We start from the raw sequence: 144,179 nt of genomic DNA on the forward strand, positions 1-144,179 counted from the left end.
AATTATGAACCATGTCTCAAAGCTCTGATCATCTCAAACTGGTGTTTAGAAAATGACAAAGCGTTTACTGTGCACCGATGGCCTCCACCATCAGCAGATATCAATTTAATGAAATGCCTTTTGGATGTCATGGAGATTTGCATCATGAATGTGTAGCCAAGACATCTAAAGGAACACTGTGATTAAGACGATTCTAAAGGCAAAATGGAAATGGAATGGAATTGTTGACTTACAACAATAGATGCTTTTTAAGCAACACTGGTGCCAGACTGGCTGCACAGTTGTTCCCTAAACAAGATTTATTTTGTCCAGTCAACGGGGCTCTAATTTTTTCATGCATGTAAACATGGTAACATAATCTTGCTGTTGATACGGTGGAAGTGAACAGATCAAAGTTTAATCTTAATTTAGTTTAGTTTAGTCTTAATTTTTTTTAATAAGTTTTATGAAAAAAAAAAAAAAAACGATTTGTAGAATAGCGTTGATTGAGGAGGTGTGTGTGTGTTTCATTCATACAAAAACTACCACAGAATGTGGTGGCTAATGGTAGTTCCCAATCAAATTTTCTTTAGGACATCATGCAGCCACGGACTGGATCTGGTGCCTGAACTGTCAACGACATGTATCATTACTGATCTTATAATTTTAGTACCTGGACAATGTGCAATAAGCAGTGGGAGAAAATGGATATAAGTGTGAATTTTATGTAATGTTAATGTATTATATATTTAAGAAGCAGCCTGTATTTGTATCCAAGATACATCTCCTTTGGACAATTAAGTTAATCTATTCTGATGTCATAGAACAAAAAGGAAAAAAAAACAACAAACAAAAAAAAAAAACAATGACATTTATTCAGCTGTGTGTCTTGGCAACACACACACACAAAAAAAAATACTTTGTGGTAATAGCCCAGTTTGGCTGGTTGCTATGTCCCCCAGCTCGTGGTCTACGGAGTTTCATAGCGCACTAAATGTACCTACCACCCACTCCACTCAACCACCCCACCATGTTAATCATACTTTTCTAAATTTTATTTATTTATTGTCTTGTTTCTCTCTCATGTCAACGGCATACATGCAAAAGGCTGAGAGGGAGCAGTAGTGCTACTGTATATGTATAAGCACTCCTCCACATTTCCCTCTCTTGTCTTCTTTCCAATCTTCTCAAACAAAACAGCATAATATCCATCATTTACTTCAAACGTACACACTCGCGATTCCTATTACATTAACACTTGAAACCTCTGTATCTCTAATTTAAAAAAAAAGAAACGCTAATATTAAACCCCCCTACCCCACCCTGATCGTCGCTCCCCCCTCCTCTTCACTCTTGAAAACTCTTTAGGGTTTTCCAGCTGAGCAATTCAGGATGAGGCGGGCGCAACCGCACTAGAGGGAAAGTCAAGTCGTGCTGGACTGGCGCGGTCTCCTCGCACTGTTTCCAAATAAAGGGGAAGGACGCAAACGGCAAATAATCATGCTTCTAAAATAATGCAACATGTCGATCGGATCTTTGCGAGGCATGGCTTTCGTTTTGACGATCTTATTTCTGTTTTGGTAAGTGTGACAACTCTTTCTCTGCATTGTTGGCTGACTTCTTTACGCACGGGGACGCAGTCATTCTGTGCACAAAGAAATTCTACAATCTTGAAATTATTTGATACCTAATGGAATAATCTGTGTCTGTTCATTTACTTTCAGTGCGAGTAGTGTTTGTGAGGCTCAGCACAGTGAGACCAGTATCTATTTGGACAATATCACGCGTATATTGGATAGATTATTGGATGGCTATGACAACAGGCTGCGACCTGGATTTGGAGGTATATAGAGTTCTAGTATTGACTTCCATGTGAACTGCTTACAGTTAACAGTTTTTTTTTTTTTTTGCTCAGAAGATAAAGTTTTACTCCAGTGCATGTAGCTTAATGTTCTATTTAGTGCTGACACAGCTGATATACATCATCACTAGATTCCAACGGGATTTTTTCTTAATGTTTCAAATTTCTGTAAATTTTTTTAAGTCTTATTTATATACGTTACATGCAGGTTTGACTGTACCTATATTGGATATCGAAGAACATTAAATAGTTTGATCCAAAGTCAGAACAACTACTTATACTTGTGCTGTAGGTCCTGTCACAGAGGTCAAAACTGACATCTTTGTCACCAGCTTTGGACCTGTTTCAGATGTAGAGATGGTATGTACTCTTGATTAAATACTTACTACTTTTCACTTGCAAATATGTTATTTATTGAAATATCTTCATGTAAAGACAATTTATAGTTTTCCTAGTAAATCTAAGCATATATGTCTTAACTCATTGCTCGCTCAGCCTTCATTATTCAGGCATTTGGACAGGATGTCATTAGTGCAGCTTAGGAGTTTAATCTGGTTGACAATCTCTCCCCCCCCCCCCCCCCCCCCCCCCCCCCCCCCCCCCACCTCATCCTACTCAGTCCAGATAGAGAGAAAGCGATGTGGCTGATGTTGGGACATGATAGGCTGGCTACCCCTGCCATGGGATAGGCTGAATGATTCATGTCTTTATGTCTTTTGTGCTCTACTCTTTAGCTTTAGATGCTAGTTGACAACATCTATAGCCTGTAATATGCTAGAGGCATTTGTGTTGTTAAGCATGTGAGCAGATTATTCTTTTGAAGATTTGTCATGACACACTCATTGGAAAACTTTACTTTGACATTATTGATAAAATGTAGGCTAAAGTTTTCATTTTAATGTTTTTTTTTCACCAATTGTCTTTTCTGGTCACTTTATCGAATACACCTGTTCAGTTGCTTAGTTAACAGATTTAGCAAATGAGCTAATCACATGACAGTAACTCAACACGTTTAGACATCTAGACATGCTGAAGACAACTTGCTGAAGTTTGAACCAAGCATCAGGATATGAAAGAAATGGGATTTAGGTGACTTTGAAAGTGATGTAATTGTTGGTGCCAAATGTGTTGTTCTGAGTATTTCTAAAATTACTGATCTGCTTTAATTTTCTCTCACAGCCATCCCTCAGGTTTGCAGAAAATGGGCAGAAAAAGTGAAAATAATCAATAATTTATTTTTTTGGTGACAAAAATTCTGTGTTGATTTCAGAAGTCAGAATAGAATGGGCAGGTTGGTTAAAGATGATAGGGAACAGTAGCTCAAAAAATAGCACATCATGTTAAATCTTGAGCAGCATCAGACGAGACCACCTGAAAATCTTGTCAACTAAGAACAGGACAGTTATACTACAGTTTTCACAGGCCAATAATAATTTGAGACCTGCTTTGATCGGCAATATTTAAGTGGTTGGGTTGGAACAAACAACATGAAAGCATGCCTTGTTCAGGCTGGTGTTGTTGGTAGTGTAATAGTGTGGGGGATATTTTCTTGGTACACTTTGGATTCCTTTGTACAAAAGAGCATTGTTTAAGCTGACCATATCGATCTCTTCAGTCTACCCATCTTTTGAATCATTCTTCCAACAGGATAACGGACTAGGTTGCGTAGTTTAAATCATCTCAAACTAGTTTTGTGTGTTCCCTGCACTCAAATGGCTTCAATGGTCACCAGATTTAAGTCTAATACAGCTCCTTTGAGATTCGGTGGAACAGGAAATTCCCATCATATATGTGCACCTGACAAATCTGCAGCAATTGCATGACACAATCAAATAAATCATACCAAAATCTCTGTAGAATGATTCAGAAATCGTGATAAATCAATTCCATGAAAAATTAAGGCAGCTCTGAAGGCAAAGGGGGTCCAACCAAGTACTAGAATGGGACATAAAGTGGTAAATAAGCATACTCTGTGAACTGTGAATTAACATTTTTGAATGTATAATGTCTTAATAACCTAGCCTTTCAGGAATGCCAGTAATCTCCCCTACCAAAAAAGAGTAAAATCATTAGTGGAAAAATGACTCATGGCAATGCTAGTATGGCGTCAAGCTATACTAGCAGTACTTTCATCAAAAACCGTGGCTCACAAACCCATCTGTCCTTCTCTCTGGGGTACCAAATAATATTGATTTGAGATAGCGGATGGTGGAAGCAGAATCAGCCATATCCATGGTTTTAGTGTTAGCAAAACCTGTAATAACATACAATTTAACCCCTTTCCAGGAGTACACCATGGATGTGTTCTTTCGTCAGACGTGGATTGATGAGCGGCTGAAATTTGAAGGCCCAATTGAGATCCTACGGCTAAACAATCTTATGGTCAGCAAAATCTGGACACCTGACACATTTTTCCGGAATGGCAAGAGGTCAATCTCTCACAACATGACCACTCCAAACAAGCTGTTTCGCATCATGCAAAACGGAACTATCCTCTACACCATGAGGTAACAGTGCTGGACAGTAAAATTAAAACTCAGCCAAAGCCGGAATAGAGCACAGACCTGGAAAGCTAATCAACTGAATAGGCATCCAAGAATATGCACAAGCATTAAAAAGAAGTATAGTGTGCCAGAAAATTAGAAATGTGCCATCTGATACTCTAAACAGTCTTTGAAAGCAATTCAGACAAACATGACTTTAAGCTTTGTTCCAAAAGCAAATTTTCAGCATGAAAAAACCCCGACTAGACTCAGTGACAGTACAAAAAACAGATTTAAAAAATAACCAGATTATCTATGTGGCTCAGTTTGACTTTTAAAGGTTAACAGGAAATTTACAAGCTTTAAGTAATCTGTTCAATAAACAGTGTGGCATGTTTCAAAGCTAACAAAACACAGATTACATATATGACCAGTGTGGTAGAGCTCATTAAAAAGAGAAGAAAAAAAATCCATCTGCTTAGTGATTCAAATAATTAATTTTATGAAATGCTGGGTTGTTAAGTTGTATTTAAAATAGTAGATTGGTAGACATTTGTCTGTGATACATTCATTGAAATGTGTATCAGAAAATGCATTAACAATAGTTATAGTATGACAGTTTGATTCATTTTTGTTTCAGCAAGTCACAAGTATTTTGTAGTACAGAAACTTCATTAAAGCACATAACTTTTAGTTACATAATTTATCATTAAGCTTTGTATTATTAAATCATTTGGTATCAGTTGTTTTTTCCATCTTTATGCTTAAGATTTTCTTCAAAGTTTTGACCTACTTAGAAGCAGTGTATGCTTGTCTCTGTTGTGCGGTAAACTAAAACAATTTTACAAAACCAATATACACTGCTCAAAAAAATAAGGGGAACACTCAAATAACACATCCTAGATCTGAATGAATGAAATATTCTCATTGAATACTTTATTCTGTACAAAGTTGAATGTGCTGACAACAAAATCACACAAAATCATCAATGGAAATCAAATTTATTAACCAATGGAGGCCTGGATTTGGACTCACACACAAATTAAAGTGGAAAAACACACTACAGGCCGATCCAACTTTGATGTAATGTCTTTAAAACAAGTCAAAATGAGGCTCAGTATTGCGTGTGGCCTCCACGTGCCTGTATGACCACCCTACAACGCCTGGGCATGCTCCTGATGAGATGGCGGATGGTCTCCTGAGGAATCTCCTCCCAGACCTGGACTAAAGCATCCGCCAACTCCTGGACAGTCTGTGGTGCAATGTGACGTTGGTGGATGGAGCGAGACATGATGTCCCAGATGTGCACAATCGGATTCAGGTCTGGGAAACGGGCGGGCCAGTCCATAGCTTCAATGTCTTCATCTTGCAGGAACTGCTGACACACTCCAGCCACATGAGGTCTAGCATTGTCCTGAGCCACTTGTGTGGGTTGTAGAGTCCATCTCATACTACCACAAGTGTGAAAGCAACACCAACATTCAAAAGTGACCAAAACATCAGCCAGAAAGCAGAGGTACTGAGAAGTGGTCTGTGGCCCCCACCTGCAGAACCACTCCTTTATTGAGTGTGTCTTGCTAATCGCCAAATATTTCCCCGTTGTCTATTCCATTTGCACAACAGCACGTAAAATTGATTGTCAATCAGTGTTGCTTCCTAAGTGGACAGTTTGATTTCACAGATGTCTGATTTATTTGGAGTTATATTGTGTTAAGTGTTCCCTTTATTTTTTTGAGAAGTGTATAAAGCATTTAGATGTGCAGCATTCATCTATATATTACCTTCCATATTAAATGCTCCCCCAGTGGGCCCACCACCTGCAGGGGGAACCGTGAGGGACCGGTGCAAAGAGAATCGGGTGGCGGATGAAGATGGAGACCTCAGCGGCCCGATCCCCGGATGCTTAGGCTGGCTTTAGGGATGTGGAATGTCACCTCGCTGGGGGGGAAGGAGACTGAGCTTGTCCGGGAGGTCGAGAGATATCGAAAATAAATAGTCGGGCTCGCCTCCACGCACAGGGTGGGCTCTGGAACCCATCTCCTTGAGAGGGGTTGGACTCTCTTCTACTCTGGAGTGGCCCACGGGAAGAGGCGGCGGGCTGGTGTGGGTTTGCTTGTTGCCCCCCAGCTCAGCCGTCTCGTGTTGGGGTTTACCCCAGTGGATGAGAGGGTCGTATCCCTGCGCCTTCGGGTTGGGGAGAGGTCTCTGACTATCATTTCAGCCTACGGGCCGAGTGGTAGTGCGGAGTACCCGGCCTTCTTGGCGTCCCTGTCGGGGGTGCTGGATAGTGCCCCTCCCGGGGACTCCATTATTCTGCTGGGGGACTTCAACGTCCACGTGGGGAACGAAAGTGACACCTGGAGAGGCGTGACCGGGAGGAATGGCCTCTCCGATCTGAATCCGAGTGGTGTTTTGTTATTGGGACTTCTGTGCTAGTCACGGATTGTCCATAACGAACACCATGTTCAAACATAAGGGTGTCCATCAGTGCACTTGGCACCAGGACACCCTAGGCAGGAGGTCGATGATCGACTTTGTTGTCGTATCATCAGACCTTCGGCCGCATGTTTTGGACACTCGGGTGAAGAAAGGGACTGAGCTGTCCACTGATCACCATCTGGTGGTGAGTTGGATCCGCTGGAGGAGGAGAAAGCCGGACAGACTTGGCAGGCCCAAGCGCATTGTGAGGGTCTGCTGGGAACGCCTGGCGGAGCCCTCGGCCAGGGATGTATTCAACTCCCACCTCCGGGAGAGCTTCGACCAGATCCCGGGGGATGTTGGAGACATGGAGTCCGAGTGGACCATGTTCTCTGCATCTATTGTCGATGCTGCTGCCCGTAGATGCGGCCGTAAGGTCTGCGGTGCCTGTCGCGGCGGCAATCCCAGAACCCGGTGGTGGACACCGGCAGTAAGGGATGCTGTCAAGCTGAAGAAGGAGTCCTATTGGCTGTGGTTGGCTTGTGGGACTCCTGAGGCGGCTGACGGGTACCGTGAGGCCAAGCGTGCTGCGGCCCGGGCTGAGGACATTATCGGGCGGTGGAAGGAGTACTTCGAGGATCTCCTCAATCCTGCCATCACGCATTCCGTGGTGGAAACAGAGGCTGGGGACTCGGGGTTGGACTCTTTCATCACCCAGGCTGAAGTCACCGAGGTGGTTAAAAAGCTCCGCGGTGGCAAGGCTTCGGGGGTGGATGAGATCCGCCCTGAGTACCTCAAGTCTCTGGATGTTGTAGGGCTGTCATGGTTGACACGCCTCTTCAACATTGCGTGGCGGTCGGGGACAGTGCCTCTGGACTGTCAGACTGGGGTGGTGGTCCCCCTTCATAAGAAGGGGGACCGGAGGGTGTGTTCCAACTACAGGGGGATCACACTCCTCAGCCTCCCTGGTAAGGCCTACGCCAGGGTATTGGAGAGTAGAGTCCGACCGATAGTCGAACCTCGGCTTCAGGAGGAGCAGTGTGGTTTTCGTCCCGGCCGTGGAACACTGGACCAGCTCTATACCCTCTACAGGGTGCTCGAGGGTTCATGGGAGTTTGCCCAACCGGTTCACATGTGTTTTGTGGACCTGGAGAAGGCATTCAACTTTGTCCCTCGTGATGCCCTGTGGGGGGTGCTCCAGGAGTATGGAATCGGGGGCCCTTTATTAGGGGCCATCCGGTCCCTGTACGAGCGGAGCAGGAGTTTGGTCCGCATTGCCGGCACTAAGTCGGACCTGTTTCCGGTGCATGTTGGACTCCGGCAGGGCTGCCCTTTGTCACCGGTCCTGTTCATAACTTTTATGGATAGGATTTCTAGACGCAGCCAAGGGCCGGAGGGGGTCTGGTTTGGGGACCAGTGGATTTCGTCTCTTCTTTTTGCGGATGACGTGGTCCTGCTGGCCCCCTCTAGCCAAGACCTGGCGGTTCGCAGCCAAGTGTGAAGCGGCTGGGATGAGGATCAGCTCCTCCAAGTCCGAGGCCATGGTACTCGACCGGAAAAGGGTGGCCTGTCCTCTTCAGGTTGGAGGGAAGTTCCTGCCTCAAGTGGAGGAGTTTAAGTATCTCGGGGTCATGTTCACGAGTGAGGGAAGAATAGAGCGGGAGATCGACAGACGGATTGGTGCAGCTGCCACAGTAATGGGGGCACTGTGCCGGTCTGTTGTGGTGAAGAGAGAGCTGAGCCGAAAAGCAAAGCTCTCAATTTACCGGTTGGTCTACGTTCCTACCCTCACCTATGGCCATGAACTTTGGGTCATGACCGAAAGAACGAGATCCCGGATACAAGCGGCTGAAATGAGCTTCCTCCGTAGGGTGGCCGGGCACTCCCTTAGAGATAGGGTGAGGAGCTCGGCCATCCGGGAGGGGCTCGGAGTAGAGCCGCTGCTCCTCCACATCGAGAGGAGCCAGTTGAGGTGGCTCGGGCATCTATACCGGATGCCTCCTGGACACCTTCCTCGGGAGGTGTTCCAGGCACGTCCCACCGAGAGGAGGCCCAGGGGACGGCCCAGGACACGCTGGAGGGACTATGTCTCTCGGCTGGCCTGGGAACGCCTTGGGCTCCCCCTGGAGGAGGTGTCTGTGGAGAGGGACGTCTGGGCGTCTCTGCTGAGTCTGCTGCCCCCGCGACCCGGTCCCGGATAAGCGGAAGACGACGAGTACGAGTACATATTAAATCCATCTTAAACAAAATGTTAAAATTTCTCCCTCTGTCAAATATGTCTGATTAAAATGGTTGCAAGAAGTTGTTTTCTGGAAGAGACTTGTTTTTCTGCTGTTAATTTCAAGCACTTCTATGCACTTGTTAAGTTTTCATGTGTTCCATGATAACCTTTAGGCATCACAAGATCTTAGAACTTACCAACATTTAGCTGTTTGCAAGCAAAATACATAAATTTGTGTCTTGGTATTTCTCCATAAGCCATAAACATGAGTCATCAAACAAGCAAGTGCATGGAAGTTGGAGCTTTAGAGTTAAATGTTTTGTTGTTTTGTTATTGTAAAGTATTTTTATTTTTTTTCACTCATTTAAAAATGCAAAGCATGATTATTGTTTCATTTTGTTTATTATTTGCCTTTCAAATTTGCTTTGAAGTCTTAAGTGATGATACCACATTATCAGGTCAACTACTGTGGTGGTATTTGAACAGGTGATAGCAAGAGAAGGCTTTGACCTATACATATTGAAATCATTAGGTTGTGTTTCTGTCTCTATAAAATATAAATATTAATTATGACTGTTTGGAGAGTAACAAAGCATTTAGCACGAGACAAGATGATGCATGAGATTGAGAAAATAAGACATTTTCACAGTATTCATAAGAAAACTACAAACCTAACCTTTAAAATCACATATCAAATCACAAACTGTGTGAATAATTCAGTCCAGAGTTGAGTAATCTAAGAACTGTAGTTTTCAAGTAGGACGGCATTTAAAATAACCCTACCACAAACAGCTGTAAAGTTTCTGTTTTCCCTATGATATTGATTTCATAGATCTCAAGCTGCATTGTTTTTATATTGCATCTAAGTAATTATCCAGTCCATGTTTGATGAAATTCTAAGTGTTTCTGAACAATAGTTGATCAAATGCTGTCTAGTGTCCTTTAAATAAGTCACATTGCCATTTAGTTTGGAGATGCAGTGAATTGCATTTAAACTTCTTATTTGCATTCAGAAACACAAAAAAAGCACTGGAAATATTCCCTTTGTGATTTTGCAAATTGCACCTTAAATAATGTGTCAGAAGTGTAAAATATTTCAGTTCAGGTTTGACCAGTAATATGCATTTAAGATTTTAAGATAAAATTGGGAAGCTAAAAATGAATCACAATCAGAATCAGAATCAGTTTTATTGCCAAGTTCGTACGTACAAACAAGGAATTTGCCTCCGGTACACATTGCTCTTTTGTTCTGTTTTTGCATTACAGAATATACAAATTTACAATTTACATTTACAATGTACAATATACAATGTACAATGCAATATTCTGCATTACAGAATATACAAATTTATAGTTTACAATGTACAATATACACATTTCTAATAAAAAAGGTGCATTTGCAACATCTGTATGCTGTTGTTTTGTACTCTTGAATGAACTATTGAATGTTCATCAGAGAAACAGCCTGGGGGAAGAAACTGTCTCTGTGGCGGCTGGTTTTAGTGAACAGTGCTCTGTAGCGGCGGCCTGAAGGTAAAACTCTAAAAAGTTTATGTGCAGGGTGTGTGGGGTCAGCAGAGGTTTTGGCAGCTCTTTTCTTGACCCTAGACCTGTATAAGTCCTGGATGGAGGGAATGTCAGCTCTGATTATTCTCTCTGCAAATGAGAAGCCAAGTTCAGCCTAATTAGGTGTGCAGCTGTGGTGTCTGGCACTATTTTTCTTAAAGTTCATAAAAATGTCTTTGTCTGTCATTGTGATCCACAATGCTGGTTCACATATGAAGTTGTGTAGGCTTTATCGATGCTAATAATGCCAAATAAGGTCATGCTATCCATACTCCTATCATGAATAGGGCTTTGTGAGACAGACCTTCACTAGACTACATATTTTGCCATTTTAATTTTGCATGCACCATGTCATGGGATCACATTTCTCCACTGTTAATGACTGAATTCATTTTGATCGTTTGCTTTTGATTATAAAATGTATCTATCCATTATGCAATGTGATCCACAGATGCAGGTCTTTTTCATTATATATTCCTGCATTCCAAATGCCTGTATGCTTTGTTTCAGTGTATTCACCAATATATAGAACAGTACAATGCAGTAAAATCCATCTTTAAGCAGCAGCCGTTTGTGAGTATCAGTATAAAGGAAAAAAATGATATCAGTTTTCTTCATTCTAACAGATTAACTATAAATGCAGAGTGCCCCATGCGTCTCATGAACTTCCCAATGGATGGCCATGCCTGCCCACTCAAATTTGGAAGCTGTGAGTGTTGCCTTTTTGTTAAGCCTCTGTGGTTCAACAGGTGGTGTCAGTCTGGAATGATCACACTGTCATATAGTAGCTGACCATCTGACAAGATGTCTTCAAAGACTGCAATTTGAAACGTCACATTTGGGAAATATGTTTCTCATTCAGTATGCTGAGTTATTTATTTAGGAGCTTATTTACAGCTCCTTGCAAAGTTATTCATGTCCTCTGAACATTTCACATTTTGTCATTGACACTTACAAACCTCAATGTAATTTTGGGGGATTTTATTAAATAAATCTACACAAAGTGGTGCATAATTATAAAGTGAAAGAAAATATATGTAGTGTTTTTTTTTATTCTACCTATAAATATCTGAAAAGTGTGACATGCATTTTTATTCAATATCTCTTTGCAGAACAGCCTTTTGTTGCAATTAGAGCTCTCTCTGGGATTTGGCTATTTATTTATTTTTTTGTCACAGATTATCAATTAAATTTAGATGTGGACTTGAACTAAGCATTTCTAATACATGAAAACATATTTGATCTAAACTATCCTATTGTAGCTCTGGCTCTGTTAAGGGGACTCGTCCTACTGGATGGTGGACATTTGTCCAAGTCCCAAGTTCTTTGCACTTTGTAATTTTTTTTTTCTTTTAAAGGTGTCATGAAATTCCCTCCATTCATCTCACTTTTACCTTTAACCATTTTTCCTGATTATTCCCACTACATGATGCTTCCACTTTCAGCATCCTTGGATTCTGGGTAATGTACAGTGACAGTTTTCCACCACATGTAGTGTTCTGAATGTAGACAAAAAAAGTTCAATTTTGGTCCCATCCAACCATAACACGTTCTTCAACTAATTCGCTCTGTCCTCTACATGGCTAGATGCAAACTGTAAACAAGACATCTAAGAATTTCTTTAAGCAATAGTTTTTGCTTTGCCACTCTGTTATAATATATGACTTGTGGAGTGTATGACTAATACTTGTCCTGCCTTCAGATTCTCCCATCTGAGTTGCAGCTCCTCCAGAGGTACCATGAACATCTTGGCTATTTCTGTTAAGGTGGAAATGCTATTTCCTATGGAGTTTGCAGTTATGTCATACTATTTCCATTTTCAGATAAAATGCTACGCAAGATGCCCTGGTTTAAACATCTCTCCAACTGTATTACTGATCTGTCTGGTGTGTTTCTTGGTCTCCATGATGCTGTTTGTTCACAAATGTTCTCTGACAAACCTCTGAAGCCTTCATGTAACGTCTCTGTTTATATTGAGATTACATGACACACAGGTGGACTCTATTCACCAGTTAAGAGAATTGATCCCTTTTATTTGCCACATTTTCAGACTTTTGTCTGTAAAACTTTGACCCTTCCACTTTCATTTTCCTTCCTTCCTTCCTCCATTTTCCTTCCACTTTATTTATGCACTACTTTGTGTTGGTCTGCAACATCAAATGATAAGAAAATACAATGTGTATGTTGTAACATGGCAAAATACCAGAAGGGGTAAAACTTTGCAAAGCAATGTACATACTTCTAAGTTTCATTGGTGATGTTTATGGTAAATGTTTTGAGTTCCTTAATCTTTTATTAAATCATCAAAATTATTAAATGGACTGTCTATATTTCTGAAGGACCAAAATGTTAACAAAGGTCTCATGTATCCTCTTTATAGATGCTTACCCGATGAGTGAGATTGTGTACACATGGAAGAAAGGACCTCAGTCTTCTGTTGAAGTTCCACAGGAATCATCTAGTTTGTTGCAATATGACCTCATTGGCCAGACCGTATCAAGCGAGAGGCTGAAGTCTAACACAGGTCATCAAATTTGTCTTGTAAACTCATTCACTAATTACACTAATTAGATCAGAAAGCTTTTTTGTCACATTTGGCATGACCCATGCTTAACTGATCTTTTTTACAATGTGTGACAAGAGCCTTTATAAATGTAAGAATTATATAATCTCCAAAAGAACTAAACAGTAAAAATATCCTCATAAATTCTGCATTTTGGAGAGAAGGGCAGGTAATATAGCAGTTCTACATTTTTGTATTTTATTTAAAATGTATTTGTTTAGAAACAATGCACAGTAAAAGCCGTGTAAACAAAAAAAGATGCATTGCACAAGGTTTTAGCAATGTGCCATTTGTTTGTTTGATTTAAATCTTTTTTATGTTTTCTCTTGCAGGTGAATATGTCATAATGACTGTCCACTTCCATCTTCAAAGGAAAATGGGTTTCTTCCTGATTCAGACCTACATACCCTGCATAATGACTGTCATCCTGGCACAAGTCTCCTTCTGGATTAATAAGGAATCAGTTCCAGCTCGGACTGTGTTTGGTAATTTGCCTTTAAATCTAAATTACTTTTCAAGCTTAATTTCAAAGTAAAAATAGACAAACTAGAAAAAAAACAAAAAAACTTCCTACATTCATTTCCTCTGAACTCTGAAAAATACAACCCCAGTATTGTTTTATTTGCCAAAGAGTGCAGCCAAACAGCCTTTAAATAATTGTGGCCCCTTCAAAATGTTTTCTCCATTATCATTTTTTATTGTTTTCAATTGTGAGGTCACGAAGATCATCTTAGTGAAACAAAACAGAAAAAATGCCCAATTTTTTATGAACTTGTGAATTTTTAGATGATTTAGTTGATTATAACATCTGTGTCAAAACTCAGTTTTGTTAATTCTGGGAATTTAAAAAAATGTATTATTGTCCAACCAAGCACATCTTGATTGCACAACAATTTAGAGATGACTAGAGTCTAAAGATTGCCCTTGCCATGGCCTACAAAGGTTTCGTACTCTATGTTTTTGGAGATGTATTGCATCTTTTCTCAATACCTTGTGATAGCTATTAGTTGGTATACTGCTATGTGGACATTCTCTTTGTTCTTATGATAACTGAAATCATCATAGGATGTATCTTGTGTTATGTGTGTACATGTGAAGGTAATAACCGTAAATACAAAGGTTCCTTTCTGAAACTATTGTGCTTTGATGGTTTAGAAGCTGTTTACAGCCATTGAAATGAACAAGTACAAAGAATGGCAGCACTGTGATGAAGATAAATAGGCATTTTGCTACATAGATTAACTTCTGGATGTCTGTGTTGGCGCCACAGCCTGAACTGGTATGATTACAGTGTGTATTAATTAACGTTTTTGTTTACAGAAGATCTTTAGTTTGTAAAAACAAAATAGATTAAGAAACCGTAACTTCCATGAGCAAAGAAAAATTACCTCCACAAGCCTTTTTTTATTTACTAGAATACTTCCACTCAATGTCACAGATAGTAATGGCATTGGAACTGAAGAAATCAGCAGTTGGGTGAGGATTTTCCAACATTGTTAGTAGGTCAGAGGGCACCAACTGCAAATTTTTGCTCCTCTGCCTGCTCCTGCATTTACAGTCAAATGCTAAACTTCACAAGTAAAGAGAGATGATGATGATGATGACAACATTTTTTATTCTACATCCTTTTTACTTTCATTAAGGAGGCATAGCATTATGACAACTGAGAGGTGAAGTTATTGACACTGATTTTTTTTCTTCATCATTGCAACTGTTAGTAGGTGGAATATATTTAGAAGCAAGTGAACATTTTGTGCTCAGAACTAGTGTATCATTATGTGAGGAAGTTTGATAAGGGCAAAATTGTGATGGCTTGATGAGAACATCTCTAAACTGTCCCTCTTTGGGATTGTTCACAGTCTGCAGTGGTCAGTATGTATTAAAGATGCTTCAAGAAAGGAACAGCGATTAATTGGCGACTGGGTCATGGCTCACAGATGCTTGTGGAAGGTGAAGGCTGGCATGTGTGATCTAAACAAATTGATGAACTATGTCAGAATCTACAGTTTATTGAATTTTAATGTAGTTGCAGAGCAGTCAGGGTACTCATGTTAGCCCCTATCTATCTCAGATACTACAGCCAGTGGGCATGTCAACATCCTCACCTGCGAGCGCATGGCACCAGGCTGCACTATGGGAAGAACATAAACTGGTAAAGGCAGTGTGTTGCTCTGAGCAAAGATCTGTTGGGAAACCTTGGGTCTTTCCATCCATGTTGACACTACTTGACATTTTCCACCTACCTAAACATTGTTGTACACCCTTTCATGGAATGAATGAGGACCACTTAGGCATGTGGCCATAATATTGTGTTTGATTGGTGTAATAAATAAAAAAAATACTAATACTATGGTAATTCCATGTTTATAGTTACACTGTGGATCTCTGTGGCCCACTGTGGCACATAAAGGCCCCTGGCTGAGGTTTGAACCCATAACCCTCTAGCTGCTAAGCAACAATGCTATTTAATTACAACAAGACAGTCAAAGACTACATACCTCCCCCACCCAATGTACCATGAACCGGATCACCACCAAAATTTATCGGAGTCTTCCTTGGGCTAAGATGCACCTCTAGTAAGAAAAAAAAAAAAGAAAGAAATCGTAAGATGTAGTCAATAACTTCTTCAGAGTGACAGAGACAAACAAAATCAACTGACAATATAACATCCTTGGTGGAGGTAATTGTTTAAAGATAAATGTTTGGTTTAAAATTAAGTAAAGATGGCACATTTGAATTGAGCAAAAACAATAGGTATAAATTTGGGTATTTAGTGTGCAAATTAGTAAAATTAGGCATTATTGGGCTTAACCCAAGCTGCTACATAGCAGGAAAGTACTTCCAATAAGATCCTAGATTTGTGTGAAATATTCATCAACAAGCTTAAGTGGAATACATGAAGCCACCATGACTGCAATTAGACCAGAAGTGATTGAGGCAAATATATTTATTTCACATAAAAAATACATGGAATCACATGGCTACATTACTGATTTTGATTTGTAACATAAAATTAAAAATGTTGGTAAATGTAACAATCAAAAAAAAAAAGTATCATCTCTAAAGATACTGGAAATTTCAAAAAGTCTATTTTCCATTCCAAATATCTATTTTTCATTCTTGTCCATTTCCCCCCAATCTTTGCTTTGTTTCTGCACTGGATGAAGCAGATTGCAATAAAAAAATTCAGAATCAAACCTGCCAATCAAGTCTCAGTTTGCATCTACATTTTTCTTAGATCACAATTAATCTTTCAGCCACAAGCAAAGCAGATTCACAAGTGATCAAAAAGATCAGAGAAAGGTTTGACCTTTTTCATTCTAATTTTAATTAATGTGAAAACCCCAGGTTTTGACCTGAGGAAACATTATTCAAAACTTTTGGAACAGCATGGTAGAAGAGGAATCACATCAGAATAGCATTTCCAAATCAATAAGTGATGTTATAGATTGTGAGACAGTGGAATGATGTTAAGGTGATTAATTTGGAGATTAAAAGCATTGGTTGAAGTAAAACATTTGTAAGTCTGCAAATGTATTTTAATGTGTCGTTGCAAATATGCTATGATGTAATACGTTGTGCACTTATATCACAATATAAAGAACCACTTGTGTGATTATACTTGTTGTGGCACCTCATGCACCCAGACCAATTTTTACACACAATCTGCATGATGCTACAAGCTCTGGTCTTCTAGAAAAGTAGTTTTCTCTGGCTGTGGTTTAAATTAAAATACATAAACATATGCTGACTTTAATTTAAGTGAATGCAGGATGCCTCATTTAAATGTAGGTAAACTACGTCAGTGCAGAGAAACGCTGTTTACTGGGTGAAGCTAGTTTAGGTGCAAATATGCCTCTCAATCTTGATTTAGGATTAGAGGCCATTGCAAACTCAGGTTTGCAAATATTCAGCTTTGCGCATGTTCCAAATTTGTTAAAAATACTTTAACTGGTGTCATATTATCATGGTTTTACAAATTCCCATTTTTTTATTTATGTGCAGTGTGCACAATTTTAAATGAACCATAGCATTTTAAGAGTGTATTTTGTCTTTTGATTTAAAATGCTCTCTCAGTTTTCTTTACAGAACTATTGCCTACATAAGAACAAAAAGGAGACAGTCATTATATTCAGTTCTAACTTATCTTCACCAATTCCATCTCCACTCCAGTGCAGCTTAATTAATTGGGAATATATTTCCGTTTTGGAACTGGTCATGCTATGGCCGAGAGGGAAAGGGTGTTTACTTGGCTCTCTTCCGAGCACTCACAGATTCCACTTTCTTGCATTACATTACGCTACAGTTGCCACCGAGGTCCAGCCCAGGGAGCAGAGAGGGTGAAAGATGCTAAACAAAGACAGAGATACACTGAGAGGAATAACAGGCATGAAAAGAAAAAATAAATAAATTAAAGAATACAGAATGTGTGAAAAAATGTGGGAAGATCTATCATTTTCAAATGCATTTCCACTTCTGGGAAATTCAACAAGCTGCAGCTGAGTAGAATTACACTGCTGCCTCTTGCAGCTCGCAGCTCTGCCCTCTTCTTTAGAAGTGAGCCAATTCTTCAGCAAGGCTTCACTTTGCTTTAGGGAATAGACCTAAGTCATTATTGTCAGTAAGGGAGTTTAGACCCCATGTAGAAATCCAATATGTGGCAACTCATTGATATCATTCCTCCTTCTGTTTTATTGGTCTCCTTCTGTCTGTTTGGTCTCCTACTATTGGATATGAGATAAGTTGTTTATTATCTAAATGAGCCCTAAATAAGCTAACATAACCTGTGCCTGGATTTGAAACAAACTGGGAAAAACACAGGTAACACATTTTTTTCTTTCTTGGTAAGGAATCTGGAGAATTCAAGACCAATTTTGGTTCAAAATGTGGTTCCAAACAGTCAAAAACTTGCATTCCACTTCCCATTTCTGTCTTTTTATAATAGGTAACAGTATGGCTTGATGAACCTTTCACAGTATTGTGTATTGCTGGCCAAATGTAAGCCCCCTTCTGTATCTACAGTATGTGACAAGGAAGCTGTTCATCAGGGATTGGGTAGTGGGGGTAGCAGGTCCAATAGGGAAACCCAGATATCCCTCTTTACAGCAACACTCTTCCGATACTTCAAGACCCCCAAAATATTCCTAGGCCAATAGGTTTTATATATAGTCCCTTCAGTGGATTCTGGTTCTGCCCTGGGGTTTCCTCCCAGTGGAGGTTTTCCAAAAGGTCTTCTGGCACCTCAACTGAGCAATTTCAATGTGAGGAGAGGTGACTCTACTCCAAACCCGCTCTTGATGACAGAACTCAAACCACATGTGGAGTGGCCTCCTCAGCAATGCTGCAATGGTAAATATCTGGGCCCTAAAAGTAGCTCCTAGTGATGTCATACTAAGCAATATCTTTGAATTGACTTTTCTCGAATTCTAAGAGTTTTTTTTAGAATTTTCCCTCGATAAGATAAAAGTTAATCACGAAACACCTTAGACCTTAAGAGAATCCTTGCGTGGGGAAATGCTAAGAGTAGTGAGGAGGACTTTTAGAGTGCTTAAGAGTGTCTTAAGCAGGCAAGATGGTGGAAACACAGAGAGAAAGGAGAGAGATATTCTCCGAACAATGAACAAGAGTGAATTAATAAAACGCTATCGGCTTGATAAACAGTCGAGTAAATGAGTGCATAAACATTTATGACAATCATACAATTATTAATATACAGATAAGATTAACCTTATCATCACACTAGGGTGAAATTAAATAGTTTAAGCGGCAGGACAAGCTAAGTGCAACTCTAGTAAGGTAATATTAGGATTGATAAATAAATAATATAAACAATAATAAATAACCATGAATAAAAAGTTAACAAATTAAAATCAGTATAGTATAGAATTATTTAATTATTTACAGCCTATATATATATATATATATATATATATATACAAACACAAAGATACAGATGAGATACAGTACAATAATCTAAGCACTATATACATAGAAGAAGGATGTAAATTAGGTGAACAGGTATTTGCTCTATTGTACATGTTGATGTCAGTAGCCTAAATGGTCTACAGTGCTCCCCGTCTGTGGAGAGGATCGCTGGTGTGCTTTAGTCTTCTCTCTAGCTTATGATTTCAGCAGGTAACAGAGGAATGCCTGTTTGCACCGTGATCCCAGGACCAAATCTGCCTTTCAACACTTTTCTTACCTCTACCACCAGCAGGCTCGGCTCCGGTTCAGTTCGGTTTTCTCCACCTTTTTTTTCTCCATTTTGTAGTGGTCATTTTACCCAACTAAACCTCATTACAAAATAGGGAGAGCACAGTAAAATGCAGAATTTTAATATTATTATGAAATTAATATGAAATAGATGCAGTATGAAAATGACCAGCATGGCGAGTAAACACAACAAGCAAATCAAAATAATGATGAGCATTTAAATAAGAAATGTTAAAACATTGTGATGCTGTGTGACAATTAATTTAATCTTGCTAAGTTTTATCAACATGATTTACACATTTCTGAATCTAGTCTAAATTCTATCATTGGTTAATTTCTCTCCACTGATAACTAGGAGCGCATTTTTTTCTTGTTTCTTTTAACAACCAATCACAGCCCTTAGAAGTAGGGATGGATACTTTTGACCACATTTGAACCAATACGGTATCGATACCCGGTACCTGGGAATCGATACCGGTACTCAACGGTACCAGTTTCTGGTGCTTTTGTGTATGTTTATGTAGTAATAAATGTTGATTCAAATAATAAAATCACAACAATTTTCAATTTAACATATTTATTTAACATATTTATGATTATTTCTCAATATATAAACTTTAATGAATATAGTAAAATAACATCCAGCTGTTTGTATTGTAACATCGCAGTGGTTTCAAACATTTCTTCAACATGAAAACCCTTAACTGACTACGCAGTGTTTTTTCTTAACAATGCACAAATTTAAACCCAGCCATGTTGTTTGCAACAGACGATGAGCCACTAATGGATGCTCACCGGCGTGCTCACAGTGCTGAATGCAGGAGTTGTAGCTGAAGATCTGAGGCTGATGAAAATTGCATAATCTGCATCGCATTTTGAAAAGTGGAGCCATACTTTCGAGCGCTTTCTGCGTAAAAGCCATGCTTTGTTGACAGTACCAGCGGCTACTGACATTATGCTCTTGTATGTGCAATGCTGTGCTCATGTCTGGCATGGGAAATTGCCCACTTTTCCACTGCCTCAGTGACACAATGATGCATTTAGGTACCGAAATATTGTACAGTTTGATTTTATGTGAATCAGTACTCAGTAATACTGACAGAATTCGGTCAGTACCAAATTCGGTACACATCAATACTGAGAAGACAGTGTCATACCCAGCAACAGGGTCAGCCACACCTCCTAGGAATTTCTGTCCTCTCCTTGCTCAGAGTTGCTCTCAGCAGCAAACTGAATCATTCCTAAACTAGGAGTCATTGCCAAGTATTTTAAGGCTAAGATAGGAGCTGTCTGAGAGGACTCTTAGAATTTTTGTGAATATGGCCCCTGGTCTACTGTTTCCAATGTCACTGGTCTCACTGGTCCCCCTGGATCTCAGGTTCAACAGTTGGTCAGAATATCCTTTAAAACATCCTAGGCTCTTTGTGGAAGGCTCTTTTGAACTTCCACAATGGGTCTTAAAACTTTTAGCTATAAATGATAAAGAACCAAAAATGTTTTTAAATATAGACAAAATAACAAATAAAAGTTTAAGCTGTTTTCCAGATTTTTAATGGACTAGTTACAACAGAATGACACTAAACGTATCAGTAATATTTTTTTAGATAAATTGTTTTTGTCATTAGGTTGAAAACTATGTGCTTTTTTTGTATGCATAATTTTCCACAATTATCAACATGGAAGAAAATGTTTTCAATCTCTTTTTACAATGGTTTGATTTTTTTCACATTTAACACTTGCAGATCTCAATGAGTTTTATTTAGCTGGACTGAGGGCAAAATGGCTCCGTGGATTGTAATGGTTGCTGACCCCTGTCCTAGACTAAGCCCTTCTTATGATGCTTAGACATGTGGTCACTTCAATAATTTGAACAGGGTCTCCAGGTCCCACTGGTATACAACAATACAAACAGATTTTTTACACTTTTTAAAAACATCACATATGTCAAATGATTTTTTGCCACCAGTTTCCTTCCTCCAATAGGCATTGAGTTGAAAAGGCTGAGACTCAAACTCTGGCTATGTTGAGGACATTAGAGTTGGGGCAGTCCTTCCTAAACAATTTTGAAAGAGTTGATGTATACATATGTTATTCAGTTTTTGTTTTTGCAAATGTTAATCTTTCTGTTGTTAAAGCTCCATGACACCACAGTGCCTTGTGTATGAAATAATTGAAAGAGCTATTTATTTTCTAGTTTTATTAATATTTTGGATGGCACATTGAAGGGAAGATAAAATAATGGAAGAGAGTATAGCAGAGGAGAAGAGAGTGTACATTAAGTCATAGGGTGCTGTGTGCTGGCTTGTCAACAACCTCTGCAAGAGCTGAGAGTCCCCTGAGTCCAGGTTTTACAGACTTAATTGAGTGTGGCCTAATTTGTACCTTACTTTTTCCCTGTAAAAGCACATAAATGCCCCAAGCAGTTAATTTCTATCCTTTTTACTTCTTCCCCCTCCCACACTCTCTGTTCCCATTCTGTTGCATCTCGCTCCCACCCTGACAGTCTTCCTTATCATGCCCCCTTTCATTGTGGTACAGGCAGTCATCACTGGTTGATTGCCAGAGGAGGCTATATTCGAGAGCTGTTAGCTTTTACTGTTTAGGCTTACGGAGAATGCTTTTAAAACATTATGATGTGCATTAAACCCCTCCATGAATCCCAACGCTGTTAATGAAATGTGCCCAACTAAACCTTGCATTTCGTAAAAAGGCAGGGAGGAATGATCAATGGCCCTTTTTTCACTGCTTGCTTTAGCTTGATGAAAGTGAATTAGGTATGTACTTTGTTAATGGGTCCTTAAAAGAGGTTTTCATTGTCAGCATCTTTGATTTAATACATTAATGGCTGAATCTGAACAAGACAGAAGAAAACATGAAAATATCTAAATACTAAGATTCTAAAAAGTTGCGTAGTATGATGTGATTGTTAATTAACCAGGTAACACTGTTTTTGCATAGTGATACTATGATATTTTACTCAAGGTCATCTTGTGACAATCTCATACTGCACCTTACTAAAAAGAAACATTTAGAAAAGCTAATGAAATGCTTCCAAAAAGAATTTTAAAATATTACTTGAACTAAGATAGTGAAAGATAGAAACAAACAAAAAAAAAAAACAGTGACATTCTCCACTACTAGATGCCAGAGTGACAAGTCAGATTTGAGGTGCCTATTACCACACCGTAACTGTGAGGAGGCTGGAAATTTAATGACCCACAGATCTGCAATTAAGTAGTTTTACCACTCTTCAAGGGTTTTTTCGGACTGAAAAGGCTTTTCCTAAATGTCTTTGATCTGTAACATGGTTTTTAACTTATTTACTTAATCAAAAAAACCCAAAACAACTTATTTATTTAGTTTTTAGAATTTTTGTTAAATAATAATAATAAAAAACATACAGTGACTGAGTATAATGTGACAGTAACAAAGATTGAAGAAATTGCATTCAGGAATTGGAAAAGACTCTTTCATTATCTGCATTACATCAAAGGTTTTTCCAGTCCATTTCTTTTTGTCTTTATACTGCGTCAGTTTGGCATGTTCATGCAGGCAGGGACCAAGCTGCCTGTACACCTCGATTATATCATTATAGAATCCAGCTGAGCAGGGACATGCAGAGAAGTTTCAAGGGACAGGTGTTCAAATTTATAAAACATGGGGCCACAAACAACCAATACCAACCAAAGCAAAACAACCACAACACACAAGCTGTGTTGAAACACAGCTTGTGTGTTGTGGTAAACCATCCTTGCCTCTACTTGTAAACAAGGCAAACTCTCCTGTTGTACTTATCACATATTTTATGAGAAATAAAAACAGGTCATTTAGCATAGCTTCTTACACTATAGTCATCCTCAAAATGTGAAACAGAAGTAATCAAAAAAATTATTACATTTATGTTTAAGACTATGGCATGCAACTCATAAACAGACTATGTTGCCATTTTATATGACCTTTATTTAACTGGGTAAAGCCTCTTTTTTTAAGAGGGACCTGGGAAAATGTTTCGTTAAAGGTTTTTCTTACTCGTGGTATTTTTCACTCAGCTGACCAGGCATCAGTTACCTTATGTTGAACCCCTGTTTTAGGGCATTCCTACACTGCAGAAGTGGGGGGGGGGGATCATAGCTATTGCTCATTGCCAGAGCTGTAACTGGATGAAGAAACATATGAGAACCTTTCAGTATTTCCATTCTGGCTTTTGGTATGATAGAGAAAGTTATAAAATAAATATATATATATATAAATTCAAATACATTATTTCATTACAGAGTTCTGGCAAACATAAGTGCTTGTCAAACTCCAGTGAATTGCATGGATTCAATCAATGCCTGTGTATGTGAGCATGCATGGGCAGGCGGGGAGGTGTGGGTGCAGTTTTTTTGATGGTGCAACACCACTACTGTATGTGACAGAGGAGCTAGATAACATCAGGTGTTATTATCAACCTTAAGCAAGTTAGAACAGGCATTGGGAGAAATATGTATGTGCAATACATAAAAAAATGAAAAATACAAATAGGGCACTTTAGAAATCAGAGGTTGCGGTGCTTGAGAACATATAGCAATCAACCCCACAACCCTGGAGTAGTGTGTGCAGCTGAGTTTATCAACACTTTCTTTTCCAAGATCCGGCTTCAAATTTTAAGTCAACTTTAACCATAAGTAGTACCAATATTTTACACAATATGCAAAAGTTTGGTTAGTGATTAACTCAAAAAATAGATGGGACTTTTTTTTATTTATGATGGTGTAAAGCAGTATCTACCTCAATTTATTAGAAAATTTAATGTTATTGCTTCGCTTTCATGCAGTAATTCAACTAACTATACAGATTCAGATGCAGTTATATTCAAAATTTGTCATTGCTCTTCTGGATCTTTGCTATTCTGGATCATGCAACTAAGTTGGGAAAAAAATTAAATACATCTACAGGTCCTTCTCAAAATATTAGCATATTGTGATAAAGTTAATCATTTTCCATAATGTAATGATGAAAATTTAACATTCATATATTTTAGATTCATTGCACACTAACTGAAATATTTCAGGTCTTTTATTGTCTTAATACGGATGATTTTGGCATACAGCTCATGAAAACCCAAAATTCCTATCTCACAAAATTAGCATATCATTAAAAGGGTCTCTAAACGAGCTATGAACCTAATCATCTGAATCAACGAGTTAACTCTAAACACCTGCAAAAGATTCCTGAGGCCTTTAAAACTCCCAGCCTGGTTCATCACTCAAAACCCCAATCATGGGTAAGACTGCCGACCTGACTGCTGTCCAGAAGGACACTATTGACACCCTCAAGCAAGAGGGTAAGACACAGAAATAAATTTCTGAACGAATAGGCTGTTCCCAGAGTGCTGTATCAAGGATTCCAGACCTTGGGGGACCTGCGGAAGCAGTGGACTGAGTCTGGAGTAGAAACATCCAGAGCCACCGTGCACAGGCGTTGTTCAGTGGTCCAAAGTACTTTTTTCGGATGAAAGCAAATTCTGCATGTCATTCGGAAATCAAGGTGCCAGAGTCTGGAGGAAGACTGGGGAGAAGGAAATGCCAAAATGCCAGAAGTCCAGTGTCAAGTACCCACAGTCAGTGATGGTCTGGGGTGCCGTGTCAGTTGCTGGTGTTGGTCCACTGTGTTTTATCAAGGGCAGGGTCAATGCAGCTAGCTATCAGGAGATTTTGGAGCACTTCATGCTTCCATCTGCTGAAAAGCTTTATGGAGATGAAGATTTCATTTTTCAACATGACCTGGCACCTGCTCACAGTGCCAAAACCACTGGTAAATGGTTCACTGACCATGGTATCACTGTGCTCAATTGGCCTGCCAACTCTCCTGATCTGAACCCCATAGAGAATCTGTGGGATATTGTGAAGAGAACGTTGAGAGACTCAAGACCCAACACTCTGGATGAGCTAAAGGCCGCTATCGAAGCATCCTGGGCCTCCATAAGACCTCAGCAGTGCCACAGGCTGATTGCCTCCATGCCACGCTGCATTGAAGCAGTCATTTCTGCAAAAGGATTCCCGACCAAGTATTGAGTGCATAACTGTACAGGATTATTTGAAGGTTGACGTTTTTTGTATTAAAAACACTTTTCTTCTATTGGTCGGATGAAATATGCTAATTTTGTGAGATAGGAATTTTGGGTTTTCATGAGCTGTATGCCAAAATTATCCGTATTAAGACAATAAAAGACCTGAAATATTTCACTTAGTGTGCAATGTATCTAAAATATATGAATGTTAAATTTTCATCATGACATTATGGAAAATAATGAACTTTATCACAATATGCTAATATTTTGAGAAGGACCTGTATATTTTGTAATTTAGCTCTATATTCAGAAGTTTTCAACCCCTCTCTGTGTCACTCTTTACGCTCACTGCACCTTTTTAGAAGTGTGATTTTTAAATCCTTTGTATGTTGAACATTTTTCTTAACACCTCACTCTTCAGTATGAACCAAAAAGCAACATAGTAAAAACAGTTTTTTACATGCTGGCATAGCAAAATAAACATATGTTAAGGCATTTCATATCTGATTTCTCATTCCAATAATAATATTCTTTGGCTTTAGATTTTAAATGTTGGGCCTCTGTGGTACCAATCAACCCTTTAGTTTACTTTCAAAAGACGTGTTGAAAATACTTTTACCCTTGTTATCCAGTGCTGTTTGGTCATATAACCTGGCGGGCTTGCACACCAAATGACACACCAGTGCAGATGTGCTCTAAAATTTATTCATTTCATTTTGCAAGGTTTGCGCAACAATGGCTTTACGCTGAGCAAGATTCTAGTGGAGTGAGCAGAAAGAAGCCTGTCCACTGCTCCTCACTGTTCTCTAAATCAGTGGTTCCTATTATAATTTTCTGTCAAAATCTTCTCTTCTTCTCTGTCTCACTATACCAAGTTTAGTACAAATTCTGGGAAGAGAGAATGCCAATATGTTTGTATAACACCTGCAGTGTTATTAACTCACCAAGACTGCAAATAGTTCATTATTAGTCTGTCATCCATGCGTTTCCCAAAGGCAGCTGCCATTTGCAACAGCACCGCGCATTGCACACCGATGGCAGGTCGCTATGTAGAGAAAATGCAGGCAGATGAAAAGAACAGCAATGACCTTCTCTGTTCGTGTGAACATCTTTGAAATAACAAAATAATAAAACAATCAGCACCTGTGTCAGCCTGTCGGAGTCATTGTTTCATTTTCTGAATGCATTGGCAGTCAGAAACAGCCGTCACATAATCTCTCCAGACACCCAGGACGCATGAAACCATTTTTAGTGAATGGAGAACTTCTATTTTACTTTTCCTTTTATTAAAGACAATTGGTTAATGTGAAAAAAAAGAAAAAAAAAAACGGTTGTTTTGTTCAACAACATAACGACAAAACAGAAGGCCATTTTTTAATATTTTATTTTATAATTTTCTTTATTTTAATAAAAAAATATTACATCTGACAAATCAGATTTACAATGAAAACAACCCTGTTTATCATTATTCTACCGGTTTGTGTATCAATGTATAAAATTGTTGTCGGGATTATTTTTGATGTAATAATAGTCTGTAACATGAACATATTTGTCCACCATTATTATTTTCCAGGCTATATTTGATCTCAGTTCAGTGACGTGCGGTGAGGTCAATGACTGATGAAGTCCTGAATCGTCTAGAGTCGGATGTACAAATATATGAACCCAATACATAAATTGACATTTAATTGTTTTTAACTCAGTTAAAACTGTTGGTTTAAAAGCTTTTAATTATGCTTTAATTAATTCTATACTGTTCAACAATCTTGTCCAGGGTGTACCCTGCCTTTCGCCCATAGACTGCTGGAGATAGGCATCAGCTCCCCCGTGACCCACTATGGAATAAGCGGTAGAAAATGACTGACTGACTGACTGTTCAACAATATGACAGCAAGAAAAACTGAATATTTCATATAAGGTCAAATTTGATTATCTAAAATTATTTTTTATTTTCCGCTGCTCCTGTGGCTCCTGGATGGGTCGCAGGAGGAACTGTGACCCGGTCCAGAGACTGCAGGTTCAGCAGAACTGGAGCAAAACCACAAAAAAGTGTTTTCGGCCATGGACTGTGAGGGATGTCGTCCACTCCTGACGGTGGATCCTCCTGTGGACTCAGTGAGAACCACAGCTGGCCTGGTGCTGCGCGTTTTCCCGTGTAGCAAACAGATGCTCTCTGCTCTAGCCGCTTGAAGCATGCAGGAGGTTGTTGCGCTGCGTCATTATGAATGATCCAGCTGCTGATGTTTTTCCTTCTGTTATATTCTGCTCCTGCTTTTCTGGACTGTTACAGTTTGTTAAGCTGTGTCGTCACTGTTTACAGCAGCAGGTTTGTCATGTTAGCCTCCACCCTGATGAGATTATTTATCCTGCCTGTTCATTTGCGCAGAGTGCCTCTGATTGCGTATTTACACACTCAAAGCCTTTACGCTTCTCTTTACGCTTCTCTCTTACGAATCTGGGGTTACATAACCCTAGATTCTATGAGAATAGGCATAGCCCTTTAAGGTCTGGGGTTTACTGGTTCCTAAAGGCTGAAGAAAAAACGTCTTCTTTGGGAACCACTTGTCCGGTCTCATCATTTATACAGAGACCAGGGTGAGACCCACTCAGCAGGTAGCAGGAGGAATCAACATAGTGGTCAAATACATAAACAGAGACTCTAAAGGGCAACTTTTAAAGAGAGAACAGGAGGAAGGAGGGTTCTGGACTAAAGCCCCCAATATATCAAGACCCTAAAAATGCCCCTTAACTACGCACCAACATTATAGTGTGACAAAATTGAGTATTTGCGACGCAACACCCCCTTTGGCCCCCCCACCTCTAAAATGAATCCGCGCCGCTGTCTACATGTTATTTAGAAAACTTTACCTCATGTGTGCTGTACTCCTCTGTGGATGAAGAGAGTGAAATGCCATCGGTTTGGTTTTCAGCTTAGCTCCATAATGCTCAATCCAGACTGCAGACTAAGAACTGGCTGGGAATGACTTTGTATCCCCTCTGGTTAAAGAATGCCTCTGGATCCCCCAGAATGAACCGGAGAGTCAAAAGAGGAAGATTATCTGGATATTCCTCCTGGACCTGTGACTCCCATAACCAGACCTAAATAAGCAGAGGACAACAAATGGATGGATATATAAATTTAAAAAGTCCAATATTTACTTAAAAATACTTACTAAAGTAAGATTACATGGTCAAAAGACTTCATGTCTGCATTTCAGGTATGAATATTACACCAGCAGCAATTCCCTGTTCTGAACTTCTTTTCATCTTTGATTTCAGGTATCACCACTGTCCTGACCATGACAACATTAAGTATCAGTGCACGACATTCCCTCCCAAAAGTCTCCTATGCCACAGCAATGGATTGGTTTATAGCTGTTTGCTTTGCCTTTGTCTTCTCTGCCCTCATTGAGTTTGCGGCTGTCAACTACTTTTCAACACTCCAGGCCAACCGAGAGCTTCGGAAGGCAGCAGCCATAAAGGCAGCTGCTCAAGAGGCAGCAGCTGCAGCCGTGGCTCCAACAGCCAGCGAAGGGACTGAGGGAGATGTTTCATCAGTAAGTCAGGCACATGGTTTCCCACTGGTGTTTACATGTTTCAGCATATGTTCAAAAGTTAACATTACCACATGTAAGCTAATGCCTAAACTGTACCAGATAAGGAGGGGGCACATGGCCTTTTGTGCTTTAAATTATATGATGAATGTTTCTTATATGTTTCCAAATCGATGATTCAAAATATATAAGAAACATTTATCGATACATAATTATTTTAAGGTAGTTGACTGTTATTGCGAATTTGTGAGATTATGTATGTATGGTATGTGAACAGACCATCCAAACTGCAGAGTTGCTGTTATAAATCATGATCTGAGCAGATGGTTCTCTGTAAAAAAAAAAAAAAAAAAATCCTTCCTTGGCCTCATTACATGCCTGTACCTGTTGTCATTAATCTCCACTTATGTGAACACTTCTGCTTCTTTTTTCTTCTAGTAGAACAGATGTGACTTTCTACAAAATAGAATGGCTTGTACTTGTACTTACTGTACTTGTTGTGTAAGACATTCTGCATTTTGGACTTTGATAAATCTATAGAACAAAGAAAATGAGGTACAGATATTGTAATGTTGGTCAACTGTGAACAATAAAGGTTTTACTATAATACTGCAAGCCACCTAAAACTGCATAAAAACTATGAAGGCCACTCAGAAAAAATTAGGTAAAGAAATAGAAACAAAGTAAATGTTTATGGTTGAAAACATGCTAGCGAGAAGGTGAAAATCTGTTAAAACCCTGAAAATAAATTAATATTTTTGCATTAGAATGACATTTCCATACAGGAACTGATATGGTCATAGAAGAAGGTTTGTTTTATTTCTGGCAAACAATTTTTGTCTTGATTTGTGGCTTATATTTTAGATCTTTATCCTGTTGAAAGTCTAAATGAAAATCAATTTGCAGGTTTTTGGCAGAGGCCACCAGATGTTTTATTTTATCATATCCTGGTCTTTCAAACATTTTATGCCCCAAAACACTCTAACAAGCATCATGCTAGATCCACCATCTAATTGTTAAATTCAATCATGATACAATTTTTCAAAGTACACAGTTATGGTTAATGCCCCAATACTGCTTAGCAAATGGCATGTTTACTTTAGTGATGGAAAGGGAGGGCACCCTTATTGCCACCACTGTACTAGGGGCACAATACAGGTCCTTCTCAAAAAATTAGCATATTGTGGTTAAGTTCATTATTTTCCATAATGTCATGATGAAAATTTAAGATTCATATATTTTAGATTCATTGCACACTAACTGAAATATTTCAGGTCTTTTATTGTCTTAATACGGATGATTTTGGCATACAGCTCATGAAAACCCAAAATTCCTATCTCACAAAATTAGCATATTTCGTCCGACCAATAAAAGAAAAGTGTTTTTAATACAAAAAACTTCAACCTTCAAATAATCATGTTCAGTTATGCACTCAATACCTGGTCGGGAATCCTTTTGCAGAAATGACTGCTTCAATGCGGCGTGGCATGGAGGCAATCAGCCTGTGGCACTGCTGAGGTCTTATGGAGGCCCAGGATGCTTCGATAGCGGCCTTTAGCTCATCCAGAGTGTTGGGTCTTGAGTCTCTCAACGTTCTCTTCACAATATCCCACAGATTCTCTATGGGGTTCAGGTCAGGAGAGTTGGCAGGCCAATTGAGCACAGTGATACCATGGTCAGTAAACCATTTACCAGTGGTTTTGGCACTGTGAGCAGGTGCCAGGTCATGCTGAAAAATGAAATCTTCATCTCCATAAAGCTTTTCAGTAGATGGAAGCATGAAGTGCTCCAAAATCTCCTGATAGCTAGCTGCATTGACCCTGCCCTTGATAAAACACAGTGGACCAACACCAGCAGCTGACACGGCACCCCAGACCATCACTGACTGTGGGTACTTGACACTGGACTTCTGGCATTTTGGCATTTCCTTCTCCCCAGTCTTCCTCCAGACTCTGGCACCTTGATTTCCGAATGACATGCTGAATTTGCTTTCATCCGAAAAAAGTACTTTGGACCACTGAACAACAGTCCAGTGCTGCTTCTCTGTAGCCCAGGTCAGGCGCTTCTGCCGCTGTTTCTGGTTCAAAAGTGGCTTGACCTGGGGAATGCGGCACCTGTAGCCCATTTCCTGCACACGCCTGTGCACGGTGGCTCTGGATGTTTCTACTCCAGACTCAGTCCACTGCTTCCGCAGGTCCCCCAAGGTCTGGAATCCTTGATACAGCACTCTGGGAATAGCCTATTCGTTCAGAAATTTCTTTCTGTGTCTTACCCTCTTGCTTGAGGGTGTCAATAATGGCCTTCTGGACAGCAGTCAGGTCGGCAGTCTTACCCATGATTGGGGTTTTGAGTGTTGAACCAGGCTGGGAGTTTTAAAGGCCTCAGGAATCTTTTGCAGGTGTTTAGAGTTAACTCGTTGATTCAGATGATTAGGTTCATAGCTCGTTTAGAGACCCTTTTAATGATATGCTAATTTTGTGAGATAGGAATTTTGGGTTTTCATGAGCTGTATGCCAAAATCATCCATATTAAGACAATAAAAGACCTGAAATATTTCAGTTAGTGTGCAATGAATCTAAAATATATGAATGTTAAATTTTCATCATGACATTATGGAAAATAATGAACTTTATCACAATATGCTAATATTTTGAGAAGGACCTGTATGTGTGAACTACATTTAATCTGGAGATACTATTTTAAAATTCGCAACATTATCTGGGATGTGTTGACATAACACTAGTTCATCAATAGAGTTAGGGCCATTTGTATGCTAGAATGATCCTTCTGACAGTGTGAAGTTGCTCAAAAACCAAGATAAAACGTTCTATTGCAAACTTTGAATTGGAAGAACTGTAAATAGTTCTAAATGTGCAGTAAGATAACTATGTTATAAAATGTATATAAAATTTCAACATCCTTGTGTTAGTTCAATAGTTAAGCCTTTAAGTTTTGTATTCATATAAAAAATAGTTTCAGCTTTGTAATTTTGTATTTTCAGTTTATTAAAGGCACATTCATGTTCAATAGGACAGAATAAATTACAGTATCATGAAGAACAACATTGATGGGCATGCATCAATCCCAACTAACAAACATTCAAAATAAGCCTCTCTTGTGAATTCATTCATTAAGTCTCATGGCACAAAAACACAAAAATGTGTCCCAATATTTTGGGACACATTTTCGTGGGTTTGTTTCACACATTTGCTGTTTCTCCTGGTATACAAATCTCTTTGTGGTTCTTTCACCAAATAATCACACATTATAAAGAGCTTTTTGCAGTTACCTTTTGTTGTTATACAACATCAACAGTGCCTTTGGTACTGGCCTCAAATGGTTGAAGGGATTTTATCGTCACTGTATTTTGTTGAGAATTAGCTTCACTTACAAAGCACTGTTGTGGATGTTGTGATGGGTAAGATTGGTTTGTTGCTTCCAAAGGCCAAGTGGCTGTCAGTGTTTTGTAGTAAATGGTCAACTCTTGCAGTGTGTCTACCCCACTTAACCATCTGGCACTTAGTAGTTAAGTGGAAGCTGTTTAAAATTGCATTTGTTTTTGAGTTGGTGGAGTGTTCTGCTTTATTCCTGGCACATATTTAAACCAAAGAGCAACCATGAAAAAGTATTGTAGTGGTAGTCACCAGTTTAAAAACCTTTTCTTTATAATGTATGCATTTTTTGCACCTTTCACGGAGCACTTGTACACCATCTTACTTGTCTAATTATCTTTTTGTCAAGTCTCACGAGAGCGCTACATTGTATAGAACAAAACAATTTCCTTCTAATGTTCAAGCAGCAGTACTGATTAGTGGCATTTGGTCACAGTGTCTTTCCTCTAATCATGTTTTTTTGTTAAATACTTTATATTATTAATTGTTACATATAGGCAGTCTTTTTTGTTACAGACAATTTTTTTGCAAATTCTACTTTACACTCGAGCTGAATATCAGTCAGATTAGATGGATAGCATATATGGACATTCATTTTTAAGTCTTGTCATGTATTCTCAATTATGTTTAGGTCTGGATATTGATAGGGCTATTCTAACATAAGTTTTATTTAAAAATATCATTTTAGCTCTGACTATGTGATAAGGTTTGTATTCCTGCTAGATAGTAAAATTTCACTCCAGTCTCAAATGAAAAATATGCTGCAGTACTCTAACAGTGAGGTTTGAAGATTTTTATTACCACCCCTTCCATTCTCTTCACTGTGTGGTGTAATTCTAAAATAAATCTTCTTTAGCTTTGTTGGTCACAGTTAAAGTTGTCTTAAAGTTTGCAGATATTGCTTGCAAGTGTAACCCAGGAGGGCTAGATTGGAACTGACTGCTGCTTTACCTGTTATGGAACTGCTTTGCTATGAGCAGATATATTATTGACACAGAGTCATGAAGTGTGTGAATGACGGGGACGGACACAAAAGCATGTTTACACATGCCACGACCGACTGGGGGTTTGAGAGAACAGAGCAGAGACACTAAGAGAACAAAGAAGCACTGATCCAGGAGTCCTTTCTATGAGAAGGAAAAGTTAATGTTAATGGTTGTAGCTCCTTTAGTCGTTTAATCTATAAAGAAAGAACAGATAAACTCTGACCCAGTTTTCAAGGTTAGAGTCTGAAAGAGAGCACATAGGGTTAGTCACAGTAAAAGCTCAGTCAATTGCCATGTCTAGGAGAGAGAAAGGGTTAAACACTGAAAGACAGGGCCATGTGGGTCATCGGTAGAGGGTGAGTATTAAGTTGTTGCCAGCAGAAGCTTGGACAATGCCCCTCTCCAGAAAGGTGTCACAGGTAGACACAGAGTCAGGCCAGGTGTAGCTTCTAGGAAGAGAAATGAGGGAGAACATAAAGTTCAAAACTGAAATAACAGCAAATAATGCAAAATTTGAATAGTGTGAGAATGTAGCAAAGAGGGTAAAAGTGGCCATTATGTCCTCCAGCAGCCTAAGCCTATAGCAGCATAACTACAGAGATAGCTCAGGATAACCTAAGCCACTCTAACTATAAGCTTTATCAAAAAGGAAAGTTTTAAGCCTAGCCTTAAAAGTAGACAGTTTGTCCATCTAGAGCCGACTGATGGCCATTGTTATACTTAAATATCAGTCTGGAACCAGTTCTAGTCTGTAATTCAAGTTCCCATGAGGCTCAGAGTTCCTATGTTGCATGGGAAAACACTTCCAAAATGTGGGAACTGGGAAAACTGTCCAAGGTAGGATCCTTCTTTGAATATCCATGAGATTTAGAACAAACACAAACAAAGAGTTCAATTTCCTACCAAAATGTGGTTCATAGGTAGCTCGCCATCAGTTGAATAAGGTTGTTGATGGGGGTGATGAAAAACCTGACCCTCGAGTAGATGATTTAATAGTTTACGAATTCTTCTGATTGTAGAACTCGCCAAAGTTGTTTAGCAAACAACAGCATAGTCAGAGCACAGCCACAGTGAGCAGCAGCGTGAAGCAGGAGGAAGTGACATAGGGTGCCCCAGAATTTAAAAAAAGCAGCAACAGGGTCACCTGGGCATCACAAGTGTAGGTGACTACCTATTTGTTTTGGTATTTTACCTACCTAACATTAACACATACCCACCTTACTTGAATAACATTTTACTTAGCTTTCCTATTCTGTACAACTTTCTAACAACTGAAATGTATGTGTGCCAAATCAAGACATTATTTTTTCTACAAATTAATTTCAAAGCACAAACCAGAATTCAAGAAGACAAAGCTCTGATTTACTGTTAAATGCTAGATGGTTAAATTGTTTGTTCATTTATTGTAACTGTACCTGATCCATTTACAACCTTTATGTCACAATAATTAGTAACTCTTACACCTTGTGAGAGAGAAGGGTCGGTATTGCAGAGTTCTCCAGCTGAACAGGATTTTTCACTTATTTTAAATCAAAGGCAAAGTGACAAAAGAATTAACACCGTAAACTGTCTTTAGCATCTTATATTCGTGTTTAGCTCAACTAGCATTATTAGCATAATTAGCACAGATGACATTACTAACAGCAGTACCTCTGTGTATTTCATGTAGACTCAGAAGACTCTTAAGATTTGTATAAATTAAAAAAATGGTTCAATTACATTTATTTTAAAGAAATTATACTATTGCTATTTCTACTTCTTTAGGTATTACGGGAATGCATAACATTGACTTCCTAATGTTCTTTCTTCACTTGTGCTGTTAAGGCAAAAAATCCTTTGTCTATTTTAAATCACTTTCTTGTGACCCATCCAGGCTGTCGTCATACCGTCTTCACCTCTCCTACTTTTATTAATGATAAAAGCATCACAATATCCACTTTATTCAGTTTTCAACTCTAGGTTTATGTACAACAGACACTCAAACAGATATACATTAATGTATGCAATTTACTGCAAACTGTGTACGTCCCCTGACTATCACATCCTTCAACGCTCCCTCACACTCTCTCCCAGTCTCTTATTTGTCTCTTTAACTATGTGATAACCACAAAGAGTTACTTGAACGGACAGGCAGTGGCTCTGCGAACAACGCTGCTGGAGATTATGTAAGAGCCATAGATTAAGGGAATATCCTGCAGATCACTGCAAGCTGAGAGGAAGGAGGGCAGGGACCACAATAAAGAGGGGTGGGGGTTTAGAAAGCAAGTCCAGTCTGATTATTTATGAAATAAGATGAAGAGATGAGTTAGAGTTGGATGTGGGTATGTGTGTGCATTTGTGTGTAACACTAAGAGAATGAGAAAAAGAGAGAGTAGGAGGGGTGCATCATGGAAAATGACTGCTTTCACCAAATATGTAGGAGGGAAAACTCTTCATGACATAGGGAAAGGAAAAAAAAATCACAAGGAATAGAAAAAGTCATGCAGTCACGAAGTAAAAGACTTTGACCTGGTATGACTGTGAAGTTTTTCAAGTAATGTTTGTGTCCCAACCTCCTAATTTTTAGTCAGATGCAAGACTGTTGAGAAGAAAGGTTTTGTCAGTTCTACTAGGAGCACAATACAGTGAATTGGAGGAGAAAAGTGATTTAATAAACAAAAAAGTTCACACTGAAGGACTTCAGTCTTCTATTGCACCATTTGTAGCACCATGGTGGCATTTCAATCACTCAACCACTCATCAGACAACTGCACTATGTACAGGGCCAGCATAAATCATATGTAAACAGTTGTCAAAAATAGCAATATATAAGGATCTAAGAAAAAAGCTTTTTAAAGCATGTGAAAATAGTTTGCTATGAAAACCGCCATACAAATAAGTACAAAAAAGAATATAAATCTTTTCAGTTCTACATACATTTTGTAAACAAAGTCTGTAAACCACAGTCAAACAAAACAAAATCATAAATTGATAAGTACTATGCACAAAAACCAGAGAAGAAACTCTACTGTTAATATATATATATATATATAAACATATATATATATATATATATATATATATATATGTACAGGAGACCACATGAAAACTACAGTCAGTTGACTAATTAAAAGATTAGATCCCTCAGGTGCCAAGGTTTCTAAGGTGTACATCGTAGAGAAAAAAAAAGTTTTCTTTCATTGTTACACTCATTGTCACAGTTCTCTAAATACTGCATGTCAAAGGACATCTTATGGCTAAACAACTTTCAGACACATCAAGGACCTCAATAGATGTATTTAGATTGTCCTATTTTCACTTTTAAAACATATTTTCAAATTGTTTAGATGAAAGGCAATCGCTTTTGTATGACTTACCAAATAAAATTTGGAATGTATTAAGATGTGTACAGCTCATGCATGTAGTGCTCTACTTGCCTTACTACTAGACACAGACATAAATATAAAATCTTCCAGCATGTACATAATAGAGCTGTCAATTAATTTAAAGTTTTAAATTTACATGAATTATTATTAACTTTTGTTTTTAATAGCTGAATGATGTCATTGTTTTACTAAATGTAGAAACTGTATTTTTCTGTTTGTTTTATTTTTGTTGATGTAAAAGTTAGATCAAGATTCTGACATTAATTACTCTATCTAATGCTGACTCAGTTTAGTTTCTGAACGTGTAGAAAAGAATGAATTATTCAGACAAATCCAGCAAAAATAGATCAGTTTGGCCTAAAACTGAGGGAATTTACATAAGAAATTAGCAGAATTTAAACTTAGTAAGACACTGAGTTGAATTTATTTCATAATTTAGAAACACAATTTTTTTTGTGCCCGCAGAACCATTTATTATGCATCATCTTCTTAATAATTTAGAGGATTGTTTGATTAACAACAAGATGGCGCCGCAGATGGTCGCCTCGGCGTGTTGGTGCGCATTGTTTTGTTTTGTTTTTTGCTTTAAAACGGTCTTCTGTGATGGTACCCGGAGCTCTCTCACCAGAGAAGAACTCATGAACATCAGGGCTACTACACCAGAGGAGTTATTTCCCACTTTTCTACCTACTGCTCTGGAATATTTGGACATTCTGGTCAAAGGTGCGCTCACCTTTGTTCACGCGGTGAAACGCCGGAAGAGAGGGAAACGGGCTGGGGTGCTGGTACGTCTTCGCCAGCGTGGACTACGAACACCGTTACCTGGAATATTTCTCTCTAACGTGCGCTCACTTCCCAACAAAATGGAGGAACTACAACTGTTGTTGGGGAAAAACAGGGACTTTTATTCATCGGCAGTTTTGTGCTTTACGGAGACGTGGCTGTGTGGATTAATACCGGACTCCGCGCTGCAGCTGGCAGGATTCCAGCTCTACAGAGCGGACAGAGACACGGAACTCTCCGGCAAAGCGAAAGGTGGAGGAATCTGTTTTTACCTCAACAGTGGTTGGTGCAACGACGTGACAGTGATTCAGCAGCACTGTTCTCCAGACCTGGAATCATTCATCATAAACTGTAAGCCTTTCTATTCCCCCCGTGAGTTCGCTTCGTTCATCCTGGTCGGTGTTTACATCCCGCCGCAAGCTAACGTGCAGGTCGCACAGCGCATGCTCGCCGACCAGATACTGAGTGTGGAGCGGACCAACCCGGACTCCTTAGTAATCGTCGCTGGTGACTTTAACAAAGGTAATCTGACCCACGAACTTCCCAAATACAGACAGTTTATAAAATGTCCGACCAGAGAGGACAACATTCTGGATCACTGTTACACCACCATCAGAGACGCTTATCACGCCGTCCCACGTGCTGCACTGGGCCAATCCGACCACATCATGGTCCACCTGATTCCTGCATACAGGCAGAAACTAAAGCTCTGCAAACCTGTTGTGAGGACGACAAGGAAGTGGAGCAGTGAGGCTGTGGAGAATCTCCAGGCGTGTTTAGGCTGTACAGACTGGGATGTGTTCAGGACTACTACCAACAGTCTGGATGAGTACACAGAGGCTGTGACTTCCTACATCAGCTTCTGTGAGGACAGCTGTGTACCATCATGCACCAGGGTGAGTTACAACAACGACAAACCCTGGTTCACAGCTAAACTCAGAAGGTTAAGACTGGATAAGGAAGAGGCCTTCAGGAGTGGGGACAAAGACATATACAGAGAGGTGAAGTACAAGTTTGGCAAGGCAGTAAAAGAGGCCAAACGACTGTACTCTGAGAAGCTCCAAATCCAGTTCTCAGCCAACGACTCTGCGTCTGTCTGGAAAGGGCTCAAGCAAATCACCAACTACAAGCCGAAAGCCCCCCACTCCATCAACGACCGACGCCTCGCCAACGACCTGAACGAGTTCTACTGCCGCTTTGAAAGACAAAGGGACAGTCCTGCAACCATCTCCCACGACGCCCCCCAACAGCTGCAGCCACAATCCACCACCCCCACCTCCCCAACCTCAAGAGGGGCCTTGGCACCTCCAACCCCCACCAGCCCCCTACCCACGCCGAGGACGGCTCTTTCCATCCAGGAGAGGGACGTCAACAAACTCTTCAGGAGACAGAACCCCCGGAAAGCTGCTGGTCCGGATTCTGTCTCACCAGCCAGCCTGAAGCACTGCGCTGATCAGCTGTCTCCAGTCTTCACAGACATTTTTAACACCTCACTGGAGACATGTCATGTGCCAGCCTGCTTCAAGTCCTCCACCATCGTCCCTGTTCCCAAGAAGCCAAGGACCACAGGGCTTAATGACTTCAGACCCGTCGCCCTGACCTCTGTGGTGATGAAGTCCTTTGAGCGCCTTGTGCTCTCACACCTAAAAGACATCACCGACCCCCTCCTGGACCCCCTGCAGTTTGCCTACAGAGCCAACAGGTCTGTAGATGATGCAGTCAACCTAGCCCTTCACTTCATCCTCCGGCACCTGGACTCCACAGGAACCTATGCCAGGATCCTGTTTGTGGATTTCAGCTCTGCCTTCAACACCATCGTCCCAGCTCTGCTCCAGGAGAAGCTCTCCCAGCTGAGTGTGCCCGACTCCACCTGCAGGTGGATCACTGACTTCCTGTCTGACAGGAAGCAGCGCGTGAGGCTGGGGAAGCACGTCTCTGACTCCCTGACCATCAGCACCGGTTCCCCCCAAGGCTGTGTTCTCTCTCCTCTGCTCTTCTCCCTGTACACCAACAGCTGCACCTCCAGTCACCAGTCTGTCAAGCTTCTGAAGTTTGCGGACGACACCACCCTGATCGGACTCATCTCTGATGGTGACGAGTCCGCGTACAGATGGGAAGTGGACCATCTGTTGGACTGGTGCAGCCAGAACAACCTTGAGCTCAACGCTCTAAAGACAGTGGAGATGGTTGTGAACTTCAGGCAGAACCCAGCCCCACCTGCCCCCATCACCCTCTGTGACTCCACAATTGACACTGTGGAATCTTTCCGCTTCCTGGGAACCATCATCTCCCAGGATCTCAAGTGGGAGCCAAACATCAGCTCCCTCATCAAGAAAGCCCAGCAGAGGATGTTCTTCCTGCGGCAGCTGAAGAAATTCAACCTGCCAAAGACTATGATGGTGCACTTCTACACAGCCATCATTGAGTCCATCCTCACCTCCTCCATCACCATCTGGTACGCCGCTGCTACAGCCAAGGATAAGGGCAGGCTGCAGCGTGTCATTCGGTCTGCTGAGAAGGTGATTGGCTGCAGTCTACTGTCGCTCCAGGAACTGTACACCTCCAGGACCCTGAAGCGGGCAGGGAAGATTCTGGCTGATCCCTCCCACCCCGGTCACAGACTCTTTGAGACTCTCCCCTCTGGCAGGAGGCTGCGGTCCATCCGGACCAAAACCTCACGCCACAAGAACAGTTTTTTCCCATCTGCCACCAGCCTGGTTAACAAAGCCCGGAAACCACCCTGACACTCTCCCTTTCCCCCACACCCCCCCTTTTTTTGCTGACAGGACACCTGTAACCTGTAACTCTATGCGTTACATTAACGCTCAGCTTGGACTCCTGCTTACTTGCACTGCTTTACTTGCACAATGATCACCTGCACTGTTGTATTGCTCTTGCATCTTATACTGCTCTACATTTACTCTCACTCACTTAAAACTGTGCACTTATATTTATATTATATTGTAGATATGTTTGTACTGTTTAATTTGTACTGTATTGCACCGACTACGCCAAAACAAATTCCTTGTATGTCCAAAAACGTACTTGGCAATAAAGCTTTTCTGATTCTGATTCTGATTCTGATTCTGATTCTGATTTACTAAAATCACCCAGAAACATCATGATGTGAAGTTTCTGTGTCTCACACAGAATTGCTTTTTTTTCTAGCCTGTGCTATTTTTCTGCAAGAAACTTGGCATTCCCTGCCCTACTTACTGAATATATCTTCTGTACTCATACTGTATCTGATTCACAACAACTAGAGCCGAGGATTATGTAATGTGATCATATTAGTTGAAACTTGATTAGGCACAGGATAATCATGTGTCAGTGTGCTGAGTGTCTTATTTTCTTTTATTATTCTGTATCCACAACTGCAGAATATCAGTCTGCACACAGTGAATTGACCGAAATCACACCCAAACAAAACAAAATACTCTAGATTCAATTTATTGGGTGTACTAGTATGATTTAAATTAGTATTTTTGATACACTGTAATTATGCAGTCCTTTTTAATAACTAACTAACATGGAAATTATTTTGGAAGAGAAAGGTCAGCATTATATTTATTCTTAAAGTTAAAAAGCTGTTTCTTCAACACTATAGAAAGTTTGAGCAAACAACAGCACATATAATGTATACATTTCTGTTGTTTTGGACCTTGGTTGAGTGAAACACCATAATATACATGCCTGTTGAAAAGAGGCTTTATAAATAAATATTCATTGATGTATTGAATAGTAAACTGAAAACAAAACAGGATAATGATTTAATATGAATACATTCCAACAATGTATCTTTGCTGTACATTTCTTCTTACAGTTCTTGTTTCTATTTATTTTTCCTCTTAAAGGTGGATGCCAGTAGTGTATTGAAAAAGAGGATGAACTCAGCACCAGTTTTTGAGCGGCCCGGAAAAACATTCCCAAACCCTCCTGTCAATGCCCAAGCTTTCCTACAGCAAGGCTCTGCAGTACCTGCCAACAACGTTCTAACTGGCACCAGCATCATTGACAAATACTCACGAATCCTCTTTCCCCTTTCGTTTGGCGCCTTTAACCTGGTCTACTGGATTGTCTATCTCACCAAGGACACCATGGAGATGTCAAGGTGAATAGATGGCACAGCTGTCACAAATAACTTTATTTTGCTTGGAGCAAAGAATGAAAATCATTGCATTAGAAAGTAAGTGAAGGTGGAATGTTTTTAGCATAATCTCTTTATTTGTTTTTTATTATTTTAATTGCTCTTGTCAAGTCCTTATTGTGGCACCTGTACAAGGTCTTGGAAAAGTATTTATACACTTCGATTGTTTTCAAATTTTGTCATATTAGAGCCAGTAGTTCAATGTATTTAATTGGGATTTTATGTGAACACAAAGTATGGCATGAATGTAAAGTGGAAGGAAAATGATACATAAATTTCACTTTTGTTTACAAATTAAGCTCCAAGACTTCTCGGTTATGTCTTGATCAGCTACTTCTGCTCATTCTTCTCTAAAGTAATTCAGCTAAATCAGATTGGATGAAGAGCATGTATGAACATCAGTTTTTAGGCCTTGCAACAGATTCCCAATTGTATTTACAATAGGCTTTGCCATGGTCACTCTAACAAATAACACAAATATGCTTTCACCTAATAATTCCATTGTAGCTTTGGATGAATGATTGAAGATGGCCCGCCAAGATTTTAAAAACATAGCATACAGTTTGTAACCTAACCCTACTTTTAAGTTACTCCACAAGTATATACCTCAGCTGTCTTATGTGTTCCTTGGTCCTTATGATGCTGCTTGTATACTAATGTTCTCTGACAAACCTCCTATTATAGCTGTATTTACAATGAGTTTAAATTCCACACATGTGGACCTTACTAATTAGGCGGCCTCTTGAAGGCAATTTGTTGCAGTGTATTTTATTTAGGAGTATCAGAGCAAATGAGAATGAATACAAATGCAAGCCACACTTTCAGACTTTTATTTGTAAAAAACATTTAAAACTATGTATCAATTTGCTTCCACTTCAATAATTAAGTGCTAATTTGTGTTGATCTTTTACCTAAAATACTAACAAAATACATTAAGGTTTACAATTCTAAATGACAAAATGTGTAACATTTTAAGGAGCATGAATACTTTTAAAACTGACCAGGCAACAAGCAACAATAATGTTCCTCATCATACTAGAGAAGTTAACAGGATGTTTAAGTTCCTATACATGTGGTTGCAAAAAAGAGGGAAAAAAAACTTACTTAATGAGCAGCAATAACTGCTGTCGACTGTCCACCCATGCAATACTTGGAAATAACTGTTCCTAAATTTCTAAAGACATTAAGAAAAGATTTTGCTGTTCTTCAGTGCATCCTCACCTCTTGCGAAGTGTATATTTTTTTCTGCAAAAAAAGTAAAGCAAATTAGAAAAAAAAAAAACTGTAGCATGCTTTGGTCCAGTGTCCATTTTATCACTTAGTCTAGTGGAATGTCTTTATAGCAATAAAGGTAGAGTTTGACAACAAATACACAGTCTTGCTCTTAATCTGACTTCTTGAAAGTTTTTTTTGGCTGTTTTAAATCTGACTCCCTAGGCAGCATACAGCTCTTGTTTGGATGACGTTTGCCCATTTTGCTTTGCAAAAAGTACCTTCAGAACCTTTCCCTTGACAGTCTTGACAGCCATTGCACTCCAAACGGACAAAACCTTTAACCTTTTGTTAATTCTTGTGGCTCATCTCAAAGAGGCTGACAGTTCACTATGGATTGTAAAGACAAGGCTTGAGGAGTTATATTGTAAAAATTACTTCTGTTTTACTTTCAAAAAGCCATATATACAAAATGTCTAAAAACTGTAATTTTGGGAGACATACAATATGGTACAATAGAAAAAAAGTACTATTCTGTTTCAATATATTAAGAACAATGTTTTTATGGGCTGCACGGTGGCGCAGTTGGTAGCACTGTTGCCTTGCAGCAAGGAGGTCCTGGGTTTGATTCCTGGGTTCAAACATGCACGGAGTTTGCATGTTCTCCCCGTGCATGCGTGGGTTCTCACCGGGTACTCTGGCTTCCTCCCACAGTCCAAAGACATGCCTGTTAGGTTAATTGGTCACTCTAAATTGCCCTTAGGTGTATGAATGAGTGTGTGTGTACGTGTGGTTGTTTGTGTGTTGCCCTGCGATGGACTGGCAACCTGTCCACGGTGTACCCCGCCTCTCACCCATAGACTGCTGGAGATAGGCACCAGCTCCCCTGCGACCCACTATGGAATAAGCGGTAGAAAATGACTGACTGACAATGTTTTTATCTTTTTCCCAAATATTGAGCACTTAGGGAAATTGATTTTCCACTTTTAAATTGTCTTTGCATTAGAGGTTTTCTGATCTGATCTCAGGCATTTGCTCTGGGCCCTAATAAAGGATTTTTAAATTATCTGAATGGAAGTTCAAAAGTAAACTCAGTTCCAGATACTTGTTGTTGATCTAAGGGTGATTTTATTTCAACAACAACAAAAATCACCACATATTTTCTGTGTCCATTATTTGTGAAACAGAGAAAATACTTGTTTTGTTAGCCTAATACTTTGTAAAATTGCTCTCAATGTGAACATAGGAAAGGGGGAACGATTCATGAATTTTGTGAAGACTGTAGCTGTATGTTTTGAGTCACACATATCATTAGAAGCAAATGGGAGGACGTTCCATGTTTTAGACAGTGAAGCAGCTTTCTTAAACTTGGTAACCTCTAATTGGAGAAACATATTGAGGCTATCCTATAGATACCCTGGTTGAGATTAAATATCTGAAGCTGTCAAGAAAAGAGTTTTTAGTAAATTAAGCTGTAAGCTCTTACAACAGTAATGTTGACCATGTAAGATTGATAAAATGTAATGTTATTTTACTGCAGTCTTGTTTTGTAGCTTGACCCTGATTTTAATGACTCAGATTGATATGAGGGCCAGAAAACCCTTATTGAGACATCTCTACATTGCTTCATAAGTACATAAAGTGTTGCACATAAAGTGTTGCATTTGCAGTACATGTCTTCTATATCCCCAAACATGACAAAAATCTAACAGCAATGAGTAGTTTTCCTGAAGCTCTTGCTGAAAGAGTATATAAGATTGCGAAAATGTCTTTGACCTCTCACACTCATTCAATCTACTACTACCTCTTTAACCGCAGCTGGAGTTTTATGTGGCCATGTGGCGCATAAACTGACACTGGTATGGGTTTATGTGTGTACATGTGTGTGTGTGGAACCCTTCTTATGATAACAGTTATGGAGATGTCTATTTTACTGTGATCCACAGGTGTTTGTGTGATTTGGTTGTCACTTACATTTGTATTTAGAGCATTATAGTATTATTGGTGTCTCCTTTCTTTATTCTTCTTTATTAGTTCGTTCCATTATCCATTATCGTTCCATTATCATTCTTATTTATTTCTTGACTCCAGTTCTGTGCAGTTTGGTTTAGTCTCTTATGTTGGTATTATTCCTTAGCTTTGGTTAGTTAGATCCTCTGTTTCCATTCAATTTCTCCTGTGCCCAGTATTCAACCTTTCCTCAGTTACCTGCTTAGACTCTCCCCCAGCTGCTCTGCATTATGTTGCTTGTACTCAGCTGGTTTCTATGTTACCCATCACTTCTCCACAGTATTCAACTGTCTTTGTCATTCTATGCTTGATTCTACTGTTGTTTCCCCCTGGTTCCTTTGTGTTCTCCGTGTGTTTTGTACCTTTTTCCCATTATTAAATCTTTCTTTTCACATTCCATCACATGTCTGTCGATGTCCTGTTGACATTTGGGTCCTCAACAAACTACTAACATGACCTATTTAAACAATTACACCATTGAGACTCACTTTTCCTGCCATTGAGATAACGAAGATAGAATGAGAGAGAGAGAGAGTGTGACAGGAGAACATAAGTGAGAAAGAACAACAAATCATATGAAAGTAAACAATGAGCAGTATAGATTCTATCAGTAATAACACCCCTTGCTGACTCTCAGTTTTTAAAAAACATGCAAGGCTTATCATCTTACATCAGATTTTAATAAGCCAAGTAGTTTCTACTGAAGGACAAAACAATAACAAATAACCAAATATATGTACCACGATTTAACTAGTGCAAGCCATGGTTATGTACAAGTACCAAAAAACACTTAAATGTGTTGTTAATTGATTTCAAACTGAAATAAAAACACCATTTTAATACAAAATGAATTAATTTTGTGTGACAGTGATTTATTAAAAGTTCAATTGAAAGAGGGGTGTTTTAGCATTTAATTAATTAATTATGAAATAATTAAAACTGTCAATGTGGCTCATCAACAGATCACAATATCTAATTAGTTACCCTTCACACCAAGCCAAGACTGATTGATCCCAGATTGATGCAGAGCCAGTTAGCCCTTAAAGTGGCAGTAATGGTAGTTTTATGTTTGTTTAGATGACAACAATTAGTGAGTGGCTACTTCCATCTTTCTGATAGGTATAAAATATCTCTAAATCATGAAAGAGCTACTGCAGGATTTGCATTTAATGAGCTTCCATTTTTTTTTTATATGAACATTATAGTCTTCTCTTTAGCCCTACCCAATGACTTTGACTAGCAGGAGTAACATAAAATTAATGTCTGATTTACTGTAGAATATTACCATAAAATATGGATTGCATTTGCCTGCTCAGGAAGTAAGAAGCGAGGAAAAAATATTCAATTTTACAGAACACCAGTATAGATTGAAGATCCTAAACTATGTACAAAAATCAATCAGGTTCTTGCTTCTTATTGCCAATCTCAACTCCTAAACCCCAAATGTGAAATCTTGGTGTAAAATTTGATTTCTCCCTGTGTCATGTTCCCTAGTGAGTTTTTGGGTTTATGTTATGTTTCTTGTTTTCTTCATTTCCCTGTTGTTTAGTTCTATATTCTTCCCTTGTAACTTATTCCTTTGTGCTTAGTTTCTTAGTTCTTTGTTGTTGTAATTTTAGTATTTATTATGTTACATCTCTGTTTACCCTTTTCCTTGATTTATTATCTCTGTGTCCCAGCTGAGCCCTATTTGTGTTTATTAGTTTCCCTTCCCTTTCTCCAAGTTTGCCTTCTGTCCCAGCAGATCCACATATCCTCCTGGTTTCTTACACCTGCTTTTTATCTTGTTTTTCCACTCATTCCTCAGTATTTAAACTCACCTGTGGTCGTTGCTTCCCGCTGGATCCTCCTGTTTTACTCCCCATCTTCATGCCGGTTACTCCTTGTATTCCTTGTCCTGTTTTCCTTGTACCTCCTTGTAAGTTCTCATTCTTTATTTATTAAATCATTATAATCAGCCAATACTCCTGTCTGTGCCTGGGTCCTACTCCGCAACCACACAATATAACACTCTGGGTTTTGACTTACATGTAAAATCTCAGTCTTGTTCCTGTTTCTTTCATTGAGTGAACATTTCTAAATTGATTTAGTTAATACACTTGTCACTCCATTGTGTTCCTCTTATCTGACAATGGTTGGTAGACGTCGTAACCCTTCTAAGGGAGACTCTCAGGCTCATTCTGAAGGGTTTCAAGGTGTTGCCAAATCAGAAAGGATATGCAGCCCCACCAGTGAGTTCTGGGTCTTCTCTAAGTTGTCTTTTCAGCGTGACATACCAAAAAAAAACACCAAGGTTAGGCACCCCGGAGGAATTCTTATCAGATGCCTTAATCACCGCAGCCCATTCCTTCGAACGTTCCTCTCTGAGCTTCGCCCTTGAGACAGAATTCCTTGTGCTATCTTTTGGGGTCAGCCAAGCCACCCTAGGGGGTAAAGGCATTTCATCTTCTTGTATCCGTGATCTCATTCTTTTCGTCTTAATACGTAACTTGTCCCCATATATGGTTCGGTGTGGAACAAAGAGCTTCTTTTTAGCTCAGCTCTTGCACATCAGTGCAAGAAATAAGGAAAGAGATTTTAAAGAAAGCTAAAGTGTTGATCCTGAGCTGTTTGCGTTTTTGGTTCTTTCCTGTGTTTGTATTTGGATTATTTTGGGTTGTGTATTATTGTCATTAAGGTCTTTCTGTATTGATTTATTCCTTTATGTGGCGTTCCTTAGCTCTGTCTTGTTTTCAGTTTTTTGTGTATTTTGGTTTAGACTCTATTACTACAAATCTTTAGCTATTTATTATTATATCTATTTTGTGTCCGGTTTAGTTCATTCTGTTTTCTTTTGTTTATTATTTATTATTATTCTTTCAGTTCCCTGCTTAGATTTTTCTCCAACTACTCTGCATTCCCCTGATTATACTCACCTAGGTTCTATGTCACTATCTTGCCTCCTTGTTATTTAACCTACTCTGCTTTACTGTTCATTGCTGGATTCTTCCGATGCTGTCAACAGTGTTCCATGTTTTATCTTCCTTATGTCTATAGATTCTCAAATTGGTCCATTGCCCTGCTTGCATTTGGGTCCACCATAACCAAAGAATGTGACACACAGTGCCCTGCACAAGTGTTTTTGCAAAACATATTTTGTCACATTTTAGCCACAAAATGCATTGTATTTATTATAATTTATGTGACAATACCTACAAAAGTCACCTTTTTAATAAATCAGTGTTCCTGTCTATTTTTATTTAAGTATAAATACAAATGTTTTGTGAAAGCAGTTGTGACCAAACAGCATCGTGGAGGACGTGCTATGAATCAGAAAAAGGCGGACCCAAGATTCAGCCAGACACAGTACTGAAAGTTTAAAAGGTTTATTCAGCCACAGGAAAACGTCACACAGGTAACACTCCTCACAGCTTCCAGGAATCACTGAGGCAGAAAGAGGGATTAGTGACTTGTAGTCTCTCCAGATTTTGCAGGGATCAGAAAAGCCACTAACCTGCTTTTGTCTGGAGTGGAACTTGAAACCCAGAGGGGAAACCTCAGTGGGCGGCAGGCAGTGATCTCCACAGCACAGGTAAGAAGAGACTCCAGGCTGAATAATCCGAGGGCTAGGCTGGCTCAATAATCCAAGGACAGAAACAGGGTCAACGATCGGAACAAGAGGCGTCAGGCAAGGGGCAGGCAGAGGCATAAACCAGATGCAGGAAACAAGGTCGACAACCAAAATCCAAACAGTCCGACAGGGAGCAGGCAGAGGCATAAATCCAAAAGGCAAGGCAAGGTCAAGAACAATGATCAGACAGGAAGGAACGCTGGATATCTACTCACACAATGGCTTTCAAAAATCTGGCACCGTCTGCTTGTCAGAGTCAGTATATATCAGGGAAGACACAGGTGTATGGCATGCCACAAATTGCACTAAACTGCAGCAGCCACCAGGTGCATCTAATCTGATTGCAGCCAGGGAGACAGGGTAGAGCAGACGTGCCAGAATCATAACAGGACGAGGAACACACCAGTCAGATCAGGGATAAAGCTGTAAAATTTAAAGTAGGATTAGGTTATAAACAATATCCCAAGCTTTCAATTTGCCCAGACCATTGTTCAATTCATAATCCAAATAAGAATAGAGCATGGCACAACTGCAAACCTACCAAGTTATGGCTGTCCACCTAAAATGACACATTGAGCAGGAAGAACATTAATCACAAAAACAGCCAAGAGGACAATGGTAACTCCAAGGAAACTGCCAAGATTCACAAGTGGGAAATTTTGCTGACACGATAAATATTAGTCGGGCACTCCACAAACCTGGCATTTATGGAAAACTGGAGAAAACCCTTGAAAGCAAGCCATAAGATGTCGCTATTAAAGTGTTCCACAAGTAAAGAAGGTACACTGGTCAGATGACATGAAACTAATTTGTTGGGGGCAAAATTGAAAATGTTGTGTGTGGAAAATAAGTAACACGGCGCATCACCCAGAAAACGCCATCCTAGGAATAAAACATGGTGGTGGCAGGATTGTCCTGTGGGGGTGTTTAATCAAAGTTTGAAGAGTACTTAAAAGTACAATTGAGGTGTGTTTAAAACTAGAATTGGCCAGAGAATTTTCTTTGGCTAAAGATGTGCAAAGTTGGTAGAGCCATACCCCACAGGATGCAGACGCTAGAATGAACATTGGTCTTGACCACCATGCACAGCACAATCCACAATTAAGCAGGTTTTCCCCGTAGTTAAATTGAATGGTCATGCAAAAATGTTATCGCCATGCACAAAAAACACGATAAACTTTGGACAACGGCCTTGTGGCAATAAGTATAGCAAGTGAGAAACTTCTGTGAATCTCAGACATTGATAACCAGCATGCCTAGATCAAATGCTTGTTATCTATGTCACATTATATTTATGTAACAAGGGACCAGGAACAAATGGATTAATTCTTAATGGTACCTAAAAACTTTGACCAACTTAAAGTATAACAAAAAAGGAAAAACAAATTGTGCCTCAGTTATTTTTCTATTATTTGTTTTGTAGAAATTGATAATTGTATAATAACATACTGCAAATACAGTATGTTAAAACATACTGTATTTGCAGCAGGAATCATTTCAACTACATCTCCACAATATATTGCATTACTGTTACTAAACATTGTGATGTTGATATAGTTTATGATTACCCCTTATTCCCTTGGGATTATTTTTTTTTGGACATTATACTGTGCCTCAAACGTTTGTCACATGCTTCAACATTGGGGCCAATAAATGTTCCTGGGTTACATTAGGTGTGGGCATTAAGAGCAGTTAGAGACTATCTGATTGGCCACATGTATATTTTAGGTGCAAACAGGGAATATATAACACTTGACAAAAAATGTGCTACCAAATTTAACATTCAAACAGCCCTTTTCTATTGCAATATTGCACACAGTGATATTGCAATGATGACTGCAATTCAGTAGACTGTGCAGCTCTAATTTCAATTATATCCAAATTATAATACAAAACAACTTTCAAAAGATTGTTTTTACAGAAAAAGGCTAATTATAAAATTAAAAAAGGTATAAGGAACATTAACCAAATTTCATAGTTACACACTGTAAATCTATTTACAAGGTGCAAAATTTTTTCTTTGTTCATACAAACCCCATTATCAGATAATAAGTAACATGACCTTGTGAAGTGAGGTCATGTTTCCAAGCTGCCAGAAAAACTGGTGCTCCCAGCAGCTTAAGTTGGAACTATTCCCCATCTTTGTGAAGATGAGTGAAATAGTTTAATTCCACAATGAAAACCAATTGTCTTTAAATCAGCATTGTTAGCTGACACTAGATGATGTCTCAGGTTTTCTCGCCTGTTTAAATAAGGTTGTTTCACCTTCACATAAACACATAGATGGTGTATTTCATACCTCTTTTAAATCACCCATCTTCTCTGTCCAGAATGTACACGTCTTGGTCTACAGGGCTCTGTTGTTTCTGTTTTAGGTGCTTGTAAACTGCTGAGTCCTGGCCCGAGGCGTTTTTTTGTTTTTTGTTTTTTTTCCTCCTCTGTGGAATTATTTAATCCAAGCAGTTGTTTAGTTTCCTCGCTGTAGAGATCTTTGCACTCCGGCTTGTGTTTGATCACATACATCAGGATGTGCTTTTGTTGTTTTGGGTTTTGGTCCCTAGGGTGGTCAAGGCACTGTATCAGTGTGCCCAGAGGTTTAAATATGCTGTTTTGTGCTTAGAGAACAGTCTTTAGAACTTCTCAGAAAGCCAAGCCACATACAGAGGGACAACACTATTTCTTTTGAGTTTGTGATGGGTTTCCATTTTCACCAACTGTTGTAGAGATGATTTTGGAACTGCTGTGTGGTCTAAGTTGGTCACATCCTAATCCAAATATTGCATTCAATAAATTCAGGTAATTCTTTTCAGCCTACAAAAGAATAGGTACACAGTTTGAGTAGAGCTACACCATATAAGATAGCACTGCGTGCAACAGAGCCTTTTCAAGCTTTGTATGTTTTGCCTTTTTGATAGAATGCCACTTTGCAAAGATGACTGGATTTCTGTGAGTATTTAGGAGGAGGACACACGCACAGAAGTGTAGAAATGTGCTATGGCAGCAGTGCCTACCGACTGCAGGCTATTTTAATGAATAGCACCATTCAGGGCAATACATGACGGAAACAAATTGGCTCGAAATGCTTCCTTCCATGAGGAGCCCCAGCTGGTCGGCTGACTGTTTACTAGCTGCCTGGCAGGCTGACGGGAGTGTGGTAACAGCGGACGATAAGCCTTACTCTTCTTTATTGGCCATCAGAATGCTAGGCTTGAAAAATAACTTCCCCATTGTTGCTCATAAATCAAAATCCTTAAATGCTGTTTCCAACTCAATAACTATTTTTGACTGCGGGGCCATTGCCACAACTTTGGTGTAATTATCACTTGCTTATAGGCCACTCAGAAGGAGGGCAAAGAAGACTGATAGAAGAAGTGATCCTATATCTATCACATTTCTCTCTAGGGCCTTGTAGAAATTGTTACAATTGTTTTTGTCTCCTAGTTTGCCTGCACTTGCATGCATACGTTTTTCTCACACCTGCCTTTGTTTACGCGTTCGGCTGTCTGTCCATCATTCCAGAGAATGTTTTATAAGGCAAACTTCGTTCCATCGCTTTTTGACCACTTAGAACTACTGGCTCTATCTGTCTGTTTCTAAGGCACTTTGCACTAAACTGCTCTTTCTTTTTCTTACTTAATATAAGTATTATTCTTCCAAAGAAACTCTTTCTATCTGTCACTAAACCAGCTTCACACCTCTCTTTCCTACCACAGAGCACTATCTGTGCTCTGCCTCCCTTTTTGATGAAACAAGACAGCCTTAGCAGCCTTGGCCAAGTGCTGTCCCCCCTTCCTAATATTCTCCACATTCATCATACAGCTCCTCTAATGCAAATACAAAAGTAATTTATGTGGGAATGCACATTTTGTTTGACTATAAGTTGTCTTTACCAGTTCTATATATTATCTTGCCAGTTGGGTTTATTGAGTGAATACAATTAACAAAGCAGAACAGCAACGTCTAAAAGAAAGGTTGCATATACATTGCTAAAATATTGCAAATTTAAAATCTTTAAGAGCCAAATATTCTGTTGTCAGTTACAGAACCGTTAAGCTGCCATCCAGGCAAAATAAAAATGGAGCTATTTCATGTTATAACTAGAAAACCTTGCATATTTGTAGAATATATTATTATTATTATTATTATTATTACAATATACTTTTCATCTTCAAATAATATAATGTCATGTTATTTCAATATACATATACCAGTCAAACGTTTTAGATATACTTTGTCACTTAATGGGTCTTTTTATTTTCATTAGTATTGTCATTGTAGACTCTCACCAAAGGCAACAAAACTGTGAATGAACACACATGGAATTATATAGTAATAAGGTGTGAAATAACTCTAGCACCCTTTGCTTTGATTACTGCTTTGCACACATAGTATTCTCTCCATAAACTTCATGAGATGGTCATCTGAAATGGTTTTCCAAGGAGTCTTGAAATAACTTCCCAGAAGTTCATTTAGAGACGGCTAAAGGGTAAAATACCAGTCATCACACCAAAGGGCGACTACTTTAAAGTTCTTTTACAATTTTTCGTTTGCTACATAAGGTTAGGACTTGCGAGATAGAGGACCCCGGAATGCAGACTAGCAGGCAGCATGACGGTAAGTGCAAAACGATTTAATAAAAAACAAAAGCTCACTCAGAGGAGGCAGGAACAAAACAATAAACGAACAGGCAAGACAGGCTTGGCATGTTCCACAAAACAAGATGTGAGCATGATTTGGCAACAAGAAATGATTTGAGAAATGTTTCCGCGCCGAATAACTGAACAGGTGTGTATATATGGAGTGTGAAACAGGTGGAGCAAGGAGACAGATTAGCTTGGAGCTGGTGAACCGGATAAGGTTAATTGACAGACAGAACAAAAACATGGCTGGAGCAAAAATAGAGAATCTTGAATACAAAACAAAAACTAAAGCATGACCAGGAAAATAATAAACAGAAGCATGATTCAAAAACTGTGAGAATATATAAGAAAAAAACAGAAACCAAACACCAAACAACCCCAAATCATAACACATAATTCCATGTGTTCATTCACAGTTTTTGCCAACAACATGCCATATTAATTTGGGGTAATTTTGGCCCATCTTTTTCCTTCGCTCAACCCTGTATGAATGCAGATATTTCAGTAAATGTGCCATGGTACTCTGCATGGCAACATAACCTGTCTGAATATCATTCCGGTGTTGTATTTTGTATCCGTAGAGCCTCCCATGCCCCTTCAGTTGATCAATGAGAATTGCTACCACCTTGATCGGATCAGACTCATTCTTCTTCCTATGTGGATCCCTGTGTTTTAAGTCCACTCTTAGTGTACGCATTATAACAATACTGTCTGCGCTGCTCAATAACTGCAAAATCTCTCCATGGCTTAATCTAAGCCTACAATAGAACTTAATCTTATCAAAAGGGATAAGGATAAATATTTACAACTGTGTTGCCTCACCTGGTCTTTAAATAATTGATAAACACTACAAGATGTACAAAAACGATGCCAAAGTTCTCCTTTTTACTTTTGATTCTAGATTTTTTTTTTGTTAAAATGTTAATTTCTTTATAAACTCAGGCCTTTCAATGGGAGCATTTGCACCATTTTATACCATCTTACACCATTTTAATCACCCCTTTTACAACAAAAGGGGTGATTCGGCATATGCTAACAAAGCTTATCTTTTTAAGGATTTTGTATAGATTTATATGTGTATGCATATAAACCGGCATGTTTGGGGATATGTATGACTTTTGTGTATGGATGGGTGTTTTTATTTCTTTTATGTATTTCTTGCTGTGAGCAATGTTTGGATGATCTTTTCCTGCTAGATGAAGATGGGAAGTTTGCATTTTATGTATTTGCTCAGGCCAAAGTCAATTAAGATAGAATGTTTGGAGTTGAGTTGCTGAAAGCCCGCAGGATGTCTTCCTAATACAAACAACATTAATTAGCAGGGCACTCACACTCCAGCAGTATACAGTAAAGTTTGAACAACTGTCTTCCAACATTTTTGCATTGTGGACAAATTTTATTTAGAGTGAAACCAGAATTCTCTTAATTTTAAATAGTATGTTATGTTCTTAAAATCCACAAAGACAGGTTTTAATGTCACCACTTAGCATAGCTGGAGATACAGTAGTTCACTTAAGTTTGCATCCTATTTGTTTGCTGTTTTTTTTTTTTTTTTTCTTTTCTCTAAGCAATAAACTCTTCTTTTGTAAGCAATGGTTTTCAGGAACATTGCAAATCAATGCAATATTCTTAGGATTAGGGTGCTATTTTTGATTTTTATCCCTGCCCTCAGACAGCTCTGCTTGAGGTTTATAGCAAGCCATGTTCAAGTCTGGTTCTTTTCATATGAAGATTTCTCTGACTTGAATAAATAATATTATGAGAAAAAAATCAGTTTACAAAAATGGATAGTTGGAAGTGGAAATGGAAGTTTGAAAAATTATTAAACAAAACTGGTAAACTATCTCATAAGACAAAATAGAGCAAAAGGGACAGAAACTCAAAAATTCAAGAAGATATTCTAATCAACCTTCCTGGATATTAAAATCTCACATTCTCAGCAGTCACTACAAACATTTAATGTTTGTACTGGGCATTTTCATAGATTTGCAACAATATATTTCTACTGGCAGTCAGGTTGACATAAACATAAGCTGAAACCAGACACACATAGCTTTTTTCTCATTGTGTTATAAATAAAGCAAAATTCTGAATACAACTTAACTCCTAAATTAGAATTACTTAAATCATTGCTATTTCCTAAACGCCAAAAATAATTAGACATACATTTTTGTCTTAAAAGTCAGAGGTTTATGCCATTCCCTTAGCATTTGGTAGAATTGTCTTTTAATCCTCGAGGGGCTTTTTTGTGACTTGGTTCAAATGATTCGGGTAACCTTGCAAAAGCTTCTGACAGTAGTTTGCTGGAACTTTGATACATTCCACCAGAGTGAACTAAATCCGGTTGGGACGCCACATGCACACCTGTTCAGTTTGGGCCTCAAATTTTCTATGGGACTGAGATCAGGATTTTGTGATGGCAACTTCAAAACATTGACTCCTTTTCCTTAAGTCACATTGTAACTCAGTTTTTGGTATGCTGAGAGTCATTGTCCATTTGGAAAACTAATTTGTTCAAAAACTTTAACCTACTTTCTTGTAATGTTGCTTCAATAGTTTCACATAATATATTTTTGCCTAAAGATACCACCTATTTTCTGAAGTGCATCAGGTTCACCTGCAGCCAAACATCTACACAACATGACGATCCCACCTCTTTACTTCACAGTTGGTAAGATATTCTCACACTTACAGGCATACCCTTTTTCCTCCTATTGTGACAAACATCATTATAAGAATGTATGGCAGTTTCCACAACAAAAGAATTGTTGTCTTTGGATTCATTTGCAAACCATGATCTGAATTTCTATCTTGCTTTTAGAGGGTAATATCTTCTTTCATGCTGAGTGGCCTTTCAGTCCATGTTGGGACAGGACTCATTTCACAGTGAATTATGACTCTCTTACCAGCTTTAGCTAGCTTCATCACAAGGTCTATTTTCTGTTGATTAGGATGATTTTCCCCTTACAGCAAATATTACATTAGACAAAAAAGCATTTGATCACAGAAATGTGGGCTTGACAAAAGCATGTTTATTACCTGCTTAAAGGTTGTTATTATTAAAAGGTGCTTTTAATCCGACAAACAAGCCAAAACGCATATTCTAATTAACTGATCATGACTGTATTTGCAAAGAATTGTTTGGAAAGATAAAAGTGCCACCTTCTGGTATCCCGAACTTGTTCTTAAGGATGAAACAGACTTGTGGATGTCCACAATTATATTCCTGATATCTTTATTGATTTCTTTTGATTTTCAAATGATGTCACACAGGGATGCAGTGTGTTTAAGGTGTGACCTAAACAAATGTGCCTCTACAGTATTTCACTCAAATGTTGTGAATTAACTTTCAGAAGCTTTACAACATAATGACATATTTATCTGGGCCTTTCCAAGATGTAAAGGCTTTCTAATCTTAATGCATTAAAATTTCTGATGTTGATGAAAGTTTTAAAAGAAATCTGTCTTTATTCTGGCATATAGCAAATATAAGTCACTTAATGCTAACTGACCTAAAAATGAAAAAGTTTGGTCTGATTTAATGTCAGACAATGAAAAAAAAAAAGTTTGGTGTCTTTTTATGTAGTTTATGCAAATTTCTGGATTCGGCTGTAGCTGAACTAAAATTTACATTTTACATTTACATAAACCCACCAGTCTAATTTGTGTCAGTCTGTTTAATGTGCCTATATGACACTTACACTGATTCTAAGAATATGCTAAATTACCAACAAAAGTGTTACATTAAACTATTTTAACTAACTTTTTACTATATTCAAATAATATAGTATCTCTAATCCTCCACCAAACCCTCTTAAGAATCTTCCCTCCTCTTTTGCAACCAAAGCCATGCAGAAAGCTGTCAGCATTTGTTTTGCCACTGGCCACGTGAGTTCTCTAACTGAAAATGGCTCTCAGTGCTGTCAAAAGTGTCTTGCTTTAACACATCAGGCTGAGGAGGTGGAGGTGTGAAATACCTGGCTAAGGTTCCCCCATAAGTTTCAGAATGTCTACGTGGACAAGGCTTGAGAAGAAGTTAGAGACTGAATATGATCAGATTTTAAATTCAGACTTAAAATGTGTGCAAGCCTTCACCCGCAACAGCGAGCTAGAAAAAGCTGTTACATCATACCCATGTACATTTGTTCCTGGCAGGCAGATATGGAAGACTATGAAAAGGAGTAGGTGTGCATGTGTAGGAGTATTTATGCATAAGCCAATATGTTTAAATATGATGAAATTTGAAATGGATCTACCCTCTGAATACATACAGATTGCCATTTTTTCCCCTGATTCAACCTTGCTTCTTCTTTTTTTTTGCCTTGCAGGGATACCGTCTAAGATTATGTCTTGCTGGAGAATAGAAATATCTGAACACTCAACACACGCCAAGCCCTCTTTTATGCAGCCTCAGTGCATTCCATTTCTTTTTAAGTATTCCTATTGAAAGTTTGTCTTTTGAGAGCAGATGTACCAACTCCAATTGCCAACTTGACCAAGGGAGCTCAAAGCCATCTGGGGCCGCAGGTACTGGATCCACTTGAAAAGACGACTTCTCTCTTTTTTTTTTTATTTCACTTATCTAATGTTAAGAAATAAATAAATAGTTATATGTTAGGACTACTTTAATGTGTATATCTATCTTGTATGCTTTGCCAAAACTGATTGGACAAGACCTAAAATTACCTATATTGAGAGCTTCTCATCAGATGTATTGATTTATTTATTTTTTATATATAAAGTATCCATGCACTGTGTTTTTTAAATGACAAATTTCCTTCCATGATGATTACAAGGAGGCTGATAGTAAGAATGTACTCCTGACTGAATTAATTGTAACTGGCAGAAACTGTTCTGCCAGTTCTTTCCAGTCTTTGTTTTCTTTGTTTTTGTTTTTTTCCACAACACTATTTTTTGTTTGTTGGCTTAATATCCCTTTGCTCAAACAGTAAGGAGGATACAAAGCAAAATCTTCAAAGAGATGTATTCCTGTAACATTTTTTGCCTGGTATGTTTTTCAGTTTGACATGCCCTTGCAAGTGGAAAAATATGTAAATACAACAAACGTATTAGGGTCTCTAAAATGTGAACATACACAAAAGTAACCTTTTTTTCAGATTTCCATTTTCTCTACAGTGCCTTGTAAAAACATTCACACCGCTTGACCATTTTCACATTATGTCACATTGCAGCCAAAATCTGTTATGTGATTGACCCAACACAAAGTAGTGCAAAATTGTGAGGTGGAAGCTAAAGGACCCATGGTTTTCAGTTTTTAAAAAATAAAAATATGGCACCGGTGGGCTGTGTATGTTTCAACCCTCTTAAATCAATACTATGTAGAACCACCTTTCACTGAAATTACTACTGCAAGTCTTTTGGGTATGTCTCTACAAGTTTTGCACATCTAGTGGGTAAAAACTTAGCTCATTCTTTGCAAAATAGTTTCAGCTCAGTGAAATCAGTTAGAGAGTGTCTGTGAATATTAATTTTGTGATGTATTTGTGAAACAAATTAATACTGTGTCCTTTTTTTGACATCACAATTATGCACTTCTTTGTTTTGCTTTTGAGTTTGTAAATGTGGAAATGACAAAATATAAAAAAGTTCAAGGGATATGAATAGTTTTGTAGGGTGCTGTATATCATATGTCTCATATTTGCTACATTCAGATATACATTTAATTTAAATTATAGGTATGCATTTCCATCCATTAAACAACTGAGCTTGAACGGGTACCCTTATGCTTTTTTAGTCCTACTTGGTCAATACTGTAAAGTCATATATTAATAGAAAGGCCTGAACAGTAAAGATTGGAGCCATGACTTTGAGGAATAAGTTGATTTCTGATGGATAGACTTGATCACATGAATACAATTTGTGTTGGGCATACTCCCTTTTGTCACCATTTTTATTTATTTTTCTAATTCTCCCTATTTTTGCTATTTCTAAGATGTATTTATGGAACAAAACAGAGGGATGGTTGTGGACATGCAAACTACTGATGAATCTAAAAAACACATATGATTATCCACTGCCTCTCACTAAAAAGAGGCTGACATGTCAGAGGCATGTGGTAACTAAAAATAAAGATGGTGTGTTTACTTCATCATTTCATCCATCATCCAGAAATACTTTGAAAGGATTTCATAGTAGTCATGAAAATCTGTACTTCAAGTGTTAAATTGAGGTTTTGTTGGAATAAAAATCCAGTGCTGTTATTATTTGAAAAGAAAAAATGTATATGAATCTGTGCAACTTGTATGTATTTTATACAAGATTATTTTATTTTTTTTTAGTTGTGAAACAGCGTTGTGCAACTTAGTTTCTCTACAATTATAAACCAGGCCAACAATGCTTGAGAAAACAAAACAAAATATGCAATACTAAGACAACAAAGTTAACAAAGTTAGAGATTTTATAAGTAATGGCAGACTACGATCTTAAACATTGCAACAGGTTCTTTAACACTAAAATTTAAAACAATGCCAATGATAACAAACTGTTTCATAATATATTGTTTGACCAAGGCAAGAATAAACATTTGCCTACCTAAAGAAATTTATCAGAGATATTAAAGGTTGTGACTGTAAAAGGTATTGAGATGACCAGGCCAACATTAAACTCTTGTGTGCAAGAAATGGACCTGGAGGAATGGTTTGGATTTTTAAGTAATGTTCTGTGGAGTTATCAGTAATAGTTTTCTTAACTGTAGATAAATAAAATGCCATATTGCTGTACATTTGTTGTAAAGTAAAGCAATTCTTAGACTGGTAGAAGCCTTTCATCCAGTTAGACTGACCAATCATTGTAGCAGGTTTAAGCTATTTAAAACAACTGAAAATGTTCATATATGGAATACAGCTCTTTAAAAGTGAATATTAAAAATTAGCTTTGTTTAATATGTTGTTGTTTAGTTTATCAGCCTTTGATCACCCAAAACAAGTCTGTATTACCTCGTCATCAGTGACTTATCAGTCCTCTACAAACCCACCACAAGTAGAGTAAATGTATAGATTTTCCATCAACAATAAGTAGTCCAGAGGCATCGACAGTTGTACATTCTTGTGCTTTTCCAGATCTCATAGTCGTTTAGAAATAATTTCAGCTGATCAGGCAGATTAACACAGCTGGCAGCCTCAACCAACAATGATGTACTGCTGAGGAAACAAGCAAACGTAACAATAGGCTCTTGTGAAAATATAGAATGTTAATATTTTGTGACATGCCATTGTATCCCACATTTGTGAACATTTACAGTTTGAGTTGTTTAAAACTGCTAAACGGGGTTGCCCATTTGACTAGCTCTTAGCATCCCATTGTTCTGAGGATTTCTTCATTTCTCTACAAACTAACTATGAAATGACAACTGTTGACAATAGCCAAAGGACCACTTTATGACAGGGTATAATTTCACTGACCTGGCTATGAAAATGCAAAATATTCCCATAATATTTACTTAGTATACATTAAAATTATATGTAACTATAGGTGTATCCTTTGCATAGGTTTGCGTATAATAAGGCCTGTTGCTTCTAGTTTTTTTTGTCTTTCATGTGTACACCAAGCATCTGAAGAAACAGTTCAGCCAGCTTGCATGAACTCTGTTTCTTTTTCTATTTTTCATTTATCAACCTCCTGTAAACTTACTGTCTACTGGACTATACCGGACTGATGGCTCAGACTCATTGAGGCCTCCAAGTACTCCAAGCTGCTAAGTCACCTTTAGTTAAAGAGCCAAACAAATATCAAAAGTAGCAACAGTTGACAAATGTTTTTGAGAGTGATTGAGTGTACTCTTTCCATATGACTGAGCATGTTTGCTTTTATTAGTAGACCAAACCATCTCCCCTAAAATCCAAGCCTAACTGCTCAGCTCCCCCACACTACTGCAAGACCTTCACTTGCATGTCTTCCTTGTGTGCATTTTAGGGTCTGTGAATGTAGACGGTTGTAAACTCAAGTAATTTTTGTGGTGAATAAAACCACATTCCAACGATTTAGCTATGTTTTTAAAGTCATAGGGCATGTACTGTTAATCCTTGTCATACATTTTTTTACAATTGTTGTTTGCCTAAAGAGTATGGACTCAGCTTAAAATACAATGAATGCTCCTTTTTCTGTGCATCTTTTGAAAGCATAATTAGATATTTCCAATAGTTGGCATTCCTATTCTAAGATCCTGCTTGATGATCAGCTGCATTAGCCAATTTTCTTGTTTAAATAAGAGATGGCAGCTTTTACATTTTCCCATTTACGTTGTTTCTTGAGCATCTTTCTCCTGAAAAATGTCATTGTCATAAAGAAGGCCTGTTGATGCAACATACAACAATGTATGCAGTTTCAGGTATCCAACGCCCTGTTAATAAATCAACTTGCACCCATTTTCCCATGGCATTGTATATATTACTATGTTCAATAAAGCCAGATTATGTAAATCTAGTTTTCAATTCTCTTTGTACAAAAGCACCATCACGACATCAAGAATATACACTGTTATGGTGCAAACACAAACTTCAGTGAAAGGAAATAATACATGATTTTAAAAAGAAAGTATTTGCAAATATATAAAATTCAGAGTCATTTGCCTTCAAAAATCACCTAGCAAACAGAACAGAATAGAGCAGAAAAGAATAGAATAGAGTAGAATATAATATAATATAATATCGTTTATTTTTACTCAGTGGGGAAATTCAGGTGTACCAACAGCAAATTGACATGCAAATGGAAGTGTGCAGATTCAGAGAAAAGTAAAAGAATAAAAACAGAAAATAAGAATATGAGACTGTCCTGGAAGGGCAAATTTACATAAGATAAAAATACTGTACAATTATTAAAAATAGCATAATTAGATTCAAAGAAATATGCAACTAAGTACAATAATTAAGAAAACGAATGTTTATTTGTGCATACAAAAATAACAAAAGAAAATTTACAAGAAAAAGAAAATCTGTGCAAACTAGAAAAATTTGCATTTCCTGCGAAAATGCAGTGGGAATGCTGTAAGCTGAATATTTTAGCTGAAAGCTTGCAGAAACAAGCTGAAATTGATTGCAGAAAATCTGCTGAAATCTGCTAAATTAGTAGAAATAGCAGAAACAGCAAAGAAAAACTGTCATCTGATCTGTTTGAGCAGGAAGACTATTAGCTATAAAACAGCTTAACAATGCAAAGTTACTTCAAAACTACTTGTTGAAAGAGTTGTTGAAATGCAAGAACTGAAAAAAACTTTAAAAAAGCAGGAAAGAGCTGCCATAGATGAGCTGAAAAGGCATAGACTGAAGCAAAAATATAGCCTAAGAAGTTGAAGTCAGTGCTAAAATACATATAAATAGAAGAAATTTCAGAAAAAATGAACTAACACGAAATATGCTGAAGAAACACAAAAACAAACAAGAAATTGCTTAAAAAATGCAAAAGTGTTCTTCAGCTAAGAGAGAAGAGAGGAGAAAGAGAAGCTAAAATGCTAACATTAGCATATTGGCTATCACTAGCATGAAGGCTGATATTAATTTAACCCATCTACCATGCAAAAAGCAATGTATAAACTAACATTTGCTAAAATCCTAATGCTTCCTACAGTGTATAAAAGTCTATAAAATTACCGTTTAAAATTATTCACTCTTCAGCATTCACACAATAATAATAGTAATAAACTAGAAAATTTCAGAAGAAATTTAGACGGGGCCTGCCTCTTGGTGCGTGCTTCTCAGACCAGAGCCAAAGGTTGTGGGGCTGAGGTACAGAACCAAAGCAACAGAACGGTGTGCATCACGATTGAGGGTAGAAGGTTAAGATGTCTATCTAGACCTGTTCTTGCTTCACCAGTAATCATGCGTCCTTGCATTGCTTTGGCAGTCGCCAATAAATAAAGAGTCAAGTTTAGAGATGTGTAGTAATAAGTGCCACAAGGCAATGGCATGGGAGTCAGGCCACTCACTGTTCTCCCTTCATTGCTATGGCAGGCCCGAACTAAGGAATGTTAAGACTTTTATCTTGTACATATCAGTGAGTTTATTTTGAAAGGATAAAGTAGATCCATTTTCATCACAGAGTCCCAGCAATAGTGTTAAGACCAATGCAGCAATTATTGCTGTGTGAAAAATGAAGACGTTTATTTTGTAGGTATGTCTAGGTGTTGTTTTGAAAGTCCAGTATACAGGTCCTTCTCAAAATATTAGCATATTGTGATAAAGTTCATTATTTTCCATAATGTCATGATGAAAATTTAACATTCATATATTTTAGATTCATTGCACACTAACTGAAATATTTCAGGTCTTTTATTGTCTTAATACGGATGATTTTGGCATACAGCTCATGAAAACCCAAAATTTCTATCTCACAAAATTAGCATATCATTAAAAGGGTCTCTAAACGAGCTATGAACCTAATCATCTGAATCAATGAGTTAACTCTAAACACCTGCAAAAGATTCCTGAGGCCTTTAAAACTCCCAACCTGGTTCATCACTCAAAACCCCAATCATGGGTAAGACTGCCGACCTGACTGCTGTCCAGAAGGCCACTATTGACACCCTCAAGCAAGAGGGTAAGACACAGAAAGAAATTTCTGAACGAATAGGCTGTTCCCTGAGTGCTGTATCAAGGCACCTCAGTGTAAAGTCTGTGTGAAGGAAAAACTGTGGCAGAAAACGCTGCACAACGAGAAGAGGTGACTGGACCCTGAGGAAGATTGTGGAGAAGGGCCGATTCCAGACCTTGGGGGACCTGCGGAAGCAGTGGACTGAGTCTGGAGTAGAAACATCCAGAGCCACCGTGCACAGGGGTGTGCAGGAAATGGGCTACAGGTGCCGCATTCCCCAGGTCAAGCCACTTTTGAACCAGACACAGCAGCAGAAGCGCCTGACCTGGGCTACAGAGAAGCAGCACTGGACTGTTGCTCAGTGGTCCAAAGTACTTTTTTCGGATGAAAGCAAATTCTGCATGTCATTCGGAAATCAAGGTGCCAGAGTCTGGAAGAAGACTGGGGAGAAGGAAATGCCAAAATGCCAGAAGTCCAGAAGTCCAGAAGTCCAGTGTCAAGTACCCACAGTCAGTGATGGTCTGGGGTGCCATGTCAGTGTTGGTCCACTGTGTTTTATCAAGGGCAGGGTCAATGCAGCTAGCTATAAGGAGATTTTGGAGCACTTCATGCTTCCATCTGCTGAAAAGCTTTATGGAGATGAAGATTTCATTTTTCAGCACGACCTGGCACCTGCTCACAGTGCCAAAACCACTGGTAAATGGTTTACTGACCATGGTATCACTGTGCTCAATTGGCCTGCCAACTCTCCTGATCTGAACCCCATAGAAAATCTGTGGGATATTGTGAAGAGAACGTTGAGAGACTCAAGACCCAACACTCTGGATGAGCTAAAGGCCGCTATCGAAGCATCCTGGGCCTCCATAAGACCTCAGCAGTGCCACAGGCTTATTGCCTCCATGCCACGCCGCATTGAAGCAGTCATTTCTGCAAAAGGATTCCCGACCAAGTATTGAGTGCATAACTGTACATGATTATTTGAAGGTTGACGTTTTTTTGTATTAAAAACACTTTTCTTTTATTGGTCGGATGAAATATGCTAATTTTGTGAGATAGGAATTTTGGGTTTTCATGAGCTGTATGCCAAAATCATCCGTATTAAGACAATAAAAGACCTGAAATATTTCAGTTAGTGTGCAATGAATCTAAAATATATGAATGTTAAATTTTCATCATGACATTATGGAAAATAATGAACTTCATCACAATATGCTAATATTTTGAGAAGGCTTTTATTTTGAAAGTTTCATTAAGCCTTATTTCAAAGGACCAGCATAGTCCCATTTCCAACACTGGGTGAACTCCAACTGTAGTATAATGCCCAGTCCTGCAATGATATATAGTTTAAAATGTAAAGGCTTTTACTTTGTAGAGCATGTTTTGTCTTATTTTGAAAGTCCAGCAAGGTTGTCCTTTCAGGTCTGGGTTAGTTCCGTTAGTTGTTCTAAAATCATTTTCTATGCTATTATCAGCTTAAAAAATCATTAGTAACTATGGAAGGTTGTGGCTTTTATTTGGAAAATTTCAGTAATCCTTATTTTAAAGGGCTGACCTGGTCCTATTTCCTACACTGGATGAGCTCCAACATTAGTGTGAAGCCCAGTGCTGCAATTTTCTATAGTTTAAAATGTAAAGGCTTTTGTTTGGTAGAGCATGTTTTGTCTTATTTTAAATATTTGGCAGGGTTGTCCTTTCAATTCTGGGTTATTTCCATTAGTCAAATAGAACCTGCTTGCTCGGCTGAAATCATTGTTTATGCTATTGTCAGCTTTAAAAAAAAAAAACATTTGTAAATATGGAAGGTTGATGTTCAGTGTAAAAAAAAAAAAGGCTTTTATTTTGTAGAGTATCTGTAGGTCTTATTTTGAAAGTCTAGTGTGGTTGTCAGCAATGACTGACTTATTGTGATCACTCATGGAAGCTTCAGGCCTGAGCTCAGCCTCAGAGCCACTCTCTCTCAGAGGTTACTTAAGTTCACTGGCAGCTGTGGTATGGTCATTAATATGGTAATGGTAATGGTATGCTATGGTAATTAATGAGCGCCCAACAGCTGCTGTTTCTCACTCACGCAGCACCACACTTTGTGTCTCATCATGGCCTGGCTTTATAACATGGTGGCACATGCTCCTGAACTACTGCCCATAACTCAGAAACCGTAAGGGCTGTCAACGTCATTCTTGAACCGTTTTTCTCAGAACGGAAAGAGGAATGAGAATATTAACAAATAATTTTTGAAAATATAATAATAAAGGCACAACACAAGGTGAAAAGAAAGGGAAAAATGGAGAAAAACACAAAAATAGATTTTTTGCTCTGATTTTTTTCTGAAATTCCCATAGGTTTCCCATTCAGGGTGTGTTGACTTTGCATTGCTTCGAGGCATGTTGCCAAAAATCTGTTAGTCTTTTTTTTTTTATTTTTCTTTTTTTTTATTTATTTCAGACAATGATTTCGGTAAATAAATCAATTTCAGAAATGCTTATAACAAACGAACAAATATCCAAATACCATACAAAAAAGTGTTTGGTAAACATTAAATTAAATTTCCAGTTCCAAATAAATTAAATTAACTTAAACACAAATAGCAACCAGTAAAATAAACATAAAATAAACATATTCCAACAAGCAAACTTGTCAGTATATTTAACCTGAGATCTGACATTGATTATTAATTAATATAAATTGTCTGAAAAGGGGTATGAAGAAGTAAAACTTATTTTTAATACCCCTTCTCCCTCTAATTGCACTTAAATTAACTGAGTAACCTTCCTAATTAACATCTATGTTTTTGATCCAGAATTCACAAACCAAAAACTAATAAATAAATATATATACACAATTATCTATATATATACATATACACACATATACACATATATATATCTACACATATATACATACATACACATACACATACATACATGCATATATACACATGCATAAATACCCACACGCATACATACACATACACACATACATATATATATATATACACACATACATACATATACACATGTACACATACAAACAAACATGTACCTCCACATATGTACATGTAACTGCACACATGCATACCTACACTCACAGAAACACACCACACATTAGGCCTAAATCCACATTCACATTCTTGTATATCGGCACTTAGAGACCCCCCCCCAAATCATCAGAGCCACAATCCAACACCACAGCTCCACCACCACCAGCTCCCCCCACCAATCCCAACCCCACACCCCATAGCGCAAGGTGGCAGACAAGATCCCCAGGACCCCCCTGAACTACCAAGCCGTCCACAAGAGTCCCCTGAACCCCGACCTGCCCCCCACCACCACGAGGCACAGAGCGAGGAGCAGCGAGAGAAGCCAGGCTGCAACAACTGCAGCGTCAGGCTGCAGCTACAGAGGACCAGAAGCAAAGAAGAGGGCCCCGCACCCCCATGCACCCCATGCAAACACACAGCAGAAACACAGACATGCACACACTCACACACACACACACATACATACCGTGCTCAGATGAGATACCATTCACCTCGCATCTTCATCCCAATACATGTTGAAAAACATCAGTTTTAGTCTTTTTTTAAACAGACTCATGCTTGGACATTGCTTCAGCTCTTTTTGGAGTTTATTCCAGACCTTCACACCACTGACTGAAATGCACATTCTCTTCATGGTGGTTCGAACCCTCAAGGTTCTGAAATTGAGATTTTCCCTATAGTCATAACCCCCCAGTCTATCAGTGAACAGCTTTTGAATATTTTCTGGTAGTTGTTTATTTCTAGCTTTATACATTAGCTGAGCTGTTTGAAATTCTACCAGATCTAGGAGTTTGAGGAGGCAGGACTCTATAAATAGTATGTTAGTATGGTCGTGGAATCCTGCCTTACATCAATGAGGGTGACATTTTCTGAATCGTGAAAGAGCATCCTATGTTTTGATGTATAATTTCTATAGGTAGAGTGAAAATTGAGCGAGAGAGGAGGTTTTGTTTGTTCTTTCTCAGGTTATTCAAAAACCTAGAGTGTACACTCTACCAACTATCGCCATTGGATTACATTATAAAATCGAAAACTTCAAAAATCTTGCGTAAAATTTGAATTGCGATTGTAGAAGAACCGTAACAGATATGAAAAGGCTGAATTATTTGAAGATAGCTTAATGGCTTGTGAACATTTTAAAAGTTGAATGGGATTTCTAGCTGAAAGTATGTAGAAGTAGTAAGCTGTGAAAGAGCACAAAGTTTTGGCTGAATTTTGCAGAATTTTTTAAGATTTTCCATTTCCGTAATGTCCTAAATGAGCTGAGCATTTTAAAAGTTGAATGGCTGAAATAGCACAAAGAATGAAGGAGGAGATAGGTGCCAAAAAAAGTGTTAGATATACATAATAATAATAAAAAGAAACAGGATCTCAATTATGTGAATGCCTTCAGCATTCAGACAATAACAGCATGGATGTTGATAGAGTATCAAACAAAAATCTAGACAGTGTGGCTTAAATAGAACATAAATACAGCTATTCTGTGGCTTTAAAGGCCTCAAAGGGTTTTGTCAGAAAACATTAGTGAAGAGCCACATAAAGAGCAAGTGGCACACCTGAGCGGTTAAAGGTAAAGCTGTGTTTAATTTCAGATGGAGCTAAATACAGGGGAACCTATTCATTAAAAACCTATTTGAGGCTGCAAAATACTTGAGATTGGGGCATAGGTTCCCTAAACTTAATGCCTGTGTGTAGATTAAAGGATCGTCATGTGTTAAAATGGACTAGGAAAAATCCAGACCTGTGAATCAACAGTAAACCTCTAAAGATTGATGAGCTTGAGTCGTTTTGCCAAAAGAATCTGCAATAATATCTCTAAAATGCAGAGATCAGAGTTTGGTTGAATACATATGCGTGTAACACTTCTCAGATTTTTATTTGCAAAATATTGAAAACCGTGTATAATTTTCCATTTCACCTCCTAAATATTTACTACTTTGCTTTAAAAGTAGTCGATGTTTTAAAAGCACTGTATGTTTGATAGCTTCAGACATTTACTTCTGGGTATCAGTGTTAAAATTAACATAAACAAGAGTAAAACACTGACTGGAATCCGTTTTTTTGCATTTGCTTTAATTTGATGTTTCTATTGTGACTGTATTTTTTACTTACACTATACAAAGCTGTCTATTATATCACGCAGGAATGTTCCTCCTTTACCAATCCCACAGACTTTACTTATTTGATATGAGCTGTATTAAATAAATACTGAAGAAACAGTTTATCTAGTGAGTCACACATTTATGTAACTCAATTTCAGTATGTCCTATTTTTAGAACAGGCTACAGTAAACAGCAGCTTTACACTTGAGTATCAATGCATGTCCATATGAACAGCAATAACATTAATATGTTTCCAAGATTCCTTTTTGTAGCCTTTGAAAAAGCTTCAAATCTCAAATTTGGTTCCATCCACTCAGAGAAGTGAAACATGCTCTATTGAGTTTGCTTTCTGTCTTTATTATATTACATTCACATGCAGAGCAAACACAAAAGTTGGAAACTGAAAGGAAGGTCAGTTCTGCTATCTATCTTACATTTGGAAATATATACATTTAGAACTATTCTCATCTGGGTCATGCTGTATCCAATCACTAAAGGGTAGAGTGCCATCTATTGGTACATAACCCAAACCGTCTCTCCTATTCATATTAACCTAACCACTAGCTCTCCCTCACCCACACACATACTGGCACTCAACTCCTACACACTGACTCACCATATGTTTTTACACATGCAAAGGGAAAATCACAGTTTGAACAGTAAGTGCACAAAGACTGACATCTTTCAATAGCTTCTCTTGTTTGTATGTAGGTACACACAAACATGGCAACAGATACAGTAACCCCCTACAGAGATTCATAACAATTTATTTAAATTGACAAATGCAAAGGAGTAGAAAATGTGAATATATGATATTTATATTTAACTTGAACTTTTCATTATGTACTTGAAGTTAGCCTAGACTAGAGGTCATGACAGTTGGCCTCTAGATTATTGTTTCTGTAATCTGAAGGGTAATTCCATCCAGTATGTTTGATCAATTCACAATAATAATAACAATAATAATAATAATAATAATAATAACAATAATAATAATAATAATAGGATACTGCAGTTTTGCCAGCAAGGTTTGTACGTAAACAGTTTTTACAGAGTAAATATTAATGATAAAAATGCTTTTCCTGCACCTGTACCTAACATCAAAGTCAGCATAAAATATCCTACAGGTAAACTGATATGACTGTGAAAACACAAAAATCTAAATAACCACTTGACTAATGAGTTTTAAGAAATTATTTTTAATAAATAGTGTGACATTTTTAATATGTTTGACAGGTTTTGATTTAAAGCATGTTATCCCAAAAACAAGAACAACGTTATTTCAATTCAAAGCGAAAGTAGTTAATGTCATACAAGCTATTAAAAGCAAATAACATTTTTCTTTATTGTTTTGTAGTAGAATTTACATTTATTGAACCACACAATACATTCATAATACATTTTTGGTCTAGCCTCTTTAATAGATCTATTACAGAATTAAAGGGAATTACTCATTTACTTCATTACTTATCCGAAATGACTCACACACACAAACAAAGTCTTATCTCTGCTTTACAATTATGTTCTTTTTGCAGTATGGTCATTTTAGTTTGAAAAATGACTGCTGCTTCTCGACAGTATTTAACATGGTCTGACAGAAATATCTAATGTCTATTTTATCGTTTATAATTTATAGAAGCCGCAGCACGCTTGGCCTCAAGGTACCCGTCATCCGCCTCAGGAGTCCCACAAGCCAACCACAGCCGATAGGACTCCTTCATCTTGACAGCATCCCTTACTGCCGGTGTCCAACACCGGGTTCTGGGATTGCCGCCGCGACAGGCAGACTTTATGGCCGCAGCTACGGGCAGCAGCATCGACAATAGATGCAGAGAACATGGTCCACTCGGAATCTATGTCTCCAATATCCCCCGGGATCTGGTCGAAGCTCTCCCGGAGGTGGGAGTTGAATACATCCCTGGCCGAGGGCTCCGCCAGGTGTTCCCAGGAGACGCTCACTATGCGCTTGGGCCTGCCAAGTCTGTCCGGCTTTCTCCTCCTCCAGCAGATCCAACTCACCACCAGGTGGTGATCAGTGGACAGCTCAGCCCCTCTCTTCACCCGAGTGTCCAAAACATGCGTCCGAAGGTCTGATGATACGACAACAAAGTCGATCATCGACCTCCTGCCTAGGGTGTCCTGGTGCCATGTGCACTGATGGACACCCTTATGTTTGAACATGGTGTTTGTTATGGACAATCCGTGACTAGCACAGAAGTCCAATAACAAAACACCACTCGGATTCAGATCGGGGAGGCCATTCCTCCCGATCACGCCTCTCCAGGTGTCACTGTCATTCCCCACGTGGGCGTTGAAGTCCCCCAGCAGAATAATGGTGTCCCCAGGAGGGGCACTATCCAGCACCCCCGACAGGGACGCCAAGAAGGCCCGGTACTCTGCACTACCACTCGGCCCGTAGGCTGAAATGATAGTCAGAGACCTCTCCCCGACCCAAAGGTGCAGGGATACGACCCTCTCATCCACTGGGGTAAACCCCAACACGAGACGGCTGAGCTGGGGGGCAACAAGCAAACCCACACCAGGCCGCCGCCTCTCCCCGTGGGCCAAGAGAGTCCAACCCCTCTCAAGGAGATTGGTTCCAGAGCCCACGCTGTGCGTGGAGGCGAGCCCGATTATTTCTAGTCGATATCTCACGACCTCCCGCACAAGCTCAGGCTCCTTCCCCGCCCAGCGAGGTGACATTCCACGTCCCTAGAGCCAGCCTATGCATCCGGGGATCGGGCCGCTGAGATCTCCACCTTCGTCCGCCACCCAATCCTCTTTGCACCGGTCCCTCACGGTTCCCCCTGCAGGTGGTGGGCCGACTGGGGGATGGCCTCGCGTCTCTTGTTCGGGCTTGGCCCGGCCGGGTCCCGCGAGGAGCAACCCAGCCACCAGGCGCTCTCCGACGAGTCCCGACCCCAGGCCCGGCTCCAGGGTGGGACCCCGGCTCCGTGCCTCAATATTTTGGTGCTCATGAGGGACCAAAATATCCTCATGAGGGATTCTTGAACCCGGGTTGTGGCAGAGGCAAAAACTCGGGCCTGGGAGGAGTTCGGTGAGGCCATGGAGAAGGACTACTGGTTGGCCTCGAAGCGATTCTGGCAAACCGTCCGGCACCTCAGGAGGGGGAAGCAGTGCTTCGCCAACACTGTTTATAGTGGGGGTGGGAGACTGCTGACCTCGACTGAGGACATTATCGGGCGGTGGAAGGAGTACTTCGAGAATCTCCTCAATCCTGCCATCACACATTCCGTGGTGGAAACAGAGGCTGGGGACTCGGGGTTTGACTCTTTCATCACCCAGGCTGAAGTCACCGAGGTGGTTAAAAAGCTCCGCGGTGGCAAGGCTTCGGGGGTGGATGAGATCCGCCCTGAGTACCTCAAGTTTCTGGATGTTGTAGGGCTGTCATGGTTGACACGCCTCTTCAACATTGCGTGGCGGTCAGGGACAGTGCCTCTGGACTGGCAGACTGGGGGTGGTGGTCCCCCCTTTATAAGAAGGGGGACCATAGGGTGTGTTCCAACTACAGGGGGATCACACTCCTCAGCCTCCCTGGTAAGGCCTACGCCAGGGTATTGGAGAGGAGAGTCCAACCGATAGTCGAACCTCGGCTTCAGGAGGAGCATTGTGGTTTTCGTCCCGGCCGTGGAACACTGGACCAACTCTATACCCTCTACAGGGTGCTCGAGGGTTCATGGGAGTTTGCCCAACCGGTTCACATGTGTTTTGTGGACCTGGAGAAGGCATTCGACTGTGTCCCTCGTGATGCCCTGTGGGGGGTGCTCCAGAAGTATGGAATCGGGGGCCCTTTATTAGGGGTGATCCGGTCCCTGTACGAGCGGAGCAGGAGTTTGGTCCGCATTGCCGGCACTAAGTTGGACCTGTTCCCGGTGCATGATGGACTCCAGCAGGGCTGCCCTTTGTCACCGGTCCTGTTCATAACTTTTATGGACAGGATTTCTAGACGCAGCCAAGGGCCGGAGGGGGTCTGGTTTGGGGACCAGTGGATTTCGTCTCTTGTTTTTGCGGATGACGTGGTCCTACTGGCCCCCTCTAACCAAGACCTACAGCATGCGCTGTGGCGGTTCGCAGCCGAGTGTGAAGTGGCTGGGATGAGGATCAGCTCCTCCAAGTCCGAGGCCATGGTACTCGACCGGAAAAGGGTGGCTTGTCCTCTTCAGGTTGGAGGGGAGTTCCTGCCTCAAGTGGAGGAGTTTAAGTATGTCGGGGTCTTGTTCACAAGTGAGGGAAGAATGGAGCGGGAGATCGACAGACGGATCAGTGCGGCTGCCACAGTAATGGGGGCGCTGTGCCGGTCCGTTGTGGTGAAGAGAGAGTTTAGCCAAAAAGCAAAGCTCTCAATTTACCGGTCGGTCTATGTTCCTACCCTCACCTATGGCCATGAACTTTGGGTCATGACCGAAAGAACGAGATCTCGGATACAAGCGGCTGAAATGAGCTTCCTCCGTAGGGTGACCGGGCACTCCCTTAGAGATAGGGTGAGGAGCTCGGCCATCCGGGAGGGGCTCGGAGTAGAGCCGCTGCTCCTCCACATCGAGAGGAGCCAGTTGAGGTGGCTCGGGCATCTATACCGGATGCCTCCTGGATGCCTTCTTCGGGAGGTATTCCAGGCATGTCCCACTGGGAGGAGGCCCAGGGGACGGCCCAGGACACGCTGGAGGGACTATGTCTCTCGGCTGGCCTGGGAACACCTTGGGCTCCCCCTGGAGGAGCTGGAGGACGTGTCTGGAGAGAGGGACGTCTGGGCCTCTCTGCTGAGTCTGCTGCCCCCGCGACCCGGTCCCCTTATAAGCGGAAGACGACGAGTACAAGTACGAATTTATAGAAGCTATAGAAGAACTGTTAGCAGATTACCAGAAATTCAACCCATTATACTCTTCATTGGTACAACTCCCCAAACAATTGCATTAGCTATCACTTTGTTAAGCAGTCTCTTATTGATGGTCTGTTCTTCAATATAATTCACAGGAGACTGGATTATATTGAGTGTAGAATTAAAATGGCAGTTATACTCTCAACTGATATGTTGAACTGAAAACACAGGCCTACATTGTTCTGTTACTGTACTATAAGAAATAAAATTGTGATATTTGTTGGCCCATGTAGAATCTCATAGATGTATTAATATCCAATAAAATAATAAAAATGTCTCAACATAGCTGCCACTTTAAATTACGGCGACAATATTATTTCGAGTTTCTGATGTTTCCACCTGTATTATCTGGATTTTTTAAGTGGTTGCTGTGTCTAAAGAAAACATTTTCTGTTTTTTAGTTGTTTTCCCATTTGGATAATTTGTTTCTTAGAGACAGCAAGAACACAATAAGTATATATTTTTTTCTTGTCATATATTTTCTTCTTCTCTTCTGAGGAGACATATCAAACCAGTGCATCATCACCTCCATGAGGCTTCACTGACCAAGTATGTCATCAAGTTAAATGCTGTGATTCAGCTGACCCAAAAAAGTATAAATACAGCCATCAGGCCATCAGGTGTAAAAGACCAAAAAAAAAAAATACATTGCAATAAGTTGCACTGCAATGCATTCTTCGCAATTAAGTTTTAAAAATTCTGACTAAATGTTGATATGAACATCCATCCATCTATTTTCTATATCTGCTTCTTCCATACTGGGTCACAGGGGAGCAGGTGCCAATCTCCAGCAGTCTATGGGCGAGAGGCAGGGAACACTCTGGACAGGACGCCAGTCCGTTGCAGGGCAACACAGAGACACACAGTACAAACAAACATGCACACACCCATTCACATCTAAGGGCTATTTAGAGGGACCAATTAACATACTAGTCATATTTTTGGACTGAGGGAGGAAGCTGGAGTACCCGGAGAGAACCCACGCATGCACAGGGAGAACATGCAAACTCCATGCAGAAAGACCCCTGGTAGTTTAACCGAGGACCTTCTTGCTGCAAGGCAACAGTGCTACTAACTGCGCCACCATCCAGCCCTGTTGATGTAAACATGTATTACTTAACTTCTTTTATAGAACATGCATATTTTTATGATCTGGAGTTTAAACGAAAATTCAATATGGAAGACTCACCACTCCTCCTCGGCCAATCATTTCCCAGGTCATCACTTTTAAAGACCTTCTGCATGGAAGACACTGCTCTTCTGCTGAGCTTCGACGATCAGCTGCGACATGTCCGATTAGTTTCTGCCGACTTTGCGGTTCCTCGCACTGTTTTGTGACGAATCCCGCCCTCCTTCCTCCTCCTCCGCTCGTAGGAGAGTTCGACTGACCTACTGCCTTGATGGCCCCATTTCCATCGTCTCAGCTCTGGGCAAGTGGAAGGCGCTTTAAGAACTCCTCCAATCCTCCTACTAAGCGTCGCTGAGGTCACCCTAGACCGGTTTATTCTCGCCACTGAAATTTTGTCATGATGCAAGCCACCTCTGATTCCTGTGGCTTAGTTGGCCTCATTTCAGTTCTTTATGGTCTGTACCATCTCGGTTAAAGAGGATCTCTCAAACGGATGGTTCTCAATCCTTTCGTTGTCAGAGCCTTGCATGTGAACACATCATTATAGCTAAACAATATGCAGAACGTAAATACCTTCAGTAACTCTAAAAATATGCTGCTTTAAATCTTTAGCTTTATTATTTACCATAAATGAATTATTTACCTTAAATATTTACAAATCCCGTTTATCCTTGTCAGTCTTTGTAACCATTGCCTTCTACAGGTCCTTCTCAAAATATTAGCATATTGTGATAAAGTTCATTATTTTCCATAATGTCATGATGAAAATTTAACATTCATATATTTTAGATTCATTGCACACTAACTGAAATATTTCAGGTCTTTTATTGTCTTAATACAGATGACTTTGGCATACAGCTCATGAAAACCCAAAATTCCTATCTCACAAAATTAGCATATCATTAAAAGGGTCTCTAAACGAGCTATGAACCTAATCATCTGAATCAACGAGTTAACTCTAAACACCTGCAAAAGATTCCTGAGGCCTTTAAAACTCCCAGCCTGGTTCATCACTCAAAACCCCAATCATGGGTAAGACTGCCGACCTGACTGCTGTCCAGAAGGCCACTATTGACACCCTCAAGCAAGAGGGTAAGACACAGAAATACATTTCTGAACGAATAGGCTGTTCCCAGAGTGCTGTATCAAGGCACCTCAGTGGGAAGTCTGTGGGAAGGAAAAAGTGTGGCAGAAAATGCTGTACAACGAGAAGAGGTGACCGGACCCTGAGGAAGATTGTGGAGAAGGGCCGATTCCAGACCTTGGGGGACCTGCGGAAGCAGTGGACTGAGTCTGGAGTAGAAACATCCAGAGCCACCGTGCACAGGCGTGTGCAGGAAATGGGCTACAGGTGCCGCATTCCCCAGGTCAAGCCACTTTTGAACCAGAAACAGCGGCAGAAGCGCCTGACCTGGGCTACAGAGAAGCAGCACTGGACTGTTGCTCAGTGGTCCAAAGTACTTTTTTCGGATGAAAGCAAATTCTGCATGTCATTCGGAAATCAAGGTGCCAGAGTCTGGAGGAAGACTGGGGAGAAGGAAATGCCAAAATGCCAGAAGTCCAGTGTCAAGTACCCACAGTCAGTGATGGTCTGGGGTGCCGTGTCAGCTGCTGGTGTTGGTCCACTGTGTTTTATCAAGGGCAGGGTCAATGCAGCTAGCTATCAGGATATTTTGGAGCACTTCATGCTTCCATCTGCTGAAAAGCTTTATGGAGATGAAGATTTCATTTTTCAGCACGACCTGGCACCTGCTCACAGTGCCAAAACCACTGGTAAATGGTTTACTGACCATGGTATCACTGTGCTCAATTGGCCTGCCAACTCTCCTGACCTGAACCCCATAGAGAATCTGTGGGATATTGTGAAGAGAACGTTGAGAGACTCAAGACCCAACACTCTGGATGAGCTAAAGGCCGCTATCGAAGCATCCTGGGCCTCCATAAGACCTCAGCAGTGCCACAGGCTGATTGCCTCCATGCCACGCCGCATTGAAGCAGTCATTTCTGCAAAAGGATTCCTGACCAAGTATTGAGTGCATAACTGTACATGATTATTTGAAGGTTGATGTTTTTTTGTATTAAAAACACTTTTCTTTTATTGGTCGGATGAAATATGCTAATTTTGTGAGAAAGGAATTTTGGGTTTTCATGAGCTGTATGCCAAAATCATCCGTATTAAGACAATAAAAGACCTGAAATATTTCAGTTAGTGTGTAATGAATCTAAAATATATGAATGTTAAATTTTCATCATTACTTTATGGAAAATAATGAACTTTATCACAATATGCTAATATTTTCAGAAGGACCTGTATATTTTCTCCGTAAAATAAATTAAATGCAACGCAAATTACTTTAATTGTCTGTGACTTTACTTAGCTTATTATATTAAAACTAGTAAACCTTCGGATTAGCTCCCTCTTCTGGGGTGATGTACTTTTAAAAGCAACCTGTTTGCTCCGTAGAATATCTAAATATTCATTTACGTATTCGAACATTTATACCAACCTACTTCCTTTATTAACCAGGCACTAAGGAACCATTTACTGTTTTAATATTGTCACAGTGTGTGTTTTTGGTTTGGTATTTGTTTACGTTTAGGCAGGTGTTTTTCAGTTCTAAGTATGGTTAATTCTTGAGTCCTCGTTTCTGCTGTTTTATGTTCTAGGTTCTAATCGTTTAACTGTGTTTTTAGTTGTATTCGTAGATCTGTTATCTTCCTGTGTTCTGGTTTCTTGGGTTTGTTTACTGTTTGTCCTGCCGGGCTTCTCATGTTCTCGTTTATCCCTATCTGGCTCACCTGCCCCTCTTTCTTGCTGCACGTCTGTTTCACACCGGTGTCTGTTTTCCCTGATTACCTGCCCTATTGTTTCATGTCCACCTTCGTCTCAATTTAAGTCTGTTTTTGTCCTTTCTTCCACGCGGTGTCGTCATGTCTTTTTGATGTCTCTTTTCGATGTCTCTGATGTCTTTGGAATTAGTCCATACTTCGATCACTGTCATGTTTGGTTCTGGTTGAAGACTCCTGTGACCGGGATTTTCTTGTAACCCTGCGGCTCGCCGGCATGTGACTGACGCTGTTTTCTCTGTGCTTGTCTGCCTTTGGGTCCACCACACAAAACCCAATTATGACAAATATACATTTTATCTATATCGTATCCCGTTTGATCGTGGAGCACACTTTCTCTCTGCATATTGGGTTGGTGCTGCGTTGTTCAGTTTGAGACAATCGATTTACAGCACCTTTGAAAACCTAAGTGTTTTCAAATTTAAGCAATAACTGCATTACTGGCTCAGCAAAATAACAAACTCTTACTAAACAATCTATGTACAGACAATATTAGTAAGTTAATTTCACGGACATAGCTCTTACCTCCAGCGAATCCTGGCAGGCCGTAACTCATAACCTCAACATAATTTCTGCCCATCATGTTCCAGGTTTCTAATTCAGTCACTGATGCACTCACAACATTGCATTCCATAGCCTGACTCCCGGAGATCTATTACACTTCCCCTCTTTAAAAAATCAGCCAATTCCATTAAGTTTTTCACGGACGCAGCTTCGTCCGTGGGTTTTGGGAGATTTCTTCAGGGTGCATGTTTGGCTGGCATCTGGCCACCTTCTTTTCCCCAATCCGAATAATCAGCCTTTTATGAGATAATCCCCATCACTATCGCATCCTGCGTCTGGGGCAATCAATGGAGAAGAAAACGCATAACCGTTTATGCGACAATGCAGCCGTAGTAGAAGTAATAAATAAAGGTCGCTCCTCTTCTTAGTCAATCATGCCATTCATGCGCCGCATCACTTGGCAAGCTGTAACTCACAATTTTATCATTACTGCCCGCCATATTCCCGGTCATCATAACTCACTTACTGATGCTCTTTCTCGTTCAAAATTCCAGGTCTTCCGTCGTCTTTGTCCTTCAGCCAATTTTCAACCAACACAGATACCACCTCTCGAAGACTGATACTCAACTAAACTCTTCCCTCACTCCTTTACTCCAATCAGCTAATTATTGTAATTCAAGCTTGGCTCGTGTTGAGAATTAAAACCATTTAGTTTCATACTATGTGTTCAGTTTGCATGTGTATGCATAAAACTGAAATATATCATGTATTGTGGACCGCAAGGAGAGAGAGATCACAGCGGGGTTCAGGCTGGAAGAAGGTCAGGATGTTCGCCAGCAGCTGTAAGCAGTAAATGCCGGCTGTATGGGCAGTAAAGCAATAAATGCCGGCTGTTGGGCATGGTATAGATAATAAAGTACTCCCATGGGGGTTGGCTAATTTACAGTGGCGATACAGACTTCGTAAATAATTCTTGGAGGGGAGGTTTCAACAGTCAGCTTTGAAGTTCGTTGAGGGTATAAAACCTTCAAAACTGATGGTCAGACACACCACTCAGGGAATACAGCCTAGCTTTGCTGATCTGAGTCTCTCCCTAAGGCCTCAGGTAATCTTTCTTCTTTGTATTATTCTTTTGTATTCAATTATGCATTGGAAATCATTGAACTTATATATCAAATTAAACTTGAGTTAATCTTAATTTCCTGCTCTTCATCTGCTCTTTCTCACGACATCCGGACTGGGTGAGGTTGAGGCTGTGTTATTAGTGGTGAAATTATTTTACCTCAACTCTCCCTCCACTCTCAGGTCTTATTCCTTTACTTGGCAAACTTTTTCAAAATTTTGCATTGCTCATAGTACTCCTCTTTACCCTGTTTGCATTCCTACCATCTTAGCTTTTATTACTTATTGCTTCGATGTCCGGCATTTCAAACTCCCTTACATTAAGAGTTTATTAGCCGGCATAAATTTCTTTTCAAAAGGCCATCTCTTCGATCCCTCTCCAAGCCTTTTCTCAAATCATTTCATCAAACTTTTACTCAAAGGTCTTAAAAATCATAGCATTCCTGAGCCAGATTCCAGGAAACCTATCACTCTTTCCATCTTAAAATATCTCCTTCTAGTGCTCCGTTCAGGCCCTTCTCCATCCTACCTACAATTTCCTCTCTCCAGCGCCTGACTTTTAGCTTTTTATGGCTTCCTCAGAATCGGGGAATTTACTACCCCATCAAGCTCATTCAATTCTGCTAGAGACCTAACTATTTCTGACCTAAAGTTCTATCCCAATCATTTTAAAATTCATCTTAAACATTCAAAAGGAAAAGGTCCTTGCTTCAACTTCATTGCTTGTCTAAATGGTCCATTCTGCCCCTTTCATGCCATGTTTAAATTCGTCATCAAACGCCATAGATTCTTTCCAACCTCCTTGCCCCTCTTCATTACTCCAGAAGACGTTTCCATGACTGCTACTTGGTTTCTCAACCATCTGAGACTAGTTTTAGTTCAATGCAATCTTTCACCAAATCAGTTCTCAGGTCACTCATTTCGAATCGGGGCGGCCACTACAGCCGCCTCACTAGGAGTTTCTATTGCTTCACTCCAACAACTCGGCTGCTGGTCCTCCTCAGCATTCTCTTCGTATGTCCCTCCTGACCTCCAATCTGTCTTATCCACTCAACAATTTATCAGCTCTTAGGTAAGAACTCTAACAATTACTGGTGGTGGTCAGCTTTATCCAATCCTTTCCTCTAACTAGATCAATTATTATTCTTCCTTCTCTATTCCTGGTCTAACCTTTTAAATTTGCATATTTTATTCTCCTATTTCAATTCATTTACCATGTTTTTAGACAGTTTTATTTTTAGTTTCTCTCTTTCAGACGCACCTGGATCTTTGCCACTGGCAGGCATATCCAACCACGCCTTGTCTTGCTCCTCATTCAGCCTTTTCAGGCCCATCAGTCTACGCTACTAGCAAGCATATCGAAATATGCCTTGGCAGACATAGCAATCCTGCCTCTTTAGGCTCATCACTATCTACGCCTATGGCAGGCGTTTCATTCAGCCTTCAGGCTCACACGCCATTGGTAGGCGTTTCATTCAGCCTTGTCAGGCATTTCATTCAGCCATCAGGCTCTCACACGCCATTGGCAAGTGTTCACAAACATGCCTTGGCAGGCATCTCAATCCTATGCCTCGTCAGGCATTCATCTAGCCACGTTGACACCTGTCAGGTGCAGCCCATCATCAACCAACTTGGCATCGGCCATCCACGCATCTTCAGTCATAACTCAGGTAAGTCCATTCGAGACTAATCCATTAAAAATGTTTTGGTCTGAGTTTTTACTCCCCGCTCATCTCAGATCATCCATAACTAATCTCCTTTTTCCTTCAGTTCAGCCTCAGCCTCGCCTCGGCCCTTTTGGGGGAAGATGTACCTAATCATAAGATGTTTATCCAAACTCATTTCATCCTCAGCGTTCACATCTTCCTCAGGGGTCCGAGCGCCAAAGAAATAATCTTTCATTAATAAACTCTTTAACCGTCTTCTTGTTGTTTCTTCATTATGTGAGTCTTTCCAGGTTGAAATGGAGTTTAAACGAAAATTCAACATTGAAGACTCACCACCCCTCCACGTCCTATCACTCCTCACTGGCTGCTCCAATCAACGGCAGGTCCGCACTCCTCCTCGGCCAATCAACTCCCAAGGCATCACTTTTAAAGACCTTCTGCATGGAAGACACTGCTCTTCTGCTGAGGTTTGACCCTCCTCCACCCCTTCTCCACCATAGGCTCCCAACTCCTTCCATACCAAGGCCTACGCCACCACCAGGATTGGATCCCAAAGGGGGAAGACGTACCTAATCATAAGATGTTTATTCAAACCAATTTCATCCTCAGCATTCACGTCTTCCTCAGGGGTCTGAGTGCCAAATAAATAATCTTTCATTAATAAACTCTTTAACCGTCTTCTTGTTCTTTCTCCGTTATGTGAGTCTTTCCAGGTTGAAATAGTATTATGAACCTTTGAAAGACAAGTTGGTACATGCATCATGTCGGGATTGCGAAAGGGGGTTTATTCTGATTAACAATCTGTGGGGTGGTGGTTTTGCAGAAATCCACAAATAAGTGGGCACAAGCTTCTCCCATTCACACTTGCAAGAATATGAGTGAGCGCACTTAGGCCAATATGTAGGAGTGTCTCAGTGCTGCTCGACCATGAATGATTTCCACAGTGTTGTCAGCTGCCACCATATTAACTGAATCAGATTCACATATGCTTCACTCAAATGTCTGAATGACATGCAAGTCTGCTACATCCGATTTCCACCCAGTCAACCAAGTACAGACGAAAGACAAAATTAGAAACAGGATGTGGAAGATAGGGCCAGAAAAAGCACAGAGGCAAGAGTTTGGTGAGGACACAGATAGTGAGATAAACAGGTGAGAGGAAAGTCAGGAGTAAACTAAGGAGCAGATGGGGAAGAGATCCGCTTGGAGCAACTTATTGTATTTTATAAAAGGGAGTTAGACAAGGGTGGATGCTGATAAATCCTGAATTTGTTAAAGGATTCACACAATAAGAACTGTTTGTACATGGCTTATAAACCTGAAGTTCTTGAAGAGAAAACATGACAACACACTGCTTCTAATAATACAGTAAGTATAAGTTTCCCTTAGATCCAACATGCTGGAAAACTACTCATACCCCTTAAACTTTGTTACATTACAACCACAATCTTTAGTGTATTTGTTTTAGTATTTTATTTAATAGGCCAACAAAAAGTAGATAATTATAAAGTGACAGGAAATTGATACATGGATGTAAGAAAAAAACTGAATATTGTGACAAGCTTATGCTTTTAGCTTTCCTCTGTGAATATTTTGTAAAAGAATCTTTTTACTGAAATGGTGTTTAAATGAAAATTCAACATGGAAGGTTCGCCATCACCTCCAGCTTCGTCTAATTACTCCTCCATGTGGCTCTGCTCCACCAATCAGCGTCAAGTCCGCATTTCTCCCCAGCCAATCATCCTTCAAGGCTCCACTTTAAAAGATCTTCATCCAAAGAACCCTCCGTTCTTCAGCTGAACTTAGACCCTCCTCCACCCAATGTCTACCATTTGGCTTCTGAACTCCTTCCAAATCTTCTCAGGCCTCCACTCCACCACCAGGATCAGATCCTGGGGGGCAGACATCTCTAAATCTAACCATAAGATGTTCATTCAGGCGCATGTCATTCTCAGCATTCACGTCTTCCATTGGGGTCCGAACGCCAAAGAAATAAACATTCACTAATAAACTTTTCTAATTGCATCCCTGTCTTTTCTTTGTGAGTCTTTCCAGGTTGAAATTACATCTCTTTGCAAAATAGCTCAAGTTCAGTCATTTCGGATAGGAATGCTGGTGGAAAGCAATGTTTAAGTCTTTCCGCAATTGGATTTAGATATAGCCGTTACCTGATCATTGTAAGACATGAATTGGCATTGGTCTTATTAATTTATTTGTAGCTCAAACTGTTTGTTAGCCTTCCAGCTCCAGTAAAGAAAAACATTCCCACAGCATAATCCTCTTTCCACCATGTTTCACCATGTTGGGGGTAAAAAGGTAAATTTCAGTCTCCTTTGACCAGAGCACCTGTTGGGTTCCCTACACAGCTTGTGACACAACACAAAGGAGATTTCATATAGAACTGTCAACAATACCACAATATTGCCACTCTTCGATAAAGACCAGATTTCTGGAAATTTAAGTTTGTGATTCTAACATAAACAAAATGCTTAAATATTCAAGGGATCAGTACTTTCTGAAGGCACTGTAAAGATGGCATAACCTCTATTGCTTTTGTCTTCCTCTCTCCTCAAACTCCGAGATGCACATACCAGCTGCATCTCATTACATTTTGCTCCATTTAATTTTTCTCATAGCCAGTTCAGTGTGTGAAACAATGTTTAAGATGTGCCACTTGATGTGGAGTCTCTTCAATGGAATCACCACCATGCATATCCCATTCCAGCTGTTAAATTTATGGAAATTTTAGACATATAATTATTTTTACAGAACAACTCCATTAGGGTTCCATGGCCCTTTTTCTGCGTTTTTATATCGTCCCCGGTTTAAAATAGTCACTGTTAAGTGATATTACGGTATGCTGTGTGCCTCTAAATGGAGTCTGAAAGGCATATCACAGCAGGAGTGACTTTCTAAATGTCACTTGTTTTAAAATAAACTCTTGCTTTCATTTACCCCATGATAAATGTCTTTTTTTTTTCACTGTTAAATGCACCGTTAAATTTCTTGTAGAGTGTTAGTAGATTTAGTAAAATAAAAGTTAAATGGCAATTATAAGACATAAAACTAGATTTAGTATTGGAATACTCTAAGATCTGACAGTTTCTCAGGAGAGTAAGATAGGAGTCAATGCATTTTCAAAAGCCATTACCCTATGTTTAAAAAGCAACTTCTTCAAACCTTGATATCCCTTGATACCTGATAGGATTGAGCCCTTTTTGTTTGGATCCTTTAGAAGAGCCGGCTCTTTATCTTGGGTTCTTTATCTAGTACCACTCTGAATCTTTGATTATAGCCCATTTTGCAAATATGGGTGGCTTGTACATTGGTAGGCAAAATATTATTCATTGTTTACTCATTATTCTTACACTATTATTATAGTTTTTACACAAAGAAGTACACAGTTGCTATTCTTAGATGTTAAACAACTAAAGACAGAGTTAAATGTGTCTCTTTACATTTTTTGGAGACTCTGCTCTGAAGGATATTATTAATTTACAAATTCTGCTCTAAGCTTTTCATGCTCTAGTTGGAATACAGAGGGATGCTGATTCTTTTTTGGTAGACACTCCTGACCTGTACCAATACACTTGCAATTTTCGGACGATCTGGCCATCTTCCTTCTTTTACATATTGCCAAAAAAAAATCCAAGAAGAAGAAGAGTCGAGCAGCTTTTAGCCAATTCAACCATCTTTGATTCACTTGTTTATATTGTACATAGCCCATTAGTTTTCCTTATTCTTTAACTTTGCTTGGTAGTTTAGATGGGTTGTTTTAGCATTGTAAAGAGTTTGTTCATTAAAATATGTTTGATTTGAGGTGACGTATTTTTGTTAATAAGTTATTTTATTTTAAGAAATTGTGTGAAATCATTCTGCGTGTGTAAAGAGTTCTGCTAATGCCAGAGCTTGGCTCATCCCTTTTAATTTTGTCCTAATATCACCAACTTATTGGGCTGGTATTCACAGGACAACACTTAACAGACCGAATTATTATTTTAAAAAATATGAAAGTATTAATATGAAATATTAAATAATATATTCATAGTCATAATCACAAGTAATCCCAAAACACAACTTTATTTATTTTTTTACTTTACTCTATTAAAATTAAATAACCAAGAACAAAAACAAAGGGACTTGTCATACTCTTTTACAACCCCAACACGATGATTTGCAATGCAATTGAATACATTACACAAAAATATATTTAATGTTCAAACTGATAAACTTTATCACTGTTTTGCAAATATTCAGTCATTTTGAATTTGGTGCTTGCAACACGTTTCAAAAAAGCTGGGACATGTTTGCTACTGTTACAACACCTTTTAACAACACTAAATAAGCGTTTTCGAACTAAGGACACTAATTGTTGAAGCTTTCTAGGTGGAATTATTTCCCATTCATGCTTGATGTTGAACTTCAGTTGCTCAACAGTCTGAGGTCTCCATTGTCATATTTTACGCTTAATAATGTGCCACACGTTTCTATGGGAGACAGGTCTGGACTGCAGCCAGACCCGTCTAGTATGCTCACTCTTTTACTACGAAGAGAACCACATGCAGAACGTGGCTTAAATTTGTCTTACTGAAATAAGCAGGGATGTCCCTAAAAAAGATGTTGCTTGGATGGCAGCATATTGCTTCAAAACCTGTATGTACCTTTCAGCATTAATGGTCCCTTCACAGATGTGCAAGCTACCAATTACATGGGCACTGACACACCTCCGTACCATCACAGATGCTGGCTTTAGAACCTTGCGCTGAAACAATCTGGAAAGTATTTTTTCTCTTTGGCCCGGAGAACCAGACGTCCATGATTTCCAAAAACAATTTAAAATTTGAACTCATCAGACCACAGCACACTTTTCCACATTGTGTCAGTCCATATCATATGAGTGGGGCCCAGAGAAGTCGGCAGCATTTCTAGGTGTTGTTGATATATGCCGTTTGCTTTGCATGGTAGAGTTTAAACTTGCACTCGCAACTAGTGATAAACTGTGTTAACTCACAATTGTTTTCTGAAGTGTTCCTGAGCTGATGTGGTAAAATTAGCAAAAGAAAATATAAAATTATAGTTTATCAGTTTGAATATTAAATATAATTTCTTTGTAGTGTATTCCATAGCATATTGGTTTAACATGATTTGCAAATCATTGTATTCTGTTTTTATTTACGTTTTACACATCATAATGGAGGTGGAAGCTTCTGACAAAGCTGTCGGATCTGTGTTCTCGCACAGGCATCCTTTTGATGACAAACTCCATCCATGCAACTTCTTTTTAAATCGCTTCACTTCTCCTGGAGCTTCTAGCCATCAAACTTGCCCTTAAAGAATGTGGACATTGAGTGGAGGGTACAAAACAACCCATCATCATCTGGACTGACCTAGCTCACCTGCAGACAGCAAAACGACTTAACTCCCTACAGGCCTAATGGTCATTATTCTACTCCAGGTTCAATTTCTCCATCACATACCGACCAGGTTCTAGAACTAATAAACCAGCCACTGTGTTGAGACAGTTTTGCACCGGGGATGAAATCACAGAACCAGAACCCAACAAAAAGTGAAAAAGTTTTAGGTGTGAAAAAATGCTGTAAACAAAAAATGCTTTCAAAAATGGAAGTGTTAATCATTTATTTTCATCAGTCAACAAAATGCAGTGAATGAACAAAAGAGAAATCCCTTTGCCTTCAAAACAGCATAAATTCTTCTAGGTACACTTGCACACAGTTTTTGAAGGAACTCGGCTGGTAGGTTATTTCAGACATCTTGGAGAACTAACCACAGATCTTTTGTAGGTTCAGGCTTTCTCACATCCTTCTATCTCTTCATGTAATCCCAGACACACTTGATGATGTTAAGATCAGGGCTCTGTGGTAGCCATACCATTACTTCCAGTAATTCTTGTTTTTCTTTATGCTGAAGATATTTCTAAATTGATTAAACTGAACAACCATCATTTATATTTCTGAAAGCATTCTTTGTTCACAGCATATTTTTTCACACTTGCCTAAGACCTTTGCACAGTACTATATATATATATATATATATATATATATATATATATATATATATATATATATATATATATATATATATATATATATATATATATATACATATATATACACTGCTGCTTTCTTAATTAGATAAAGAGATTAGATTGAGAACAAAGTGTAACCGAATTAAAGTTGTGTGCTCAAACTTGGAGAATAAAGCTGCCCTTACTCTGCTCCTGAATATGGGTTTCATGTTGGCTGCCGTGTCAATCTACAAAACAATGGCAAACATATACTACTTGCTGTCATGCATTAACAAAGGAACACACTCCAGGGTAACTCCTGGTGGCTGCTTGCCGGGGCCTGGGCCCCATGGCTCTGCCAGGCCTCTGCTTGGGCGGTGATGTGTCCCGAGGTCTCGGGTCTCTGGGTCCAAGGCTGTATTTTGGGATCTTGGATCTGGATCTGGGTGTTACCTTGTATTCTTTTCATCCTTCATTCTCTCCTCTATTGTGTTCTTCATCTTTCCCTTTTTCATTTTGCCCGATCTCTCTCTCTCTCTCTCTTTCTTGCTTTTTTTTTTTTCCTTTTCATTTCCCATGTGCATTGCAATTGAAATAATCCCAAAGCAGTTTCTAATATCTAAAGTTTTTTGTTTATATATAAAGCGGAGCATTATAGCGTTAGTTGTAATGCTCCACTTGTGAAAGTAAATTTGCTGCGCTTCCTCTTGGCACTCAGACAACAATTCTGAGTGCTACTCTGCTGGACAGGACATGTTAAAAAAAGAAAAAAAAAGGAACACACTAATACATTTCAACGGTTAAAATAACCTTTCATTCTTGCCCCATTGTAAATGAGGGGCACTCACTGCAAACAATAAAGTGTTTTTGTAAAACCTTTATATAGCAAAACCTCCATTCAAATAATTAAAATTCATCTGGATACCATAGCAACAAATATACAAGAGGCATATTCAAGAGGTCAGTTTGGTTGTGGAAGAGACTACCAACTATGAATACCAACAGCTGGGCCTCCCACGCTAACAGGTGAAAGGTTACATCTCAAGTTCTGTACCAGGTTTGTTCTCTTCTCCATTGAATCACTCACAAGTATGCATTGTTTTTTGTGTGTGCAAGCCCAAACACAGAGACTGCTTCCGGACTTTTCACTTACAAATTTGTATGATCCTTGGGTTTTCTTATTGTTAAAAAATATTAGAACATTCCCAATTGATTTTCACTCTGTGGTTTCATTTGGAAAAGTAGAGCTTGCATACATTAGATTATTGATTTTGTATGCCAATTAATTAAACCATAGCTATTGTAAAAGGCTTGGGATCCTTTGGAGACAAATTAGCCTTAAGTCATATGTTGTTATGAATTAATCTGACTTGAAGACTAGGATTTAATAAAACATAATGTCACAGTGTTTGTAACTTTTTTCAGGTGGCACAACTAATGTACAGTTAAAATGCCAGATTTGGAATGTAAATATAATGTGGAACTGACAGATTACTATAAAATGCTGCAGGAATCTGGTTGCATGAGAGTGCACACCCTTAAACTAATACTTTTTTTAACTTTTCTTTTCATTCAATTCCACTCTTGCTTAAAATAACACAAATGCTTTCTCTTTATCTGCGTGAACATTTATTAAATCAACAGCCCTGATGCACTTTGCTATTCTGATTCAATAATCTTCACCTAATCAAGCATGTGTAATTCAACACAAAGGGATAAAATAATTAACCAAACAAAGATAAAAACAGCATTGAGTGTCTATGAAGATCAAACCAGCAGTTTATGGGCAAAAATGGTAATGGAACAAAGCTTTGGGTTTACTTGTTATGTGGAACATGTAACCAGTAGACAGCAATACATTCACATAGGCAGCCCCTTTGGGAGTGGCCTCCACCAGCCTGTATCATAAAACCCCCAAAGTGGGAGCTCAGTGAAACACAAAAACGTTTAGGCGGCAACCAGTGAAAAAACACTAGGAGTGAACACGTGGAACAGTGAGTGTTCCACCACGAGGTTCTAGGTGCGGCTTCAGGGCTTCTGAGAACCTCTAATAGTCCAACTTTTAGGTTCACCTGAGTTTGCACTCAGGGGTTCAAGGCACAGTGAAACACACACAGCTTCAAAGCTTTCAGAGTTCAACAGCAGTCAAAGCTTCAATAAGACATTGCATGCACATACAACTTAGAACAGATTGGACTACTATAATTGGCGATTATAAATCGCCCTAAAATCCTACTCTTTCCTGCCCAAGCTATTTCTATTGTACTAACAGGAAGAAAACAAGAACGAAATTACTTTGTGTCGTCTTCTCTGGAGCAGCGAGTAGAGGTGAGAGGGGGGAAAGAGTTGTTACGTGTCTATAATAAATTCAAGGATGGTTGGCTCCTCCTTTGGCAAAATTGGAAAAATATGACAGACCTTCAGCAGTTGAATGGATTAAAAGCAAAGAGAAACCTTTCATCTCCTTGGAAAACCCATGTGGGTTTTTCTTGAGTTGCGTGTCAGGTCCACGCCTTCGATCGGAAAGGTAAACCTACTGGTCTTCTTATCCCAGTAAGCTTTTAGCTTGTTGAGCTTCTCATGAGTTTGGCCAGTGAGGAGAATGAATGGAAACCCACGTGTGAGTTTCTTCTCCAGAATGATGTGCGCCTCTGTTGTGTGGTAAACAAGTCCCGGTTCCAGCAGGAGAAAAAGCAATCGTGGAGCGTCTCACATGCTCTTATATTGTTATTATAAACTGTGAGTAACAGAGCAGTTGTACGAAATCTATAACTTTTAAATGTAGTCATTCCAGTACCCCTTGTTCCCCAAACCAGTTATTAATAAAAACTGTTCATGTATGTATGTATGTATGTATGTATATAACACACTACCAGAGGATTAAGATATATCAGACTATGGTTTGCAGTGTAATACAGAAAATTGAATAACAGGCACCACAAAATAATGTTAAAAAGGAAATTATTTTTTTCTATTTATTAGGTAGTCTACCAAGTAATACACCTGCAGGCTGATTTCAGACTCATTGTTAGAATCAGACACAAACTGTGGGATAAATAGGATCATATTCATTATAAAAAAAAGAAAAACTTGAAGCAATGTTGGAGGAAGTAAAGTTCTAAGTTTGCCTCACTGCAAAACAGAAAATCTCCCACAAAGAGTCTTACGTAAACTGTGTGAATCAGTGCAGTTCCATTGACCTTTATATAGGAGCCATTTAATTATTTTATTAGTTTCAAATTAGATGTATTTTCTTCGGATTTTGGATCTGTTTGATTGGAAATTAGGTGATGCTTTTTCTCTAAAGTGCTTTTTATTGACAAGTTAAACCATAGCCCTGGCAGATTTAGATTAAAAGTTATTTTCATTGAACCAAGAAGTTTGTTTCTGAGAGGAAATGTGATATCTCAATAGATAATAAAACAATGTAAAATTATGTAATATTTTTTTTTAATTCTTTGTTTTAATTGATATTTTAATAATAGCACATTCTAAATTATTTAAATGCTTCTCAGTAAACAATGGCAATATCAGCACTCAAAACCTTCTTATATTTGCTGACCAGCTTTTTGCATCTTTGCACTGGTATTTTGATGGTTTATCTTTAGTGGTGAACTCCACGTCTTTGAGGATGGAAGGCTTCATTGCCATCACCCTAATGTCCAGCATCTTCCAAAGATTCTCCATCATATTCAAATCAGATGTAAGCTATACAAGAAAATCCTTTTCTTGTTCTGTTTTATTTTACTAACATGTTGGTCATCATGACGTAGGACACGGCTGCATATTTTGACTGACAGCTGGTGCGGCTCTGTGATGTCAACTGCACATATGCCTTCTTTACATTTCAGAAAAGCTCGTGTCAGTTTTTTGATCAGAATTTGACCCAGTCAAATGTGGGACATTGTTTCTGTTTGAGGGACACCAGGACAGGAGTGAAAAATGCGGCACAGTCCCGCACAAATCGGGACATCTGGTCACCCTATGCATGGTCCTTTTTTGGTGCTTCATATCACTCGTGAGCCAAAGCTTTATGATGCCTTATTTTTTCTACTGTGCCATCAATTGGAAAATAAATTTAAAAACGGCAGAGTGGATGTAATGACAAGACTTTGGTGTGTATAACTGTAAATTGGATAAATTAATGAATGGAATTTGTGATGCCAATAAATATGTTCTGAACATGTTCTGAATATGATCTTAATCTGTCTTTATGCTTTGATGGCTGGATTAAAACGGACGGTGGAAACAAATATGGAAGAGAGTTTTAATGTGAATTTCTAACGCACATGCAATACAATCCCAAGTCCACAAAAAGTAATCGGGGATCAGCAGGGTTTTACTGCTTCTTATACTTCGAATCACACTTAACCTTTCCTCTCAGCGGTGAGTCTGAGCGCACATATTCCGATGATCATCTCTGTTCATTGCAGTTTGGACCCGTCCTGTTTTGTGGACCATCTTGGATGTGCACAAAACAGGCTGAATAATGTCAGTGTAGAAAATGACCAGCAGCTCCTGTGGATGTTTGCGATTCTTTAGTTGCTGCAGGAAGGACATTGTCCTCTAAGGCTTTTTCTGCAAATTGTCTATGTGCGACGACCAGCTCAAGTCTGAAGAAAGTGTGGTTCCCAGGAACTGAAAGTGATCCACAGTAGACACAATGTTGTTGAGTATGATGAGGGTAGGGAGTGTGGGGGGTGTTCTCCAGACGTCCACCATAATCTCCACTGTCTTGTGCAGGTTAGGCTCCAGGTGGTTCTGACTGCACCAGTGGACCTACCTCCTGTCTGTATGCAGACATGTCATTGTCCTAGCTCAGACCAAGAACAGTTCTACCTCCAAATTATTTCCCTCGTTCCTCTCTCCTTGTTTGTCACCTGCAAGCCCTGCTCTGGACTCACCGCCAGTAGGATTGTACCTACCTTGAGTGTGTGCAGAAGCTGGCATGGAGCAAAGGACTGTCTGAGACACTACAAAACGCGTATATTACTTTCAGTTAGAAGAATCATATTGGTAAAATTTTAAAAAGTACTTTAAACTTAAATATTCCTGAAGAATTGATCATTTTGGGCTTAACTCAAAATCAGTTACTAACTTGTCATAATTTTGGCCTTTAGACAATAAGAAGTCCAGAAGGTGGTGCCTATTGATATTTGAATGTTCTTTTTTTGTCATTCAGTTTCTGTCTTCATCATATGTCAGATGAATGATACTTTATAAGGCCAACATTCTCAAAAACTATTCCAATCATTGCATGTCTTAACCATACAATCCACCAGCTGAGTACAACACTCTCATTGTAAAAAGAAAGGACGTTGACATTTAAATACAGGGTTTTATTTTATAAAATATCTTGTCTTGGCTTGCATAGTAGAGTAGTTGCTGTCACTGTAGTCCTGCAGCAGGAAGGAGTTCAAGTCCATTTTTTAGAACCTTAGTTCAAACATCACATTAGTGTGATGTTTGTATGTTCTCACAGCGCATGTGTAAGTGCTCTCCAGGTACTCCAACTTTGTCTCAAAGACCAAAAACGTGCATGTTAGGTTAATTTGCCACTCTCAATTGCACTTAGGTATGAGTGTGTGCATGAAAGTTTGTTTGTCGTCTGTGTCTGAGTTCCCTTATGATGGAATGATAACTGGAAGGGTTTGCCCTGCCTCTTGCCCTATGACATCTGTAGATAGGCACCAGAATCCCCCCATCACCTTAAGGGATTTATAACTACACATCACAGATCATTACTTATTAAACAAAGATTAAGTCAAAGGTATATTTTGCCAAAAGTAAATTATAATAATATCTCTGCACACTTAATGTAGAAATTCTTACAATTTGAAGGGATTATACATTGCAGTGTGTAATGGCATGGTATCATTTCAGGAGAACCTGGGTTATTAAGCAGCTTGGTATGAGTTATGCTGTAGAGTAAACGTTGGATATAAAGTACTGTGGATGCTTTTGATCATTAATTGAGAAGTTCCTATTTTAGCTTCCCTTCATTGGCTCCCTGTTAAATCCAGAATATAATTTAAAATTATCCTCCTCACATATAAAGCCCTTAATGATCTAGCTCCATCATACATCAGAGATCTGATTGTTCCATATGTTCCTAACAGAGCACTTCGTTCTCAGACTGCAGGTTTACCGGTGGTTCCTAGAGTCTCTAGAAGTAGAATGGGAGGCAGATGCTTTAGTTATCAAGCTCCTCTCCTGTGGAACCAGCTCCCGGTTTTAGTCTGTGAGGCAGAAACCCTGTCTACTTTTAAGGCTAGGCTTAAAACTTTCCTTTTTGATAAAGCTTATAGTTAGAGTGGCTTAGGCTATCTTCCTTATTTTTACCTCTGCCTTTCTCTCTCCCTGTTGGATAGAGTAAGGGGGAGTCAGGTTTAGCCTAAACCGGCTCAGTTATGGTTGAGGTGCAAACACACCCTCCATTTATACTATCTGTAGGACCCCTTCTCTTTTCCAATGGTTATAATCAGTCAGACAGAGAGAGGTATTCCGATCCTTGTGGTTTTTAGTATAACAATGGCCACCAGTGGGCTCTAGATGGACCAACTTTATCAGTTTATTATTTTACTTAGTGCCCCTACACATGGCCCATTCTGGGGTGGCCGGGCTCTGGCACTCATTGGTTTGGTCTGGCTTCCACGGCGGCTCCACGCCGTTCCGGACCCTTTGTGGGGTGCCTTGAGACGAGACTGTTGTAAATAAGGGCAATACAAAGAAATAAACTGAAACCGAAAGTATCTCTGTAGTTATGCTGCTATAGGCTTAGGCTGCTGGAGGACATAATGGCCACTTTCACCCTCTTTGCTACATTCTCACACTATTCTCCAATTTTGCATTATTTGCTGTTATTTCAGTTTTTAACTTTATGTTCTCTCTCTTTTCTCTTCCTAGAAGCTACACCTGGTCTGACTCTGTGTCTACCTGTGACACCTTTCTGGAGAGGGGCATTGTCCAAGCTTCTGCTGGCAACAACTTAATGCTTACCTTCTACAGATGATCCACCTGGCCCTGTCTTTCAGTGTTTAACCCTTTCTCTGTCCTAGATATAGCAATTGATTGAGCTTATACTGTAACTAATTATATGTGCTCTCTTTCAGACTCTATCCTTGAAAACTGGCTCAAAGTTTATCTGTTCTTTCTTTCTAGATGAAACGACTAATGGAGCTAAATCCGCTAATATTTACTTTTCCTTCCTATAGAAAGGACTCCTGGATCAGTGCTTCTGTATTCCTTGTGTGTCTCTGCTCTGTTCTCTCAAACCCCCAGTCGGCCGTGGCAGATGGCCGCTCACACTGAGCCTGGTTCTGCTGGAGGTTTCTTCCTGTTAAAAGGAAGTTTTTCCTCTCCACTGTCGCTACATGCATGCTCAGTATGAGGGATGGCTGCAAAGTTAACGCCAGTGACTGTCCACTGTCTCTACATGCTCATCCAGGAGGAGTGACTGCTACAAATCTCTGACTCAATGCAATCTGCTAGGTTTCCTTAGATAGAAAAAATCTTATCTAATTTGAATACATAACTGAATCTGACTGCACTGTTCAATGGTTAGGATTAATTGGAATGTATGTACCTGACTTTTGTGAAGTGCCTTGAGACAATATGTGTTGTGAATTGGCGCTATTGTCAGGATCTGGGTTTGTGTTTGTGTTTTTGTGCTTGCTACATGTGCTTATTCTCAGGAGGTGCTGGAGCTCTCAAGTGTGCTGGGTGACAGCTGTGACTTATTCTCCTGATTGCCAGGAGGAGTACTTAAGCAGGAGGCTGCCAGCACTTCAGTGTTTTGCCACAAGTTTTGCCTCCAAGTTATGCTTCGTAGTTTGACCTCGTTTAATGTTGTTTTTTGCTCCTCTGCAGATTTTGAAAGCCTAAGCTTTGGTTCTATGTCACTGAGTTTTCTGGACTATGTTTCTGAAAGTTACTCTGGAGGATCAAGCCTGTCTTCGTTCTGAGGATTCCTATTCTGTGATCTACCTTCGTTTGGATTCGCATCAAGCTGGCAGCTTCCTGTCCTCTTCGTCTCCTGAGCCAAGCCACAAATGTACCCTGTCCAACATAAGCCACTGCACATCGAACTTGTTTACTGTAACCTGAGCTCCACAGAACAGCACCAAGTGAACTCAACGGATACACCTGCTTAAGACCTGGATCCTGAATCTCATTCTCCCTGGCGACCCAACCATCATAACTTTGTAAGCCGACCTCAGTATCAAAATAACTATTTGCTCTTAGTTTCGTTTTTCCCTCCGTTACCTGTACTCATCCATTGTCTTCACTTCTCTCCTTACAGTGAGATTTCGTCCGTTCCGTTCCTGACTATATCTTCAATAAACAATCTTTATTTTACTTCCTCCTCCTGAGTGTTCTCTGTATGTGGGTCCGAGCTTTTTCGAACATAATGACAGCTATATAAATAAATTGAATTGAATTCTTAATTAAGAAACTTGTATCATCCTCTGTGGAGTAGACCTAAATATATTTTAACATTTAAGAAGCATGTAAAATTCACAACTTGGAAAATGAAACATATATAGTGTGTGTATATATATATATATATATATATATATATATATATATATATATATATATACACACACAAACACCCTGGCTGGGGTTGGTATATATACAGGTCCTTCTCAAAATATTAGCATATTGTGATAAAGTTCATTATTTTCCATAATGTAATGATGAAAATTTAACATTCATATATTTTAGATTCATTGCACACTAACTGAAATATTTCAGGTCTTTTATTGTCTGAATACGGATGATTGTGGCATACAGCTCATGAAAACCCAAAATTCCTATCTCACAAAATTAGCATATTTCATCCGACCAATGAAAGAAAAGTGTTTTTAATACAAAAAACGTCAACCTTCAAATAATCATGTACATTTATGCACTCAATACTTGGTCGGGAATCCTTTGGCAGAAATGACTGCTTCAATGCGGCGTGGCATGGAGGCAATCAGCCTGTGGCACTGCTGAGGTCTTATGGAGGCCCAGGATGCTTCGATAGTGGCCTTTAGCTCATCCAGAGTGTTGGGTCTTGAGTCTCAACGTTCTCTTCACAATATCCCACAGATTCTCTATGGGGTTCAGGTCAGGAGAGTTGGCAGGCCAATTGAGCACAGTGATACCATGGTCAGTAAACCATTTACCAGTGGTTTTGGCACTGTGAGCAGGTGCCAGGTCGTGCTGAAAAATTAAATCTTCATCTCCATAAAGCTTTTCAGCAGATGGAAGCATGAAGTGCTCCAAAATCTCCTGATAGCTAGCTGCATTGACCCTGCCCTTGATAAAACACAGTGGACCAACACCAGCAGCTGACATGGCACCCCAGACCATCACTGACTGTGGGTACTTGACACTGGACTTCTGGCATTTTGGCAGTTCCTTCTCCCCAGTCTTCCTCCAGACTCTGCCACCTTGATTTCCGAATGACATGCAGAATTTGCTTTCATCCGAAAAAAGTACTTTGGACCACAACAGTCCAGTGCTGCTTCTCTGTAGCCCAGGTCAGGCGCTTCTGCCGCTGTTTCTGGTTCAAAAGTGGCTTGACCTGGGGAATGTGGCACCTGTAGCCCATTTCCTGCACACGCCTGTGCACGATGGCTCTGGATGTTTCTACTCCAGACTCAGTCCACTGCTTCCGCAGGTCCCCCAACGTCTGGAATCGGCCCTTCTCCACAATCTTCCTCAGGGTTCGGTCACCTCTTCTCGTTGTGCAGCGTTTTCTGCCACACTTTTTCCTTCCCACAGACTTCCCACTGAGGTGCCTTGATACAGCACTCTGGGAACAGCCTATTCGTTCAGAAATTTCTTTCTGTGTCTTACCCTCTTGCTTGAGGGTGTCAATAGTGGCCTTCTGGACAGCAGTCAGGTCGGCAGTCTTACCCTTGATTGGGGTTTTGAGCAATGAACCAGGCTGGGAGTTTTAAAGGCCTCAGGAATCTTTTGCAGGTGTTTAGAGTTAACTCGTTGATTCAGATGATTAGGTTCATAGCTCGTTTAGAGACCCTTTTAATGATATGCTAATTTTGTGAGATAGGAATTTTGGGTTTTCATGATCTGTATGCCAAAATCATCCGTATTAAGACAATAAAAGACCTGAAATATTTCAGTTAGTGTGCAATGAATCTAAAATATATGAATGCTAAATTTTCATCATGACATTATGAAAAATAATGAACTTTATCACAATATGCTAATATTTTGAGAAGGACCTGTAAAAAAAGTCTGTGTAAGCAGTTTAAAGCCGCCAGTGGTATAATTATGTGCTATGAAAAAGAAAAAAAATATCCTCACTGAGTGCAAAGTGTACTGGAGTCAAATTCCTTGTTTGTCTGTACAAACTTGCAAATAAAGCTGATTGTGTTGTAAAAATCTTTATACATCATACTGGGCTTCTTGGCTCCATATATAGAAAAAAAAACATTTTGTCACAAGTAGACTTCTCCCAGGAGGTTACATTCCTTTCCTTTAATGGATTACCTCTTTTCTTTTTACATTTTATTGTAAGCCAAAGAGTATGGGCAAAGTATGGATGGAGAGTCTTCAGCGCCCAACTGGGACTTTAAAACTAACACTCAGGTGGCATAAAGTTTTTATGTTTTCTTATTTAAATCAAGTTCTGTTTTCAGAAGGAAATATGTTTGTGCATAATTAAAAACCATCTAGTACTTTTTGACTATGTGAAGTACCAGTAGCATACATTGTATGTAAAACTAGAAAAAGTTCCCAAAGATATTTTGATTACACTTGCCAATTGGTCTATACCTGCCAATAATTTTAAATTGCTTGTTTTGACCAGCATACATCAGACTTTAAAACCCTTTTGCAATTGTGAATCAATTTTTTTAATATTTGCAAAATGGAAACTGATGCTTATATTTTGAAAATTTACTGTGAGCTTTATTTTCAGTCCCATGAAAAACAATCTTTCATGCTTGGTTTTTTTGGAAAAGTTTACAACAAACCATTGAAATATTTAGTTTTTAATTTGAAATTGATAATAGCTTAATTGTATTTACATGTGTCAGTAGGTTTGTACATATGCCTTAATAATTATGTATTTTGTAACTGATTTGATGTTGTATGATGGTGGAGATAGAAGCTGAAATATTCCACACAAATAAGGTCAAGTCCTCATTACCATGGTAACCCACCAGAAGAGACCAGCTGGTCCATCTGTTCCTTAGCTAACTTTGAGTTGGTCTTCTTACACCTCACACCAGCTGCTGTTATACAGGATCTGAGTGTTCACTCAAGCAGCAACATCCTGTGTTGAGGCAGTTTGCCCTGAGTTCAACTCTGAAGGATGCACTCATGAATCACAGATGCTGCAAAATAAAGATTTCATTGCTTATAGTTTTTTGTTTTTTTTTCAATCAGACCTTCTGATTAGGCTCACTTTTGTGGCTGGACAGGATTTTAGCATTTTTGCTTTAGAGCAATAATGTTATTCTTTAAACTGCAGCACAGGTCTGTCAGGATCCTGAGGTGTTTGGATTTCAGTTTCTGTTGTGTGTGTATTTTTAATCATTCCTTTGCTGTTTATTTTGATCTTAAGATATTGTTTTCATAAGTTTATTTCTCTTTGCTCATTTTTGTTAGGTGTTTTACTTATTAGTTCATTCTTTTTGGGTTTTTTTAACATTCTTCACCCATCTACAGTTGTTTACTGTTATATTTCTGTGAGATTCTTCCCTGGGTTTCTTTGTGTTTCTGCTCTCCCCAGTTTTATTAGTCTTCCTCCTTCAGCTACTGTACCTTCTCGTTACCTCGGCTGCTCCTTATTTCTGATTAGCTCTTGTTGTTCATTTGTCATTTTCCTCCCTGGCTTCACTATATATGCACACCGCTTCTTTTTATTCATTGCGTGTTTCTTAGAATGCCTCTGTTCTCTGTCATGTTCTTTGTTTCTCTGTTGACTGCTGTTCCATGGGTGACCAAATATTAAAAAAAAAAACGAATGCGGGACAACAAGGATACATATGAAGGACATTGTGGGACACACTGCGAACACTATGATGACATCATAAATTTGAATTTAACGAAGATCTCACATTACATTAAAATCTCTGCTTTGCCTGTTAGTGCAAAGCAATGAATTAGCTCAAGTTTAAAAAAACTTTACAAGCTTTTAAAGTTTAACACTGTTAATCTCGGCTGCTATTACCTTGTCTGTCTTGCAGTCATCTCTGGGTTTGAGTGAAAATGAATCCATAGATCAGCTGGCGGCTTTTTCGCCTGTGCATTTCTTGTACAACTCACTTTTAGAGTGACGCTTCACATCGTTCTCTCCTCCGTGTGCAATTGAAAAATAACTTTGGCAAACTTAATCAAAATCCCTCAGAGATCAACTTTCACAGGCCTCACCCAGTTTTAAACAGTTTACCTGTCTTTGTTGTAGCTGCATTTTTGTTTTCCGTGACATACTTTCCATTATAATCTGTATAGCCTACTGATGTAAGCTATACAAGAAAATCCTTTTCTTGTTCTGTTTTATTTTACTAACATGTTGGTCATCATGACGTAGGACACGGCTGCGTATTTTGACTGACAGCTGGTGCGGCTCTGTGATGTCAACTGCAGATATGCCTTCTTTACATTTCAGAAAAGATCCTGTCAGTTTTTTGATCAGAATTTGACCCAGTCAAATGTGGGACATTGTTTCTGTTTGAGGGACACCGGGCAGGAGTGAAAAATGCGGCACAGTCCCGCACAAATCGGGACATCTGGTCACCCTATGCATGGTCCTTTTTTGGTGCTTCATATCACTCGTGAGCCAAAGCTTTATGATGACTTATTTTTTCTACTGTGCCATCAATTGGAAAATAAATGTAAAAATGGCAGAGTGAATGTAATGACAAGACTTTGGTGTGTATAACTGTAAATTGGATAAATTAATGAATGGAATTTGTGATGCCAATAAATATGTTCTGAACATGTTCTGAATATGATCTTAATCTGTCTTTATGCTTTGATGGCTGGATCAAAACGGACGGTGGAAACAAATATGGAAGAGAGTTTTAATGTGAATTTCTAACGCACATGCAATACAATCCCAAGTCCACAAAAAGTAATCGGGGATCAGCAGGATTTTACTGCTTCTTATACTTCGAATCACCCTTAACCTTTCCTCTCAGTGGTGAGTCTGAGCGCACATATTCCGATGATCATCTCTGTTCATTGCAGTTTGGACCTGTCCTGTTTTGTGGACCATCTTGGATGTGCACAAAACAGGCTGAATAATGTCAGTGTAGAAGATGACCAGCAGCTCCTGTGGATGTTTGCGATTCTTTAGTTGCTGCAGGAAGGACATTGTCCTCTAAGGCTTTTTCTGCAAATTGTCTATGTGCAACGACCAGCTCAAGTCTGAAGAAAGGGTGTTTCCCAGGAACTGAAAGTGATCCACCCTAGACACAATGTTGTTGAGGATGATGAGGGTAGGGAGTGTGGGGGGTGTTCTCCAGACGTCCACCATAATCTCCACTGTCTTGTGCAGGTTAGGCTCCAGGTGGTTCTGACTGCACCAGTGGACCTACCTCCTGTCTGTATGCAGACATGTCATTGTCCTAGATCAGACCAAGAACAGTTCTACCTCCAAATTATTTCCCTCGTTCCTCTCTCCTTGTTTGTCACCTGCAAGCCCTGCTCTGGACTCACCGCCAGTAGGATTGTACCTACCTTGAGTGTGTGTAGAAAGCTGGCATGGAGCAAACATTTTCCATTCATACATTTTGTGCAGTTAAGGTGTGGCGTTTATGTTTTTCTAAAGTTAAAATATAAAATGTTTTGGACAGGTAGTTTTTTTTTTTTACTCACAAATCCCTACAAAATTAGACACATGTTTAAAAGCCATCTGTGTCCCAAACAGATCTTGTCTGTGTTTACAAGAGAAAAAAAAAATGTAGTTAAAAAGTGAAGTTTATCAGCCTCCAGGTACTCTAGAGAATGTGGGGGAATATGCATAATAGATGCTTTCAAAACAAATAAAAAACATTTTTTCTAGAATTCATGCATTCTCTATTACTGGTCTAAACCAACAAACAGTTTTTTTCCTGCCTATAATGCAGTTTTCCCTTTCTGCAGTGCATATAGATTGGGGTCACACTTGTATAAGATATCCAACTGGAGTGAGCTCAATTTTGTATGTCAAATGGATATTTGTTTGATGATTTTCTTTTTTTTTGTTTTTTTTTCACCTTGGCAGCCACTCTGATTATCATATGAGCCTGGGGTCCAGAACCTAATCAAAATCAGAATCAGAATCAGAAAAGCTTTATTGCCAAGTACGTTTTTGGACATACAAGGAATTTGTTTTGGCGTAGTCGGTGCAATACAGTACAAATTAAACAGTATAAACATATCTACAATATAATATAAATATATGTGCACAGTTTTAAGTGAGTGAGAGTAAATATAGAGCAGTATAAGATGCAAGAGCAATACAACAGTGCAGGTGATCATTGTGCAAGTATGGCAGTGCAAGTAAAGCAGGAGTCCAAGCTGAGCGTTAATGTAACGCATAGAGTTACAGGTTACAGGTGTCCTGTCAGCAAAAAAGGGGGGGGGGGTGGGGGAAAGGGAGAGTGTCAGGGTGGTTTCCGGGCTTTGTTAACCGGGCTGGTGGCAGATGGGAAAAAACTGTTCTTGTGGCGTGAGGTTTTGGTCCGGATGGACCGCAGCCTCCTGCCAGAGGGGAGAGTCTCAAAGAGTCTGTGACCGGGGTGGGAGGGATCAGCCAGAATCTTCCCTGCCCGCTTCAGGGTCCTGGAGGTGTACAGTTCCTGGAGCGACAGTAGACTGCAGCCAATCACCTTCTCAGCAGACCGATTGACACGCTGCAGCCTGCCCTTATCCTTGGCTGTAGCAGCGGCGTACCAGATGGTGATGGAGGAGGTGAGGATGGACTCAATGATGGCTGTGTAGAAGTGCACCATCATAGTCTTTGGCAGGTTGAATTTCTTCAGCTGCCGCAGGAAGAACATCCTCTGTTGGGCTTTCTTGATGAGGGAGCTGATGTTTGGCTCCCACTTGAGATCCTGGGAGATGATGGTTCCCAGGAAGCGGAAAGATTCCACAGTGTCAATTGTGGAGTCACAGAGGGTGATGGGGGCAGGTGGGGCTGGGTTCTGCCTGAAGTCCACAACCATCTCCATTGTCTTTAGAGCGTTGAGCTCAAGGTTGTTCTGGCTGCACCAGTCCAACAGATGGTCCACCTCCCATCTGTACGTAGACTCGTCACCATCAGAGATGAGTCCGATCAGGGTGGTGTCGTCCGCAAACTTCAGAAGCTTGACAGACTGGTGACTGGAGGTGCAGCTGTTGGTGTACAGGGAGAAGAGCAGAGGAGAGAGAACACAGCCTTGGGGGGAACCGGTGCTGATGGTCAGGGAGTCAGAGACGTGCTTCCCCAGCCTCACGCGCTGCTTCCTGTCAGGCAGGAAGTCAGTGATCCACCTGCAGGTGGAGTCGGGCACACTCAGCTGGGAGAGCTTCTCCTGGAGCAGAACTGGGATGATGGTGTTGAAGGCAGAGCTGAAATCCACAAACAGGATCCTGGCATAGGTTCCTGTGGAGTCCAGGTGCCGGAGGATGAAGTGAAGGGCTAGGTTGACTGCATCAGCTACAGACCTGTTGGCTCTGTAGGCAAACTGCAGGGGGTCCAGGAGGGGGTCGGTGATGTCTTTTAGGTGTGAGAGCACAAGGCGCTCAAAGGACTTCATCACCACAGAGGTCAGGGCGACGGGTCTGAAGTCATTAAGCCCTGTGGTCCTTGGCTTCTTGGGAACAGGGACGATGGTGGAGGACTTGAAGCAGGCTGGCACATGACATGTCTCCAGTGAGGTGTTAAAAATGTCTGTGAAGACTGGAGACAGCTGATCAGCGCAGTGCTTCAGGCTGGCTGGTGAGACAGAATCCGGACCAGCAGTTTTCCAGGGGTTCTGTCTCCTGAAGAGTTTGTTGACGTCCATCTCCTGGATGGAAAGAGCCGTCCTTGGCGTGGGTAGGGGGCTGGTGGGGGGGAACTTCAGGGTGGGGGTTGGAGGTGCCAAGGCCCCTCTTGAGGTTGGGGAGGTGGGGGTGGTGGATTGTGGCTGCAGCTGTTGGGGGGCGTCGTGGGGGATGGTTGCAGGACTGTCCCTTTGTCTTTCAAAGCAGCAGTAGAACTCGTTCAGGTCGTTGGCGAGGCGTCGGTCGTTGATGGAGTGGGGGGCTTTCGGCTTGTAGTTGGTGATTTGCTTGAGCCCTTTCCAGACAGACGCAGAGTCGTTGGCTGAGAACTGGTTTTGGAGCTTCTCAGAGTACAGTCGTTTGGCCTCTTTCACTGCCTTGCCAAACTTGTACTTCGCCTCTCTGTATATGTCTTTGTCCCCACTCCTGAAGGCCTCTTCCTTATCCAGTCTTAACCTTCTGAGTTTAGCTGTGAACCAGGGTTTGTCGTTGTTGTAACTCGCCCTGGTGCATGATGGTACACAGCTGTCCTCACAGAAGCTGATGTAGGAAGTCACAGCCTCTGTGTACTCGTCCAGACTGTTGGTAGTAGTCCTGAACACATCCCAGTCTGTACAGCCTAAACACGCCTGGAGATTCTCCACAGCCTCACTGCTCCACTTCCTTGTCGTCCTCACCACAGGTTTGCAGAGCTTTAGTTTCTGCCTGTATGCAGGAATCAGGTGGACCATGATGTGGTCGGATTGGCCCAGTGCAGCACGTGGGACGGCGTGATAAGCGTCTCTGATGGTGGTGTAACAGTGATCCAGAATGTTGTCCTCTCTAGTCAGACATTTTATAAACTGTCTATATTTGGGGAGTTCGTGGGTGAGATTACCTTTGTTAAAGTCGCCAACGACAATTACTAAGGAGTCCGGGTTGGTCCGCTCCACACTCAGTATCTGGTCGGCGAGCATGCGCTGTGCGACCTGCACGTTAGCTTGCGGTGGGATGTAAACACCGACCAGGATGAACGAAGCGAACTCACGGGGGGAATAGAAAGGCTTACAGTTTATGATGAAGGCTTCCAGGTCTGGAGAACAGTGCTGCTGAATCACTGTCACGTCGTTGCACCAACCACTGTTGAGGTAAAAACAGATTCCTCCACCTTTCTCTTTGCCGGAGAGTTCCATGTCTCTGTCCGCTCTGTAGAGCTGGAATCCTGCCAGCTGCAGCGCAGAGTCTGGTATTAATCCACACAGCCACGTCTCCGTGAAGCACAAAACTGCCGATGAATAAAAGTCCCTGTTTTTCCCCAACAACAGTTGTAGTTCCTCAATTTTGTTGGGAAGTGAGCGCACGTTAGAGATAAATATTCCACGTAACGGTGTTCGTAGTCCACGCTGGCGAAGACGTACCAGCACCCCAGCCCATTTCCCTCTCTTCCGGCGTTTCACAGCGTGAACAAAGGTGAGCGCACCTTTGACCAGAATGTCCAAAAAGTCCAGAGCAGTAGGCAGAAAAGTGGGAAATAACTCCTCTGGTGTAGTAGCCCTGATGTTCATGAGTTCTTCTCTGGTGAGAGAGCTCCGGGTACCATCACAGAAGACCGTTTTAAAGCAAAAAACAAAACAAAACAATGCGCACCAACACGCCGAGGCGACCATCTGTGGCGCCATCTTGGATCATCTAATGAACTGCTTACATAACATCTTCTGGCAAGCTTTTCTCCCACGTTAACAATAGGCAGAACTTCACGGCTCACTGGAGTTATGTGTTCATTTTATCATTATATATATGAGCTCTTAAAAAGACAAAGAAGGCTACGTACTGTGGTACTGTGAAAGAGGGAACAATGCAAGAGGTAGAGCAAGAAAAAAGCTGAGAAAATACCAGATGGCCACACATTCTGTGGATGGCTGCTTGGGTGGTTGGTAGGATGAGTGGGAGCTGGATGAGTGAATGGATGACTGGATTGAAACAAGATGTAGGGTAGGATTGTTTAATTTTAGACATCTGAGATCAACAAATTGTATGAATAGCTTGTAGAGCACTTAATTTTGGTCAATACCCTGCCTATTTCCTTGACCTTCTAGAGCTCTACACCTCTTCTTGAAGTCTGAGGTCTTCCAGTAAAAGGCTGTTAATAATTTTACAAACATATTTTAAGACCAGAAGTTTATAGATCCTTTAGAGCTGTGGCCCCTAAATTGCGGAATGTGTTGCCTCCAGCTTTGTGTTGTGTTGAATCTGTTGATTCTTTTAAGATGCACTTGAAGACTCATTTGTTCAGATTGGCTATTACATATTATATCTGTTTCATATTTCATGAATAAAATGAACAGCTCAAAAAAACTTTTGCTATTCAAAAAGACCAACAAAAAGCAAATGATCTGCATCCTTGTCACACAATAAAGATACATTTTTGGAAATGTACAGATTACCACTAGAATATGTTGTCACTTCTGAACCAGGGGAAACATCTGAAGTATCTTACATGGGCTAAGGAGAACCATGGACTGGAATGTTGCTAAGTGGTCCTAAGTATTTTTTTTTTTACATTTTTAATTTAATTTAGAAATCAAGCTCACAGAGTTTGGAAACAAGAGTGGAAAAGCACAGAATCCAAGCTGCTTGAGATCCAGTTTGAAGTCAGTGATGATTGGGGAGCCAAATCTGCTGGTCTTGTTCCATTGCATTTTACCAAGTCCAAAGTCAGCAGCCATCAGGAATTTTTAAAGCACATCATGCTTACTTCTGCTGACAAGCTTTATGAACATCCTGATTTCATTGTCCAGCAGGACTTGGCACTTGCACACAATGCAAAAGTACCATACCTACTTTAATAGCTACGACATCACTAGGTTGATTGGCTAGTGCGGAAATATAAATGCCTTATTATTAGTAGTGTGGAAATATAAATGCCTTATTATTAGTAGCTAAGACTAAGATATATTTGGGACTTTGATGCTTATAGATTGATTTTTATTAGGAGTTTTAGTTATGCTTTTGATTGTTCGAAAAAAAAACCTTAACAGTAACCTCTAGTTATAACACAATGATAGTTTATTATTCAAGGTTAAAGCTTGCATGTCTTTTCTGTCTGTATCGTGAGAAGCCGGCAGTGTATTGGGGAGGCATGCTACTCCTCTCTGTGCTGACCGAATGTATCTCTGTTTCTTTGATACTGTAACAGTAGCTTCTAGTATTATAATGAGTGTTCATTATTCAAGGACAAGGCTTGCAGGTGTTCTCTGTCTGTATCCACGTGTGGGAAACAATTCTTTGATTAAATAATGACGTATATCTCTGTTTTTTATTATGTTGCTGGGGAGACATCCACAGATAAAATGATTGCGTATGTAACTGAAAAAAAGGTGCTAGTCCAGCGTGGAGTATAAAATGTAATGGAACGCAGCCTCAGTCAGACAACACACAGACATTTCTAGGTACTTGTGTAAGTGTGATGTCTCCTCTCTGAATTCAGATTGGTTTTAATTAACTTGTGGAAACGTACAACTGATCTCTGACTGAGGATTGTCCTTTGGGGTGCCAAATATAACGAGTCGATGAGAGGTGAGGAGTAATGTAAGAGTTAACAGATGGCCAGTAAAGTTTTCCTACCTCGACAATAGACATCTCACCTAATTTGACACAGCTGAGCTCCATGCCTACTCATCCCGAGTGATACCCTTGTCTGAGAACCCGGGAACTGAAACATGAGGCGGATCCACCTGGACACCCTAGTTGCAGAACTCAGGAACACAAATGTGAGATGGTTCGGCAATAATAACAATGACGGAGCCAGAGGTGTAGGTGGCAATTATGGAGATGATGGTGATGAGGTCGAAAACTACACAGTGGGCGTCTCTGATGCTAATACATTGGACCAGAGAACTGCTGCCTGGCTGACCTTATGGAAATGAGAACCACAGCTTCTGTAGATTTGGGGGCCACCGTAGCTGCTGCTGCAGATGAGGACATGAAAACTGTTGATGAAGCAGACAAAGACGAGGAAATGGGATCGAGCTCAGGTGCTCTGAGGAGACATGAAGCGAGCTTCGAAGCAGTCTCAAGTGCTCTAATGAGACATGAAGTGGGCACAGCAAAAGCAAAAGCTAAAGGAGCCAACTATCTTTGATAAAATGACCCAAACAATCCAGGGCCTGTTTATTATATACAGAAAAAAGGCAAAGATGCAGTAATCAAAATAAATGTGGCATTTTAGTAGACTGAAATCCTGAATAAGTTAGACTTTACTGACATAAAGTCTATTAATAAATGCATAAAATCCATTAATAAAGAGAAACCAACTATTAAGTTTGATTGAGCTTTTGCTCTTTGCTGAGACGCTGTTTGCAGACATATTACAACATAATACAGGTCCGGGAACATCAACCCATCATTTCTACTAGATCATCATACAAGATATTGCTTTTTCCTCCTGTTCCTGTGATGACAGGTCTCATGTCGAGAAAAGAAACCTTAATCAGAGAAAAGGTCTGGAGGGCATATTTAACAGGTTTTGGCATCATCCTTTGTTGCTGTTCATTTTTCTATCGTTTGATGCACTTGATTTTATTTTCTCATTGTTTTTCTAGCTGCTATGACCCACATGCAGAAATACACTCAGGAAACAGGAAAGGTTTAATATGTTTATTAAGAATTGTAAGAATACTGGGACCTGGAACTCACCGCTGTATGAAGAAGGGATAAATAGTAAGTGACTGATTTGCTGAGTTATTGATCTTTGTATAATTCTGCTTAGAGTTGAAGACTTGAAGATCCGCCAGAAAGGGGGAAAGTTGGATGGAAACTCCAGGGTTGTGTGAGGTGAGTGAATTGGTCCAGGTAATCCTGTCTTGCTTACTCTTGAGATGAAGGTGGCACCAGGTGGGTCTTTCTTGGAGGGTGAGCACGGTGGAGGGTGAGCTACGTTCGTTTACAGGTAAGCCTGAGGAGCCTTGGAACCAGAGCTTAGCCAACTGAGAAGATAATCCATGAAGTTCTCTTGGAAAGAGCGAATCTGGGTTGTCTGCATAAGCAGACTGAAGACTGAAGCTCTGGACTGGAGATAAACTGGGAAGGAGCACACGAGAAGGTAAGTACTCAGAAGTAATCACAAAGAGATTTGTTTTGGCCAGCTAGAGTTACCACTGTAGGTTAACACTCAGGCACTGGCGTGTTGGCAGCTTGAGTTTCTTATGCTCCTCTCCTGATGAGGCTGATGGAGAACACCTGATGGCTCAGCTCCTACCGTGCGTCTGGTGCCATGTAGTGGTTGGAAATGGTTAGTAGCAGGCAAACAGGTGGACAACAACTCCCAGAATTCCGACAGAAGAGTTGGAAGGAGGAGAGGAGACGTAGTCGGAGATGAGAGATGGATTGCAGATAAAAGACTGGGGCACCCAGGTACGATCCCTCAAGACCATAGCCCTCCCAGTCAACGAGATACTGCCAGCCGCGACCCCGCCGATGGGAGTCTACAATACGTCGGACCGCATAAACTGGGTGCCCCAGTCCATCCCGGGTGGTGGAGGAGGTTTGGCCAAGAGGGCAAGAAGGATTTAAGATGACAGGTTTGACTTGAGAGACCTGGAATGTGGGGTGAATATGAAGACTTGAGGGAATCTTCAAGTGGACAGCTGAGGGGCTGATGACTGCCTCGATCTCGTAAGGGCCGATGAACCTGGGGGCGGGTTTCCTGGACTTTGATTTAAGAGGAATGTCACGTGACGAAAGCCAAACCTTTTTGCCAGGTTGATATTTGGGAGCTGGAACCCGTCTCTTGTCAGCGAACCTCTTGTGCTGTGCTGCAGTGTGTTCAAGGGTTTGTAAGGTGGCTGTCCAGATGTGCTTGCGTCTACGTATGTGGTGACGAACTGAAGCGACAGATATCCTTTTCATCTGCGGGAAACAAGGGTGGTTGGTAGCCCAAGGAAGCCTTGAAAGGGGAGAAACCAGTAGCAGTAGATGTGTGGGTATTGTGAGCGTACTCGACCCAGGGCAGGAATTGGCTCCAGTCCGTGGGGTTGGTTAAAGTTAAGCAACAGAGAGTGGATTCAAGTTCTTGGTTCATCTGCTCTGTTTGGCTGTTTGACTGTGGATGATATCCTGAGGTTAGGGACGCTCCCAGTGCAGAACAGAATTGTTTCCAAACCTTTGCTGTGAATTGTGGTCCGCGGTCAGAGAGGATCTCCAGAGGTATGCCGTGGAGTCTGAAAATGTGTTTTACTAGAAGTTGAGCTGCCTGGAGGGCGGATGGCAGTTTTCTGAGGGGGATGAGATGACAGGTCTTAGAAAAACGGTTGATAATGGTGAGTATGGTGGTCATATCTTTCGAAATGGGGAGTCCGGTGACAAAGTCTAGGGCAATGTGTGACCAGGGGCGCTTGGCGATGCTGAATGGTTGCAATGATCCCGCAGCTGGTTGATTAGAGGATTTGTTTCTGGCATAGATTGCACAGGCTTGAACATAATCTTTTACGTCCTTGTGTAGAGACGAACACCAAAACTGTCTGGAAATGAGGGCGACAGTTTGTCTAGAGCCGGGATGGACCAAGAACTTGGACGAATGGAACCAGTGGATCAGGCGGGACCGGACAGTTGATGGGACGTATGTCCGATTTGGGGGTCCAGTTCGACTCTGAGGGGCTGGGATACCAAGTCCTCTATATCCCACGTAAGGGCTCCAATAACGCAGCTTGGAGGCAGGATGGGTGCCGGTTCCTTGTCTGAGTCGTCTGGGGAGAACTGTCGAGAAAGGGCGTCAGGCTTTATATTCTGAGAGCCAGGCCTGTAGGAGATCGAAAGAATAAAACGGGAAAAGAAAAGGGACCACAAGACTGGCGAGGGTTAATATGTTTGGCTGCTTGAAGGTAGGCTAGGTTTTTATGATCTGTCCATACCACAACTGGGTGTTCAGCGCCCTCCAGCCAGTGACGCCACTCCTCCAGGGCCAGTTCTTTCACCCGTAGTTCTCGATCTCCTACATCGGAATTTTTCTCTGCCTAATTGAATCTGCGGGAGAAAAAGGCACAAGGGTGAAGTTTGTCATCAGAATCAGAGACTTGGGACAGCATGGCTCCTACTCCAATGTCAGATGCATCAACCTCCAATGTCAGATGCATCAACCTCAATGGTGAACTGTTTGGACGGGTTTCGATGAATGAGAATGGGGGATGAGAGAAACTGTCCTTGAGTCGGTGGAAAGCTGCATCTGCTTGGGGAGTCCACTCAAAGGAATGTTTAGAGGAGGTTAGAGAAGTTAATGGGGCAGCGGTTTGACTGTAATTTCTAATGAATCTTCTGTAGAAATTAGCAAAGCCCAAAAACCATTGAAGTTGTTTACGTGAGTCCGGGATAGGCCATTCGAGTACAGCTTTTATCTTGTCTGGATCTGAACGAACCTGCCCACCCTCTAGTATGAATCCGAGAAATGAAACAAAGTACTTGTGAAACTCACATTTTTCAGCTTTTACACACAGTCTATTTTCTAGGATATGTTGTAGGACCAGACGTACGTGTTGTTGATGCTCTGAGAGGTTCTTGGAGTAAATGAGGATGTCATCTAGGTACACAAAGAAGTCCCTCAAGACATCATTTACAAGGGCCTAAAATACTGCAGGGACATTACAGAGGCCAAAAGGCATGACAAGGTATTCAAAGTGCCCCAAGGGGGTTTTGAACGGTGTCTTCCATTCATCCCCCTGGCGGATTCGGACGAGATGGTAAGACTTACGGAGGTCGAGTTTGGAGAATATAGTTGCTTCCTGAACTGGTTCAAAAGCAGAAGAAATTAATGGGAGAGGGTATTTGTTCTTTACTGTTATTTGGTTGAGGCCTCTGTAGTCAATGCATGGACATAGGGAACCATCCTTCTTTCTGACAAAGAAGAACCCAGCCCCCAATGGGGAAGATGAAGGGTGGATGGCACCCGCAGCTAAGGATTCAGTGATATATTTCTCTAGAGTGTGTCGTTCAGGGCGTGATATGTTATAAAGCCTACTGGAGGGCAGGGGAGCCCCAGGGAGAAGGTTTATGGCGCAGTCATAAGGTCTGTGAGGGGGTAAAGACAGAGCTTTGGTGTTACTGAAGACGTAATCACAGAAGTAATCACAAAGAGATTTGTTTTGGTCAGCTAGAGTTACCACTGTAGATTAACACTCAGGCACTGGAGTGTTGGCAGCTTGAGGTTCTTATGCTCCTCTCCTGATGAGGCTGATGGAGAACACCTGTTGGCTCATCTCCTACCGTGTGTCTGGTGCCATGTAGTGGTTGGAAATGGTTAGTAGCAGGCAAACAGGTGGACAACAACTCCTAGAACTCCGACATATTTAAGTATACAGTATACATTCCCCCGATGATTTACTCACTCAAACAACAAAACATTTACACCTTAATTAGTATACATGTTAGCAATATCAGAATGCTATCAATATGTTTTCCACTAGTGAACGGTGTGCTAAAATTAACATCTAATTACTTTCTGTTGATCTTATGCAATGAATGGATTGATTTTTTTGCACGTTTACCAAATATAAAAAATAAAAAAAAATCTTTCCTATATTAAGTTGCTTGTTAACTCGAGATACTAGCCAGCTAATATCTCGATTAGCTGGCTAGAGTGCAATTTACAGTTAATTCCTGATATTTACATGAATTATATTAAAAGACAACTAAACTTTTTTTTTATTCTTGCTGTCTGGCATCAAGCAGACTATTAATTTCCTACTTTAGGTAAAAAAGGATTATTTGAATTATTTTTATTCACTAAATGTAAAAATGAGTGAGGGAATTTTTATTGAAAATTATTTTAACTTTTAAAACAGGAGTGTACATAAATTTAATTATTATTTGGAAGCATTATCTTTCTAACTGTATGTATGACTTTGGTCAAACTTTTTGTGTATCCATCCACAAGCTTTTCACAATGATTTGCTAGAATTTTGGCCTTTTCCTACTCACAGAATTGGTGATTTTCCATCTCTTTAAACAAATATTCTATTAGACTGAGATGAAGGCTTTCTAAAGGCCACTACAACGCACAGGTATTGTTCTCTTGAAACCACTTTGTAACTTATTTGGCAATGTGTTTTAGGGTCACTGTGCATTTGCATTCGAGTGTTAACATCTTGGAAGATGTCTTGAGATATTCTTCAACATGATGTGATAAATTTTGGGAAAACCACCAATCCTTCCGTCAGCAAAACATGCCCAAAAGATGATGCTGCGACACCTATACTTAACAGTTAGCTTTGTCATCTTATAGACTTGTAAGCTTCTCCATTTTTACTCCAAATGTCATGGAATTTTGCCCTATTCCTTCTTGTATAACTGAATCAGGATTGTAGGATGCCTTGCTCACACCTTTTCCAGCTCTTTTCACACATTTTCTATTTTATTAAGATTAGAGCTTTGAGAAGCCACTCTAAAACATTGAATATGTAAAGCCACTTCATAACTCATTGGTTTGTATGCTTGGGGTCAAAATATAAAGATTTTTAATATGAGCACAAAAGTCAAATTTAGTTTCATCAGACTACATGTCACCAAAAAATAGGGTCTTGGTCCCTGGATGCATTTACTGTATTATGGGTTTTTATTTGCTTTTTGAGTAAAAGAGTCTTCAGCTCTGTGAGTAGACTTGTCCTTACAGGACTTGTTTGACTGTGGATAATGAAACACTCATATCAGTTTCAGCCAGCATCTCCACACCGTATACTGTTTTTGTAATGGGGTTGATATGCACAGTTTTCACCAAAACACATTAACCTCGGAGTCTGAACAGTATGATGGCAGAAAATTCACATGCTGTTCATGCTTGTATAAAAATACTTGAACAGATGAAAATGGCAAAAATCTGGAGATTGTATCCAAGGACAAAGCATAACTGGAGGTCCACAGTCCTCTTCCTGATATTTTGCCTAATTTCTTCAGATTTATCAATAATGTCAGACAAAGAAACAATGTGTTTAAGAGTTTGTTAAAAACACATCCACGTGTGTGCCTTCATTTAATTTGTACTTTCTGTATTAATTTATAAGAATATCATAAAGTTACAGTGTAACATCTTATCTTGGCTTTCTGATATTTTTAAAGGCATAAGAACCTCTGTATGAATTTGAATTTGATGAAAGTAATGATAAAATTAAGTCTCTCATTTAGCAATCCTAACTGACCTAACAGAGGAGAGGTTTGTGCAAATTTAAAATCTAACAGTGAGAAAAAAAGGTTGTTTATTTTAATGAAGTGGATGTGTACACAAAAACTGAACACATTATTTTAATTTTCTTACCGAAAATAGGCTACTCAAAATAATTATGCTCTGTGAAGGACTTCAGGATTTGCCACTATCCAGCTATGGTCTTTATTTACAATTCATAAACCTCACAAGATAAGAAGGTTATAAAATCAGACAACTCAGTGCACACTAGGGGGCATGTATGATTAAGCAACAGTGAAAGCAGCATATGGAATAGGAATTAGGGAGCGATATAGTACATGCCCATTAAATAAAATGAGAAAAAGTTAAAAATGTCATGAAAATAGAAAAGCTGTAGGTGCAGTAATTGAGTGATGCAGGAACATAACTAAAACCTTCTGGGCAAAGGTTAAAGGTGAAACCATTACACGCGACCGATGGTAGCAAAGGGTGGAGGACAGCTGATGACAGGAGGAGAGAGCAAATCAGCAGAAAGATAAAAGTATAGCAGATATAGGAGACTGAAGGGGGAAAAGGTTCTAATTAATTTTGGAATGAGGAAAGGGAGTGTGGGAAAAAGAGATCAGATGGGGCAAAGGTAAGGTTGTGTTGAATGAGGTTGCGGTAAAATCAGAAGGAGAGAAGAGGATGTTTTAATGAATAAGAAGGACTTGATCAAGAATAAAGATTAAGCCAGGATCAATTATTAAAACTGGAATATATTTATTTTATGATGAAACAAAATAAAGAATCCTCATAGAATAATAAAAAAAAAACAATAAGCCGTAATAAAACTACAAAGCTAGGGCGACAAACAATGGAACCTCTAGTGGAGGAGCCAGTATAGAATGAATTGAAAGAAGATACATTTTCACAAGAGCTGAAGGAGGCAGTAGAAGGATGAAAGGCATACAATAGTAAAAATGAACAGAATAGGATAAGGGATGAGGAGCAAATGTGTAATGTACACTGTGGTAGAAAGATAAGGATTTGGCTGGATGGGCAGTTGAATATATGAGTGAATGAATAGATGATTGAGTACATGATGACTGAATAGTTAAATTTATGGATGAAGGTTCTTAATGAAAGGAGAGAGTGTCCAGAGAACTGAAATGAGAATGTAAGCAACTGAGCACTGTGATTAGCTTATTTGATAAACTGCCCATTTTGCAGGTTTTCCCACTAGCAAAGCATGTAGAAGTCTTTAATTGTTATCATAGGTACTCTTCAACTGTGAGTGACGGAATCTAAAACAAAAATCCAGAAAATCACAAATTAATTACTTACATATCACACAATGTGATTTTCTGGATATTTGTTTTAGATTCCATCACTCAGTTGAAGAGTACCTATGATAAAAATTAAAGACTTCTACATGCTTTGCAAGAGGGAAAACCAGCAAAATGGGCAGTTTATCAAGTATTTGTTCTCCCCACTATGTGAGTGTTGGGACCCCAGCCATGGGTTACAACATTAAAGGCCGATAAAAACTTTTCTGGAACGTTCAAAATAAATCGAATTTACCTGCTTCCAGCACAGCCAGGAACAGAAACAAGAGGGGGAACAGCGGTCCTGTATTTTAAGAAATTGTATGAATTAATGATGTAGATGATGTCTTATCTTCTCTCTATCATGTTGACATTCTTTGCTTTTCTGGCCTGTTTGTGAGAGATTGTTTCCTGTGGAAATACACATCAGGACTTGTTAAGCTTCAATCTACATCAAGCAATATACAGCTTGGTCCAATATGCTGACGTTGCTCAATACCTTCCCTAAGAAGAGCCTTAAGGCCAGTGTTGAGTTGTCATATTTTATATGTACGTATTAGGCCTGGCACTCAGCCAGAAGGTTAAAAAATGGATGTCACACAATGACTTTGTAAAAAAGTATTACTTGAGTCAGGTCAGAATAGATTATTAGGTGATTAGCTGAACCTCCTTTACCAAAAAAGGTTATGCAGACATACAAAAACACATAAATTTTTGATTAAATAAAAATAGGAATTGATTCAAATTTGATTTGATTCAGCATTAAATTGTATAATTACTAAATGTAACAATAGTTTGCTAGAAGTTTTATACATTCCTCCACACCGAATTGGTGTAACTGAGTCAGATTTGTAGGCTGTGTTGCTTACACACACTCATACCATACTAACTTACTTATAATGAATTTCCCTTTGGGATTAATGAAGTATTTTTGAATTTGAATTGAATAATTGCCCAAGTAATTTTTGGAAATTGTGAGAAAACAAGAAAAAAATTTAATTCAGCATGCACATTATATTTTTATTGATATTGCAACAGTAAGCCAAAATATGACTTAGGCAATTATGATAGGAGGCAAATAATTTGCAGTGCTCTTAGAGTAAATTATTCTTCTTCACTGAGTGATCTTTCAACCTATGTTGCTATTGAGTCCTTGTTTTACTTTGGGTAATGACACTGTCATACCACCTTCTACCAGTATCTTTACAAGATTTTTTGCTTTTGTTCAGGAGTTGGCACTAACATTTTGCGCCAAACACATCATCGCTGGGACACAGAACCCATCTCCTGCCTGAATGGTATGATAGCTAGACATCTCCAAACTGTATATGGTTGAATACAGTTGTTTGAGCAGGTAAACATGGGACCTCCAGGCATTTGAAAATCACACACAAAATGAAACAGACCTCAGAAGTTCTCTCACTTATTTCTTGACTGATTTCTTATGATCTTTTGCTAACATCTTGGTGTCAAGTAGAACAGCACAGCACAGTCTTAAGAAGCACATGACATGGGTCAGGGCTGATTTGGGAAAAGAAGGGGGACCAAACATTGGAGCTCAGGTAGTCATAATGTAATGCCCAATCAGCTGCTGTGCTGGAGCAAAATCTCCATCTGTACCATTGTTTTTTGTCACATAGTGAATAGCACATAAGAAGGCATAAAAACAGTGTAAACTTTGAGTGTTATTGACTGTATGCTTTAGAAAATTATTCTAATTGTTTTTAAACCCTGCAGCTAATGTTCAATAATGTAAGCTTACTCTTTGTTTTACCTGCTTCATTATTGATAAAACAGGTAAAAGGCAAAAGTACAAACAGTACCCAAGAAGGTGGGGAAGGAATACCAATGTTTGCAAAGTGTTTTGTTCTTTTAACACAATGACCATAATATGCCTTTACAGCTTTTTTGTATCAATCAATATATGCAGGTCTATGCGCAGGAGGGGGGGTACAACCTGGACAGGTCGCCGGTCCATCGCAGATTTTGAACAGTAATTTTGCTTGAAATGAAAAAGAGACCAAACATATATCAAATTGCAATAGCTGTCATCATTGCCCAATATCTAGTTTACTACCTACTGTGGGATGTAAAATTCGATCATAAAGAGGTCATTTTAGCAAAACAAATGGCCTCCAGCAGTTACATGAGATGTAGTGGGTCTCATACTTATGTGTAAACAATTCTGGATAACATCTTTCGAATGCCTTTCTATGAGAAAGCTCACATGACAAAGGTAACTAACAGATCGAGATTAAGGCTTCAGGGTCTCTCATAATGAAGAGCTATTTATAAATAATAGCTATTCATTATGGCTCTATAACTGCAACCAATGTACAAATGTGCTAATGAGAGGCGTTTTGTTTTTTGGAGATCTTTGAACCAATGAATACTTTCTTTTTACATGACAAATGTTGAACAGAGCATCCTTCTTTAATCAGCTCTTTAGTTGGGAGTTAATGAAAGATGTAAACTTAGAAACCTTTAGAAAAAAAACTAAACAAAAAAAACATTTGCTTATCTATACATAAAAGATTTGTGACATTTGGACTTGAAGGTTAGAGCTTTGTGAAGACTGTGTTTTACATCCATGTTTGAGGTTGTGTGCACACACATTTTAGGCTGCTAGGCACACATACTCTGTCTCTGTGGGTATCTGTTATTGATAATATATGCCTCTTCCCTCACTATAAACTTGTCTATAATAACATCTTCTTTGCTTTAAACATAAGGCCATAAACTGAAGGCTTATTCCCCAAACACTTAGCCTGCACTGTGTTTCTGTTGCTACTGGTTATTTGATGCTTGCTGGGAGTACGGTTTTACAATGACAGAAGACACAGCTTAATGCAGTCACTAAATTTGCTCTCTGACAATTGTGGAGCTAAGTGTTGCAAAAATAACAGGATAGAGTCTTTAAATTGTTTGAGTAAAAACCTTCTTGGGTGTCTATTAAAAAAGAATTAGGATTTTATTTAAGAGGAACAGAAATCGCATCAGGTCTTAAAGGTGGCCGCAATTGAAGACATACTCTTAACAGGTAAATGTTTATCAGATGAAAGATGAAAATTAATACCTAACGAGTACTGTGCAAAACCTCTTAATCCCTCTACTGTCTTTATCCTTTTTGTAAAAGAAAAATAAAAAATTTCTTGTATGCTTTAAAAGTTGTCTTAAGCAATAGTTCCCCAATATTTCTGGAGCTTTTACCAAGTTCCTTTTTGGAACTGTGGGTGCTTTTTTACTCAGATTTTGTCCAGTCTTTGTGCCTCACTGTGACCTGAAGGACAAGAAGCACCAGGCTTCAAAACACGGGTACAGCTTAAAAGTATCTGAAAGTTATGTATTTTAAAAATATGAAAAAAACAATAGCTCAAAAGATGAATTTTGAGGTGAAATTGTCATTGAAAGTACTTGTGGATTAAACATGTGCACAAATGCTGCTTTTGGCAAGTGTTGGATTTGCTTAAAAGGGCTCTAAGATTACATTTTAAACTGGTTATTTTCTAACTCACAAGGACATAATACTAGTTATGTATTTTATCTTAGGACCTTTTATTGTCTGAATGGTTTGTAACTCTAAGTAAGATGGACCAAAACACAAAAAGACGTGCCTTGTGTATTTGAGTTAAATATTTGGTCTCAAACTTTGTGAAAAAAACATAATCCAAAACCTTCCAAATGCATGAAGAAATATTGCTCAAGAAAACATTTTAAAGTCTGGCATCCTTAAAACAGAAAGAAGGCACAACAAAGAAATAAGCCATGACCTCTGTTCAATACGGTTTACATATCTATTTGAAGTTGTCCAATAAAAAAAAGATAACTCAACAAGATTAGAATTAATTTATCTATTGAAAGACATGGAGAATTTGTTCAGTTATTATTAAGGACTTACTTTAAATAGACATTAACTATGCTGTTATTCTTCCTTTTTTATGTTGGTTGACATCACTTATCTTATACTGGTTTTGTTTATATAAAATAAATGACAGGTTCTTTGAAAAGTTAGAATAATGCTGTCAAGTGATCTGAACAACATTTATCTATTTGTTCTTCCGGAGTATTTTGTCCTAAAAAAGGATTGATGCTAAAGCTGATGCGAAGCTACATGTGGCCCTAATACATCCACTGCACTCATCTCAACACCCTATTAACTCTTTAGACTTCAGTAGTCACCTTTCCTGCTACAATGTGGTCTGGTGCTCTCCATCAATCACAGTCAACTAGCTGCAGAGGTTGAATTGAGGCTCAGTGGGGTTTGAAAAACATTCAGGACAATCTAATCAAGCCTACACACAATTAACATAACTACATATTAATTTACTAATTCTTGTCTTCAAAAGGCAAAACTGTAGTTTCACATATTTAAAGTATTTATTTATCCATATGCCAGGCTCATAAACATGAGTGGGTAGCACAGTGACCTCACAGAACAGTCTTCAATTCAAATTTCACATCTCTCTGTGTCTTTGTCAGTTTTCACCGGTTCTTCTCGACTTGGTTTCACAGATTAAAAACAAGATTGGTTCAATTGGTAATTCAGAAATTTATAAAGGTAAATACAGGTCCTTCTCAAAATATTAGCATATTGTGATAAAGTTCATTATTTTCCATAATGTAATGATGAAAATTTAACATTCATATATTTTAGATTCATTGCACACTAACTAGGCTTCATGGCAGATAGTTTGCTTGGTCGTGGGTATGCTGTAGGCTATTCCTGCTAAAACCTAAGTACTTTATGAAAGAGTTCATAAACATTTCAGGGCCAACATAGTGCAACCGTTCTCATATACAGGTCCTTCTCAAAATATTAGCATATTGTGATAAAGTTCATTATTTTCCATAATGTCATGATGAAAATGTAACATTCATATATTTTAGATTCATTGCAAACTAACTGAAATATTTTAGGTATTTTATTGTCTTAATACGGATGATTTTGGCATACAGCTCATGAAAACCCAAAATTCCTATCTCACAAAATTAGCATATTTCATCCGACCAATAAAAGACAAGTGTTTTTAATACAAAAAACATCAACCTTCAAATAATCATGTACAGTTATGCACTCAGTTATGCGGCGTGGCATGGAGGCAATCAGCCTGTGGCACTGCTGAGGTCTTATGGAGGCCAAGGATGCTTCGATAGCGGCCTTTAGCTCATCCAGAGTGTTGGGTCTTGAGTCTCTCAACGTTCTCTTCACAATATCCCACAGATTCTCTATGGGGTTCAGGTCAGGAGAGTTGGCAGGCCAATTGAGCACAGTGATACTATGGTCATTAAACCATTTACCAGTGGTTTTGGCACTGTGAGCAGGTGCCAGGTCGTGCTGAAAAATGAAATCTTAATCTCCATAAAGCTTTTCAGCAGATGGAAACATGAAGTGCTCCAAAATCTCCTGATAGCTAGCTGCATTGACCCTGCCCTTGATAAAACACAGTGGACCAACACCAGCAGCTGACATGGCACCCCAGACCATCACTGACTGTGGGTACTTGACACTGGACTTCTGGACTTCTGGCATTTTGGCATTTCCTTCTCCCCAGTCTTCCTCCAGACTCTGGCACCTTGATTTCCGAATGACATGCAGAATTTGCTTTCATCCGAAAAAAGTACTTTGGACCACTGAGCAACAGTCCAGTGCTGCTTCTCTGTAGCCCAGGTCAGGCGCTTCTGCCGCTGTTTCTGGTTCAAAAGTGGCTTGACCTGGGGAATGCGGCACCTGTAGCCCATTTCCTGCACACGCCTGTGCATGGTGGCTCTGGATGTTTCTACTCCAGACTCAGTCCACTGCTTCCGCAGGTCCCCCAAGGTCTGGAATCAGCCTTTCTCCACAATCTTCCTCAGGGTCCGGTCACTTCTTCTCGTTGTGCAGCGTTTTCTGCCACACTTTTTCCTTCCCACAGACTTCCCACTGAGGTGCCTTGATACAGCACTCTGGGAACAGCCTATTTGTTCAGACGTTTCTTTCTGTGTCTTACCCTCTTGCTTGAGGGTGTCAATAGTGGCCTTCTGGACAGCAGTCAGGTCGGCAGTCTTACCCATGATTGGGGTTTTGAGTGATGAACCAGGCTGGGAGTTTTAAAGGCCCCAGGAATCTTTTGCAGGTGTTTAGAGTTAACTCGTTGATTCAGATGATTAGGTTCATAGCTCGTTTAGAGACCCTTTTAATGATATGCTAATTTTGTGAGATAGGAATTTTGGGTTTTCATGAGCTGTATGCCAAAATCATCCGTATTAAGACAATAAAAGACCTGAAATATTTCAGTTAGTTTGCAATGAATCTAAAATATATGAATGTTAAATTTTCATCATGACATTATGGAAAATAATGAACTTTATCACAATATGCTAATATTTTGAGAAGGACCTGTATATGAGAACGGTTGCACTATGTTGGCCCTGAAATGTTTATGAACTCTTTCATAAAGTACCTAGGTGTTAGCAGGAATAGCCTACAGCATACCCACGACCAAGCAAACTATCTGCCATGAAGCCTGAAGTTATAAGATATATATATATATGTGAAGGTTCCTCCAACTATTTCACAGTGTTAGTATTTTAATGTTTCTTCTACACATATTTGTTTGATGGCACTTTCTTGTATTATTTTGGATGTTTGCTAAGCTGGGTGCACACAGTTAGTAAACAGCCTATGTTTGTGCAGATTATTAATTGTTTGTTTCTTTTGCTTAGGTGGAAGGAACTAGCTGGGGGGAGCAAATGTGATGTGACATCAGGAAGTGGAGGAAGCCATCAGGCTGGTGAAAAAGGGGGACTTAACTCTGGAGAAGCTGTCAAACTCTGAAAGCTCCATTGTTTAAAAACTGTTTGGTGTTAGAATGTCTTAGTTTTTATATTTGTGTTGTAGTTATGATTTGTAAGAATGAATTAGTTGTTTAGGTTTATTTATTGTTTGGCTTAGTTGTCTTGTCCCTCCCTTTCTTGTTTCATGTAGGCTAGCTTGTATGTTTAAATTCCCTTGTGTTTGGTGTAAGAGGTCAGTCCTGGTTTGTCAGTTTAGGTTAGGTATTGGTTGATTCTTTCCTATGGGTCCATTTTTCTAGATTTGTTTGTGTGCTTTTGATGGATTTTTGTCAACTTTCATGGAAGAATAAATGGAGGATATTTCTTGTATACTTTTGTCCTTTGTCTAACTGTTTGGTCCCTGACTATAGATAGATAGATGGATCTAATTTGAACTTTGTGAACACTCAATGATTTTGTAAAGTGTTATGGTGACAATATGTTTTAACACTAGTAGGGATTGATCTCTGTTGCATCAAACACCAGTTTGCACCAGCTACAAGAAACCATTTGTTTATTATTCCTTAATAAACTCAAATTACCTCTGATTGGCAGGGGCTATGGCTCAGGTGTTAGAGCAGGTTTTTCAGTGATAACAAGACTGACATTTTAACTTGGCACTCTTCCTAGATAAAATACGGAATGAAGTGTATGTGTACTGGGAAAACTAATTATGTGTGTATCTGTGTGTGTGTTTGGCGAAGTTGGGACGACTGGGGTCTATAGTAACTTAACTACCACTGACAACAGAACCTGTGGAGAGATTGCAAAGAGTTAGGGTCATTATTGTATTTTAATAATTAAACACATTCATCAGTACAGCTTTAATATATAAATCATAGAAATTAATTGAGATTTCCATTCAAAGAGCACAGGAAAATCCTCAAGTCATGTTAGTGTGCAACATGTTTCACTAGTAATTTATCGCAGTGCACTTTCTTAGTACACAACACATCCTAAAGTAGTTTTTCAGTAAAACTGACAGTTTAGGTCCCTTTATCCCGCTCTTGAAAAAGCGTCTCTGCTGCAGGCAATGAAAGAAGACAGTTTTATTTGACAGAAACACATTTTTCCATGCAGCTGCTGAGATTTTTATGTGGCTGGGCAAACAGCAAGCATCTGGTTTTGATTTCTGAATCTCTAAATTGTCAGTGACATTAAAAAAGGAAAACATTTAAAACATCACAATTATATTCACACTATAGTTACTATAGTCACATTATAGGTAAAATGTTCAATAACAGATTTTGGACTGACTTAAATCTGCTGCAAGCTGACCTAAGCCAAGGGAGGGTAAACCAGAAGAGGCAGTCCATTTATTGGATAAGTAATACGTAAATTGTCTACACTTATATAACATCGTTTTGACACAAAATCACCTTGCACTGTGTTTTTCATGTACCCAGTCCCAGAAAAAACACTTGCTATTATACACTCACCAACCACTTTATTAGGTACACCTGTCCAACTGCACATTAATGCAAATTTTTAATCGGCCAATCACATGCCAGCAACTCAATGCATTTACGCATGTAGACATGGTCAAGACGATGCTGCAGTTCAAACCGAGCATCAGAATGGAGAAGAAAGGTGATTTAAGAGACTTGGGACGTGGCATGGTTGTTGGCGCCAGACAGGCTGGTCTGAGTATTTCAGAAACTGTTGATCTGGGATTTTCACGCACTACCATATCTAGGGTTTACAGAGAATGGTCCGAAAAAGAGAAAATATCCAGTGAGCGGCAGTTCTGTGGGCGCAAATGCCTTGTTGATGCCAGAGGTCAGAGGAGAATGGCCAGACTGGTTCGAGCTGATAGAAAGGCAACAGTAACTCAAATACCCACTCGTTACAACCAAGGCATGCAGAAGAGCATCTCTGAACGCACAACACGTCGAACCTTGAGGCGGATGGGCTACAGCAGCAGAAGACCACACCGGGTGCCACTCCTGTCAGCCAAGAACAGGAAACTGAGGCTACAGTTTGCACAGGCTCACCATAATTGGATAACAGAAGATTGGAAAAACGTTGCCTGGTCTGATGAGTCTTGATTTGTGCTGCAACATTCAGATGGTAGGGTCAGAATTTGGCATCAACAACATGAAAGCATGGATCCATCCTGCCTTGTATCAACAGTTCAGGCTGATGGTGGTGGTGTAATGGTGTGGGGGATATTTTCTTGGCACACTTTGAGCCCCTTAGTACCATTTGAGCATCGTGTCAACGCCACAGCCTACCTGAGTATTGTTGCTGACCATGTCCATCCCTTTATGACCACAGTGTACCCATCTTCTGATGGTTACTTCCAGCAGGATAGCATGTCATGTCATAAAGCATGAATCATCTCTGACTGGTTTCTTGAACATGACAATGAGTTCACTGTACTCAAATGGCCTCCACATTCACCAGATCCCTATCCAATAGAGCACCTTTGGGATGTGGTGGAACGGGAGATTCGCATCATGGATGTGCAGCCAACATATCTGCAGCATCTGTGTGATGCTATCATGTCAATATGGACCAAACTCTCTGAGGAATGTTTCCAGTACCTTGTTGAATCTATGCCACGAAGGATTAAGGAAGTTCTGAAGGCAAAAGGGGGTCCAAACCGTTACTAGCAAGGTGTACCTAATAAAGTGGCCAGTGTATGTCTGATCTCATTATATGGCATACCTTTCTCATGTACTCACTCAACATACCACAATTTAGAATCTGACTCCACTCTGTAGGAGACGCAGTTTACTGTTTTAAATATCAGCTCAGATTTTTGCGCTTAATATTCAAGATAAAAAGCTACTAAAATATATTTTCGGTGCAAAATTTGTAAAGTAGCAGTGTCTCTGCTATGACAACACTATTTCCTTAAAGTTACATCAAAATTATGATAAATCCAATTACATTTATGGAAAGGAAACATTGATAAAATATTATTAAAAAGTAAATTCATGCCACTGAAATGAAGAGTTGTTTAGATATATGGCCATACATTTCACTAAAAAGGCATTTCCAGACTACTCCTTTGCAATTTTGATGCGCTCTTTTATGACGTCAAAGGGGAACCCCCGCACATAAACTGACAGTGGCCAGCAACACTGACAACAGCATAGAATCTGATATTTCTAATTATATATTTCAGTCACTATCAGAGAGAGATGCAGCAGAGTCAGAAGAAAGTCAAATTCCATCAGATGACAGAGCACAAGTGTTGCGATGTGTGCATGACCATCTAATTCGACCAGTCTATTTTTGCCGGATGCCAGAGCACGGCCGGGTCAATATGCATGAATCCTACCGCACCACCGGGAAACAGAACAAGCACAACATTAGGATTTTCAAAATAATTAACTAAAAACTGACTATATCTCGCTATTTCAGTACATTCCTATATGTGTATTTATTAGCCATTGTTTACATTAGATCAATTAGATCAGTTACTGGGTTAAGTAAGGTATTATGAACAGAGCAATTAAACATTAAATGCACCAAATTACGCAACAAATATAGCCTTGCTTCATTCACTGTACTAAATCATTGTAGAACAAAACACATGAAAATATCTGGATGCATTAAACAAAAAATGAAGCAGTTTAATGGGGTTGACTTGCAGAGTTGTTTTGAACTTGCTACTGCATTTATCACTGGCTTTTATTATTCGATCTGCGTACGGTTCTTGGAGCTCCTCCGGGCTTCGCAGAGGACCTGACCGGACCGGACCTGAGCACATACAGTGTACATTCGGGGTTACAGTATATATACAGCACTGAGTGAAACAACCAGAGGTGAAGTGAGCAGCATGAAGCAGTAGCAGCAGACACAAGGAATGATTCAAGATCTGAAGACACTACCTGGTGTGTCAGTTTTTTTTTTACTTTATATTAGAATCTTTAGAGAAACATTTATTTAAATATATTATAAGCATGTGTAATTTATCTTATTTTAATAATAATAATTTTGGATTATTATTATTATTATTATTATTATGAATAAAAATAATAATTTTGGATGTTTAATTATTATCAATACCTGCCAATATCTAAATGTACTTTTGTAACAAGTAGGTGTTCTTACATGCTGAGCCTTGATCCATTTAGCAACAGCAAACAACAACCTTTTCTTTGGCAATCTTTTCACATCAGATGCACTGAACAACGTGGCTATAGCATCTGCTTCAACATTCTCCTTTGTCTGTCAGATATCCTAACCTTCGACATCAGTTCTCTTGTGATTTCAGAGGTTTCTTGTTCGGAGCAATTTGCTGAATAGTCCTCCGATCACAGCTGGCTGTGCAAGCCCATCTGTCCCTCATCAGTCTTCCAGCTCTGATTCAGGCAGCTCTGATCGTCTTTGCTTCAGGTTAGGTAGTGCAGATGAATGACTGCTGCCTCAGTATTGTTGCAGCTGCCAGTAATGGACCATTTCACTAAATTAACAATGTTTTTAATGCAACTTGGCTGCTACCTGAACATTTTATTATTAACGTTCAAACAATGAATGACCGGAGACTTCCCCTTTGACGTCATTTCCGGGCGACTTTGGAGTTGCAAAATTTAACATCCAACGTCTTTTATTGCTTCTTTAATCTTAATATCATGTCAATTTATGTCCAATTCCTTCATTATTAAGATGTTTTCTTTCAATTTCTGCATTTGTGAGAAAAGCATGTCACAGACACTAAAGAAAATGTTACATCAGAGAGTGGGGACCAAAAGTAATAACTTCCATCTTAGGGGAATGTCAAGTCAAATCCAAAAGGCGTATGCCTCCTTGAATTTTAAAATTGTGGAAACATAAGCAGGGTGGACGACAGAAGTATTGATAAAAGTATCATCGCAGGTTTAAAGAAACAGTTCTGATGTATGTTTGCTGTGCAGCTTTTCTTTATGCAATGCACATATTTACTTTTAAGCAGCCTATCAACTGCTGTATTACCCAGCCACAAACTGAAAGCCAATTTCGCTGTAACTCAAAAGATGACTCTTTTATTTTGTCTCACTCCCAATTCATGTGTTCTGAGCAGTAGTTTTTTGGCAGCAGTAAAGGAGCCTGAAGTAATTTAAAACAGAGGTAAATTAATTTGATAACTAAAGTTCTATCAGGTGATTAATAAAATCAGATTGCTTTCTAAAGATAATTTTCTACAATGCATTCTTTCCATTTTCAGGGCTCTTCTTTGTACATTTAGTGCTCTTAAGTTTTTCTAACATGTGGATACATTTTGCTGTGCTTGATGGTGCAGCTCACAGTTTCTGCACTTTAACTGCTGTCACATTGTTTCTTATCTGGCCCGGTGCGTTGGCATATCTGAACATTATTTTTACCTGATGAAATGAAATGCAGCTTATTACATCCATGAAGTAAGTTTGTTAATTATGACATAAACTGTTACAATTTTGAGTACATACTGGGAGTAATGGTATTAATAATCTGTTAATAAAATGTTCATACTCTATACCCAGCTTTGGCTGCCCTCAGTCAAATATTTTTTAACTGAATCAATCAGAAGACAGGTCTAAGCCTGTTGCCATCCCAGCCACTTTTTGCATTTGGCAAATCAAATAGTAATGTTCTTACTGGGCCATTGCTATGATATTTGCATAATTTAAAAATAAAAAAAATACTGTATGGTGTTTTTAAATTACTCTGTCATAATGGGGTTTTCTTAGACTCTGAGATTACACAATCACGAGGACAAAGACAGCGTTTTAACAGTTTATTGATATACACGGATAAAAGTCAGACTTTAACCAGGACTGGAGCAGGGGGACAAGCGCGGGATCTCTCTGAAGGAGGAGAACATAGGCTAATAAACATTCTGGGTGGAATTGGAGATAATGTCAATGAATTCTTTAGACAATGACTTACAGAAGCTGAGTTCTTGGAAAGACCAGGGTGAAATAAGTCATTTTTCCACTGTGGCTTGAGGATGAGGCTGTGCACAGTTTTTGGGAAATTAATTTTTTGTTTCTTAGCTTGTGTTTCTTTTCTTCCAGGAAACTCCACTATGGTTTGGAGGGTTAACATTGGAGGGTGGATAGGCAGATTGATGGGTAGTTTTTAGGTGACTTCCGAGAAGCTGGGTTTGGAGTTGGAAGCAGAGTGGTGGCTCAGGGCTGAAGCGTCGAGGCTGGAGTTTCCAAACTCCTCTGAACATGACACGAGTGAAAACGGAGACCAGAGAGATTCCACAACTTCCTTCAACAAAGGTTGATCTGCAAGGCAGGGGAGAAAAACAAGGAGATCAGAGTAAACTGCTTAGAAGCAGGACTGCAGAGAAGCAGAGGTCTAGCTGTTACCACGCCAAGTGAGAAAACGAGCTGACGCCTCCCTCTGAGTTTCCACTCCATAAGAAGCCCAGCTGATTGCTCTCAGATGAGCAACACCTGTGCAGCAGCACCTGCCAGTCACACCCTGCACAGAAATAACACAGCACACAAACACAGCCTGCATGCAGCCTGCACACAGCCTGTACACAAACCACCGTGGATATGACATACTCGGTGTTCATGTCTTAGAATTTTTTGGCATGTCCAATAAATCTGCTGCCTGACTGAGTTTGACATGAAATTCCAAGTGAAGAAGTATCAGTTACATGAATAGATGAAGCTGGAAAATATATGTATCTAAAATAATGTATCTTCATATACTGTACCTAAGAAACACAAGCCAGATATAACTGATACCGATACAGCAGTGTCATGTGTGCTTTAGCGTTAGATACAAAATGTTTTACGTGATAGGCAAACTTACAAAAATATAGGTCAATTTCAAATCTCTTGGCAAAAATTCCTGACTATCATCTGCATAGTAGGTGACATTTATGCCTTGATGTTTAAAACATTTTTATGCCTCATCACAATGTTGTGACAACATTTAGAAAATGCAGAACTGAAATACAAGGACCAATAGAAAGACAAATATAGACGACCATCCATTACAACAATGCAAAGACGCTTATGTAGAATTTTTAAAATAATATAAGACTCTACAGAGCCAAGACTAATCTTTAGCTTTGATACAGTATTGAAAAGGAAAGCAGTATTCTTATTTTTCTCAGTTAACAATGAAAAATAACCACTTCTATCCTTGGGAAAATGTTTTGGATATTTTATTAGACTGCTATCTTTGTGAAGTGAGTGAGATTGTGAAGTGAAGTGGAATGCCATTTGTTTTGTTTTTTTTTTGTTTTTTTTACTTTTGAGTAAGCAGTTTTAAATTATATATCATCAAGGTGGTCTTTCTTGACTACCATCTTGCTCACATAGTTAACTTTATCTACTGTTACTTAATGAAAGCTGGGACAAAGTAAAGATCAAGATCAGACAGGACCATGACCAGTATTGTGTACCACAATACTGTATAATCAGTTTTTTTGGGAATAAAGTTTAGGTTTTTCCTGTGCTTTATTGGCATGTGGCAGTAAGGAAAAAATACATAATAGCATTAAAGCTTTCTCAATAAAGAAATTTATTTTTTGGAAACAGTGTGGTCAATTAATATTAACAAACCTTTGCTCTCTGTGCAAATGAAGTCTAATATAGTGATAAAATGCTGTAAATATATATAGGATCACTTTCAAACTCTAGATAAATGTTGAAATTCAACACCAATAGCACTTTAGCAGTTCTCAAAACTAACTCAAACACAAACACCTAGATTCAGTGTCAGGTGGATGATACCGTAAAATGCAAAAAGCAAGCCATTTTTGTAATTTACTAACACTATTTAATCTTTTCCTATGTTGCAGAGCCAAAATGGAAAGAAGGAAGAATAAAACAGTTAATAATATTTGTTTTAATATAACAGGTTGCCTTTTTATCTTAAAATTATATGAAAATTGCAAATGCATCTATTTTCCCAATGGAATATTTAGCATGTATACAAATTTGCTCATAGGTTAAAATTTTCTGGAGGAATTGTACTGTTTTTTGGGCAATTTTTGTATATGTTGTCGTTATAGTTTAAGAAGAAGAAACACATTTGTTTGACAAATGGATTCAGTAATCTACTTAAGTTAAAGAAAGTAGTTTGTAGTATCAATTATTTGACTGGGTGATCAAGTTAGAAGTTGTTAAGTAAAATGTAGAAATAGTTACACCGAATGGGAGTATAGTGCCAAAATTAGGTATGGAGCTTTAGAAAATGTCTTTTTTTAATCGTAAAGGTGTTTGTATTGTGGATGTAGAAAATGATTTTGAATGTTCAGTTCAAACAAACAACCCCTTCTCTCTGTTTACTCACCACAGTGTTGATTATCATAAGCAAGACTTTGTTTTTTGCAGAGACCTCAAAGAAAAAATCGTTAAGGAAGAAGGCAATCCCACTGAGTTCATATGTTTAAAAAGGCAGTTTGGTGAACGGTCTGCTCATGCTCCAAAACAGTGAAATAAATTCAATTTAATTAAGTTTATTTATATAGTATCAATTCACAACTCATGTCATCTCTAGCCACTTTACAAAAAATGTCAATTCAGTTGAATCATAAAGACAGATTCCTAGACAAGTACATACAGTACATTCCAATTTAGCCTGGTTATCAAACAATGCACTCAAGTTCAGTTTATTATTCTAATTGGTTTAAAAGTTTTCTACCTAAGGAAACCCAGCAGATTGCATAAAATCATTGACTTGCAGCATTCTAAAATCCATTAGGTAATCTTAATCCAGAGAAGGTTTCTTAAGTAAATGTTTAATTACATCTACCATAAAAGGCTGTGTTACATATCCATTTACTAGGGATTGATTATTCATATCTAAAATAGGGTCTGTAATCAAAGGGAACACTTACTTAAATAATATTGCTGGGATCCACTCTAGCATAAAAGCTGAAGGTTTAGATGAAAGTGATATTTTTGATAACTCATAAAGCTCAACTAATAACTCCTGAAATATTATTCCTAAGAACAAAATTCAAGGAGAAATGTTCTCAGCCTTGGCTTCATGGTATCATTTTAGGAGCAAGTTGCTGTGGTTCAACCCCAGAATAGCACATCAACACAATTCACAGGTTTGCTGAAAGAATGAATGATATTGTCTAATGATTTGGAAGATGAGTAAAAAACGTTGTCCTCTCTCTCCATTTCTTCCTCTCTTCTTTATTGTATTATCTCTCTTTCACACTTACAATCTGTGACACCATCTTAGTTTTTATTTAGTTTATTTCTCAGTAGGCAGAAACACACACATACACATACACGCAAGCATACACAAATACACCTACAACTCCAGAAATAGAGGCAGAAGCAGCCTAACTGAATCTCTCAGCCCACACGTTGATAATGTCACCTCTTCAGTGTTTCTTTACCTTGTGCTAACCATCAAGCAGCGTCTTTTTTCTTCCTTCACTGTCACCCTCAGTCTGTCTTTATTTTGGGATCAATAGCATGTTTGAGAAGAACTGCAATTCTATGTAACTGCAATAGTTTATGGTGCCAGACTATAATTTCACTATCACATCTGGAAAGGAAAGAAAATTCATGATCCATTAATATGAGCACTCTAAATTATCAACTGCACTGAGAGAAAATATTGAAAGGCAGGACACCAGTATAGCAGCAAAGAAAGAGATCACGCTGCCATCAAGTTAAACATTAGGTGGATCTTTTTAGCATATATGATCATAGATATAACGCTGCCTCAATTCTTGAGCAGACTGAAATGTAGCAATGAGAAGTTGCAGAAAACTCAAATATTGTTTACAGCAGAAATAAACATGTACAGTGGTTCATCATTTACAAGCTACAACTTCTTCAAAATGCTGCAACCTGGGTCATTACCAGAACATCCCCATTCAACACATACCTCTGGTCCTGCAGCACCTCCACTGGCTCCCCGTTTGTTATCACATTCAGTTCAAAATCCCGCTTCTCACTTTCAAATCTATTCATAACCTGGGTCCTTCTTATCCCTCAGAACTCCACACACTCCTGCTCCCTTAGGTCCTCTTCCTCCACCCATCTCTGGGTTCTTCCTGCCCATCTTAGCACCATGGGAAGTAGGGCCTTCAGCTGCTCTACTCCCCATCATTGGAACAAACTCCTCCCTGACCTACACAGCATTCTATCATTTTCAGCCCTTAAATCCAGACTCAAGACACACATTTTTAGAATTCCTTATTTCATTTCAAATCCATTTCTTTTAATTATTTTAATCTTGTTTCTATTGCATTGTCTAGTGTCCTTGTTTGTTTTGTTTACATTGCTTGTTTATAAATTATTGTATTTGCCATCTCCAGGTTTTACTGTAGGAATGCTGGGTTCAGGGTGATGTGCACTTTTTCACCACACATACTGCAGCAATTGCATATAGACCTAAAACTTGTGTTTTCTGCATCATCTGAGATATGTTTTTGTTTCATCTGACCAAAGCACCTTTTTGTGCAATTATTCTACCTAACAAACCTCTAAGAGCTTTTCACAGAACAGATGCACTGAATTTTACTCAGGGGTGTCAGAATAAAGGGAGTAGAATACATACACGTATTACACATTTCTAATTTTGTTAAAACATTATTTTAAAAACCATGTATAACTTTCCTAACACTTCACAAATATGCATTACTTGATTATAATCTATGTCATAAAATCCCACCAAAATACATTGAGGTTTGTGGTTGTAATGTTACAAAATGTGGAAAAGTTCAGAGGTTATGGCATCTATTTAAAGACACTCTTTGTTTTAAAAACAATATTGTCCCCAATTTCCCTAATGGGAAGTTTGTTGTTGCATATTAAAAAAAACAAAAAAAAAACTATTTGTATTTGTGATTATCCTTAATGCTTTAACGTATTCAAAGGATTTAGAAAATGTGCCTGTTAAAATCCTACATACAAATTCATATTAAAGTAGCGTATTTAAAATGCCCTCAAATCACACTGTATCCTTGGGGCATATAAGGTGTACAAAAACCATTATTTCAGGAAGTATGTTAAATGATTTAGATTGAAAAAACAAACTGGATGCTTTAAGTGCTTTCAGTTCAACGCAACACATTGCATATATAATCGAAAGCTTATTCTTACCATTTTAATACATTATACACATCATTTTTTGACCTATAAAGATTATTTTGTTTTTCTGTTTTAAATTCAAAGAAACATTTTTAGCATGAACTGTTCCTTTTGATTCAGATCGGGGAGGCCGTTCCTCCCAATCACGCCTCTCCAGGTGTCACTGTCGTTCCCCACGTGGGCGTTGAAGTCCCCCAGCAGAATAATGGAGTCCCCGGGAGGGGCACTATCCAGCACCCCCGACAGGGACGTCAAGAAGGCCGGGTACTCTGCACTACCACTCGGCCCGTAGGCTGAAATAATAGTCAGAGACCTCTCCCCAACCCGAAGGCGCAGGGATACGACCCTCTCATCCACTGGGGTAAACCCCAACACGAGACGGCTGAGCTGGGGGGCAACAAGCAAACCCACACCAGCCCGCCGCCTCTCCCCGTGGGCCACTCCAGAGTAGAAGAGAGTCCAACCCCTCTCAAGGAGATGGGTTCCAGAGCCCACGCTGTGCGTGGAGGCGAGCCCGACTATTTCTAGTCGATATCTCTCGACCTCCCGCACAAGCTCAGGCTCCTTCCCCCCCAGCGAGGTGACATTCCACGTCCCTAGAGCCAGCCTAAGCATCCGGGGATCGGGACGCTGAGGTCTCCACCTTCGTCCGCCACCCAATCCTCTTTGCACCGAACATGGTGTTTTGTTATTGGACTTCTGTGCTAGTCACGGATTGTCCATAATGAACACCATGTTCAAACATAAGGGTGTCCATCAGTGCACTTGGCACCAGGACACCCTAGGCAGGAGGTCGATGATCGACTTTGTTGTCGTATCATCAGACCTTCGGCCGCATGTTTTGGACACTTGGGTGAAGAGAGGGGCTGAGCTGTCCACTGATCATCACCTGGTGGTGAGTTGGATCCGCTGGAGGAGGAGAAAGCCAGACAGACTTGGCAGGCCCAAGCGCATAGTGAGGGTCTGCTGGGAACGCCTGGCGGAGCCCTCGGCCAGGGATGTATTCAACTCCCACCTCTGGGAGAGCTTCGACCAGATCCCGGGGGATGTTGGAGACATAGAGTCCGAGTGGACCATGTTCTCTGCAACTATTGTCGATGCTGCTGCCCATAGCTGCGGCCGTAAGGTCTGCGGTGCCTGTCGTGGCGGCAATCCCAGAACCCGGTAGTGGACACCGGCAGTAAGGGATGCTGTTAAGCTGAAGAAGGAAGGACTCCTGAGGCGGCTGACGGGTACCGTGAGGCCAAGCGTGCTGCGGCCCGGGCTGTGGCAGAGGCAAAAACTCGGGCCTGGGAAGAGTTCGGTGAGGCCATGGAGAAGGACTACCGGTTGGCCTCGAAGCGATTCTGGCAAACCGTCCGGCGCCTCAGGAGGGGGAAGCAGTGCTTTGCCAACACTGTTTACAGTGGGGGCGGGAGACTGCTGACCTCGACTGAGGACATTATCGGGCGGTGGAAGGAGTACTTCGAGGATCTCCTCAATCCTGCCATCACGCATTCCGTGGTGGAAACAGAGGCTGGGGACTCGGGGTTGGACTCTTTCATCACCCAGGCTGAAGTCACCGAGGTGGTTAAAAAGCTCCGCGGTGGCAAGGCTTCGGGGGTGGATGAGATCCGCCCTGAGTACCTCAAGTCTCTGGATGTTGTAGGGCTGTCATGGTTGACACGCCTCTTCAACATTGTGTGGCGGTCGGGGACTGTGCCTCTGGACTGGCAGACTGGGGTGGTGGTCCCCCTTTATAAGAAGGGGGACCGGAGGGTGTGTTCCAACTACAGGGGGATCACACTCCTCAGCCTCCCTGGTAAGGCCTATGCCAGGGTATTGGAGAGGAGAGTCCGACCGATAGTTGAACCTCGGCTTCAGGAAGAGCAGTGTGGTTTTCGTCCCAGCCGTGGAACACTGGACCAGCTCTATACCCTCTACAGGGTGCTCGAGGGTTCGTGGGAGTTTGCCCAACCGGTTCACATGTGTTTTGTGGACCTGGAGAAGGCATTCGACTGTGTCCCTCGTGATGCCCTGTGGGGGGTGCTCCAGGAGTATGGAATCGGGGGCCCTTTATTAGGGGCCATCCGGTCCCTGTACGAGCGGAGCAGGAGTTTGGTCCGCATTGCCGGCACTAAGTCGGACCTGTTCCCAGTGCATGTTGGACTCCGGCAGGGCTGCCCTTTGTCACCGGTCCTGTTCATAACTTTTATGGACAGGATTTCTAGACGCAGCCAAGGGCCGGAGGGGGTCTGGTTTGGGGACCAGTGGATTTCGTCTCTTCTTTTTGCGGATGACGTGGTCCTGCTGGCCCCCTCTAGCCAAGACCTACAGCATGCGCAGTGGCGGTTCGCAGCCAAGTGTGAAGCGGCTGGGATGAGGATCAGCTCCTCCAAGTCCGAGGCCATGGTACTCGACCGGAAAAGGGTGGCTTGTCCTCTTCAGGTTGGAGGGGAGTTCCTGCCTCAAGTGGAGGAGTTTAAGTATCTCGGGGTCTTGTTCACGAGTGAGGGAAGAATGGAGCGGGAGATCGACAGACGGATCAGTGCGGCTGCCACAGTAATGGGGGCGCTGTGCCGGTCCATTGTGGTGAAGAGAGAGCTGAGCCGAAAAGCAAAGCTCTCAATTTACTGGTCGGTCTACGTTCCTACCCTCACCTATGGCCATGAACTTTGGGTCATGACCGAAAGAACGAGATCACGGATACAAGCGGCTGAAATGAGCTTCCTCCGTAGGGTGGCCGGGCACTCCCTTAGAGATAGGGTGAGGAGCTCGGCCATCCGGGAGGGGCTCGGAGTAGAGCCGCTGCTCCTCCACATCGAGAGGAGCCAGTTGAGGTGGCTCGGGCATCTATACCGGATGCCTCCTGGACACCTTCCTCGGGAGGTGTTCCAGGCACGTCCCACTGGGAGGAGGCCCAGGGGACGGCCCAGGACACGCTGGAGGGACTATGTCTCTCGGCTGGCCTGGGAACGCCTTGGGCTCCCCCTGGAGGAACTGGAGGAGGTGTCTGGAGAGAGGGACGTCTGGGCGTCTCTGCTGAGTCTGCTGCCCCCGCGACCCGGTCCTGGATAAGCGGAAGACGACGAACGAACAAACTGTTCCTTTTGAACTCATAAAAACAAAATTAAAAAGCAGACCTGGTACATTAAAAGTCAGCTAGACTATTTACGTCATTGAGTGACTATTCTCAACTGACCTGGAAATCACAAGCAAAGACCGAAGAGTGCTGAATTGTAGCTGCACAGGTGCAAGGAAATAATAATTATGCAACATACAGTCTTTTTTGGAAGTTTTTCTTGATATCATGTAATAAGCATTAGAAACCTATAATTCTTTTTAAGTTCTGTTCTATTAAATGTGCCCAAAACAGGATTAACTGCACAGATGTAGAACTGAAAAAACTGCCAAGAAAAAAATGCTATCATCTTTTTGAAGATATATACATTTTGCAAACATATAAAGGAACAGTTTCTTTGTGAGTCTCTTGGACCAAATGCACAATAACTTCACTTCATTGCAGGTCCAAATGAAGTCTCAAGTCTTTTGCCCCAATTCAAGTCTTGCGTCTCTAAAGACTGAAATAAACATGTTCTCAACAAACCTGTAACATAGTGCAGCTCTAATCCTGCATTGCTTTAGGTAAGGAATCCAAACTCGTTTTGTTTGTCCTTAGGCCAATATGATAACACTCTTATGTTTGACATGGTCCTCACACATAGACACTGTTCAGAAGAAGGCCAAACAGAGACTGTACTTCCTGCGACAACTCGGAAAGTACAACCTTCTACAGGAGCTGTTGATAATTTTCTACAATGCCGTCATTCATTCTGTCCTCTCTTCATCCATATTTGTTTGGTTTGGCATATCTACAAAACAGGACATGTCCAAGCAGCAGAGAACAATTAGGTCTGCAGAGAGGATCATCAACGCACACCGTCCCTCAATCCATAATTTGTACAGGTCTAGGGCCCAGAAAAAATGCAGTCGAACTCCACACATCCTGGTCACAGACTGTTTAGACTTTTACCTCTAGGATGGTACAACAGAGAGCTAATGGCAAAAATGAGCCACCACAGAGACAGTTTATTTCCCCAGGCTGTCTCTCTATTGAACACAATGAACTCCTCACAGCCAGGGTAGGAAGCTACAAATAAGCATACTGCTCCATCACAACTTGGCTTCCATCTTCTTATATATAATACCTAAAAAAACATGTTCTGCTTCTTGTCCTTTTTTGTTTGTTTTTTATTTGTTTTTTATCTGCTCTTCCCACCTTCACCCAGTATGTTACTTGCTGCACCCGAGACAATAAAATGCTGGACTTATTGTATGCTAACACCAAGGGGGCATACAGCTCATCACCCCTTCCTTCCCTGGGGGGCTCAGATTACAACCTGGGTCATCTCCAGCCTGCGTATATTCCCCTTGTGTACAGAGAACCAGTTTTGACATGCACAGTAAAGAGGTGGTCTGAGCAAACAGAAGAAGCTCAACTGGTTCGATCAGATACTCAACCCTCCCTCATCACACTCACCCCTGCTGCAAACCCCAATCTTTGATAACTGCCTGCCTTTCTTCCCCGATGTCTCTGACTGGCTGGTCTGCAGCATGGGGGCCCCGCAGGGAACTGTGCTGGCAGCGTTCCTGTTCACCCTCTCTACACGTTAGAATTCTCCTTTAACCCCCCAGACTACAATCTACAAAAGTTATCTGATGACTAACGCCATAGTAGACTCAGAGTACAGACTTGGTGTAGTTGTTGTTTTTTATGCACAAATATATATGGACATGTACATTTTGCATTATTATCCTATTCAGCTGAACATTTCGTGGAATCTGAGTATGCTATTTTAATAAGTTATAGCATTATTTCTTATGCTATAAGATGTACCTGCTGGTACATCTGAATTTCCTTACTTGGGGACAGTAAAGTTTATTTCTATTCTATTCTTCTCTTCTGTTCTATTAACTAGGCATGACTTTCACAAGATGCCTCAGTGGGAATTTAAGAGATATAGGAGATGATTCGTGACAGAACATTGGCATAACTTCTAAGCTCTGGAGGTCGTGTTGTAGGTCAAGATTAATTTCTGCAATCAAAAAGCATGCTAAATAGGAAATCTCTTAAGGGAGAAGAAGACATAGTTGACTGACAGCTGCTTTCAATTTTGAAAATGAATGTATAAAATGCCTTAGGTCTTTCATGAATTATTTGCTCATTACTGACTTTCAAAAACATTGGAATTTATTAAGTACCAATTCCAAGTGTTTTGGAATAAAAATACATATTAAAAAACAGGCTAAATCACATAAATTACCGAGTCAAAATGGAATAACAATAATTATTAGGGAGAGATTAAAAACATGAACCTTAGAATTGAGCCTTTTCTCTTAAACTGCTACCCTGCGTCTTGAGTGGCAGCACTATGCAGATTCACTTGGCAGAATCCGCATCAATGAAAAGTATTTAACTGAAAGCATCTGAAGAGTTGAACAGATGGTCAGTACAATTTTAATGCCCAGGCTGAACTAAACTGTTGCTTGTGGTTGGCTTAATCTCAGGGTTATAATCAGTGTTATGTAAACTGACAAGTGAGAGTTCTGCTGCTGCTGTGCAGTTTGCCTCCACTCAACAGCTCTGCTTCTGCACTGTCTCTATGCATATGCAAAGTATGTTTTAATTTGAAGGCATGTGTATGTTTTCACAGGTGAAATAAATTAATGACCAATGTCAACCATCCTGTCAACCACCCTTAACATCCTGGAAAATATAATGATTTTCAAATTAAAATGGAAAAAAAAAAAGACCATTCTCTGCTATGAAATGCCAACATTGCGTCTACTGAGGATTATATATGATAGATTGAAACACTTCAAATGAAACACCAAAATGGCATTGCCAACAGAGCTTGGCTCTACTTGTTCAAGCTGAATTAACAAAAATATGTAAGGTATTAAATATTTTGGAAAGCTTAAAATGATGGACAAAATTATGAACCATGCAAAGGCAAGCATATCACCCAAACAAGTCAGTTAAAGTAGTCTAAGGGAGTGAAGGACAAATTATTTTCTTCCAAAAGGCCTTGCAATCATGTTCACCACTCCTCCATTATACTTCTTCAGTGGCTGCAAAAGCATTTTATCTTAATGACTGGCACTTAATGAAATTGCATATTTGGTGGCAGAGTCAATCCAACCTTGATAAACTGTCACAATGATGTCTAAAAAAAACATGTCTGGTAAAATGTTTTTAAACTACCTGTTCAAAACTTAACAATTGTGAATGGTAATTCTAAGTGTTCTGTTATCACTAGTCTCCGCAATATCTGTTAACGTGTGACCTGATTTCTTTCAGTAATACTGCAAAAATACATAAAGTTGCAAACACCTTTTCTGTCGAAATCATCCACAGCATGAGATTATCGTCTTAATATGTTAAAAAGCATAAAACAGATACTTTAGTACCTACACCATTTGAGATGCTGCACCATTGCAGTGTTAAGGTGGTGTTCCCTTGAATTCTTACTTCCCTGCATCGCTTCACCCTGACAGCTCAATCCCTGCACAAAAACCTGTTTATTATTGTTTTATTTTTTTTATTATTATATTTTCCCTGCACTGTTATGGTAAGAAATCAACCAGAGAGGCTTATTAAAGTGATCTTGCCAGATAAAAACAAAGATTCCAGCCAAAGTGTCAGAGCGTTTGCGCCAGCTTACATTGTCAGTACTATGCTTTTATACCAAGGAAAATAAATCTAAAATATTTACGAAACCCATGGTAATAACTAAGTGATAACTTCTGGACAAGTCAAGGTATTATGAGAAACAACTTTGTTTGTCTATTCTGTTACATGTGCAGTCTAGTAGACAACCTTCAGAGTGAGAACAATGAACCCTATTCTACGCAAAGTTCAAAGGCATAACCCAGAAGTTCAAGACAGTCATGCGACTTTATTAACCAATAAAATGTTCTATTGAAATCTAGTATCTGACAAATGTCAATTTTCAGTTCTTTCAGATAAAAAAAAACCCACATATATAGTATTCTTCTGACATCTTAACATGTTATTGATTCTGACTGTAGATTTACATTGCCCTGCAAAAGCAGGGCAATGTAAATCAAGGGGCAATTTATACCCCTTGAACTTTTTATTACAACAGACTACAATGTAGCATATTGGGGTTTTAATTCAATTCAGTTTAATTTAACTTTTGACAAAACCAACACTAAGTAATGAACAGTGGTGAAAAATGACAATTTTTCAAAAATATTAACACTAAAAATGTGAAATGCACCCTTGAGTCAATATTTTATGCTACAGTTACAGCTGCATATATTGTTAGGGTTATCTCTAACAGTTTTGCACATCTAGTTTAATTTGTACCTATTCTTTATTGTAAAATAGTACAACATCTGTTGGATTGGATGGAAAGTGTCTTTGAAAATCAGTTTTCAAGTCTAGTCACAGATTTTTAACAGCACTTCACTGATCCAAATCATTCCATTGTAGATCTGGCTGTATGTTTATGTCTGCTTGTATGTTGATGGCCCGCTGTAAGGTGAACTTAAGCCACAGTCTCAATTGTTTTGCAGCATGTCAAAGGTTTCCTTCCAGAATTGCCCTATATTTAGCTCCATCCATATTTCCATGTGCTCTGACTAGCTTTCCTCTCATTGCTGAAAAATCTCCACTGCATGATGCTACCAGATTAAAAAATCTCACAAATAACAGTTGTCCTGTGAAACCTTCTCTCACCTGATGTGTGAATCTTTTAGAGTTCCCATTCTAAGCCTCCACAGCTGTATTTACACAGAGATAAAAAAAACACTAGAGTAAATGGGGCTAAAAACAAATGCACCGCATTCAGTTTAGATTTCATTAGTAAATTATCTTAAAAAATCCCAAATCTTTTAATATTATTTCACAATGCACTACCTATTTAATACATAAAAATGTGTGGATGTTCCATGACAGAATGTGAAGAAGTTCAAGGTGTGTTAATACAGTACATTGTGGATGTCCTTTTACTGTTTTGAAAAACATACATTCTGTCCACATTTTTTAAAATAAATTTAATGTCATGTGTTGTTTACACATAGTTTCTACTAGAACAGATACATATATGTACTGTGTGATATATGGGTATATATTGGACGTTGTGAGCGTGTATGTGTGTGCATGTACCTTTGCATGCATCACACTGGACCTGACCTGGATTGGTGAGTCAGAGAACATGCCAACTTCTGCTGATTGCAGTGAGCAGCTCACAGAGGGGGCGCCTGCTTTTGTCTCCTGTAGAAGCCGGATTTACTCTTCATGACGACTGATTGAGGCAAGTCACTTCTAATTCTCTGCTGGATGGCAATACCAACTGCCGTCACAGTAGTTTTGTACCCAGTAGTAAAACTGTGAAAGGACAGGTGCACAGCAATGTAGCTCCATTAACGTCTGACATTCTGGCTGACTCTAGTGCTCTGTTCATTCATTTATCTTTCATTAGGGTTCTGTGGACAGCAACAATTTAATTGACTTATATTGTTTAAGAGGATGAACTATAAACCAAAAGGATGATAATTAAATTCACTAAAACAGGTTCAAGTCACATAGCAACAAGAGTGTTGCAACCCAGTGACGCAGTGAAATTCACAAGGCAAACAGTTGAAAAAGGCAAGAGGAAATTAGGCTTTACTGCAGTAATTGAACTGAAGTACACCACTTGGGTTTATCACTCTCTATGACCTGCTAAATGCTTGGTTAGGTGCAGCCGGAGGTGTGTGATGCAACTTCTATCTAAATTATAGAATTTGAATAATAAAGAATTACATTAACTTATTACAAGAAAGAAAGAACAGAAAGAGAGACAGAGGAACATACACGGAAAAAAATATTAAAATCAGCCTCATTTTAACATTTCTTCACTAATGTTCCGTATTAGACCCCTGAGGCCATCATTGAGTAGCAGATACTCAGGTGGACTCTCTTTACACACAAGGTGACTTCTGAAGGTCATTAGTTGCATTGAATTGTATTTAGATATATGAAAACAAAAGTGGTTTAATGCATATGCATCTGACTATTTTTATATTAGTTAAAAGTTTTAAATCTTGTCAGGATCTGGAGGTGTGATCTACCTGCTGCTAACCTTTTTTCACCACCAGGTGCGGCTGCCTGTTTTTCCCATAGGTCAGAGCTCACTGGTTCTCGGTTTTCCCTGGTTGCAGCTCCATAACCCCCATATTAATTGGGCTGAGCGGCAGGTGGAGGCCTGGTCTGACAGCTGCCTGCTGTCCTGCTTAGTCTGCCGTTTGCCCCAGTTCACCCCTGGGTGAGGGTGGCGAGGAGGAGATCCCGGACATGGCCGGTGTTCCCCCCCGAGTACCACAACCTTAAACAGGTGTTCAGTAAATCACGAGTCCTGTCGTTGCCCCTCCACCGACCTTATGATTGTGCTATCAGCCTGTTTCCAGGCGCCCCTCTGCCGTCTAGCCAACTGTATAAGATCTCTGGTCCTGAGAGACGTGTGATGGAGAATTATATGGCGGAGTCCCTAGCGGTTGGTATCATCCGCCCCTCATCGTCGCCCCTGGCTGCAGTTTTTTTTTTTTGTGGGCAAGAAAGATGTTACTCTACGTCCCTGCATAGATTATAGGGGGCTTAACGCTATTACTGTTTGGAATAAATATCCCCTGCTACTCTTAGCTTCTGCTTTCGAGCCTGTTCATGGCGCCACAGTGTTTACTAAACTGGACCTCAGAAACGCCTACCACCTCGTCAGAATCCACCAGGGAGATGAGTGGAAGACGGCGTTTAAAACCCCCCTGGGACATTTTGAGTATTTAGTTATGCCTTTTGGACTATGCAATGCTCCTGTGGTGTTTCAGGCCATCGTTAATGATGTTTTGAGAGACTTCCTGAACATTTTTGTTTTTGTGTATTTGGACAATATTTTGATTTAGTCTAGAGACTTTGAGGAACACCGCCGCCACGTCCGATTAGTCCTGCAGCGCCTCCTGGAGACTCCACCCCTGCGCTTTCATCTTCCACCGTCTGACGTCAGCTGAACGGAGCTACGAGGTGGGCAATCAAGAGCTGTTGACCATCAAGTTGGGTCTGGAGGAGTGGAGGCATTGGTTTGAGGGCGCTGAATATCCCGTGCTGGTTTGGACAGATCACAAGAACCTTTCTTACATCCAATCAGCTAAGCGCTTAAATGCAAGACAGTCACATTGCTCACGTTTTTTCTCGCTTTAATCTGTCCATTTCTTTTAGACCTGGTTCCAAGAACCTTAAACCTGACCCCCTCTCCCATCAGTTTGGGCCCGCAGACTCTGAGAAGCGAGCTGAACCCATCCTACCGCCTAGCTGCACGGTCGGATCCCTAACCTGGGAGATTGAGGACCTAATGCAGCGAGCCCTACCGACTGACCCAGGACCGGGTACCAGACCCCCTGGTCGGATTTAAGTACCGGCCTCCGTATGTTCCAGACTGATCAGCTGGTTTCATGCAGCCAAGCTCTCCGCCCATCCGGGTGCCAGCCAAACTGTTGCCTCCAGCCTAGACGATTTTGGTGGCCTTCTCTGCACAAGAACATTAGAGGCTTTGTGAACGCTTGTACCGTTTGTGCCAGGAAAAAGAACCGACCTCCCCCAGGCCGCCCGCAGGCCTCCTCCCGCCACTTAGTGTTCCCACGCGGCCCTGGTCTCACGTCGCCCTGGAGTCAGCCTTGCGGTGTGTGACCTCAACCAACCCCACCCAGTGGAGCACCCACTTGGCCTGGATTGAATACTCCCACAACTTCCACGTCTCAGCAGCTACCGGCCGCACCCCTTTCGAAGCCTCTCTGGGTTACCAGCCTCCCTTGTTCCGGCCGACGAGGCTAACATCGCGGTGCCGTCGGTTAACACCACATCCGGAGATGCAAGCAGATTTGGGACCGTCCTGGTCAGAAGGTCTGGCTCACTGCTTGGGACATCTCGCTCAAGTCCCTCTCCAGGAAGCTTTCCCCCAAGTTCATTGGGCCGTATGTTGTTGAGTCTCTTGTAGGCCTCGCCTCAGTTCGTTGCCGTCTGCTTTCCAGTTTCCAGGTCCACCCGGTGTTTCATGTCTCCAGTTACAACCTGTCCAAACCAGTACGCTCTGCCCTCCGGCCATGCCCCCTCCTCCTGCCCAGGAGTTTCAGGGCCACCCCGCCCACACCGTCCGCTGGATCATGGCCTATGGCGGGGCCGTGGGTGGCAATGCCTTGTCGACTGGGAGGGCTACGATCCTGAGGACCACTCCTGGGTGCCCGGCTCCTTCATCCTTGACCCCGCTCTGCTCCGTGACTTCCAGGCCTCCCAGACTGCTGCCTCTGGTCCGCCGGGTGGCGGCCGTTGAGGGGGAGGTGTTGTCAGGATCTGGAGGTGTGATCTACCTGCTGCTAACCTTTTTTCACCACCAGGTGCGGCTGCCTGGAGGAGCTGGAGAGGGACAGGTGTAGCTCATCAAGCACTCGGCTGGGCAGTATAAAGAGGAGAGGTTGCCAGCACTTTATTGCCTGAGTGTTTTGCCCTTGTGGTACAGCTTACTGTCCATTCAGATTATTTGTTCTTGCTTGAGAGAAAAGACTTGTTTTTGTGGGTACCCTGTACTAACGTTTCCCTGTCCTGCAACCTTCAGGTGCTGATTCCTCGACCGTACTTGAGCTAACCAGAAAGACTGAGACCCTGTCGGAACACTCCCCTGAATCCTGGATCATACCAGCTGGCAAACCCTCCGGAGAGACCTCCCAGCTGAGCAAACCCTGTCCGCCCTCCAGTGCCATCCGCTTGGCGCCGCCTTACCAGCCGCTGTGGATGAAGGCTGACTGTGTTCACATTCACTCCAGGTTCTGCGACCCCTCCCTGGTGGACTTCCCCGCTCTCACCTGTAAGCTGCACATCATTCTCTGGCACGTTTCTGAGGTCCAGTCATTAACCAGAGTCTTTTTCCCGCAGCCAGTGGGTTCCAGTCTCGATCTCCCGTTTCTCCTCCTCCTG

The 144,179-nt window shown here is 40.1% G+C and overlaps 1 protein-coding gene across 2 annotated transcripts; it reads left to right on the forward strand.

Moving 5' to 3' along the window:
- The first annotated feature begins 1,360 nt into the window (after positions 1–1,360).
- gabra6b (gamma-aminobutyric acid type A receptor subunit alpha6b) lies at positions 1,361–61,493 on the forward strand. 2 transcript variants are annotated; one of them, XM_047378916.1, is made up of 11 exons: positions 1,361–1,559; positions 1,704–1,822; positions 2,133–2,200; positions 4,127–4,347; positions 11,155–11,237; positions 12,909–13,052; positions 13,424–13,576; positions 28,636–28,913; positions 41,291–41,547; positions 55,639–55,726; positions 57,384–61,493. In XM_047378916.1, exons 1-10 carry the CDS (start codon positions 1,501–1,503, stop codon positions 55,697–55,699), a joined length of 1,443 nt encoding a protein of 480 aa, XP_047234872.1. In that variant the 5' UTR covers positions 1,361–1,500; the 3' UTR covers positions 55,700–55,726; positions 57,384–61,493. The 2 variants fall into 2 exon arrangements, with proteins under 2 accessions (XP_047234872.1, XP_047234873.1); XM_047378917.1 differs by lacking the exon at positions 55,639–55,726 and having other exon boundaries at positions 1,362–1,559.
- Positions 61,494–144,179: the final 82,686 nt, after the last annotated feature.

Source organism: Girardinichthys multiradiatus, chromosome 11, assembly GCF_021462225.1.
Source record: "Girardinichthys multiradiatus isolate DD_20200921_A chromosome 11, DD_fGirMul_XY1, whole genome shotgun sequence".
In the NCBI taxonomy this organism is placed as follows: domain Eukaryota; kingdom Metazoa; phylum Chordata; class Actinopteri; order Cyprinodontiformes; family Goodeidae; genus Girardinichthys; species Girardinichthys multiradiatus.

Bases quoted from the DNA above. Each gene is read 5' to 3' on its own strand.
- gabra6b (XM_047378916.1), top strand. From the start codon at position 1,501: ATGTCGATCGGATCTTTGCGAGGCATGGCTTTCGTTTTGACGATCTTA. The intron at 1,823-2,132 runs GTATATAGAGTT...CTTGTGCTGTAG, and splicing joins GCTGCGACCTGGATTTGGAG to GTCCTGTCACAGAGGTCAAA. The intron at 13,577-28,635 runs GTAATTTGCCTT...CTTTGATTTCAG, and splicing joins TCCAGCTCGGACTGTGTTTG to GTATCACCACTGTCCTGACC.